This window comes from Medicago sativa, chromosome 1 (genome assembly GCF_051527215.1).
Source record: "Medicago sativa cultivar Bolivia chromosome 1, Bolivia_mono, whole genome shotgun sequence".
In the NCBI taxonomy this organism is placed as follows: domain Eukaryota; kingdom Viridiplantae; phylum Streptophyta; class Magnoliopsida; order Fabales; family Fabaceae; genus Medicago; species Medicago sativa.
Genome location: NC_140749.1, coordinates 33,270,820 through 33,414,998, shown reverse-complemented (window position 1 = coordinate 33,414,998; position 144,179 = coordinate 33,270,820). Strand labels below are relative to the sequence as shown.

Genomic DNA, 144,179 nt, shown 5'->3' with positions numbered 1-144,179 from the left:
GATGCATACATACAAAATGAAAAACCATACACGAGGATGACAAAAAAAAAAAAAAAACCATACACAACATTCAAAAAAAAGAAACACCAAAATGACACGAGGATGACAACCATACAAAGAGTTACGAGGCCAGCCGATATTCTTGACTGAAAATCTAAAGCCTCTGAAAATACGAGGCAATCATTGACGTTTGTATAACAGAACTCAAACATGAGATTTATTGAAGTCTCCTCTCAATCTCATGCATCAGATTATTCAAACTACAGCTAGCTGGAGATGTATCAAGTAAACTATCGTATATATCCACACATAATCAATTATTCTAAAATCACTTCCCAAATATCATTCTCATACACAATAATAATCACTTCCCAATTATCATTCCAATACACACTAATTTTCTTTCACAATTTCGTATAAAAACCATATATTTAACATCAATCCATAAAAACAATATTACTAACAAACATAGAACAAGCACACCCTAAGTATAGATGAAAAAAAAGGCATTGGAACCACACATTTAAACTCTATTAACCAAAAGAACCAACATGAATTGTTGGACAGAAAAGAATCAACACGAGAACACACTATAGGCAAGTGGTTATAAACTGTTAAATGCCTTCATACATAGAACAACACTTCCTGCCTAGAACGCCAAAACTCATACCATGTCAAGGGTCCAGTGACCCGAACTAAAACGTTCTAAAATTGTTCATTCAAGTCATCAAGTGAACCAGTGTTGTCTATTACTATATCAGCTTTACTTTTTTTAACATCAAGCCGCATCTGAGCATTAACCCTGTTGCGACCATCCTCCTTGCTAGAATTGTCTCTAGCCAAAAGCCTCTGAATCTGTGTTTCAGGATCAACCCAAACAACAATTATGGGCTTCGTGAACTTGTCAATCTTGACCTCAAATAATAAAGGGACGTCGAGAACAATGACCTTGTAACCTTTTGACCACAGCTTCACAACTTCCCAAAAGATCCCCGAGGATATATAAGGAGCCAACAATCTAAAACAACCAGCACAGCAGAAACTTCAAAAGTAAAAACAAAAATAAAATCAAATGTAATGTAATGTAATTCTCACAACATAAATTTATAGTACCGATTGAGAAATTGATGCTTATCAGGATCGGCAAAAACAATTTGGCCAAGTCGGGTTCTATTAACTTCATCATTGTCTAGTAGAATTTCCTCCCCAAATGCTTCAACAACCTTTTTCCATCCACCACTTCCTTTCTTCAACACCTCCTGGTAATTCAAATCATAATAATAACCACTAAACTTGAGAGGGTAGAATTTCCTCCCCAAATGCTTCAACAACCTTTTTCCATCCACCACTTCCTTTCTTCAACACCTCCTGGTAATTCAAATCATAATAATAACCACTAAACTTGAGAGGGTTTTGCCCAAATTAAAAGCAAAATAAAAAAAAAAAAGTAAAAACACGAGGAAAAAGAAACATACACGGGCAACTACATCAGCGTCAACAACGGGGATGTCATGCGACTTGAATAAATTGGAAATGGTGCTCTTGCCACTTGCTATTCCACCAGTCAATCCAACGATCCTCATTCTTTCTATCTATTACTGCACCCTTAGAGATAACATCAGAGCAAGAACAATATACAACTGTAAAAACGCAGATCAAATATGTGTGTCCATGAATAGAGGTACTATACCATACCATGCCGCGGTAGCAGATTAGCAGTAATTACTAAAATGGTCAGAATATTAACATGAATCATACCAAAAAGAAAATGTTTTATCTTTTATTCAGCAATATTGTATCTCAAGTGACTATAATAGACCTGAAAGTGGCATCCAAACCATTGAATCCATTACCTTCAAAACCAAATACATTAAATTATTACAGTCACATATTTGATCAAACATTTCCTGGGCCATAGGGAAATCATCATAAACAGCTCACAGAAATAATCATACATGTGTTTAGTGTGCCATTAAGCTTATAACACAAAAGTATGAAGTTTGAAAGCATAATCATATGAAAAATTTCCAAATCAATGTTTCAAAACCCCTAACAATGGAGATCAAAGCAGAAAGGGGAAAGATGATAATTTTTGTATTACCTGTTGGTGGGTTGGATCCGGCGGCAATGTACGGAAGAGCATGAAATGAGTGGAAACTGAATCTTCTTGTTATTGCGTGACCGTGCAAGTATTGAGCCGAAGAGGAATGCACAGAATAATCAAATATAAATCATTAAGATCATATAACATAAACAACTGTGTGTAATAAGTGCCCTCATGCAAGTGAAACCGACCAACTGACCACTTTGAATTGAATTGACAATTATTTCTCTTTGTAACAGGAAAAAAAGAATCATAAATCAGCATCACCAAACACATTCTTGGTTAGCAAATACAAAGAAATACTCAGGTAGACATAAAACATCATATCATCCTATATCAGAAAACAACCAACGTTCAAGGCCCATTAGCTCAGTTGGTTAGAGCGTCGTGCTAATAACGCGAAGGTCGCAGGTTCGAAACCTGCATGGGCCATTTTTAATATTTTTTCATAATTTTTATTTTAATTTTAATTTAAAAAAAAATAAAAGAGTAAAAATGAACGCCGTTGCCGGGGATCGAACCCGGGTCACCCGCGTGACAGGCGGGAATACTTACCACTATACTACAACGACTTGGTGATAACTTTTTCGTGTATTTTATCTTTAACCTATGACAAATGTGTTTAACACAGCACTCGCATGCTTTCAGGGCTGAATCATGTAATGAATTTATTTGTTATTTTAATTAATCCAAGTATAAATTAAATAAAAAATTGGCCTGCATCTTTGGATCAACATTAGTTTATATACAGTTCTTTCAAAAAAGAAATTTGTTTATAGAGTTGCTAGTTGTAAAAAATTAAATGTTTAATTACATGTTTGATCCCTTATGTTTGATTTAGGTTTCAAGTTGGTCTCTTATGTTTTAAAAGTTTTAAGTTGGTTTTTTATGTTTTAAAGGTTTTAAGTTGGTCCAAAACGTTACTCACGTTGAAATAAGTTGGTCCCTTCCGCAACATGATATTGAGTTTAATAAAACAAAAAAAAAGTTTTAAAACTGATTTTCTAAATAAGTTAAATTCCATAACCCATATTGTCAATCGAATCTTTAAATAGTTAAGTAACGGAAGGGACTAACCAATTCCAATGAGAATAACGTTTTGAACCAACTTGAAACTTTTAAAATATAAGGGATCAACTTGAAACTTTTAAAACATAAGAGATCAACCTGAAACCTAAAATAAACATAGAGTACTAAACATGCAATTAAGCAATATAAAAAATAAAAAAGATCACAACTAAGCGATTTGGTTTCTATGAGATCATTAGGATTAGATAAGTTTTAAGACATAGAGAATGTTGACGTATGTGTTCATAGATTATTCATTAATGAGATGTTTACGTCGACAACGAGGACCCAACTTCTTTTCAATTGGGTTTATCTCCTTTGTTTAAGTTGTGATCACTTTTATTTCCACTTTTGTAGAGAATTTGAGTTTTGATACTAGTTTAATACATGTTAATGCAAAGCTGCTAATTATGGCCAAATGCGTTTTGTTGGGACATTTGAAGAAAATGATGCAATCGTATATATAGCTTAATGATTATAATCAATTGAAAACCAAAACCACAAATGACACCAAAAAACTAATGACACCTGAATGCTACCCTACTTCTTAGGCACATGATTAAACTTTATGTGTGTGTATATATACTTTATGGTAAATTTGAATAATCAGCCAGCCACCGACTTCTTTGTATGTCTTGAATAAATTCTGTTTTTTATTAAGGGAATGGAAAAAATTACAATTAAAATTTTTACTTATTCAAATTACTATAATTAGCTTATAATTAAAAAAATTACCATAAATATTTATTTTATTTCTAAAAGATATCTGCAATAAAAATGTATATTTTTTAATAAAAAAAATTAAAAATTGAAAGGATGCACTAGTTGAGAATCTACAATTAAAAAATCTACCAAATTAAAATCAACTGATAAAAAACAAGCAATGAAATAAGTGATAAGAGAGAGCAAGAGGGAAGTACCAATGAAGAATAACAAATCCGATGATTTCCATACAAATTGACATTCCACTTTTACACAAAAATATGTTCCACAACTTGCTTTTTCTATATTTAAATTAAGATTTTATCCCATATTTAATTATTCGACACTTATTACAAACCAGTAATGAGACGTCAAGTTTAAATTCATTTTTACTAAAAAAAGATATGAATGACAGAAGCAAACACTTTATTCACTATTAGTACTATTTTCTTACATGTCTCTCTTAAACGTTGTTGGATGTCCACAACAAGGCTTAGAGAGACATGAGAACATAAACTATTCATAAAAAAGTAGAAAATAAATTAAATTAAAATAGCTTTCATGCTATTAAGCATCAATTTCTTCTTCTTTTCCTATTTGCATATTTCGCTCTTATTCCCACCACTGGTTCCTGAGCAAGAAGCATCATATATTCTGATATTTCAATATCACTATGACGCAATTTGACCCAATCTTGAAGCTCTTTGTATGAATCTCTTAATTCTCTAAGCTCAGAGAGTTTTGACACATCATTTTGCTTCATGAGTCTCGGCCTGCTTTTCACCTTCACGAATTTGTGTCAGTATCTCAACAAGTTCTAGATTTAATTTTTCCATCTTGGGAGCATTAGAAGATGGGTTTCCTTGGGAATCACTTGCATCAGTCTCTTGTTGGAGATACTTGGCTGCAACAATGTCAACACCTGGATGGCCAAAAGAGTAAGGTCTGTCACCTGGAGAGAACACAACAATAGCGACTTCTGCTCCGCACAAAATGGACAATTCATTTGCTTTCTTGAATAAGCCCGTTCGACGCTTTGAGAATGTAACTTACCTCGTGTTGGGATCTTTCACGATCTCAATCTCAATTTTACGACGAACCATGATTCCTTCACCTGCTTCACGCAATACCTCCTAAAAAAAGAAGGCAAGTTTAGAACACGAAGATTGATTATAAATGTTGTGTGTATATTTTACTCCCCTATTTATGTATACATTCTGGAAAAAAGTTCATTGTTTCTAATATTGATTTTAAAATATCTCATTTTTCAATTATGGACATTATTATCACTAACATAGAAATATTTTACTATCATTCTAATTTTACAAAATTGCCCCTAAATGTTTTGGGATTGTAATATTATATTTTATTTATTTTTAATTCAATTCAATTGTACTGATAACAAGAAAAGTAGATATATTGGGTTTATAGTAAAACATTTTTTTTTTTTGACAAAAGGTTTATAGGAAAAACATGTAATATAAATCTTATCTTTATTTAATATTATTATAGTAATATGATACATAATATTATTATAGTAATATGATACATATAGTCGGTCACTGCTACCGCCAACTTATATATCACGTCATTTTTTTAAGCAAAGTGCTAATACGATGGAATGGTTTTAGACTGACTTAGATAATTAATTATAGGTTAAAATGCAATTTCGATCCCTTTATTTTTGAAATTGTTAACTTTTAATATTTTTTTCTAAAACATATTTTTTGATCCCCTATTTAAAAAGTCAACAAAATTTTGTCTCCCTCCCCTTCTGGATGACATGACATGCTTATTAATGACATGGAATTTACGTGACATTGCTTACATGATTTATCATTTAACACTTCATTTTCATGTCATTTTAATTATAAATTATATTACAATTATCAAAAAATTAAACAACAAATTATTATTAAAATTAAAAGAGAATTGGGGGAATAAAAAAAAATATGAAATCCCCAAATTGATTGCCACTTGTTGAAGAACCCCTAACACCAAAAATCACCAAATTAATTTTATTTTCCTTCCCCCTTTAGCATCGTTTCTCTTCAACCTTCCCATCCTTCAACATTTTTATTCCAAAAAAAAAGCATGACAATATCTCTCTCAGAATTTTATTATATAATAATTTGGCAATGTGATCTTTTAATACTATGCTTTGAATATGCTTATGGGTTCTGGAATTACATGATTCAGATGCATAGTGTGTCATTAATGTGTTGGGGAAAAAAATAGCAATGTTATATGACATCCTATTTCCCAAGCCTTCTTTCTCTTCTTGTAACAGGGATTTGGTTATTAGGGATTAGGATCCGTTAATACCTTTCTACTTCCAGGAGCAACAATGAATGAATGAAGCTCGTTGGGTAAGTAGCTAAATGATAATAGTGACATTGAGAGTAAGGAGGGGAGAATTTATTTGATTTGGTTAATTGTCTGTTTATTCCATTGTCCACAGAGGGTTTAAATACATAATATGTGAGCATAGAATTCACTATTTGTTACCTAGTACAAGGAATCCAAAGCTAAAATGACAACTCAAACAACTAGAACCTTCTGGCTATAAGACAAAATGTAAAATACTGAAATTTAAATGGAATAAGAAATACTAATAACTAGCTGTCACAATACCCTCCCCTTCAACAACACTCTTGTCCTCGAGGGTGAAAGACGGGAAACTTCTTCAACAAATCATAATAGAATTCCCAAGTTGCTAATGTTGGTGGTTTATTTTTCCATTGCACGAGCACTTTAGTCGCTGCAACACGACCTCTCTTGACCATTTTACAATCTAAGATAGCCTTAAGGTATCGTTGTGCAACAGCAGTAGGCCAGGAAGCAGGGATTGGCTGAAACATAATGGAAGAAGGGTTGTGGCTTTTTTTTTTTCAATTGAGAGACATGAAATACATTATGAATAGCAGCCTGCTGAGGTAATTCCAATTGATAAGCAACTTTTCCTACTTTGTCCAATATTTTCAAGGGACCAAAATATTTGGGCAAAAGTTTGTGGTATGCAGCACGACAGACATAAGATTGCCGATAAGGTTGCAGTTTGAGAAATACAAAGTCTCCAATATCAAATATTATGTCACTTCTTCGATGATTTGCATGTTGTTTCATGCGGTTTTGAGCACGCATAAGGTGAAATTTCATGAGTTTGACGACATCTTCTCGGGCATTCAAAGTTTTGTCCACAGTAGAGAAAGTTGATTCACCTGGTAAATAAGGTAAATGCAAGGGAGGAGGTTGGACATAGAAAATCTCAAAAGGGGTGGTTTGAGTTGCTGAATGATAGCTAGTATTATACCACCATTCAGCCATGGATAACCATTTGAGTCAATCCTTAGGCTTCTCAGAACACATGCAAAGAAGGTACATCTCAAGCCCTTAGTTAACTATCTCAGTCTGACCATCACTGAGGATGGTAGGATGTAGATATGTTAAGTGTAGCACCTTGTAACTTAAAGAATTCAGTCCAAAACCGACTAAAAAAATCGGATCTCTATCACTCGTAATGGTTGAAGGCATACCATGTAATTTGAAAACATGATCAAGGAAAGCTTGAGCCACATCCAAAGTTATGTACGGGTGTCCCGACGGTATGAAATGAGCATATTTGGTTAGTTGATCGACCACAGCAAAGATAGTTATTTGTTTACCTACGGATGGAGGCAACCCTTCAATAAATCCATACTAATATCCACCCAAATTTGTGAAGGGATCGACAATGGTTGTGACAATCCTGGAGAAGTTGCATAATCAGATTTACATGTTTGACATGTGCTGCAATTTTGGATAAATATTTGAATATCCTTCCGCATTCCCTTCCAAACTCTTGCTATAGTGATGTCCCTGCCTGAATGACCCCCTATAACAGAATTGTGAAGCCATTGGAAAATCGTATCTTTGAGAGAAGAAACATTACAAATGACTAGCTTTCCTCGTTGTCGGAGTTCTCCATTTATCCATGAAAACTTAGGGTGAGTACCTGGCTTAGCTTGTAGGTCCAAAATTAATTGAGACATGACAGGATCAAATGACCAAGATTGCCTGTCTGAACATTATCAAGTAGGAGAGACAAAAGCTCAGCCCCAATTTTCCTTGATAACGCATCAGCAGCCGTATTAGTCGATCCTTCCTTATATTGTATCTCAAACTTATAGCCCAAAAGTTTAGATATCCAAGCTTGTTGGAAGGGAGTGTTCAACTTCTGGTCAAGAATGTGTTTGATACTCTGTTGATCGGTCTTAATGATAAATGGGGCATGAGACAAATATGCACCTCATTTTTTGACAGCATAAATGATAGCAAGAAGTTCCATTTCATACACAGACATTGCTTGGTGTTTAGGACCCAAGGATTTGCTAATATAAGCAATGGGATGCCATTCTTGCATGAGGACAACACCAATACTTGTGCCTAAGGCATCAGTTTCAACCACAAGTTTCTTAGTATAATAATCTGGAAGTGTGAGGACGGGCAGAAGCTAAGGCTTACTTCAAGGTTGAGAAGGCAATCTTAGATGATTCACTCCAATGAAAATTATCTCTTTTCAACATGTCTGTTAACGGTTGAGCAATTTTACCAAAGTTTTTGACAAATCTTCTATAGTAACCTGCCAAGCCAAGGAAACCACGTAACTGTTTGAGGTTTGTAGGCAAAGGCCACACACTGATTGCAGAAATATTTGACGGATCAGTAAAGACTCCCTTTTTGGTGATGAAATGCCCAAGGTACTCCACTTTGTTAGTTGCAAATTGGCATTTGGATTTGTTGCGGAATAAGTGTTGCTCTCTTATTTTTTAAAAGATTAACTGCAACTGATTGACATGGTCAGATAATGACTGACTGTAAACCAAGATGTCATCAAAGAAAACATTGACAAATTTCCTCGAAAATGGTTTAAAGATGTGATTCATTAAAGATTGAAAGGAGGCTGGGGTGTTAGTTAACCCAAAAGGCAACACAAGATATTCAAAGTGTTCACTGTGAGTTTTAAAAGTTGTTTTAGGTTCCTCACCTGGCGCCATTCTCAATTGGTGATAACCAGATTTCATGTCAAGCTTGGAGAATATGGAAGCACCACCTAGCTCATCCATTAAGTCCTCAATAAGGGGAATAGGGAATCTATCCTTGATAGTCAGATTATTTAATCTCCGAAAATCCACACATAATCTCCATGAACCATCTTTTTTTCTTCTTACTAACACAGTAGGTGAGGCATAAGAGCTAGTACTGTGCCTGATCACCCCTTGAATTAGAATCTCATCAATCAATTTATCAATGACTGTCTTCTGCACAGTAGCATACCTATAGTGCCTGAGATTGAAAGGTTCAGTCCCTTCCTTGAGAGGTATTTTGTTCAGCTGTCGAATGACACTGGCTATTATGTTCAGTTGTCGAATTTGTATGCAGAGGTAGGAAGGTGGAGCGATGTTGAGAGTATAAGAGGATTTATCTGAAAAGATTAATATAGGAAAGGATTTATCTGAAAAAGGCACAATACTAATGCAACCTACTTGAACACAATTATATTTGGAACACCTATATCTTTTGTTAGGATTATAGCATAAAGGGAAATTAAAATAGTTAAAGCAGTTAATAGTTGATATAGAAGTTAGTTAGTTAGCTAGTTAGTTGAGATTGTTATAGAAAGTATCTGGAGAGAATGCACATTAATGGAAATCGCAGGTGCTGTTGGCACACCTATCGATTTGGATGCTCCTACACCGAATAGAGCCATTGGTCATTATGCAAGGATTTTGGTAGATATGGATTTGTCGAAGAGAGTCTTTGATGAGATTTTAGTTGAACTGGAAGGGTTTACTTTCAAAGTTGAAGTTAATGAAGTTAAATATGAAAGACGACCTCCCTTTTGTCATCATTGTTACATGATTGGTCATATTCTCACTACATGTAATTGGCTGCACCCTCAGCAAGCAAAGGATAAGATCGACCCTGGGAAAAAATAGTTGGCATTGGAAGACGTGGTTCACTAATGGTCAGTAGCATAGAAGTGGCAACCCCGTGCGCAACGTAACAAAGCAGGTACATCTAAAGTCGTTGAGTTGGTTAGCTCACAAGAAATCATAGTTCAAGGTGTTTCTAATGCAGTTAATTCACAATTGGTGGTGGCTTCCAGTAATAAAGGTAACACTGCAGAGGGGCAGGTGACTAATGATTCTTCGACCTTGGTAATGTTTGGTAATACATCCAATGGAGTTGTGGTTCCATCATCTCTTTCTGCCAATTTGTTCAGTTTTGCACTAAATAAAGTGACAGATGAGGTTCCCAGTGGTATTTTACCTCGACCGTCAATTCCCGTTTTGGAATCGGTTACACAACAGGCTTTTGTAGAGCATGTTGTCATGCAGAATTGTCCTTTCTTAGGTTCTGCAGTTCGGTCAAGCAGGCATCAGAAACCAGTACAAAAATGTGTCGATCATAATGTGAATTCAGCAGTTTTGGGAGTAAACTCTATTTTGCAGCCAGGTTTTGTAGCACACGTTGACGCACATAATGTCCCTTGAATGCCTCAGCAATCCTTTATAATTCTCAGCAGGAGCAGGTGGCACACAATGACATGCAGAGTGTTATTTCCACAAGCAACATAGTTATCTCTAATTCTAGGAAGCACTTTGAACTGCACAATGACGTGCATCATAAGACAGTTTCAGCTGTTTATTCTGTGTCACATCATGAGACAGTAGCGCACGATGACGTGCAACTCGTTACCTCAATCACAGCAGCATCTAATTCTATTTCCAGGCATCATCTGGCAGCGCATGATGACGTGCACCATGTTAATACTTCAAGTGCTTCCCCAACATTTATTGTAGTGCACGATGACGTGCAACGTGGCCAACCTATTGATTCAGTTCCCAATCTCAGGGTTAGGAGTCCGTGCCGGAAACCCAAATGATTTCTGCTAATATTCCATTACGGAATAAGGAGCACGTGTAAATGTCGGTGTTTTCCCCGGACGCATGTCTTCCTCTTGATTCAGCAAAAAAATAAATAGAGAATAGAGAACACAAAGGGTAGAGAGCGGCTTTGAATATTGTCTTTGTGAATAGAGTATTATCTATTGTAAAGGGGAACTCTTGGTGGACAGATTATCTCTTATTCTATCATATTTTTAAATAAAGTGTTCTTTCTATTCCATTCAATTCTTGTGGTCGAATAATCTCAGAGCTAACTTCTCAATTGAATCGTGAAGATAAATTTGGGACAGTATTACATTAAATACATTATGATCTTAACACAAAAACTAAAGTTGGCCACACCCTTATGTTGGAACTTGTGTTGGGGGTCTGCTGCAATAACTTGACCAAGAAGATGATGAAGATGACTATGATGAAGTGTGCACATAAATTCCAAAGATTTGTTGTATATCTTGATTGTTGGGAAGATGCTGCTGTACTTGAAACCTGAAAAGATTAATGGTTATGCATGCAAACTCAAAGCGTATGGGGTTGCCATACTAACCTTTAGGTTCGATTCGCCCCCACCAATAACTGTATATTGGATGCAATAAGGAATGACCGACGAATCCCCTTCAGGATACTATGAGTTCCTTGACGTGTATTGCACAACCACACCAAGCGTATCTCCTAACAGTATTTTACAGATTTATGGTTCCAGCAATTCACTCATGCATTAGAGAATTGATGGATGATTTAGAGTAAGAGAATGATGGAGAATTATGTTGTTGTTCTTTTTTTGTGTGTCCAACTAATGCCTAAATGCCAAGCATTTATAGTGCATTATATGACCCTTCATATGAGAGAAAACACCCCTTTGATTTGAAACAATGTTATGGTTCATTAAACATCCCTTTGTCAAAGGTTATAATCATATACATTTGAATCAATGCAAATGTTCATTAAGCATCTCTTTGCGAAAAGTTCCAATGTATATGAATGATTCCCATGAAGAGTTACAACTTTTGATTTAAAGTGATTCCATTATTTTGGAAATCACCAACAATCCCCCACCATTTTCAAAATACTAAATCACATAAATCCGGAAATTCCATGCCTTCAGATAATGGTATCTCGCGATTTGAACCATTACTTAGTAAGTTAAGTTTTCGCTCATTCCCAAATAGTATGGTAGGCAAGCTTTGAACCAACTATTCATTAGAACAAGTGTGCATAACTTACACATAGAATCTCGGTACCATTGATAAAGAGACTTGTAAGATGACACATTAAGAAGGCCTTGTGTCATATATCCCTTTTCATGAGAATTTACGAGTCAACCCCTTGAACTCCGTGAAGCGGCCAAACTTCATTCTCACATAGGTAGACTATATCGGGAATGCCCCATAAGTATGCATTCCAGCAAATATATGCTATATGTCCATTAAGAGGAAAACCTCATCCTACCCTTTTTCTTCTTATGGTCCAAGTACTTTTGCCCCTTGGGATGTTATCTATTGTCAAGTACTTCAATTACTCTAATAGTGTACTTTCACCATTGAACCCAAGACTTGATGCTACTCAAGTGTGGGTTGAGTTTCCACCATTGGTAATCAATTAGATTTGGGTTTGTACCACATCCCTAATAATGTCTTCAATGTATTCAACATCATTTCCAAAGACATCATTCCTTGTCAATCATTTCGTCAAATAATTGCAAGATTTTCTTTTAACTTTTATAAACTTTGAATATTCAATTCTTCACATAGATTTTGTATTCTCATAGCTATGTCTATGGATCAACTTATATACTCTTGATAGTATTCACCAACTATCATCAAACCATGACACGCTTTTGTCAATTGAGTATATTGTAATAATGCACAAACTTTTATGTCATTACACCTTTGCTATAACAATATTTAACATGCATTTCAATTTGAACTTCAACTTTTCTTTTATATCTAGCCAAGATATATCATACATTGAATGCATTAAACATACATAGCAAAATAAAACTTGATCATAAAAGAATGTCATAACTAAACTTCATAAAATGGGATTAAACATGCAAGTTATACACTCCACATAAAATTAAATATAACACAAACATTTTGATTTTAGTTATCATATAACTAATACATATATCATAAATTCATTGTGTTAAATTCAAGTTTATGTTTTAATATGTTCAATACTAAATTTCAATAAATAATGACATAAAAGAATAAACAATGAACCAAAATCATTAATATTTTCTATGACTTTCTTCCATGAACATATATCAACTTACAATAATTCAAAACATACCCAAATTATATTAATATCATGATAAACAAGAAATTAACCATTACTTTTCATATTATCATGTACATATAATATCAACACAATATTAATGATAATAATTTCTTACACAAAGTAAATAATATCATTAATGCAACCATTTGATATTTTGACAATTTATCTACACTACTTTCATAAATAAAATAGTGTTTAAACATTATTAACATATTACTATACTCATCAAAATTCATATACTTGAACAATTTCTAAATCATGTATATATATGTCACCACATGTTAAATCTAACATATTCATATTTACTTAGATACTATACACATGCATTTAGAACACTAAATATTTCATAATAGATAATCACTTATATGCACATTATCTCATGTTCAAATTCACATCAAACAGATTTCAAACGATAAATTTCATACATATCAAAATTTATCATGCATATATTATCTACAACCACATGTAAATTTAACATAAACACATCACATATGAAATATTTATCCATAAATTTCCACGACATATATTCATAAATGGAATTTGTTTACCGTTCACCGTAGTCATGGATGAAAATGTAAGCTTTCATCTCTCCCAAAAATTGCAGCCTTTAATCACAAGTAAATCATAAATCGAACCTAAAGATTGTTGGAACTTGTGTTGGGGGTCTACTGCAATAACTTGACCGAGAAGATGATGAAGATGAATACGATGAAGTGTGTACCTAAATTCCAAAGATTGTTGTACATCTTGATTGTTGGGAAGAGGCTGCTGCACTTGAAACCTGAAAAGTTTAATAGTTATGCATGTAAACTCAAAGCGTATGGGGTTGCCATACTAACCTTTAGGTTCGATTCGCCCCCACCAATAACCGTATATTGGATGCAATAAGGAATGACCGGCGAATCCCCTTCAGGATACTATGAGTTCCTTGACGTGTATTGCACAACCACACCAAGCGTATCTCCTAACAGTATTTTACAGATTTATGGTTCCAGCAATTCACTCATGCATTAGAGAATTGATGGATGATTTAGAGTAAGAGAATGATGGAGAATTATGTTGTTGTTCTTTTTTTGTGTGTCCAACTAATGCCCAATTGCCAAGCATTTATAGTGCATTATATGACCCTTCATATGAGAGAAAACACCCCTTTGATTTGAAACAATGTTATGGTTCATTAAACATCCCTTTGTCAAAGGTTATAATCATATACACTTGAATCAATGCAAAGGTTCATTAAGCACCCTTTTGCCAAAGGTTATAATCATATACATTTGAATCAATGCAAATGTTCATTAAGCATCTCTTTGCGAAAAGTTCCAATGTATATGAATGATTCCCATGAAGAGTTACAACTTTTGATTTAAAGTGATTCCATCATTTTGGAAATCACCAACACCTTATTCAGCCAGTCTCTTTACAGCCGAGTTCAATTTAGAGCAACTTTTTCCATATTACATTTATCAATTTTTTACTGTTAATAGAACTGACAGTGTCTTATATATATTAATAGAATAGCTATCATCTAAAAGAGTAAAACTTAATACAAGATATATTTTTTGTCATTTCCTCGTATCATACCTTCCATCCATGCCAAGAATTATGACTGTATTCTTTTGTTGACCAAAAGCAACTGTGTACTAAGTGCCCTCATGCAAGTGTAACCGACCAACTGACCACTTTGAATTGAATTGACAATTATTTCTCTTTGTAACAGGAAAAAAATAATCATAAATCAGCATCACCAAACACATTCTTGGTTAGCAAATACAAAGAAATACTCAAGTTGACATAAAAAATCATATTCTATATCAGAAAACAGCTAATGTCATGGCCCATTAGCTCAGTTGGTTAGAGCGTCGTGCTAATAACGCGAAGGTCGCAGGTTCGAAACCTGCATGGGCCAATCTCAATATTTTTTCATATTTTCATCATTTTTAATTTAATTTGAAAAATAAAATAAAAATGTATGCATGGGCCAATCTCAATATTTTTTCATATTTTCATCATTTTTAATTTAATTTGAAAAATAAAATAAAAATGTAAAAAATACGCCGTTGCTGGGGATTGAACCCGGGTCACCCGCGTGACAGGCGGGAATACTTACCACTATACTACAACGACTTGGTGTTAATATTGCCGTGTATTCTATGTTTAACCTATGAATAAATTGTTTAACTCTAACACCAATACTCGCATGCTTTCAAGGGTGAATCATGTAATGAATTTATTTTTATCAATCCAAGTAAATTAAATAGTAAAATTGGCCTGCATCTTTGGATCAACATTAATTTATATAGTTGCAAGATGTAAAGAAAGATAAAAAAAAAATGATGGAAGTTAGGCGATTTGGTTTCTATCAGTTCATTAAGATTAGATAATTTTAAGACATAGAAAATGTTAACATATGTACTCATAGATTATTCGTTAATGAGATCTTTATGCCGACAACAAGAATTCAACTTCTTTTCAACCGGGTTTACCTCCTTTGTTCAAGTTGTGATCGCATTTATTTACAATTTTTGTAGAGAATTTGAGTTTTGTTACTAGTTGAATACATCTTAATGCATAGCTGCCAATTATGGCCAAATGAGTTTTGTTGGAATATTTGAAGAACATGATGCAGTCCTACATATTTTTGTAATTTAATCTATATATTTCAGTTTTGTGTATATATAGCTTGTTGATTATAATCAATCAAAACCCAAATTAAGCATCTGAATTGTAGCAACATTCTTGGTTCTTTCTATGCCTTTATCCTTCATGATATTATCTTCGTCGCGATTAGTAATTTGTTTGAAAGAATGAGAGCAAATCCAATTTTGGTCAAGTTCAAGGAAATAATTTAATATGCATTTAAGAAAAGAATACGTGGTTGTGCCGCAAACATTCAAATAAGCTTTTCATTCTAGTTAACTTTTGAAATATTCTAGTTAACTTTTATTAACATATGTGTCCCGTAAGTGTAGCTCAGTTGGTAGCTACCAGGGACAATGTTTGCAGGGGCCGGGGTTCGAACCCCAGACTCTCCAAAGTGTGTGATCTAGCCACTAGGCTATTGAACCAAAAAAAAAAAAAACTTTTATATTGAACCGTTTTATACTGAACAAAAAAAAAACTTATTAACATATCTAAGTTTTTTTTTTTTGTTCAATATAAAAGTTATTTTTTTTTTTGTAGAAGTAAATAATAAAAATTAGTACTATTCCAGAGATGGTCTAAAATAACTTTCTTATCACCAAGTTATTTCTAATGATGTAAAATACTAATATATTTTTCGTGTGCAAAATAAAAATAATTTGAAATCAAATCATTGAGTTTAAGTGATTAATGATGAGTTTCATTAAAAGATGAATCATTTGATAGAACCCGAGTTCGATCCAAGTGTAGAACAATTCTTGATCAAACTTTATCCCGACCGAATTTTGAATTATTAGAGTCCCTTTCAATCGGATGGTTAATTAAAAATTAAGGTCATATCCAAAATATTTATTAAAATCCAAATTAATATATACTATATAATTGATAGGGAAGAAATTTACATTAGATGTTTTTAAAGGATGGAATTGATATTTCATAAAATTAATTTGAGTGTTTGACGATGAAAACAAAAGTATAAGCAAACCCACTTGGGTTGGTCTGGTGGTATTGGCTTGGGATCTGGGAGTGTGCTCCTACTCGAGGTCTCAGGTTCGATTCTCTCCGGTGTCAATTTGGGTGGGCTAATTTAGCTTCTTAAAAAAAACAAAAGTATAAGAAAAATTGTTTAGTTATCTAAGTAAAATTGAATGTTCTCGGACCAGTTACGGGCTAATTTAGCTTCTTAAAAAAAACAAAAGTATAAGCTTCTTAAAAAAAACAAAAGTATAAGAAAAATTGTATAGTTATCTAAGTAAAATTGAATGTTCTCGGACCAGTTACCTTTTAGCTTCTTCAAAAAAAAAAACAAAAGTATAAGAAAAATTGTACAGTTATCTAAGTAAAATTGAATGTTCTCGGACCAGTTACCTTTTAATGGGAAGCTCCTATGATTGAATGTTCTCGGACCAGTTACCTTTTAGCTTCTTCAAAAAAAAAAAAAACAAAAGTATAAGAAAAATTGTACAGTTATCTAAGTAAAATTGAATGTTCTCGGACCAGTTACCTTTTAATGGGAAGCTCCTATGATATTTTTAGAATCATGGTTTTAGGACTGTGTTTTGAGAAATACGATTATAATTGCGACGATTTAGGTGCATATAGTATGTGATCACGATTTACGATTAAGGAGCGTTATTTGTTAGATGGAGTTGCTCCTATGAAAAGGTCACCATTAGGAGGAGGGAACTATCAATGAGATGTAAGCTCCCTCATTGTAAAATATTTTACGTTTTTGTTTTGAGTCGAGAGAAAAGAGCTATCTGTTAGATGAAGCTACCACTAAGGGAAATGATGCTCTTAGGAGAAAAGAGTTTTCAGCGGGATGGAGTTAACTCTTGGTTCACTCATTTTGATTATTTTCACTATATTGAGTTTCCTATAGTCTCTTTATAGACTTTTATTATAATTTTCATCATTATTTTCTTTACAGGCTGGTAATCTTATTTTCACCTGTTTACGATATTGAATTTTCTTATGAAATATTCTTATTTGATTGGAAATATTTACAAATGTGTGAATTTTCATGCGTACAAACGATTGCCGAAGAATTGAACTTTATACGGTTTCTTGTTTTTTAAATTGATATTAGATTTGGAAAAGTCAATTATTTGTGCATTTGTGTGTTTCCCTTCTAGTTGGTGGTGGTCGTTGTCTCCTCACTAAGTCCTGGTGACTTAGTCTTTTTTTTTTTTAATAATTAATTAGTAGGTAGTTAATTAGGGTTGAGTAATTTGGTAGTAAGTGGCCCATTACGATTAAATAATGAGAGGTCCATTAGGTTATATACTAGAAAGTTATCTTTATTTGTATATAAGGAGGAGTTCTTATGAGTTTTAGAGCATGACGGAATAAATGCTCGCTCAAACATTCTGTCGAAATTGGCAAGCACAAGGACGAAACATGTGAGCAAAATAGTCATACAAGAAGTCCTCAAAGAACCAATCATTTAGAGGCACAAAGGACAATTGATGAGCATAAATGAGATATAAGAGGTCCTAGATTTGAGGACTCTGATAATTCGCTAAATCATGAGTAGCGAACTCCATTCGGATCCTCTCGAAGCATCAAAGTTGAAAAGGAAAGCTTGCTCTTATTGTGCGTTACGTTGTGGAAGGGACCCTCCACAAACGAGGTTTCGCTACCCCATTAATCAAGTGTCTTTACCATATTGAAACCCAAGAGTTTCTCTAAGAGATTCACAAGGGTATTTGCGGCCAGCACCTAGGCCCTAACATGATACTTTAGGCCTACTATGTTGAACGACACTAAGGAGTACGTGTTGAGATGCAAAAAATGCCAGAAACATGGGGGCATGCACATAGCTCCCTCTACCGAGATAACAACGCTCGTTGCACCATGGCCTTTCGATTGTTGGGGAATCGACCTATTAGGGTCATTTCTCAAAGGAACATGACAAGTCAAATATTTGGTAGTTGTGGTGAATTATTCGACCAAGTGGGTAGAGGCAGAAGCTCTCGCAAAAATCACAGCGAAAAACGTACTCCATTTCTTCAAAAGAAACATCCTTGCTCGGTTCAGGGTTCCAACCCTTGTGATCTCGGACAATGACATTCGATTCAATAATCGAAAATCCCAAGATTACTTGAGAAATCTGAACATCAAACACAACTTCAACTCCGTCAAACATCCCAGACAAACAGGCAAGCAGAATATACTAACTGAGTTATCCTTTGCAGAATACAACGACAGTTAGAAGATGCTAAAGGAAACTACGCTGAGGAGCTTCATACAGTATTATGTGCATATCACACCACTCCTCATTCGGCCACCAACGAATCATCCTTTCGTCTCACATACGGAACAAAGTCCGTCATTCCTATAGAGATGAATGAGCTCAATTGGTGAACAGAGGCATCAACTAACTTCCGAGCAAATGGTGGTTAAAACCTTGTTTAAAATTATATTACATATAAGCTTATTTAAATCATTAATTGTATCTATGTTTAGAGACTAATAAACTTATAAACCAATATTATTAAACTAATTTTGAGATTTAATACAATATTTTAGAGAATTTTTTTTTTGAAGACACGAAAATGGATTATATATTAACCACGGCGATAGGCATTCCTCAGCACAAGGTGTACCAAGGAATCCACCCCAAGAAACAAAATGTCACTACAAAGTATATATACAACAAAGGTTAGTCGAGACCCAAACACAACAAAGGGTCCGACCACCATCTCTGAGAACCGTACACAAATGAAACATTATTAGCTTTCAGCCACCAATACGAATGGAACTTTACTTTGTCTAAAAGCTTAAAAATAGGAGTTTGTACGTTATTGAAGTGCATGTTGTTACGTTCGTTCCATATTAGCCAAACTCCAAGAAGCCAAATCATTTGGAGAAAATACATGTGCTTCTTGGAATAACCTGTATAATTAATAAATTGGATAAAATGCTCTCTAATAATGAGAGGATCAACACCAGACACCCCAATCCATGATATGATATGCTGCCATAAAGAACCAAATTCCTTGCAATGAATAAACAGATGGGACGCTAATTCATCGATACCACATCCAGACACGCAACTAATAGCTTCGACCTGTAGTAACCCGCGACGTTGCAAGTTGATTTTTGTAGGTAGCCTGTCCTTCATCAACCTCCAAGCCACCATGGAAACCTTCAGGGGAAAATGCTTATGCCAGACAAGCTCTCTCGTAGCATCAACATCAAAGTTAGAAACCAGAGTAGTCAGAATATGATATGCACCATTCACAGTATAACCATCCTGAATGTCCAGATCCCACTGCCACCTGTCAGAAACATAAGGCTGCACAAAGACATTATCCAATAAATCCTTACACTCCCGTAACAACATCTCCTCCCACGTCCACAACCTTCTCCTCCACCTCCACGCATCACCTCCCTCGTCCCACCCACGCACCCACATGTCTGACACCGAGCATAACTTATCAGACGCTAAATCAAACAGTCTGGCAAACCTCCTACACAACGGTGTATCTCCTATCCACCTATCATACCAAAACAGAGTATTTGTCCCATCCCCTATGACCTTCGACACTCTCTCCGCGAACCAGTCATTCTCACTATCACCTACCCCATCCCTAATCTTCGCTATCTCCCTCCACCAAGAAGAAACACTCCGGCCCCCAACCGCCAACCTCCCTGCCTCCTCACCATATCTCGCCACCAACACCCTATACCATAGCCCACCTCTATCCACTAACAACCTCCAGCACCATTTCCCTAATAAAGCTAAGTTAAACTCCTTCAACTGCCGCACCCCCAAACCTCCGTGCTCCTTTTGTAAACAAACAGAGCTCCAAGCAATCCAGGAAATTTTCCTGTTATCCTCACTCCCTCCCCAAATTTTTTTTTTTAAAAAATAGATTTAATGGAAGAGATTATACCTGACGGAGCTTTGAAAAAAGAAAGAGCATAGACAGGAATTGAGGCCAGGACAGAATTGAGAAGGACTACCCGTCCCCCGATAGATAAGAATCGACTTTGCCACCCCGATAATCTAGATTTAATAGCAGACACCACATGTTCCCAAAATGCTAGCCTCCGCGGATCCCCTCCAATTGATAAACAAAGATACAAGAACGGGATTTTACCAACTTTACAATGAAGGATGGAGGCCGCCTCCGTCAACCATGAGTCACTAATATTAATACCAACCAGAAGACTTTTATGAAAATTTACTTTCAGACCTGACATATCCGCAAACAAAGTCAACACCGCCCGTAACGTTCTCACATTGGCCCAACTCTTCTTCCCTATTAACAACGTATCATCAGCAAACTGCATGTGGGAAATTCTTACCGCATTTGAGTTACTGACCCCATACCTTGCATACAAGTTATTATCAACCACCGCCTTCATCATAACATTCAGGCCGTCTGCTGCTAACAAGAAGAGGAAAGGAGAAAGAGGGTCTCCTTAACGCAGCCCTCTTTTCAATGGAAATTCGCATGTAGGGCTTCCATTAACTAGAATTAAAGCAGTGGCAGTAGTCACACACTCTTTGATCCACTTTCTCCATAACACCGGGAAAGCCATCTTCCGCGTTACCTCATCTAAATACCCCCAATCCACCGAGTCATAGGCTTTTTCAAAATTAACTTTAAAAAGCATCAACTCCTTTTTCGACTTACGGGCCTCATCAACCACCTCATTTGCAATTAAAATACCATCAAAATTCTGTTTATTTTTCACGAAAGTTGTCTGCGACTCGGACACTACCCTTCCAATAACTGATCTCAACCGACTGGCCAACACTTTTGACAAAATTTTATACAGACAATTAACCAAAGATATAGGACGGAAATCATTTACTTTCTGGGGGCTATCCACCTTCGGAATAAGAACTATAAACATTGAGTTAATTCCTCTTGTCAATTTACCATTCCGATGGAAGTCTGATATAAAACGCATAACATCACTTTTTAACTCTCCCCAAAACTCCTTGATGAAACCAAAATGCACACCATCTGGCCCAGGACTTTTATAACTGTCGCAATCCCAGACTGCTGCTTTGACTTCACCCTCTGAAAATGGTTTCACAAGACCACTACCCTCCGCATAAGAAAGAGTATTAAAATTCAAGTTTCCGACCCCAGGCCTTTGAACATGCTGCGCCTCATAATGGTCCCTAAAATGAGAAAATACTGCGTCCCGAATAGGCTGCACACCTTCCATGAGATTACCATTCACCACCATAGAAACAATTGCATTTCTTCTTCGGCGACTAGATACAACAAAGTGAAAATATTTTGAGTTTGCGTCGCCATCTTTTAACCAAAGAAGTCTTGACTGTTGCCAACTGATACTTGTACTAACACGTGACAGAAAATGAATATCATGTGTAACACCATTTAATTCCTCAATTTCTGCCACTGACAACCCATCTTCCTCCCCTTTTTCATCCAACTGTTCTAGCCGATTTTTTAATACATCAATCTTTCCGGGAATATTCTTAATGTGAACTGAGTGCCACTCCTTCAAAGCTTGCTTAATCAATTTTAATTTTTCTCTAATAACAAAACCGCCCCACCCCTCAATCTGGTATGAGTGCCATTTTTCTTTCACAAACTGTTTGTAACCTGGTACCTCTTGCCAACATTTCAACATTCTAGACGGACGGGGTCCCCAATTTTTCTCATCAACAGATAACTGAAGAGGACAATGATCAGAGAGGCCCCGTAGTAGAGCCACCTGAAAACAATTTGGCCAATGCAGACACCACTCTTCTAAAAGGAAAAATCGATCTAACCTGCTCATAGATATGCCATCCCCTTTATACCATGTATATCGACGACCACACAACGACAAATCAATCAACCCATTGTCTTCAATAAACATGCTGAAATGAGGAGTTACCGGAACAACATTTCCCTTTCTAAGAGATCGACGTTCCTCCGGAGTCCGAACCGCATTAAAGTCCCCACACACAGACCTTCTCGCCCCTTAACATCTGAAGTTTTGTTAACACCGACGCCCATAACTCCTGGTTCACCCGAGATTCACAAGGTGCATAAATATTAAACAAATAAAACACCTCATTCGTCCGTAAAAATCTGCCATGAATTTGTAACCCATGTTCGAAACTGACTGATGACCACACCTCTACTTCCAAAGTATCCCACAATGTCAACAACCCCCCCGATGCTCCAGCTGACGGCCAGTAAGAATATGCATGATTCAAATCACCCTACAACGACATACTCAAAAAATCATCACACTCTGCTTGCTTAGTCTCTTGTAAACATAAAATGAAAGGTTTTTTCTCTTCCACCAAATTTCTCACCTCCTTCCTCTTCTCAACTCCCCCTAACCCCCTCACGTTCCATGTAATCAACTTCATTACACACACTATCCCCACCTAACTCCACCACCACACCCAACCTCCTAAACTTCCCCATCCACCACGTGAACTCCCTCCACCACCGGCATCAAAACAGGCCCATTTTTTACAACTTTAGGACGAGATAACACACTGAATTTATTCTGATTGTTTTCTTTGAAAGATACACCAATAACATCCCCTATACCCTTAATGTACTCCGCCTTCACCTCCTCATTACCCCCATAATACCACCCAATTTTGCCATTCCTTTTTCACTGAAGCCATAGAAGAAGATTCATTATTTGTACCTTGACTATCCTCCTCCAACAATCTTGTAACTCTCTCCCTTTGCCGTCGCCGATTTCGAATTTTCTATTTCAGCACCTTCATAACTTTAGAGTCACGTGAAACCTTCATAACTTCTGCTCTATCCTTACTCGGTAGCATGGCAACCTTTTTCAATGTGAGCACCGGATGTCGAAGCACACCCCCCGCCTTCTTTTTGTTTGCATTGTCTTTACCACCTGTCTCCTTCGCGACCTTCTTAATAAGCTTATTTTTAGATGAGATGAGTCCAATATCGCCTTTCTGAATATTTTGTAACCAATCAACGCTTCATGGTCCTGACTGTGATGATGTAACCTCAACATTAGAACAAGAAACAGGTTTAAGTCTTCGTTTTCTAGACCCCCCAGCGTTGACAATATGCCTCAACGTCATTTCATGATTTTTGACTCCTCCGTCGGCTGACTTAACTCCGCTACCCTCTCTGAAAAATGGCACGCTACTGCTCTTGTCATGCCCATAATCTACCTCGGCTTCCAAACTCACCCTTTGACCTTCGACAGGCTTAGGAGCATGCCCATGACAGTCAGGCCCTTCAGAAAAATGGTCGACACCCATATTCCCCTCAATAGGTTCCGGAACCTCCCTGTCTTCCTTATCCAACACGTCCGCCACATTGCTAAGAACCTCGTCTTCGTCAACTAACTCTTGCACAATTTTATCTGCCAGATTCTAAACATTTTTATTAAAATCACAATCATCATGCATATCTACATTTTCGTGGGACGGTGAAACTGAATTATCTTCCTCATCATACAGACATACATCATCATCAATGTTAAAGCCCCATTCTTCTACCATTTTAATGACCACCAATTCACCGTCGACAATAACAGTTACAGACTCATTCACCACATCTAGATACAAAGTTGAGATAAGCACTCTGGCATAATCAAACCGCTCTCGATTCGGAGAACAAGTGCCAGTTCGCAAAAACCTGCCACATTCTAGAACACATAGCTTGAAAAAATTCTCATTCCAAGCATGTAACGGGATCCCATACAACCGAATCCATGCCCCTCTCTGAAAAGGTATCACCTCTTTTTTCCATCGAACCATAATAGAGATTATTAAACTTATAAATCAAAATAGGTGTTTGTTTCTTCACGTTTTAGGTCTATAAATAAAATTTCAATCAAATAAATTATTGGCACAAGATTTCTAAAATCCTATCTTAGAGATTAGTCAATAGTTTGACGTCTATTCCTTAAACATCTTATTAACTCTGTTCCTAATTATAAGATCCTTTTGAATTTTTATTTTGTCCCTTTTTATAAGTTTTCTTTGCAATTTTCAACTACATTTATTATTTCTTTGTCTACATACCTTTATTTATTATACATTTATTTCTTCAATCAGCAATAAATAACATGTTGAAAATATAAACTAACTCTCTTGCTTTAGAATAAAATCGTAAAAACAACAGTGATTACAAACAACTTTAATACAAACTAGATTGAAGACCTGTGCGCCGCACAGGTCCTATTGACTAAAATAGTCATCGACGAGGTATACAGTAATAAAAAATTGCAGTGAAATTTATCAAATAATAAAAATTTATTAGATTAGTGATATCATGACGACATTTATATAGTTCAAAAATCGTACTTTTTACAAATTCTTTTTTTGTTTGTCTAATACCTTTGGGGATTATATATAGTATCTGTATGAAATGGTTGATTCAACTTCTATCATTGTTAATGTATCAATTTTGTCTAGACTTTTATTTGTATCCCATTCAACAATTGATTCATTCATTATGTTAGATTAACACATCATCACTTTCAACTCATGCAAGCTACATAAATTTCTTAAGAGATTCATTTTTCTGGTCCCTAGTTTTTTAGTGAGAGAAACTTCACATTCTCTCTAAGTTTTCTTCCTCTTTCACTCATCGAGGAGGGGTGATTTTAGGTCAATTTTTGACCTAGAATCACCCCATCTGCATCTTTTTTCCCTTTCTTTCAATCTAAATAAGTGATTTCCACATATTAGGTTTTTCTTTCGCGTTTTTTTGTGATTTTGTCGTGTTAGTGCGACGTTGTGTTGTTCGTCGTCTTGTGCGGCGTTGTTTGATTTCGCATCTTTTGTTGTGCGGTGTTCGTTTGGTTCATATTGAAATATCAGCTTCAGACAATCACAAATTCAATCAATGATTTGGGCATCAACATTGGAGATCCAGAAGCATGAGTATTCTGGTGATTTAGATTTTACCATATTATTTGTAGGCAACTTGCCGTTGTATGCTATTAACTTGGGTGCTGTGAGTTTGTTCACAGATTCACCCTTTATGATTTTAGCGATATTGATCATGTTATTGTCTCTGATGTATTCTATCAATTTGAATTAATGAATATCCTTTTGTTTTCGTCAAAAAAAAAAAAAAAGGTTAGATTAACATTAAACTAGAATAAAAATTTAAAGCACTATTAAAAGCAATTAGACTTTTTCATGTGATAATGCTAGGAAAGTTACTCTTTCGCAAAAAAAAAAAAAATATACAACATTTTTTTAAAGTAAAATATATAGAACATATCAATGAAACTTTTTAAAACAACTTTTATGGAAAAATCTCATCTAAAAATTGATTTTTAATTAAATATTATTTCTTCTGTAAGCTTTAAAAAAATAATCAATTGTTATTGAACTGCAATATATTCCTCAATTGTTATTAAATTAACCATAGATGATTCGGTACAATATAGAACATAGCGCATAAAAGCTCAAGCTCCGACTCTTATATAGTCTCATTACGACCAACAAAATAAAATGGCACCATTAGGCACCCTATTATACTAATACATGACCCAAAGAGCTACTTACATTGTTACATTACACATTAATTTATCAAAAGTAACATTATACCAAATTAACATTATACTTATTTTACAATTGGACAAATTTATAATAGTAACCAATTCAGATTTCCATTCCAGTACATACATGCTTATATCAATTCTATAAATTAAAACTGATTGGTTACCTTTAGTTTGGACAAATTTTAAACTATGGCAGGTTTATACCTTTGTTAATAGTTTGGTTGAGCAATCAAAACCGATTGCTTGCAAGTAAGTTAGAACAGTTAAATCAAACCTTATTACTTGATATCTTGAAAGCTTATTTACTTTGGTATAGTGTAACATTTGTTAATACCTTTAGCCATAAATCTTCAACATATGTAATATAAGATGGTTCACTCTTAAATATAATGAAAAGAGTTATGACCCAGTCTTTCAATGTTCCTATCGATAGCAGAGCTGAAAAATTGCAGCTTAAAGTTTTTTTTCTTAGAAACTGCAGATTAATGTTTTAAGTTGAAGATTGTTATCTTCGACTTTGTTATATATAAGTTGAAGATTATTAACCGGAATTCACATAGGAAAATGCTACTTCTCAAGAAAAATAGCTTCAAGAATTTTTCAAGAAATAGTTGGCAAATTTTAATTGGATGATTTATTTGTCCACTTCCTATTTTTCAGCCACACCTCCTTGAATTGTGGCAAATAGTGCATTGTGATTGGCTATTCTTTATTCTTGAAGAATTCTTGATGTTATTTTTCTAGAGATATAGCATTGCTCGTTGACATAACTAAATTAAAATCAGCATCACATAGCATATGAATTCAAACCAAAACAACAAAATGACATATATGCCATTGTTTTGAAACAAAAATAAGAAACAAAATGGGTTTTTTTCAGGCTACTTCTGGTTGAACAAAGCCATCCCTCTTCCAGGCTTCTGTTGCTAAAACATGCCCATCTTCATCTCAGAAAACCGCACCCAACCCCCCAGGTATTTTCCTGTTGCAAATTTGCATATGAGTTTGCTTTAATCCAGCCCCTAACTGGTTTTTTTCCATCGCAAATTCAGAGGATTTCGCTGATTAATTTGGTGACTGTGAACAGGGAATGCACGGTTAGGTCTCATATCAGAGGGGCAGAATGTTCAGGAACATCAATCGGAAACTAATAACACTTTTAAAAGGAGAGAGAGCCAAGGGAGAACAAAGAAATTGCAATAATAAGTAAAACCAAAAAAAAAAAAAAAACAAACACGTAATCAGTAAAAACAAATTGCAATAATCATTAAAAACAAACAAAAACAAATCACGATGAAATAGGGAGTGAGAAAGAACAAAGCCTCGTGGGAAATAATAAACAGGAATGCAATTAGCTTGTTAAGAACCTCAGAATCAGGGTTTTTGATCAAAGGACCAATTAGGGAATGGTAGGCAAGCAGGGTTTGAATGTTACGGCCAACCATATGCAAGTTGGAGATATATGAGAGAGTGGAAATTGAAGGGTGAAGCTGCAGAATGATTGGAAACGTATATATTTACCAAAGGGATGCATTTATTTTTGGTGATATCGTATACTCCCTCTGGTCACATTTATAAGCAAAAAAGAACTTTTAAGGTTCATTGAATACATAATGTATTTGGTCTATATATAGACCAAATACATTAAATATTGAATGAATCTAAAAAGTACTTTTTAGCTTATAAATGTGACCGGAGGGAGTACATTTTTTTGGTGAAATACCCAAGGGATGCATAAAGCCTTGCGTTGGAAACTGACACATTTAATCAGATGCACACTTATTTTTCTGCATGGGTTATACCAAAGGTTTAGTTATAGCAACCATATGGATTTTTTGAAATTGAAATAATCTTGCATTAACTCAGTAGTGTAATAGGCCATGTGAAGGAAATACAACCAATCAATTTTTGAAATTCAAATTGACAATAGAATAGGAGGGAAATACATTAGGGTTATGTGCATTAGCAATTAATGACAGATTAGTAGAGGGAAAAATTGGGTTTAGTGCTTGCAAGACCTAATAAGCATTTAGAGTAAGGGATATCTAACTTTCTTAATTCAATGATTTGGCATACTACCTCCGTCCATATATATATATATATATATATATATATATATATATATATATATATATATATATATATATATAGAGTTAGGATCCGTTGACACCAGGTGTCAACGAATTCGTTGACACCAAATCTCAACCGTTCAATCTAATTAATCTAATGGTTGAGAATATGGAAACTAAAGATTTAAATGTGTGTGTATCATGTGATAATAATTTGTTGTTTTAATTAATCACTGAAAACACTCCAACAAAAACATAACGCTTAATTCCCTGAACGTCTTCCCTGTCGGTCTATTGTTATTGAGCGCACAAGAATAAAGAATGAAGTAAGGACCACAACATTAAGTCTTTGAAACTTAATTTAGTCCCTAATTGAATTTCAATTGAAATTTTGTTTCTTGATACTACATAGGGGGATTTTTGTCACCATGTATTGGAGTTTCTCGCAAAGGGCAATAAAAGTGAATCTGAAGCAGCATGCTCACACATATGTATACTGAAATAAATCCCACAAGACATGGTGTAAGCAATTGGAATTAGAAATAAACCCCTATCAAGTGTATCCACCAACAACAACAATTCATATTATTTTGTATTGATTATTTTGTAGACGTAATCAATTGAACAATCAGTTGATGAAAAAATTATGATATGAGATGGGATTCCACTATTTTGATTCAATGAATTAATTTATTTAAGTTTTATTGGTGACGATGAGAACTGATCATGGATGAAAAATGGATCAAAATAATGTGTGAAATTGATTTGTAATTGCAAAAGGAAATTAGGTTAAGCATATTTCTACTTTAATCTTTGTTTGAATTCATCTACGCCACTAATTGAATAGTGGGCTTTTAATTTCTAGGAGCGTCACATTAGATTGATGAAGGAGATGACAGTGCAGGTATACACAATGGAGAAGGAGATGATACACTGATACTGATATTGCAGATAGAACCATAGAATGAAGAGGGTGAGGGTTCACGTGCACACTTTAAGTGAGTTAATGAGAGCCTTTAGATTAAATAAAATTGATGGTTGAGATTTGGTGTCAACGAATTCATTGACACCAGGTGTCAACGGATCCTGACTCATATATATATATATATATATATATATATATATATATATATATATATATATATATATATATATATATGTGATTGCTAACTTACTCCCACAAAAAAATATGAAGAAGTAAGTTAGCATACCTACTCCACTTGCTTTTTACTAAAACCCCAATTATATCTGTTTCCTTAATACTTGCTTTGTAAATTGTATTTTATTTTATTTTTTTATTTTTTTAAACAAGAGCATGTTTCCTTAACATTTGTTGTGTAAATGGACGGAGATAGATAGTGTGAATATCAGAACAAAAACAAAAAGTATGAGTATCATGTTTTTTTCCTCGCTAATTGCTATTACTTAGGGAGATGCTTAAACTTTTATCATATTTTATATGTTAAATTTGTATAATCAGCCATGACTTCTTTGTATGTCTTGAATAAATTCTATTTTTTGAAAAAGAAATGGAAAAAAATTACAATTAAAAATTTTACTTATTCAGATTACTATAACTAGCTTATAATTAAAAAATTTACTATAAATATTTTTGTTAAAAAATTGAATAAATTATTATCTTTAATGTCATAACAAATGACTCTGTCACAATTGGGATTATATAAGACTGACTTTTTTTTGTCCAAATTCAATACAAAGTTTATCTATCACAATTGTTTTTTTTAAAAGATATCTGCAATAAAATGTATATTTTTTAATAAAAAATTGAAAGGATACACTAGTCGAGTATTTACAATAAAAAAAATCTACCAAGTTAAAATCAGCCGATAAAAAACAAGCAATGAGATAAGTGATAAGAGTGAGCAAAAGGGAAGTGACAATGAAGAATAACAAATCTGATGATGTTCATACAAATTGACATCCCACTTTTACACAAAAAATATTTTAAATATGTTCCACAACTTGTTTTTTTCTAGATTTAAATTAAGATCTTATCCTATACTTAATGATTCGACACAACTTATTTACAAATCGATAATGAGACGTCAAGTTTAAAACTAGGATTCTTTAATTTAAAAGAAAAGTTTAAAACTATGATAAATACAAATATTTCTAATATTCTCAAGTACAAAGTTCATTTCTACTACTAAAAAAACGAATGACAAAGGAAAAAACTTTATTCACCATTCTTGCTATTTTCTTCCATGTCTCTTTTAAACGGTGTTGGATGTGCGCAACAAGGCTCAGAGAGTCATGAGAACATAAACTATTCATAAAAAAGCGAAACATAAATTAAATTAAAATTATCTTTCCTGGTATTAAGCATCAATTTTTTCTTCTTTTCCTTTTTGTAGATTTCGCTTTTATTCCCACCACTGGTTCCTCGGCAAGAAGCATCATATACTCTGATATTTCAATATCACTAAGACGTAATTTGACCCAATCTTGAAGCTCTTTGTATGAATCTCTCAATTCTTTAAGCTCAGAGAGCTTTGTCACATCATTTTCCTTCAGAATCTCATCATGATTCTCGGCTTGCTTTTCACCTTCTCGAATTTGTGTCAGTATTTCAGCAAGTTCTAGATTTAATTTTTCCATCTTGGGAGCATCAGAAGATGGGTTTCCTTGGGAATCGCTTGCATCAGCCTCTTGCTGGAGATACTTGGCTGCAACAACGTCAACACCTGGGTGGCCAAAAGAGTAAGGTCTATCACCGGGAGAGAACACAACAATAGCGACTTCTGCTCCGCACAAAATGGACAATTCATTTGCTTTCTTGAATAAGCCCGTTCGACGCTTTGAGAATGTAACTTGCCTCGTGTTGGGATCTTTCACGATCTCAATCTCAATTTTGCGACGACCCATGATTCCTTCACCTGCTTCACGCAAGACCTACTAAAAAAAAGAACCCAAGTTTACAGGCGAAGATTGATTATAAAATGTTGGGTGTATATGTTACCCTACTCCCCTATTTATGTATACATTCTAGAAAAAGGTTCATTGTTTCTAATATTGATTTTAAAATATCTCATTTTTCAATTATGGACATTATTATCACTAATATAGAAATATTTTATTATCATTCTAATTTTACAAAATTGCCCCTAAATGTTTTGGGATTGTAATATTTTATTTATTTTTAATTCAACTGATAACTAAAAAAGTAAACATCCCATCAAAAAAAAAAAACCTAAAAAAGTAAACATATTGGGTTCATTGGAAGTAATATAAATCTTATCTTTATTTGATATTATTATTATTATAGTAATATGATACATATAGAAGGACTTTATTGCGAATCGTATCACAGCTAGCGCCAACTTATATCTCAAGTCGTTTTCTAAGCAAAGTGCTCATACGATGGAATCGTTTTAGACTGACTTAATTAATTACTAGAACTTTTACCCGTGCTACCGCCCGGGTCATAAACAATGGAGAAGGTAATATAACATCAACAATATTTTAGGCAATAAAAAGAAATATTATTCTGAACAGTTTCCATGAATTAAGCAATAAAAAAATTAGAACACATTGAAAAACTACTATGCTATATAAATATAAGCAACAAACGGTCAACAAAGATAAATTTAATCCATGCCAATTGAAGATGTATTTTGACATCTTTTGTTGGATTTATGCATAGGAGAAGTGTGAACCATAATGATTAATAAGCAAGAGAGCTCACATGTAACTCTTAAAAGGATTTCGGCCTAAACAAAGGAGGGATGTTGATGCCAATTGAACATGTTTGCTTGCCAATTTGCTGAGAAAAATAAATGTATTATTATATATTAGGTAATATTACAAATGTTACATTGGCATATTAGCCTCTTTCTGATTCACTTCGGCACACTAATATCATAAGATCAGATATCATCCCTTGATCATAAACATGCTGGGTGAAAAATGCTACATAAAGTCTTGTTAGATCTCTTGCCAAATTCATCAAGTATAGAGTAAAGAGTTGGCTTTCAGAGGGTTGAGTGCCTCAATTCTAAGCTTCATGGCATAGAAAATAGAAATACATTAGTAACATAGTTATCCAAGAAAATACATCAGTTTGGAAAACATGTTACTAACGTAAGCACAAACCCAACCTGCAGTCTATTACAACAAAAATGAAAATGTGAACACCCACAATAACTCAATTTCCCTAAACCTTGAACTTGGATGAACTATTAACAAACTAAAATTTTTGAATTAAACTTTCTTTCAGTTTTGCATTGAACATTAATTAGCAGCTAATACTCCTGAGCAGTGGAGGAGCACCCAATATGAGCCATCATAGATCAAATAACAAATTCATCCTTTGTTTTTAAGTCTCTAAACTTGACATGAAGGCATTCAACCCAATGTTGATGTGTCTCACTTTGAACTTGAGTGCCTCAGCTGCAATATCAAAGGTTGAGGGATGTTTAGAATAAATACACCAGAGCAAAAATGTACCTAAAACAAACAATTCAATTCATAAATACTAAGCATAAAGATGGTTGTTAAATGTTCACCCAAAAATAGATGATTGTTGAATGAAAATGCACCACCATACATTGTTTACAAAAAAAATAATGTTTAAACTTGAACTACAAAACTTAAAACAATGTGGAACCAAACTTTTTTTTATATGAAGATCTTAGTTGCAATTGGAAGTATTCTAAAAATAAAGCTTCAAACTATTTGAGTTAGTTTAATATAAAGAGTAAGTTTGACAATCTAGATACTGATCTCAAACTTAATACTCCTCTAACTGTATGAAAGTTTCTCTTGCATACCATGTGGTTGTCCTTATTAGAGTCTCGTCATTTTCTGTTTTAATTAGAGACACATGTGGCTGCCCTTATTGCAGTTTCCACCCGAACTAAATGTAAGTTCCTCTTGCATAACATGTGGATCTAATTTTATCCTTGCAGCACCTTATGATCATGAGATTCGGCAGCAGCAAAATATGGCGACAGACTGAAAACAAAAAATGCAATCAGTTAAAACCGATCTAAGAGATAAATTAATAAGACTTACAGTGTATCACAGCAAATAGAGCACACAAATAATTTTAGTTAGAACCATATAAATTTTGATTTGATACTAATTAGAACCTTCTGGAAAACATTTGAGCGCATCTTGTTTCCCGTTGAGTATAAGAATTTTTATCAGTCTCAAAAAGAGTCTTATTTGTTCATAAAAAGCTACACACTATTGTTCTCTAAGCAAATTCACAATCCTGTAATACATGAGGTGCTTGTATTGTTTTAAAAATTCAAAACAAATATAAACCTTGACACAAAGCACTCATTTAGATGAAACTAAGAAAAATTAGGTAATTAACATGTAAAAGGTGGAGTATGAAGTAAAGACGAAAGGTTAGGCAATCATCCTTGCAACTGCCATAAAGAAAGATTAGGCAATTAGCATTTTGGACATAAAAAGAAATAGCCATTCAGTATCAATTGAATGAAAACAACTTTGTATTTGCAGCGCACGCCAACCTCAAAGGTTACAATACTACAATCTATCACTCAGAATCCTTGCCAATCCCAAAATATATTTACCACACAACAATTTATAATTACAAAAAACTTTTCAACAACAACATGTTTTACCTATAAAAAAATCTAAATTAACGTTAATGCAAATGAAACAGGACAAAATCAGATTTGTTAAAATCTAGAACAAAACTCAATTTTTTTGACAACATCATCTTCCACCAATAAAATTAAGTCTGCATACATTTATTTACAACATATCCATGTTAAATAAGAAACATTTTTGTCATAAAAGACTTGTGTAACTAACGATTATGAATAGCCATAAACATAAAAAAAAAAAAAAAAAAAAAAACCACACAATATAGTAAACCAAATGTTACTCACTACCCAAATACATAAAATGATGTAAGAACAACAATGTCTCAAAATTTAGTGGAAATGATAGTTCTAGAAGTTCAAATAAGTAGCATCAATTAATAATCTGTTGAAACTATTCTAAAAAGAATTGCAATTAAATTAGATGAATTGAAGCAAAACATATACAACTTTAGGAAGAAAAAAAAAATTGCAATTAATAATCTTTTTTAATTACAGTCAAAACAAATTGCTTCAAGGCCTTCAATGTTATCTTTTCTATTGTACACAGACTAAGTACTAAATTAAACTGAACATTAAACACGATGAGTATAAGTTTACCAATAGAGCAACTCAAGTAGGAGCCATCAATAATTCACCAAAAGCATCTCTTAAAACAGAATAGAATCACAGTATGTGAAAATAGCATGATAAGAAAAAGAGAAAAAAAAATCAGAAAACATAAATAAAACAAATAATTAAATGCAAATCTGAAAATATATACATCAACCAATCTTTTCACATATGAAAAAGTTAATGTGATTAAAGTAATCTATTATAGTTGAATAAAATGAACAAAAGAAACAGGAACATGTGGCCAAATTCATGAAGAAGTGAGACATATTTAACTTCTATTTTGTCTACAAATTCATACAAACAAAAAGATAAAATCTAACAATGTAAATATCAGTTCTTAATTCTCTTAGCCTTAAAAATAGAAGAACTAACAAACTGATAACAACTAAAGCTCTCCTAAAACAAACCTTGAAATACAAATGTAAAATATACAAACAATACAAACATAAGAAAAGAGGTTGAAGTTGAATAAAATGAAATCAACTTTGTGTCAGACAATTATGCAAACACCTTGTACTCACAAAATTGAAAATGTTAGAACAGAGAGCATTTGTCTGGAAAAAAACATGTACCTCAAACCACTGCAAATGGTGAGAAATCTATGTTATTGCCTTCCTGTCACAAAATTGAACAATGATATTAAAATTTGGTATGCAGACATTGTTATTGAAGTTTAAAATCAACTCAAAACTCACTACCAATAAGGAAAATTCCAAATAAAAAATAAAAAAAATTAATAGAACATCTAAAATCATAAATGAAAATTTAGAGAAGAATGCAGGAGTGTATATGGTACCTTATAGACCCAATTTTGTTTTTCGAACTGTAACAAAAACAAACCAGAGAGACAGATTAGTTCTATAATCTTAACATAACATTAGATCAGGAATTAAAAAAACGAAAAAATGCATTTGGAATTCTTACTTCCGCCGCTTGTCATATTGCTTCGTCATTCTTTCCCGTCGCAAGGTTTGTCTATTGAGTTGGTGAAATGCAGCAATCTAAAAATTTATGTGGAAAGGAATCAATGAAGAGAGAGTATGAGAGATTTAGAGAGGAAACAAAATTCAAGAAGATGAAAATGAATGAGAATCAATATTGAGAGAGGGATAGGCTCTGTCCCGGAGAGAGAAGGTATAGTTTGAATTTTTTTCTTGGAAAGTGAGAAGGATGAATACACGTTTCCAAGATGAGAAGGATGAATACACGTTGACCAAACCCATTATTGGAAAACTGATGGAAATAAAGGGTTTGTTATTTACCATGCAAACCATCAGAAAGATTCGATCAACGGTCAAGAATGTTTGGAGCCAAAACCATTTAGGTTTAGGGTTTGCAAAATCATTAGCAATGTTAACAAAGATTAGATATAAGTATGATATTTAACTTTTTTAAAATAAAATCAAACTTTTTTCATGAAGAAAAACCGGATAACCTCTAAACAACACAGTGAGTGCCCGTTTGGTTCAGCTTTGAATATAATTGATTCTGAGAGAATTGATTCTGATAGAATTGATTCTGACAGAATTGATTCTGAGAGAATTGATTTATGTTTGGATACAATTATGTAGAATTGATTAAACAAAATGATTTATGTTTGGATGCAATTATGTAGAATTGCTTTTGAATGTATAATTACTAAAATAGACATAGCTAAAGGAGAATTGATAAAGAATGAGAATTGATAAAGGGCAATAAAGTAAAATAACGTGTTGTAATAATAAAATATACAAACTCATACACGTTGTTCAAGGAGAATTGATTCTAGAAAAGCTAGAAGCTAGGATTTGTAGCTTCATGGAGAATTGCTTTTGGAGGACAAAAGCAATTCTGAAAAGCTGAACCAAACACGTTGTTTTTGGCTATAATTGCTTTTGGCACTGTAGAGAATTGATTTTGGGCTAGAATTGCTTCTCAGAAGCCAAACCAAACAGACCCTGAAACAAACTAGCAATTCACTTGGAAAACGAGTACGAGGTATATATATCACCTAAACAAACAACAATACAAAAATGGGTTCTAACTACAAGGTTCCAAGCCAACACCACTAGGCCAACCCTAAACTTTTTTTTTTAAAAAAATTAACATTTTAATTGATGTATTTTGATAGTTTTACTTTTTTAAAAAAATTATAATCAAATCAAATGTTAAATAATATTAAAATCATATCATTGTTTGAAATTGTTTAATCATGTTAAATTAATATTATAATCAGTATACTACCAAGGTAAAAAGAGGAGTAAGAGGTTAAAAATACTTGTAAGATGCTAGCTAGTCTACAAGTCTGATATTTTTGCCCCACTTGAAAAAAAGATTGATATTTTTGTCAAATAATTTAATGGTAAAACTTACACACACCTTCTAACCTTGAATCAATTTAAGTTGTACTTACCGGATATTTACAAGTTTAATATTAGTCATTACAATTGTTAGCCATTTTGTAAAAACGATTATTGTATAGTGATGGATTTGGAGGATAAGTGTACATATTGAGCATATAAATAAGACTTGTTTGTACCCTTTAGATTCATTTTGCATTGTTCAACCAATAAATTAATATATAGATTGTGTTCATGCCATGCAACTTTAGCTATCATTGATCAACCCTCAACTCTTAACATTATTTTAAGTACTTACACTGCAGTTGAGAAACAATTCACCTTTTTAGTATAATCGGTTGAATTAAAGAATTATCATTTGTATTTTAGACTATTCATGTCGCGAAAGCTAATATGTTAATTTCATAAAAATTGATTTGGTTACTTTAAAAAAATGATTTATACAAATGCACAGAATATAACTTTACATAGGGATGGCAAAAAGGGCCAAACCGTCCCGCTCCGTCAATAACCTGTCTAAAAAAGGGTGGAGTGGGACGCGCCAACTAGAGATGTAGGGTTGAAAATATCACCCGGTCCTATTTTATGGCGGGCCGACGGGTTAGCGGGTTGACTCCGTCAATGTTTTTCTTTTTTAAAGATATTAATTTAAAACTTCACATAAACAATGTACAAATATAAAAATTTAAAGCTAATTTAAGAAAATTTAAATATATAACTAATGAATCCACTAAAAATATGAAAATGGTCTTTCAAACATATAAATTACATATGAAAATGGTCTTTCAAACATATAAATTACATCATCTAAAAATTTATAATAAATCAATAAGACATTCAAAATAAAAACTCCAAATGAGGCTAAAATCATGAAAAAAAAAGTGATAAAATTAATTGATTTTTTATACCCAATATACGAAGGAGAAAATTGAAAAATGATTGTGACTTATAAATAAAAGAAGTGAAAAATAGAGTTTCGTTTTAACATATCAATCCAACGGACCAACCTGCACCGTCACCGCCCCACTTTTTAGCGGGTTAGGCAGAGCGGGCACCCTACTAGTGGCGGGTTCGAAATCTCAACCCACCCCACTAAAAAAGGCGGATTAAATTGGCCAACCCAACAGACTCAACCTATTTTGCCATCCCTAATTTTACACCACTTTTAGTGTAGTTTGGCATTGTCCCTTTAGGTATGTCTCTAACACTTTTGTTTGATTTTACTAGGAAGGACACCACTTTTGTTTGGCGGGCCGTCAATACTCCATTGTTCATTCTCGAATCATGTTAATGGAGCCTCTTCCCAATATTCAGAAAGTTTATTCTTTACTTGCAAAAGAAGAAAGACATGCAGTGATTCCTCTTGATGAATCAAAGATCCTTGCTACTGCTCAGTATTCTCCAGCATATGGTAGAGGTTCTATGTCTCGTGGAAGAGGAGATAGAGGTGGAAGGGCCTCTTATAGCAGAGGTAAAGGTCTTAGAGTATGTTCTTATTGCAATAGGAATGGTCACACCATATGATTTATGTTGGATGAAACATGGATATCATCCCAATATTAAACAAAATTCCTTGGTCAATAATTGTGCTAATCCTCATTCCAATGAAGGAAGATTCTCAATATGTTGCTTATGAAGAAGAGAATCATGATTCAGACAATGGGAAACTGGTTTTTACTCCAGTGCAGCACAAGGCTTTGATAGCTCTTCTCCAAGGTTCATCATCATTTTCTTCCCATACTGTATATCATTTCACCACTAAACCATGAGGTACAGGCATCATCTATACTTTACCAAATTTACCTAAAACTTTCATTCTTGATAGTGGTGCTACATATCATGTTTGTTTCTCGCAATTTTTATTCAACGCCTTAATAAAATTCACCCTGCTCACATCATATTACCAAATGGTTCATTAGTATCTACTTCCCTTGCAGGCACCATAGTCTTTAATCAACATTTTTACCTCAATGATGTTTTGTATTTGCCACAATTTTCTTTTAATCTAATTTTTGTTCCCAAGCTTACTCAAAGTATTAAGTGTCACTAATTTTTGAAAATGATAAATGCATCATACAAGATACTTACTCACAGAAGATGATTGATACAGCTGAAGTGAAATATGGATTGTATATGCTCACTGAACCATTAGTTAGTCTACTTTCATTTGTAATAATGTAGTTTCTGTTTTAGATATAAATAAGCATTGTAGTCTATGGTATATGAGGTTTGGCCACTCTTCATTGGACAAACTTATTGAAATCAATAAAATCTTTCCTTTTATTTATGTTAATAAATCTGATTCTCCATGTGATACTTGCTTTTTTACCAAACAAAATAGGCTCCCTTTTCTAAGTTCATATATTTCTACTCATAATTATGATTTAATCCATATGGATATATGGGGACCTCTTTCCATTCCCTCTATGTTTGGTTATAGATATTTTTTTACTATTGTTGATGATAAAAAAAGATTCACTTGAATTTATCTCATGAGATTAAAAATTAAGGCACCTACTTTTATCAAATCATTTGTTCTTTTAGTTCAAAACCAGTTTAATACTAAAATCAAAACTATTAGAACAGCCAGTGATGTTGAATTTTTACTCAAAGATTTTTATAGACAAAATTGTATTTTACATCAATCTTCTTGTGTTGGTACACCGCAGCAAAATGGCATCATTGAGCGCAAACACCAACACATTTTAGTTGTTGCTAGAGCTCTTTTATTTCAAGCAAACCTTCCTAAATATTTTTGGGTTCTTCTGTTAGCCATGCATTCGCCTTATTAAAAGATTACCTACCCAAAAAAAATAAATCTGTAGCAGTATATTTTTGGGTTTGTAGGAGTTCCGTTTCGGCGGCTTCATTTGTATATTCTGTACTTATTCCTCTCTTTATATATATATATATATATATATATATATATATATATTTGTCATTCAAAAAAAAACCCTACCCATTTCTTATCAAATAAGTCACCTTTTCAAGTTTTACATGATTGCTTACCTAACATAAAAAATTTAAGAGTTTTTGGCTCATTATGTTTTGCCACCACGCTTTTCAAGTTATTTATGTTGATATATGGAGTCTTGTAGAGTCTCGAGGATGGAGACAAGAGGGAGAGAGAATCTCCTAATGGTGTGGAAAGAGGATCCCCATCCCCTACTATCCATATAACATCCTTAAACCTTTATCATATTTCATACATAAATTAATTAATTTTTTTAAACAAAAAGGGTAGCTTAGCAAAGCGCTAAACTACCAAAATATAATAAACAATGAAAAACAAAGGAAATGCCGGGGACTATACAAAGACGTCCTTAGTGATTTACAAATATAAAATTAGGAATACTTCATTAGTTTATAACAAAAGTAACTCTAATAAAATAAGAGATATAATCCTAAATTAACAAGGACATCAGCACATTGGTTACCTTCCCTAAACACATGGATATAATGATTAGAAGAGAGTTGTTCAACGATTCCTTGGCTTCCAGTGAACCAAAGTTTGATTGCAAAAAGCATTTTTCACCAAAGCAGAATCTGTTTCTAACCATAGGCTCTGTCAATATATTGTTTGTCTAATTTAATAACTCTCATAGCACCTGATAATGAAGCAAATAAAGCAATTCTTGGTCCTATATTTTTAGCAATACAGAAAAGGAAGACATCATCTTTGTTTCTAAAAATGCATCCAAAGGAAGTTGTTAGGTTATTAGATGATCATTCTGTGTTGCATTTAATCCAATGAAGAATTGGAGGCTCCCAAATTACTTTTAAAATCTGAGGAGCTTTAGGAGGATGCAGCGCGACATTTAACTTCTTTATAATCATAAAATTAGAGATACTTGATGTCGACACATCATTTGAGTTGTTTCTTGAAAATGAAGTATTTGAAATATTGAAATGACAGAAACAGAGATAGAAAATGTTTCTATTTAATTAAATATATCCGTATATTTACAATGATTATATAGCCATACAAAAGAGAGGTCATGGCTCTAATTTAGGAAGTCATTTATATCTAATTGACTATACAATCAAACATAGTAAATAAAAATAAATCAGAATAACTCTAATTCATAGACCAACATTGACATAATCTGTCACAATGAATGGCAAATCTGACACAATAAAATACAGCTCATTACTCCCCCTCAAGTTGGAGATTGAGGGTGATGAGATCCCAACTTGATTGACAGTTCTCGAAATTGTTTTGTACCCAAAGATTTTGTGAAGATATCTGCTTGCTATGATTTTGTTGGTATGTGAACAGTAGAGATAACTCCCTTTACAAGAAATTCTCTAATGAAGTGACAATCTACTTCAATGTGTTTTGTTCTTTCGTGGAAAACCTGATTCGAAGCTAAATGTATAGCAGCAAGATTGTCGCAATGTAGAATTGTAGGAGAATCACATCTTACTTGTAAATGTGCAAGTAATCTTCGTAACCATATGACTTCACTTGTGGCATGAGCCATTGCTCTGTACTCTGCTTCACTTGAGGACCTTGATACAGTAGTTTGCTTCTTGGTTTTCCATGATATGGGAGCTGCTCCCAATTTCATTACATAGCCTAATATTGATCTTCGGGTTAGAGTTGGCCAGAGTCATGTGTAAATTTTAAGCAATACTTGAACAAGTGTTTTCACATGAAGGACTTGGGAGAGTTGAAATATTTTCTTGGTCTAGAGTTGGCCCGTGGCTCCTCTGGATTATTTTTATGTCAAAGAAAGTATGCTTTGGACATTCTAAATGAATGTGGAATGCTAGCTTGCAAACCTTCATCCATCCCTCTTGAACCAAATCATAAGTTAGCATTAAATTCAAGTCCTTTATATGAAAATCCTTCACAGTACCGTAGGTTGGTGGGACGGCTTATATACCTTACAATCACTAGACCAGAATTAACGTATACTATTCATATTCTAAGTCAGTTTATACAGGAACCTCACCAGGGGCATTGGGACGCGGCCATGCTTGTTTTGAGGTACTTGAAGTCTTCACCGGGGCAGGGAATTATCATTCCAAGAGATAATGACCTCAAACTAGTTGCGTATTGTGATACAGATTATGCATCATGTCCAGTCACAACTAGATCATCAACATAAATCAATACAGCTATGAAAATTGAACCATGAGAGTATGTAAACAAACTATGATCAGCCTCGCATTCTTGGAAGCCATACTTTACCAATGCTTGGGACAATTTTGAATACCAATTACTTGAGGCTTGCCTACGACCATATAATGACTTTCTTAGGCGACACACCATCTCTTTATTGGAAACTTTGTAACCTGGTGGGACCTCCATATACACTTCCTCATCTAATTCTCCGTGTAGGAACGCATTACTCACATCCATTTGGTGAAGTTCCCATCCTTGGCCACTGCAACAGTAAGTAAACACCTCACGGTGGTCATTTTTGCAACGGGTGCAAAGGTTTCATTGAAGTCGTCCCCTTCAACTTGTGTGTATCCTTTCGCCACGAGTCGTGCCTTGTATTTTTCAACTTCACCGGTCGATTTGTATTTAACCTTGTATACCCATCTGCAACCCACGGCTTTCTTTCCTTTAGGGAGCCTTGCCATTTCCCATGTTTTATTTTCTTCCAAGGCATTAAGTTCCTGCGACATGGCATCTCTCCATTCTGTTTTTTGAATGGCTTGCTTATATGATTGGGGCTCTTCAATGCTTTCAACAGCTGCAAGATAAGCTTGATTTTTTTGTGAAAAATCATCATAATTTACATAGTTTGATATAGGATAAATTATACCTGAAGAAGTCGACGGCTTCGGCGATGTACATGTGTGGGTTTTCTCGGCTGAGTAGCAATAATAATCACCAAGCCATTTGGGTAGATGTCTATTCCTTGTCCCCAAATCTATGTTCGTCGTGGATTCACTCTCCCCCTCATTATGAGATTTTTCTCCTTCATTGACCACATCAGAATTTATTTCAATGACTTGCTCTTCGATTTTTTTATTGGAGATGATGATTGGATCTTGCTGCCCATCATTGCTCGATGCATCTTCTTCTCTAACAAAACATGATTCAAGAGCAAATGTTGATGAATAATTTTCTCTACTGCTTTCCTTTTCTTGTGGCGCATAAGGAAAAATGTCTTCATAGAACACCACATCTCTTGATACATAGATCTCTTGTGTCTTAAGGTTGTAAACTGTCCAACCTTTTTGGCCTTTAGGATACCCCACAAACACACATTTTTCTGCTCTAGAATCAAATTTATCTTGTTGCTTGTTTGAAGTCTTAACATAGCATAAGCATCCAAAAGTCTTAATGTGTTCATATGATGAGGGTTTTCCTAGTAATTTCTCATACGGGGTCAATCCACCATTAATCATGGTAGGAGTTCTATTGATGAGGTAGGTTGCTGTCAAGACACATTCCCCCCAAAATGAGATGGGTAAGTTAGATTGGAATCTCAAGGCTCGTGCTACATTGAGTATATGTCTATGTTTTCTCTCTACCCTTGCATTTTGTTGAGGTGTTCCTACACATGAAGTCCCATGTAGAATTCCCTCTTGTTGAAGAATTCCTTGAAATGCATGGTTAGTAAATTCTGTCCCATTGTCACTTCGCAACCTTTTGATCTTTCCATTAAATTGAGTACTTATCATGTGGATAAAATTTGTTAAAACTCTCAGAACTTCGGTTTTCTCTTTTAACAAGTATACCCATGTTGCACGCGAGAAATCATCAACAATCGTAAGAAAATAATGACAACCACTATGAGAGCTAGTACGATATCTTCCCCACAAATCACAATGTATAAGATCAAAAGGATTTTCAGCTTTATTATAACTACTAGGAAAGGGAAGTCTACATTGTTTTGATCTATGACATATGTCACAACAACGAACTTTATTTGAACAAAAATTAAAATTTACTAGCTGAGATATGCGTTGCATAACTTGAGGTGAAGGGTGTCCCATGCGTGCATGCCAGAGAGCAGTTTTGTCTTCATGATGTGCTGTTAAAACGGATCCTTCAACTTGTTGCTTCAGCACATAAACCCAACCATGTACATCACCTGAGCCAATCTTCTTCTTCGTGGCAAGGTCATGTATCACACAATGATTAGAATGATAAGTCACAAAGCAATTTAAATCATGATTCAATTGCCATATTGAAATTAAATTGCAATCAAACTTAGGAACAAATAAAACATTTTGTAAAGTAATGTCTTTGCTAAGATCAATAGTCCCCATCCTTTCTACTAGTACTGTACTCCCTGTAGGAATAGTGATATAGAAAGGTTTCTCAATATTGGTTACCCCTCTCATCAAGGATAAGAAAGGAGTCATGTGGTGCGATGCACCACTGTCCAAGACCCATTCTAGATCTTTGTAAGGCATGTTTTTACCAGATTCAAATAAATGTTGATTCATCACACGAGAACCATGGAATGCACGCCCCTGTACTGTTTCTTCAGTCGCATGTGTATGATGTCCACTAGACTGTCCTCCATCATCTTTGGAGTAGCGTTGTGTCCTTCGTGTGTCCCAGTTCTCTGGGTACCCTATAATCTTATAACATTTAGCTTTAATGTGACCAGTCTTGCCACAATGATCGCACTTTGGCTTTGGCCCATCTCTTTTCCTTTGTCTATTTTGATTAGAGACATGAAACGCGGATCCTCCAGATTCTACTTTGGTTGCAGCCATCCGTTCCTTCTCACTAATGATTCGGGCTTCTTCTCTAAGAACATGGTTGATAACACGTCGGAGAGAAGGCAAAGGTTCTGTATTCAGCACAACCGCCTTAACATGTTCAAATCGCTCATTGTTAAGGCCTCTGAGGAAGAGATGCACTTGTTGATCTCCTTCTCTTTGCATAATTTCTTTAGATGCACCACATGTGCATTCTGGAAGTGGTTGCAATTCTCCTAGTTCATCGAGAAGACTCTTGAATTTGGTGTAATATTCATTCACTGTCATGTTAGGTTCATGCTCCATCAGACATAGCATACGCCACAACTGATGGATTCTAGGAGCATTTGTTTGAGCGAAACGCTCCTCCAGATCTTCCCAAATATCTCTCGCAGTGGATGCATGAGAGATGCTGCCATGTAAAACCGGATCTACAGTATTAGTGATCCACGCCATGACCATTGAATCAGCCTTTTCCCAACTGTAGAAATCTGGGTTAGTTCTTGCAGGTTTCTTGATTGATCCATCAATGAAACCTAACTTGGTTTTTGCTCGTAATGTTGTCTTCATGGAACGTGCCCAATTGCGGTAGTTCTCGCCTTTGAGTGTCACAGCCACAAGTGGTGTTCCTGGATTATCCGAGGAACCAAGGTAATATGGTGATGTGTTTGTAATAGCGGAAGCTGATTTTGTATTGTTGGAGGTATTATTCTTCTCCACATTTTTCATATTGACACTTTCACTATCTGAATCAGAAACGTGCTCTGATGCCATATTGAAATGACAGAAACAGAGATAGAAAATGTTTCCATTTAATTGAATATATCTGTATATTTACAATGATTAGATAGCCATACAAAAGAGAGGTCATGACTCTAATTTAGGAAGTCATTTATATCTAATTGACTATACAATCAAACACAATAAATAAAAATAAATCAGAATAACTCTAATTCATAGACCAGCATTGACATAATCTGTCACAATGAATGGCAAATCTGACACAATAAAATACAGCTCATTATGAAATGATGGTTGATATAGAGCTTCTGCAATGAATCTTCTTAATGTTGAATTAAACGTGGTTCCTATCATACGAAATTACATTGAAAACGCTAATGAAGGCAGCAATTATCACAATTTTATATCGAGGGCACCATGATCTGTTGTAGAGAGACCATGTAATGTATCTTTTTTGGATTAAAAATGTAAATTGAAGTTAAGAACATAAGCAAACCAACATCGTATATTAAAATTATATGCGCATTGATGGAAGGCAGCAACCTCTATATGCCAAGTTTTCACCAGTAGGGAGCTAATCAAGCATCAATCTCTAAACCATAAGGGACTTGAATGTAGGAATGTCTTTTGACGATATGCATTTGGCCCATAGCACTTTGGAAAAATGTTGCTTCTTAAAAGCATACGCATATTTTAGAGCTAATTAAGTCACCTTTGGCACTATGTTTCCAAATCATCTTATTAGCCTGGATTTGTAAGGGGATGGTTACTTGTGAAACAAAAAATATTAGATTGGGGAAGATGTGCTACGAGTCTACCATGATGTTCCATTAATGGTTTAGAATATAATTATTGAGTTTTGGAGGAAGTTGTTGAAGTAACTTGTTTGTTAAATTAAAAATTGAGTAAACATCCATTTTGGTCCTCGACAAAACGTGCAGGACCCAAATTAGTCCTCGACAAAAAAGAATACCTAATTTAATCCCTTACAAAATAAACCAAGACAAATTAATTCTTGAACCAATTTCCATCATTGAACTGGCGACGTGTACACTTAGTTTATCTATGTGGCACTGTGAATTAAATGTCAAGGTAGAATTAAAAAGAAATTTGGGCTTTGGCCCTCTTTTGTACCAAAAAAAAAAAGAATTAAAATGAAATAATGGGACAAATTAATCCATCAATAAAAAGAAAAGAAAAGGAAGGGAAAAAAAATCCAGAGAATAGAAACATTCTTGAAAAACGTAGAATGAGTTGAGACTTAAGAGTTGAAAATCCTTAGCGCACAACAGCCTTCACCTTCCATTTTCAATTTTCATGTTTCACTGGAGAAGACGTGACATTCAATAAGACAATTGGACTGCCACATATACCTAATAAGCCTAGTCACGATTCAAAAATTGGAGAAAAAACAGGCTGGGGAAAATATTGATAGAAGGACTCAATAATCTCGGTTTAATTTTGGAAGGGACTAAATTGGGTCTTCTTTTTTGTCGAGGACTAATTTGAACCATGCATGTTTTGCGAGGGACCAAAATGAGTCTTTACTCTTTTATTAAAATCTCCTTGTCGTCACAAGAAAGTGAACGAGAACTCCATGATTGGCATTTTTATTTTCAGATTTTATCCGTTAAGTAAGAGAAAATAGCCTTCTTACTATGGTCCACCATGGAGGGGACTTCTAAGTACTTACGCATTAGTACTTTAGAAAAGTGGAGTGAAAAGTTTTATAATTATTTTATTGTTATTCAATAAAAATTTGTTCCAATAACTTTAATTTAATTTGTAGTAACATTGCATACTACTATATATTAGGGTTACAGTTCAAACACCAAACAACTCACTTACTTCTGGTCTCTAGAATTGAATTCTTAAACGAAATTAATGGAGAGAACCATTAATTGATTTTTTATTTGAAAATATGGAGGAAGATAAAAGATGAATCACCTTTTTCAAGAGAGAAAACAAATTGTATCGCTTAGAATGGCCAATTAATTTTAGTAAAAAAAGAGTGCAAAGTTAATGCGCGGTTAATGAACAATTAATGAATAAATGATGAACAATTAATTTTAGTCAAAAGTCAAATTACACAATTTGTCCTTTAAAATTTGTCCTTTAAAATAATAGTACTCCCTCCGTCTCACAATATTAGTCGTTTAAGGTTTGTGCACAATTATTAAGGAAATGATTAATTGTGTTGATTTCAATGTCAAAATTAGTAGTATTTACTAAATCACCCTTATTAACTGTAGTTAGTGGAGTAGTTAAGTTGAATGAAATTCAATAAATAAGGGTATAATAGTGGAAAAAAATAATTAATGCTGCATTGGTATTGTAAAGTGACAATTATTTTGAGAGAGAAAAAATGCTTAAGAGACAATAATTGTGAGACGGAGGGAGTATTAGGTAAAACTTTTGTCCTTTATTTTTATTGTCATTTTATAACATAAAAGAATCAGGACAAAAAAAATAATATAAAATGATAAAAGTGTTACTTGAAATTAAGTTAAGGGACGAATTGTGTATTTTTGTCAAAAATTAATGCGCAATTGATGAATGAATTTAAATGCATTTACTCTATATAAACAGGGCATTATACAGGTCGAAAGTACCCAAAAGAAACAAAAAAAACTAACACAAGTGACTCAATGGCTTCTCTGAAATTTATCCTTGCAGCCATGCTCATTGCTATTTTCTTTCTTGGTATGTTACATATTAATAAGCAAAAATATTCTTTACTTCAAGATTTTCAATACTATTTTTATATCAGATATGTTGATTTATTATATTGTGAAATACCAATAAAATGCAGGTGTGAGGAGCAAACAATTCTGCCCAGGAACGTGCAAAAACTTTCCTAATTGTAATACCTACTGCAAGAAAATAGGCTATCAGATAGGAATGTGCATTCCACCTGAGAATCACTTCTGCTGTTGTGCCAAAGTCGATGGACTCAACTATCATAACTAAGTGATTTCTAGGGGAAGCTTAATTTGTTATGTTTTCGCTTTTTGGCTCAATATATTATTAACTATGAGCTTAATTTCTCAATAATTTCTTTATAAGTTTAGTTTTGGGACGTGTTTGTCTATTTTTTTTTTTGAAAGGCCAAACAAATATAATTCATTAAAATGGCACAAGAGATGCTAGAAGGAGATAATACATGAGAATTTATACAAATCCCACCAAAACTATTACACACCCAATACATGTGAAAACTGAAATCACTAGCAACAAATCCTCTATCCGGTGATTCCCAAGTGTTCTCAAACGCTGGGAGCCCTTTCCATTGGATAAGAATCTCAACCTTCCCTTGTTCATTCCTTCTAATGTCCATATAGGCATTGTTGTAAAAAATCCCGACTTAAATCCTAAAATCCAAGATTTTGTGACTTTTTTCACCTTCAACAACTCAAATCCATAGTAGAATTCTAAAATGGGCAAAATCCATTGATTTTGATTGCGATTTTACAATTTCTTACAATTTCCTATGTTGATTCTACAAAAGTCCTTGAGTAAAATCCTTCGATTTTGATTGCGATTCCACTAGTCCCAATTTTTCTATTTTCTTTCGTTCTGAAGTAAAGTTCCGATTTTGATAACCTTGCATATAGCTTCTTTATGCTCATCCTCCGGTTGCCAAGCTTTATTTAAAACTGCGAGAAATGGCTGAAAATGATTTCGTCTGCCATATACCAAATTACGCAACCCATAGATTGTGAGGGCTTTTATCCAACAACATTTCCAAGAAACTCTTGTCATAAAAACATTGAATTTCCTTAGATCTCATGGTATTACCCTAACTGATGAATTTAATACCACCGTTTTCACGTTGGTTAAATGAAAAGGACCCTCCAAGCAACAAACAAACATCAAGAATGCTGCTAAAATTGTCACTGATGTTGAATAAACCCAACTAGAATATGTGCACATCATTGGCTTGTTCTCAACTTCTCTCTGACAATTCATTTAATCCAAATAAATAAAAAATTATTGTAGTTCCAAAAACCATAATATCCTAGTTGACATAATCCTTTTCTATCTCAAGAAATTGTAGAAGTGGATCTACAATAGCATTGACCAAGTGAAAGTTTCCTTTCGTTGCGCACCAACATAATTTAGAACCTTTATTCATTTTCAATTCCAATGCACTAGAGCCCAAGTATTGCAGCTTAACAATCTTATCTTTCATCTTTCATAAGGAAGGGGTTATTTATAAATGATACCTCAATTGAAGACATAAATGGAAGTTTGATGGTGGGAGAAAAAATGATGACGAACATTGACACCTCATTGCTATATTCTGGGGTTGATGTGGTTGTCATGATTGACACTCTAATTGTAACCAAAGAAGTCATAATAATTGAATGGAGAATGCTAATGAATGCCCATGGGACATTGGTTAAAGTATTAAAATAAGTAACTTTACAACAAAAATTTGTGTAATTATGGACAAGACAAAAGTAAAAACTTGTATTTCCAAGACAAAATTCCTACTAATGGATTCCTTAACCATTACTCTTAGGACACTAGTTAGCAAAACCCTAATTAAAAAGGTTTCACCTTTATTGGCAACAAGGTATCTCCAAGATTTTAGTGAGCAACACACATAAACCCAGTATGAAAATCACGTTGAAACTTTTACCCAAAAATGTCCACAATTGGGATTGATATATTAATGGTTAATAGGCTTTTACCCCTTGTAATATAGACGACTTTTGGTTTTGTCCCCTGTAAAAAAAAAAAATTTAGATTCCGTCATCGTAAAATGAAGATTCTTCAGTTTGCCCCATGACCCCAATGAGTCAGCAGAATCTCTTATGTGGCACGCTGCGTCACCTTTTTCTGATGACGTGCGCGCCGACTGTATAATTATTTTTATTTTTTATTGGGGTACACGTGGCATTTTTGATTTTTTTTAAAAAAATTAAAAAAAATTCTGGAAAAATGAAAAATAATAAAAAAATTGAAAAAAAAATCTGAAAATATTTAAAAATTCTGGAATATTGAAAAATTAATAAAAAAGAAAAAAATTTAAAAATTTTGGGAAAATTAATAAAAATAAAAAAAATCTGAAAAAATACGGAAAAAATTAATAAAAATAAAAAATGATAAAAAAAAATAATCTAATAAAATGAAAAATAATAAAAAAAAATAAAAATGATTAAAAAATTCTGAAAAAATAAAATTTAGAAATTTTCTGAAAAAAATTAAAATTCTGGAAAAATGAAATTTTTGAAATTTTAATAAAAATTTTGGAAAAATTCTAATTAATATTTTAAGGAAAAAATTCTGGAAAATATTTAAAAAAATTTGAAATTTTCGAAAAAAATTAAAAAGATTAATCATTTTTAAAAAAATGAAATTTTTGAAATTTTCATTAGTATTTTTCGAAATTTCAAAATTTTCATTAGTATATATGTCGAGCTTAGGTTTTTTCAATGTATTTTTTACCTCATTCTCGGTTTATAAATACACAAAAGTTCCCGGTTTATAAATACGGAAAAATTCCCCGAAAAAATACTAATGAAAATTTTGAAATTTTGAAAAATAGACAAAAAAGCTCGGTTTATAAATACACATATTTTTTCCCTTATTCTCGGTTTATAAATACATAAAAATTCCCGGAAATTTTTTTGGAAATAAATACACTGAAAAAACCTAAGCTCGACATATATACTAACGAAAATTTTGAAATTTTGAGAAATACTAATGAAAATTTCAAAAATTTCATTTTTTTAAAAATGATTAATCTTTTTTATTTTTTTCAAAAATTTTGAAATTTTTTTAAATATTTTCCAGAATTTTTTGATTAGTATATATGTCGAGCTTAGGTTTTTTCATTAAAATTTTAATTGGAATTTTTCCAGAATTTTAATTTTTTTCAGAAAATTTCGAAATTTTATTTTTTCAGAATTTTTTAATCTTTTTTATTTTTTTCAGAACTTTTCATTATTTTTCATTTTATTAGATTATTTTATTTTTATTAATTTTTCCATAATTTTTAAATTTTTTCCGTATTTTTTCAGATTTTTTTTATTTTTTTTAATTTTTCCAGAATTATTAAATTTTTTCTGTATTTTTTCATTTTTATTAATTTTTCAATTTTCCAGAATTTTTTAATATTTTTTTTCAATTTTTTATTAATTTTCATATTTTCAGAATTTTTTTATTAATTTTCAGATTTTTTTTTCGATTTTTTTATTATTTTTCATTTTTCTAGAATTTTTTAATATATTTTTTAAAAAAAATAAAAATGCCACGTGTACCCCAATACAAAAATAAAAAATAAAAATAATTATACAGTCAGCGCGACACGTCATCAGAAAAAGGTGATGCAGCGAGCCACGTAGGAGATTCTGCTGACTCATTGGGGTCAGGGGGCAAACGTGAAGAATCTTCATTTTACGAGGATGAAATCTAAATTTTTTTTTTACAGGGGACAAAACCAAAAGTCGCATATATTACAAGGGGTTAAAGCCTATTAACCCATATATTAATTAATATTACTACATCCCATGTTGTAAATCACTTTCTCAAGGAACTAATATTTGCAGTATGGCCCATTAGGTTAAGAGATGTAACAAACTCGTAAGTTACCAATTTACCCTTACTTTCTCTAGATCTGGCGGTTTTGGTGGCAGTTCACGCAATGGCAGTCTAATCGCAGGTTGACCACAATCTGGTGGCTCTGGCTGCTGTGTCGAAACGTTTTAACTTGGTGTTCTTTGTACCTCTCCAACAGCAATGAACAAATTCCCTTCCAGTACTTTCGATTCCGATGATGGCAAGTGCTTTATCTGAATCTTTAAGGACCTAGACCCAATCTTTCTTCTCAAACTTTGTACTATGTGATTCGAGTAAATTGATGTCTTGCGGCTTCGTCAGAGGTGTTGCCTTAAAAATACCACCTGTTTTTGTCTTTAAAACCTTTGTGCTATTTCAGAATGAAACTCTAATTTGTTGAAATTAGCTCTGTCATACCCCAATTTTTGACGACACTCTACATTCATACGTTGTTTGACCCTGAATAGTCATTGACTTTTCAAAGGAAATTTCTGCTATAAAATACCTCATTTTTGTTCCGATATCGGACCCTCTTATCTCTTTTATTTTATTTTTATTGTTACTAGTTTTTATTTTTATTTTATTTTTATCTTTAGTTTTTTTATTATTTCCATCTTTTATTTTATTTTATGTCCACTTTTCTTTTTACGTTATTTTCTTTTTTATTTTAATTACTCAAGCATCCAATAGGTCTAAAAATAATTTGTCCGTGGTCCAAAAGAATTTTCTTTCTCAGCCGCGCCAACATTCACGGCCAAGATTTCTCATGTCAACTTTCACATTCCAAAACTATCAATCTCATTCAATTCCCCATCAAAAACCATTAAACCACTTTTCCATTCTCATCAACCTCCTCACCTATAAATAGAGTCCTCATTCCACACTTCAAAACACACAAAAAGTTCTCTTGAGTTGTCAAAGAACTTTCCTCTATTCTTTTCTTCTCCCTCTTTTTCTATCCCTTCGGAATTTTGTCCCTTCGGTAATTTTGTTCGGTTGTCCCTTTTTTTTATTTTCTTGCATTTTATTTCTTTTTAGCTTTTTTTGCATTTCATTTTATTTCTATTTATTATTATCATTTAGCATTTTAATTATCGTCATTTATTTTCCAGCAATTAGAATGTATCTAGGTTCAATGTAAACAATATAAATGAGAAAAATGTGTGTGTGTGTGTGTGTGTGTGTGTGTGTGTGTGTGTGTGTGTGTCCTTTTATTTCTTTTACTGCTTTATATATCGAAAAATGCAAAATAAATCAGATTAGGTTAGGAGATTTTGTGGTGATCCAACGTCACTACAAAATTCTCACGCTTTTATTTTATTGCTACGTTGGTTTATTTTTTTAGTTTTTAACTATTATTCCAAAACAACAAAAACATTTAAATAACAAAAATCACAAAAAATCATTTTCATAATAAACCTTGATTTTCAATCAAGGGATCGTTCTTTTTATTTTCTTTCTTAATCAAATTTCAAATCAATTTTAATTCTACTTTGAGTCCTTTTTCTTTCAATATAAAAAATACAAACCAATTCTTATTTGCCACTTGGCTTTTATTTTAAAACCTTTCCAAAAACTAATAAAAAACATACAAGAAATCAAACGTCAATTTCTACCCCGAACTACGAGGTTTTGATCCCTCACGGGTACGTAGGCAAAGGACATTCGTCCTTCCAAATCATAAAAAATGTAAATAAAAATGTTCTTTTTCTTTTAATCACCATTTAATTCCATTTTCAAAAGCAAGCAAGTTATAGCCAAAAATTAAATGAAATCAAGAGGTTATCGTAGAGTACTACGAATATTTAGGGTGCTAACACCTTCCCTAAATATAACTAACCCCCGAACCCTAATCTTTTAAAAATGGTATTTGAAATTTTTTCCTTTTCTTTAAAAAATAAAAAGTTCAGTCGTGAAATAAAAATAGTGAGTCTATGCTAATTAAATAGATTGACCTCCGAAAAATGACGCGACAAGCTCATTCTTTGAAGCTGATTGTTTCCTCTATCGCTTTACACTCCTTCTTCCTCCGTAAAATCTGAGATTGTGATCATCACTTTGATAACGTTGCCTTGGTCGCGATTACCTCGATACCCATTATTGCTTCCTTACTCATTATCATAATTCTGATCTCTCCGGCCACTTGGCCATCCGTGACTCCTGTAACGACGCGGTATTTTCTCTTGCATATGAATCTGCTCCACTCTGACTTGAGGTCGTGCTTGTTGGTCCAACACTAACTGACGGTTCTGTTCCTCCGTCGCTTCAATATCCCTCGTTTTGTGTTGCATATATATAACATCTATTCTTATTTCCATTGTCTTTGTGTAATTACCATCTACTATTGTGATCTTAACCGAGGCTCTGATACCAAATTGGTAGGATTCGATTTAGTAAATGAAATATTAAAATTATGAAGAAAATGGAAGATATTATTGCTGAATAATCTGATTAGAGTTCAAATGGGATCTAACTGTTAAAGTGGATGAACAATGGAAATTGTAAGACCATCTACAATGGGGAGTCCTTCCCTTATTAAGCACCATTGTAAATAAGCACCCCCTTTGTGACACCAATGAATATGGTGCTTATGAAGGTGGGTGCTTGTATAGGCACCCTCTCTCTCCTATTACTCATTGCCCCCACATGTATAATTAATTCTATTTTTTATATATTTAATTATTGTATTATTTTGATATTAAAAAATAATTATATAATAGTTGTAAATAATAGTTGAATTTGATTCCCTAAAAAAAAATAGTTGAATTTGAATTTGCTTGTAGCATAGCCGTTGGAAATTTTAGTTGACATTTCTTGTATTCAATTACTCCTTAAAAAAAAACCTGTACTTAATTACTTTATTTTTTTCGTTCTTTGAATTTGTTTGTTTTTTTAATAATTTATAATTAAATTATTTCAATATTTTAAAATTATATAATTATGAATGAGTATAAAAATTGTTGTTAAAATGTAATGATATAGAGTTATTGCTGGGACCCAATTAATAATTATTTTGAGGTGCTGGGTTGGAGAGATTGGGCGCTTATTACGTACTCCCTCCGTTTCAAAATGAGTGTCGCTTTATCCAAAAAAAATTGTTTCAAAATGAGTGTCGCTTTCAGTTTCCAATGCAAGAATAACTTTTTCTTTTCAATTGTACCCTCCAATTAATACTCTGCACATTACTTCCAAAGTATTACTTTTAAAACTAACCAATAGTTAATAAGGATAATTTGGTAAAATAACAATTCTCTTTCTTTTAATCATTGCATTTCTTAATATATGTGCAAACACCTAAAACGACATTCATTTTGAAACGGAGGGAGTATTAATTATAAAACGAATGACGTGCACAGTCGGGACCCATTTAAGCATCCAAATAGGGTGCTGCATTGTGAATGGTCTAAGTGCACAAAAATAAAGGTAGCCTAGGTAATTCAAGACACCTAGAATCTTCGAGTGTAGAGTCTAAGTTGGCATGGGAATGGTCGACTGAATCAGTGGCGGAGCTACACCAGGACTGGGGTAGGCCATGGCCTACCCATTTATTCTGTGAAAATACCATAATACCCCTGAGGTAATTTTAATATTACTACATATGCCACTAGTCAACTACCACTCTCTCCAAAGCCAAAACGTGAAACTCTCACTACCATATTCTGTGAAACTGCTTTCTCATAACACACAACATCAGTGATTCAGTGCATCACCCACCACCACCTTCATCAACCGCCACCGGTAATCCCACCACCGACAGCCACCGCCACTGACATCTACTCTCTCTGCATCAATCTCCAGAATCAAAGTTTCATTGGTCTCAATCTCTCTACAAACCCTAAAAATGTAAGTGTATCTCTGAATTTGATTCTTTATCTATTAGTAATGATAGTGCTTCAATTTCTTTTTGTTTGTTAATGAATTTGATTTTTGATTTGGTTTTCAATTTCAATTTTTACATGACCCTAATCAAAACAAAAGGGGATTTTTTATTTTTTATTTTTGTAAAGAGTTCGGATGAAAAAATTGTAACTGTTATGGACAGGTACATGTTCTCAATTCTGATTTCTATTTCAACCAATTTTAGAGCAAAGTATAACAAAGAAAAAAAAATAAAGGCAGACAAATTGTAAAAAGAACCAAGTCAGGGTTGATGGTTACACGGGTCAATTTTAATTCATGAGGAATCTATTGAAATATAACACCCTCAAGATTGAGTCATACATCCCAGTATTTTCAGAAAAATGAAACAGTTCACACACCCTCAAGATTTTTTAAATTACAATGCAATACCTAAGGATAATTGGTTTGAAAAACAGCAGAAGATGTTTCATTTGATTTACAATTAAAATTAGTAAGCACAGAGGACAGAGTTACAATTAAAATCAGTAAGCAGCTGCAGATTCAATTAACTCTGTCCTGCAGATTCCTTAGCTTCCTTATGCAACAGATTCTGCAGCTATTTCTTAGTTATATAAACACTGCAGCTGCAGAAATTTTGTTGTAGTAAACTATTTCACACCTGATTTGAAAGTAGCAAAGAGTAACTTATTTGTTACCTATATGAATTAATCATCTTATTTGTTATTAACCGTTTGTTGTGCAAATCTTTCTCACTGGCCAATGCTAATGAAAATATACTTATATGTTGTGCAGGAAGAAGAAGATGAAGAATCAACAAATCCATTCATTTTACAAAAGGAAGGCCGATGATATTGTAAGAGATGAAGAAGTTATAATTTCTTCATCTGAACCTGAACAAGTTTGTGAGAATCGAAGAATTGAAGAAGATGAGCCTCGTCCTTCAAAGGTTAATAGAGTTAACCCGGAAGACATTGAGAATTCTTTAGAACGTGATCCTGGAAAGCGTATTCCAATTTGGCAATATCCACCGAATCAAAAGGATGCAATACGAAGAGCGTATCTAAAATGGGGTCCTTATCAAATGAAATTAGAAAACTTTCCCTTGTCCGGTGAGCATAAACATCCAAGGCGGTTTCAAGACACTTGGTTCAGCTTGTTTCCTTCATGGCTAGAATATTCACCATCGGAAGATGCTGCATATTGCTTACAATGTTATCTCTTTAGCAAAAAACCAAGCGGACGTTACGGATCACAAGTATTCATTTCTACGGGTTTTAAAGCTTGGAAGAATGTTAGGAATGGAAAACAATGTTCCTTTCTTAAACACATAGGGAAGGATCCTTGCTCACCACATAACAATGCAATGAAAGATTGTCAAGACTTTTTGAATCAAGATATGCATCTTAGGAATGTTATTGAAGTGCAAAGTTCGAGCCAAATTCTGAATAATAGACTATGTTTGAAGGCTTCAATTGACACTGTTCGTTGGTTAACACTTCAAGCTTGTGCTTTTAGGGGTCACTATGAAGGAAGTGAATCAAGAAATCAAGGTAATTTTCTTGAACTATTAAAACTTTTAGCATCTTACAATGATGAAGTTGCAAAAGTTGTGTTGAAAAATGCTCCCGAAAATTGCAAGTATACTTCACATCAAATTCAAAAAGAGCTCTTGCAAATTCTTTCTAGTAGGGTGAGAAAACATATTCGTGAAGAAATTGGTGATTCTAAATTTTGCATTGTTGTTGATGAAGCTCGTGATGAGTCAAAAAAGGAACAAATGGCTCTTGTGTTAAGATTTGTTGATAAAGCTGGTTTGATACAAGAGAGATTTTTTGATGTGGCACGTGTTAATGACACTTCTTCGTTAACTCTTAAGGAAGCAGTGTGTGGTATACTTTCTCGACATAACCTTGATGTTTCTAATATTCGTGGCCAAGGGTATGACGGTGCTAGCAATATGAGAGGAGAATGGAATGGTTTACAAGCACTTTTTATGAAAGATTGTCCTTATGCCTACTATGTCCATTGTTTTGCTCATCGATTGCAACTTGCCTTAGTTACTGCATCAAGAGAAGTTACATCAATTCATCAATTCTTTGAGAAGCTGGCTTTTGTTGTCAATGTTGTTGGTTCTTCTACTAAACGCCATGATGAGCTACAAGCTGCCCAATCAAAAGAAATTGAAAATTTGTTAGAGAATGGGGAGATTGTAACTGGTAAAGGTAAAAATCAAGTTGGTACCGTGAAAAGAGCCGGAGATACTCGTTGGAGTTCACATTTCAACTCTATTTGTAGCTTGATAAGTATGTATGAAGCAACTTGTGTAGTTTTGAAAAAAATTGCAAAAGAAGCAAAAAAATTTGCACAACGTGCGGATGCTGATAGTTCTTACAATTACTTGAAGTCTTTTGATTTTATTTTTATCTTGCACTTGATGAAAGAAATTATGGGGATAACTGATGTGCTTTGTCAAGCCTTGCAAAAACAATCTCAGGATGTTGTTAATGCTATGCTTTTGGTTTGTTCAACAAAAGCTCTTATTCAAGAATTGAGAGAAAATGGTTGGGATAAGTTGTTTGCTAGTGTGGTATCTTTTTGTGAAAAACATGATATTGAGATTCCCGACCTCAATGATTGTCATTCAGCTTCAAGATTTGGGCGCTCTCGCCTTGAAGAGAATCAGGTCACAATAGAGCATTATTTTAGAGTTGAAATTTTTTTTACTACCATTGACAAACAATTACAAGAGTTGAATAGCAGGTTTAGTGAGCAAGCAATGGATTTGTTGACTCTAAGTTGTGCTTTGTCTCCTGAGGATAATTACAAATCTTTTAACATTGATACTATAAGTACTCTTGTTGAAAAGTATTATCCCATGGATTTCAGTGATCAAGAGAAGACTAATTTGCAATTTCAACTTCGACAATTCCTTTTTCATGCTCACCGATTGCCAAGTTTGACGAATTTATCAACTATTCAAGAATTATGCTCATGTTTGGTTGCAACTGGACAAGCCAAAAATTACTTATTGATTGATAGATTGTTGCGCCTTGTTATGACTCTTCCGGTTTCTACCGCCACAACTGAAAGATCTTTTTCAGCAATGAAAATTATCAAGTCTAAGTTGAGAAACAAGATGGGACATGGGTATCTAGCAGATAGCATGACAGTTTATATTGAAAGGGAGATTAGCGCATGTATTAGTTCTGAATCAATTATTGATGATTTCAAGGCACTCGGAAAGCGTAAAGTGCATCTTTAGGTATGTAATCAACGACTTTATTATATTATGTAGTTTAAATTTTGAATGATCGATTTTTGGTTTATTACGACTTAAATGTGTTGTGTTTAATATGATTTATATATTTTAGTTTATTTTGATGGCGAGATGGCGGCCACCCCAAACTTTTTTGTCTGGCTCCGCCACTGGACTGAATGTCTTCAACTTTGACTCTTTTGCTTCAAACGATTCACAACGAGGAGGGAATTTGTTCCTCAGATGTGGCTATCCTAACTTCTCTACAAAGGTGTGTTAGGTACAATTGTTTTTTAGTCTTTTCGGTTACACTAAAAAATGCATAAAAATAAGATAATTATATCCAAACGATGTGGACTATAGTGTTAATTGTTAAGCCTCTGCAAGCAAGGCAAATTTTGTAGGCATTATCAATGCGGCTTCCCTGTTGAGGGGATTGTGGAGCCCAACGTTTGGTTGTCTGCCTCCTCATTCACGACATGATATGTTGACACAGTCCATGGTTCACACTTCCACTACAATTGTGCTTTGTTTATCATTCCTATTTGCAGTTAGTGGCACTACAAACATATATTGTGGGTTTTGTGCGTCATTGTCCAATTTCACTTTGTTTTTGACTCAGTGTGAAGCCTTTACGACCTACATACTCAGATAGAAAGTTAAAATATATTGATCACATGTATATTAAAAATGAAAAACTAATCTTACTTCTTTAAATATAAAACAAGAACATGTCACACAACCTTTAAAAAAATAAAAATAAAAAGAATATTTGACACAAAAAATTGGTTGGTCCAATTGCTAAGGAATTTGGGCCCCTTAAACAAATTGTCAGAGGATGAATATTTTTACGTATGAATATTTCATATCTATAACATGTTAAATTCTTAAAAAAAAAAAACATGGTACCTCAAATTACGTATGAATAATTCTTATCTATGAATATTTCGTATCTATAACATGGTAACCTCAAATAAAACAAGAATATGTTAGAACCTACATTGTCTATCTTTTATTTCAGTCACGGAAAAAAATAGCATTTTATGTTGAGTAAATTACATTCACCTCCCTTCAAAGATGTTTGAATTAAACTTCCCTCCCCTCTGATGTTATAATATACACTCCCCTCCCCTCTTATTCAAAATATTTTAGAAAACATTTCACTCCTCTCCCCTAAGAGAAGCTTGAATTACATTCCCCTCTCTTATGTTAAAATCCACACTTAACTCCCTCAATAAATTTTTGGGAAAATTACACTGACCTCCCTTAAAGTCTTCTCAAATGACACAAACCTCCCCTCTAATTTTATAATAGATGCTTACCTCCCTTAAAATCTTTTAAATGGATAAGCACCTCCCTTCTCAACATAACACCGTTAACTATTCTGTTAAATGTAAACCTTTTTTTTTAAGAAGCTGATGAAGATAATCTTCATCCAGTAAACAAATGTTTCTGCCATTTTTTTTAATCTTTTCTTTTAGATTTGTTTTTCATATCCTTATTTCAAATCTCAACTATCATAGTTCACATCTTCCATTGAAGAATAATGTTCCCCTCGCAAGGTGTTTATTATTCTGTTTGACGCAATGAGTCAAAGCAAATCATTAGAGGCCATTCTACAAAAAAAATAAGAGAAATGAATCAAAGCAAATCATTAGAGGCCATTCTACAAAAAAAAAAAATAAGAGAAATGAAATCATCATAGGCCATGGATGACGGTTGTGTACTTTGGCTGCCGATTGAAGATACAATACAATATGAATTCATATGTTGTTGAATTTATCCAATCGAATTTATAAAAACACACATGGACATCATATCCCAAAAATTGGGGATTAAAATATCCACAAATAGATGATGTAGGAGAATCATGAAACGAGGACGGAATTTATCCAATCAACATGAACAAAAAGAAAGACCTATGATTTATCTCTTTTGTATTGCTTCCATGGATGAAGGAAATATTTGGGCATTGGTTGCACAAAAGTTCAATTCATAATGAGAAGCAACATTAGTTTTTTAGTTAAGATAACTTGACCGAATTTAAACGGTGTGAAGGAGGAGGGGAGGTTTGTGTTAAATAATAAAATAGAGGGGGTGTCATTGTCATTTAAAGAGACCTGAGGGGAGGTTAGTGTAATTTTTCCTAAATTTTTTTATTTCTAATAATCTAACAAAAAAATAATAATCTAACACACTTAAAAAAAAATAGTATTGCGGGTCAATTTTAATATAATCGAAACTTGAATACATATTTTTTTTCACTATTTTTTATTCATAATTTCATTAACATATAGTTTTAAGGGATCTTCTACGGTACACCTCATAAATTAGGGTGTACCGGCACTCTTGCTTCATAAATTGATAAATTAACAATCATTTTAGGAAGTAAAGAGCTATTTGTCAATGTTTATGTTTTAGAAAACATCATTTCGTAAGAAAAAAACATAATTTCATTGTTTATAAGAATCATATTAAATTTTTAACATTTTCTCATAAAAAATAATCAATATTCTTCATTATGAGTAATAAAAATTAAAAAAATTAAATTTTATTTCGTCGACGCTTTTAGTAAATAAGATTTCATTTTTATAATTATCAATGATAGAAAAAAATTCTTTTTCTTAAAAAAAAAAAAACAACTCATTTATTTATTAATTTAATGATTTGTATGCGTTAAATAACATAGCTTATGAGGAAACAAGGGAGTAGTGAATATGGCGAGGTTTATTTGGCTACGCACTTTATCAATATTTTTTTAACGTTCTTTGTATGCGTTAAATAACATATATGGACTTGTTGTTTCAGGTATTGATGTGCAAACTCAAGAGAAAGTAGCTGTTAAGGTGGTGAGTGAAGTTATGGATTCCATATTTTGCTATTGTTTTTTTATATTACCTCTAATTCGATCTCATATAGATGAGTGTTTCCCCGTATGTTTTTGTTAGTGGAAAATGTTACTGTTATTTTTGGTAGCGAAGAGATTGAATCCATTATTTACTTACCACTCCAATCACCGTTTATTGCGAAGAATAGGGTTTGGGGTAGGGTACTATAGTACAATCCCCATCGTGCAAATCCATGTGACAGTTGCCATTTTCTGAAAAATTAAACCAAATACTTGTTTTTTATAGTATCTTAAGCTTCGCAAGTTCTGGTTTTTCGTTTTATAATTGTTACTTGTTGTTTTCAGTAGACTCTTTTTTTTTTTCCTTCCATATCACTTAATAAATGTGCCAACCATTTTCTCTGCATTTTCATTGGCTTCTCATGAACCTGTGGTTGCAAAGTATCCTCGAATCCTCCATGAGTCCAGCATATTTATGCTTCTTGAAGGAGGACATAAGTTTTCCTTTTTCCAAGATTTGCATCTGTTTACTTTCATAGAATAAACTTAATAGTTTGAGTTCATCTACTTCATTGCTGTTAAATAGCGGCGCTATAGCGTCGTACTGTAGAAGAATTTGAACAAATCACTATTGGTATCTCTATTGGTCCACGTTAGCATTGTTGTGCGGGGAAATTCCAATAAACCGCTGTTTTTTATAAATTTAAATTGACAAAATTAATCTGATTAATTTATTAAATTTGAATTGGGATTGCAATCAATTTTATGTTGGATTTTGAAAAGCAAAAAAAATGGCTCTCTAATGTTTCTACTTTATTTTTAATCAATTTTTCTTTGAGATTATGTTATGAATATATGAATCGAAGTTGTTATGATCATGTGCTTGCTTAGGTTTCCGTTAGGTCTGATCTTTAAGATTTATTTGAAACTTCAAGAAATATCGTTGCTGTGGTAAAAATTACAATAAACGGAGACACTCTGAATTAACTTTGGTGACCACTTGTGGTGGTTCTAAATCATTGTTGATAGATAGGTACATTGTCATTGGGTGCAGCTTGTTTTTTGATGTTGTGTAGGCATGGTCTGATTGTGCTTTTAAGTGGTGTTGTGCCTTATCATTGTCTAGTGGTTCCTTTTTGGTCTTTGTTCTGTCTTGATACTGGTTTATCTCTATTTTTGTGTTTGTAGAGTGTATAGGAATGGTTTGCTTATGTCCATGACGAATGATTGTCTATTAACCAATATTTGGGAAACCCCAATACTCCAAATTTGCCAAAATATCAGCATCCAGAACGTATCCGACACCGATACATGTCATATACGTCCCAATACTTACCAGGGAATTATCCAACAATACGTGAAAGCTGGAACTTTTCATTTTGTTTTTCAGCTTTCTTTCATAATATACCTGTTTGTTTTCGTTAATTGGGAAGTATAACTCCTTCTCATTTTCGTCTTCGTTCTCTCATCTTTTACAAGCAAATGATTGATTTGATCCAATAGGTGAGAAATTAAGATGAAATGCAAACAATTACCAAATACAAATGTGCCTATATTATTGAGTTTGATGATCTGAATGATTTCGGTTAGTGCTTAAGTTGGATGTATCCGTATTGCTTGTTGTGTATTTGTATTGCTTTATCTATCATGTTTCTAATTTCTTTGCATGGTCTGTTGAATTTTTTGACAAGTTTCTGCTTAAAATAGTTGTGATTCATAGAGAGTTATCTTTCGTTTCATCTTTGTAGCACATGACCAATGGATGTGCTATGTTGTTAATGTGTTCTTGTTGTTAACAGAGATATTCTACTAGTTTATTTACTTTAGTTCACCTACTTCTGTTTTCATTAAAATTGTGTTGAGAATATGGTTTATATATATATTCTTTTTCTTAAGACGCCAAGTCTCGAAGCAAAGCCCACAAGGTTGAGCAGAGAATCTTGCACCAAGTTGATCCAAGGGAAATTGGCGAAATATGGTTTACATCAACTTATGTCATGTGTTTCTTTTCTTATATATTTTAGTGTTTGAAGGGTTGAAGGTTCACTCTGAAAGTTATTTTCACTGAAGGTTGTTTTTTTTCCTTCAAAATCCAACATAAAATTCTTCTATTCTACCATTGAACGTAGAGAGAGTGTGTTATGTGTGTCTTAAGTATAGTATCGTATCTACATGGATTGTCGTTTCGTCCAAACAACTCGCGTTACTTATTTTTGTAAGTTTGACGATATAAAAGATAAAAGGGTTAGAAAGGTTGCAATTTTTATTTGTTTGCAACAGAGCAAGTTTACCTTTTTTTGGTTGTAGAAAAGTAAGCAGCGGTTAGGATTCTTCGAATTCCCCCTGTTTATATTGTTGGATATTAAGTAACAGCAATGTCGCGTTTATTTATCTTAGGTGGACTATACATGTGATGAGGCCGTTGGGACGTTACTAACCTACTTTGGTCTGTCCCTCCAATGGCTAACTGTACCTGCTGATCGCACGGTGATCCTTACATGCAGGGTCTTGCTAATTCAAAGGTAATTGAAACATAAACTTAAATTGACTTTCTAGTGTTTCGCAAGGCAATGAAGGTCAAGTTTCCCTAGGTTTTCCCATCTATGAATCTTAGGAGACTCACAACACCCTCTCTGTCATACCTCAATTTTTGACCTAAGGTCTTACCGTCACATGTCCTTTGACCCGGAATATTCTCTGTCTTTTCAGCGAAAATTTTGGCAGAGATGTATTTTAAAATACCTCATTTTTGTTCCGATTCGGGCCCTCTTCTCACTCTTTTTCTTATTATTTTATTCTTTATTTTTACTTTTTAATTTTCCATCTTTTACTTTTATTTTCATTTTTATTTTTATTTAGTTTTATTTTCATTTTATCTTTTATTTTTTATTTTGTTCTTACTTTTATTTTTATTTTTTTATTTTTTCGTTTTTTAGGTTTTGTTTTCCCTTTATTTATTTCCTTTTTATAGTAAAAAATCCAAAAAAAATAATATTATATCCAATAGGTCCAAGATTTCGTCTAGGGGTCCAAAAATTTCTCTGTTTACACCACACGCCACAATTACAGGACTCAATCTCACAAGTCAGCAGCTTGTTTCCAAGTAAAGCACAGAAACGCGTTTCTGCCTTAAATCTCATTCAAGCTCTTTAAAGCTTTTTAATAAAATTGAATTTCTATCCGAAAATAGAATTGCAAGTTTTGTTTAAAAAGGCCAGAAGAATCAAGAGTCAGACACAATTTAGATGACTGGATTCTTGCTCAGGAATCTCGCAAACTCACTAGTGGTCAACAGATGGCCATTGTCTCAGGGTCGAGAGGCATGAACCCGGATTGTTTGGACGAAACCTGCACCAGTTAGGTTCAAGTGTAATGTAGATGTATCGTTCTCGACTGAACTTAACATAGTAGGCCTCAGTATGTGTATTCGGGATGCTGCAGAGGAGTATAACTTGGTTTACACCGTTGTGTTCAGTAGAGGTTGACGAAGCACTGGGCCTCAGTAAAGCGTTGCAATGGGTGATTGCATTAGGCCTTGATAACATGGTTTTCTCCTTGGATACGAAGCTTGCTGTTAATGCTGTCAATAGCAATGTTAGTTACTCGGATTTTGGATCTATTATTTCTCATTGTAGACAACTACTTAACATTAGTCTTAACAACTCTAAGGTAGAGTTTAGCCGGCGGAAAGGAAATGAGATGGCTCACAAGTTAGCACGGACAGCCCTATTAGACGCTAGCTCCCCCTTACATATTGAGATTCCTTCTTGTATTTATGAATTGTTATCTAACGAAATGAGATGAATTTATTCCCTTAAAGGAATATATATAACAACAATATTTAGTATAGTCAAATCAAGTAAATAGATATACCCTCATCACTTCATAGCAAACACGTATAAGGAAATTAGTCCCTTGTTCATAAAATAAATATGTAAAATACGGCAATGGCTAGAAGAAAATATAATTATATACATTTTATTTATTTTTGTCAAATAATTATATACATTATCACTACTCTAATATACACGAAAATGTTATAATAATTACTTGCACACACATACAATAATAGCTAGCTAGTGATTTATAAGACGAACATATATATACATAGATACATAAAAATATAATTTACGAAAATCAAGGATGTTACATTTCACATCAAACATTGCTTCTAATGAATCACAATCTTTTACTTCTAATTCTTCCAATCCAAATAGCACTTGAAGAACATTTGGTGGAAAAAGTACATGTGATAAAATATTACACCTTTCCACTACAAGATGTTTCAAATTGCAGAACACATTGTGATCAAGTTGACCATTCCACAAATCCTTTAGCTCAGGATAGTCAGCTAAGCACTTGAATTTTACAAAATGCAACCTGATCATTCAAATTAATAAATCAAAAGGCAAATCAAAAGGGTTTTTAACCAATCTCTAATGAACATGATCTACTCTACTACAATACAATTTTCCAACTTCAAAATGAACATGATCTACATAGATAGTCTTAAACTAACCCCAAGAAAATAAATTGATGGATGAGAGTAAAATATACCTTGTAATCAAACATTTTCTTTATGGTTACATTCAGGTCACCCTTTGTTGTGTTGGCCACTCCCAATGAAAAAATTTCCATTCGAGGACATTCTTCGACAACTACAACTTCCAGCAATGGAAACTCAATGGGGCATGGGCATGAGCAAAATCGACAAAGCCTTGGTAAAGAAATTAGTTCAAGAGTTTGTAAACTGCAAAATACAATCTCGTTCGTCTCATCTTCTATACCGTTCACAATATCCTCAAGCCAATTACACATTTTAATCTTCATTGTTGTGAGTTTGACAAGACTCTTTGCTGTTGAGTGTGTTATCAAATTTTTCAACCCATTGCAGTTTGTTACCTCCAAATAGGTCATATAACTAAAGGTAACAGATGATGGAACCAACATTATCAGACTGGAACACTGATAGACATAAATGCTTTCAAGAAAATGTAGAAAAGGATCAATTTGAAATCCTTCTTTACATATATATTTAAGCTTGGGCAGCTCCCATAAGTCCAACTCTCTCGGTCCCGGGCTAAACTGAGGTGTACTCTCCACACTTGTAACTACCTCCTGCAAAACCAAAATATACTTGAGAAATATATGTTTTCTCTATCATTTTTTGAAACAATTAAAAATATTCTACCTTGTGCTAAGTAGAATATTATCACATAAAATTATCAATCAATAACACTGAACCAACGTAATAGACATGTTGAATAAATTGTCTAATATAACCATTAAAAAAAGTTGTGCATGTAGAGGAAGAATATGATATTTGACACAATTCTTACCTCCTCAATCACAAAAAGAGGTTGAGATGTTGAGATATTGAGCTCATCTAATTTTGGACATTCGAACAACTTTATTTTATTCAATGATTTACATTGAAGAGAATGGACCCCAACAAAGAATGCCTTAAGTTTGGTCAAATCTTCAAGTGTAATGGATGTCAATTGAGGAAACACAAATTTAACCATCTCATTTGTTCCTTCTTCCTTGGCAACAATTTCTTCAATCCCACATTTACTTACTCGAAGACTTTGAAGTTGCATCATATTGCTAGCCACTGAGAGTGGAAAGAGGCTTATCAAGTTTTTGCATTCCACAACATATACATCATTTAAATTTTGAAACCGCATAGTGTAATTTGGATCCTCCTTCCATACATGCTTCAGTTTTGGAAGATTGGATAGTCTTAATTTCTTCAATTGACTAGAATTCTGCACAACAATTTCTTTGGCAAATTTATCATTCAAATCAAAAACTGCTTTTAATGATTTACAATCTCTCACATCTAATTCTTCCAGGTTCATCAGCACTTCTAGCAAATTAGGTTGAAAGAGAACATCGGATAAAAAATGACATTTATGAACCACTAGATACTTCAAACTCCTTAATGTGTTATGCTTAAGTTGACCATACCACAATTCTTTTAACTCAGGATATTCAGCTAGTCTTAAATGCTCAAAACTACCAAATCCCACCTGTTAAAACAATTGTAATGTCAGTGAGTTCAACAAACGTAGTAGAAAAATATAATGCATGTACAAAATAGTTTTTTACACACTAGTTAATGTAAAACTCAATTTAACAATTGTATTCATTTTAAAAATAAGGATAATAATAATTTTCTCTAATGCTAACTTTTAAAATTAGTCTAGTGAAAAGAAATATTAGTAGTTGGTAGTTAGTGGGTAGATTGTTGGTAGCTAGTGCTCTATTTATTTTTTAGGCTTAATTAATGATTTGGTCCCTTAAGTTATTTGTTGGTTACATTTTGGTCCCATAAGTTATTAACGTTACAATTTGGTCCCTTAAGTTACTTTTTGGTTTCGTTTTGGTCCCTTAACTATTAAAAGTTTCGTTTTGGTCCCTTAACTTATTTTTTGGTTTCGTTTTGGTCCCTTAACTTATTTTTTGGTTTCGTTTTGGTCCCTCCAAAAAATAAGTTAAGGGACCAAAACGAAACCAAAAAATAAGTTAAGGGACCAAAAGGAAACCAAAAAATAAGTTAAGGGACCAAAACGAAACCAAAAAATAAGTTAAGGGACCAAAACGAAACTTTTAATAGTTAAGGGACCAAAACGAAACCAAAAAGTAACTTAAGAGACCAAATTGTAACGTTAATAACTTATGGGACCAAAATGTAACCAACAAATAACTTAAGGGACCAAAAGAGTAATTAAGCCTATTTTTTATCATTCACAATTATAATAACTAAATTTTATTCATCAAAAATCTCAACGAAGAAAAATTAAACTTTTTTTAATTTTTATTGCTCATAATAGTGATATTGATTATTTTTTTACGTTAAAAGTAAAAACTTTAGTATGATTCTTTTAAACAATGAAATGATGTTTTTTCATATGAAATGATATTTTTTAAAATATAAAAGTTGACAAATAGCTCTATAGTATATGAAATTAATTGTTAATTTATTCATTTATGAAACAGGTGTACCGGTACTTACACCTTGATTTAAGGGTGTACCATATAAAAGTCGTATTTTTGATGGAAGCGGAGTTGAAACATCCCGCGGCAACCAAAGCTATGATGCATTTCTGAGTTTTGGTTAAAAAAGTCGTGTTTTTTAGGTGTGATTACACATGGAGAAAGGAAGAAATTGTGTTTCTGATCAGTGAAGCATCTTGTGACGGCGCCAGAAACGTTGCTCATGGCAAGTGGTGAAGGATATCATAGAGATGAGAAGGAAGAAAGTGAATGAGGGGACCTTTAGTTCTCGTAAAAAAAAAGACAATTACATTTGTGCTCTTCAGTTTTAATTTTTCCAAAAAACAAAAACATGGGTCTTTTGGTCCAAGTGAAAAGGTGCTAGTTGTAAAGTATACTTTCATAAAAACGAGTGAGTCTATTGTAACAATCTCTCTATATATATTCAAAAAAAATACACGCATTTTTTTTGTTGTAATTATAGTATAACTCGGTTATATCTTTCACGCCTAATTTCTTGAGCGATCCAAATGAGAGGTAAACTCTCCTTAAGAGTTTTAATGTTGATGCATGCGCAAGGCTGGATTCGAACTCATGACTTTAGTTAAGTTAAAAAAGACTTGCGTCATCTCTTCTAAACGTTTTAGAGCCGTTTTTTTAAATATTTTAAACTCCATATCTTTCATCTAAACGCTTTAGGGTGTTTTTTTCAATATTTCGAACACTGTTTCGGAAAAATCACAATCTCTTATAGTTTTTCATATCTATGTAGCACTTGCAGTACATTTGAGGGAATATGCACATTTGATTAAAAAAAAACACGTCTATGAACTACTAGAAGTTTCAAATCGCCAAATAACGCATTGTGATAAAGTTGGTTATACCACAAATACTTTTGCCCAGGGTAATCAGAAAAGGTGGAATATTTTAATTACGAAATGCAACTTGATCAATCAAATTCATTAGTATATCGACTACATATGAAGAGATATATCAAAATTACTCCCCTAAAATTATCAAAATTACTATTTTTTTTTCCATATAATATAATTATATTATTTACAATTGTTTATGAATGTTTTGCTATCCAAAAAGACTCCAAACTCTTGAAGTCTTTGTTTGGGTATATGGGCTCCATTGTAAGTTTGTAACCTCTAGCTCCACTTCTATGATATTTTTTATCAAATATGATTTTCTTTAAACTTTTTTTTTGACAAAATGATTTTCTTTAAACTATGCATCTCTTTTGTTTTTTTTTTTAAGAGTGTATTGCGATATACTTTTAAAATCTCCAAATAGTTGTTTTTTCACAAAGTTCCTAACATTGTAAATTAAAAATCAACTATATATTATGCATCCAAAGAAAATAGAAACGCAAATCATGATATTGTTACACAAGAAATAAAGTGGTGAATCAAGCATACCTTATCTTCAAACATGTTGTATATTGTACTGTTTAGGTTCCCCTTCCAAAGCCATTCTGAATCATTTTCTGCAATTTTAACTTTTCAAAGAAGTGGAGTACTTGTGTTTCCTGCTGCAAAAATCTTCATGCGAGGACATTCCATCACAGTTACTTCCTCCAATAATGGAAACTTCAAGAAATACTTATCAGAGCAAAATTTGATGAGGCTTGGCAAACAGTCCAACATTAAAATTTGTAAACTAATAAAACCAATGGCAACATTCTCTACTCCAGTAATTATTTCTTCAAGTGAATTGCAATCTTCTATCTTCAGCAGTGTGAGCTTGTCCAAACTTCGCGCCGTAGGAGTTGTGAATAAATATTTTAGCCCATTGCATTTTATTATCTCCAACTGCGTCAGATGATTAAGGGTGACAGAGGAAGGCATCAAATTTGTCAAACTAGGACAACTAATAACCTTTAAGCATTCAAGGAACTCAAGAACTGGGTCAATTTGAGATCCTTTCTCACATATATGTTGAAGTTTAGGCAATAGATTCAATGTCAAAATTTTGATTTGTGTATGAGTCTTCTCACTTATTTCTCCTTTATCTTGAAATATCTTCTTGAAGCAACTATCCTCAACAAATAGTGACTCAAGAGTATGCACATTTTCTAGAAACCAATAAGGAAATGTAGCATCTTCAGTGTTATAGCTACTCAAGCCAACAAAGGTCATTTTGCGAAAGAGGGCACCTAAGTTTTGGGTTTGCAATATCATGTCAGCATCCGCCTGTACCATCCTCAACAGCTCCAAGTTTGGAATCACCTAAAACATATATAAACAACAATGTAAAAGAATTAAAAAAATTATTATTGAGTGAAACATCAATTACATTGAGTAAAATTTGAATTTTTTATTTTGGCCAATACCTCTGTATTTTTTTCAATTTCTTTTCAACTCACATACATCCTTTATAGAATTTATCAAATACTTTTTTGAAATGGCCAATGTTAGTAGTTGTTATTTTTGTAATAGAAACTATCAAGCACATTTATGAAGTAAAATATTTTATGTAAACATTATATGATATGAATACCTCTTCGGCAATGAAAAGTGGTTGTTTCGTTGAAACAGAATGTTCGTCATCTTGAAAATTTGAGTTTTTTGTAGTTAGAGATCTGAACAAATTCAACCTCGTACATTTGAAAACATCAACTTTTCTCAAAGATCGACATAGCAGAGTATGATTTCCAGCATAGAAACCATTGAGGTTGTGTAAGTTCCAAAGCAATAAAGAAATTAGTTGATTAAACTCAAATATGGGAGCTTCATTCACGCTGGATTCTTTCTCCTCTGCAACAATTTCCTTCAAGTTTCCACAAAAACTTATATGAAGCAGTTGGAGATGTGAGCAACGAGTGGCTACGGAGAGTGGTAATAGATACTCCAAACTTGCACAACTAGATAGTTGTACATTTATTAGATTTTGAAAACTAAGAATTCCTTGAGGATCACCACTCCATATCTTTTTCATCTTCAACAGTCCATCAAGAGTAACCTCTTTCAATTGTGTCGTAACCTCTTCACTGTTATTTTCACTCATTTCAAATATCTCTTCAACTAAAGCACAATCTGTAACCTCCAACTTCTCTAGATTATTGTATGTGTTTTGCATTGAAGAAGGAAAAACCACAACAATTTTTTCACAATTGTTCACTTCCAACATCTTCAGTGGTTCAAATTGGCGGTGCCATATTGTCTTCAAGTTGTCCATATCCTTCAATATGATTTTCTCTAATTTCAAAAAATGAACCTATGAAATCATGAATAACCACCATCAGTATAAATAATTATTTAAATTGCAAGTTTAAAAAAATTACTTGATTGTTCCCAATAATAGAATTACCATATACCTCTTTCACTGCATTATTTCTCTCCTTTTTAGCTATTATCTCCTCCATCATAAGACAATTACTTATTTCAAGGTGTTTTAGGTTCATAAAACTTTCAACCAAAGTAGAGGGAAATAAATACTTCAATCCAACACAATTATCCACAATCAAGCTAGTCAAGTTGCACATAGATTGATAATTGTCATCCCAAACTTTATTCAAATTGAGAAGTGAGCTCAATTTAAGGGTATCCAAATTAGGAAACTCAACCTACATAAAAACAAATTAACAGAAATCACATTACTCAATTGAAACAACGTATAACTAAAAAGTAAAAACTATGAAACAGTATGAAGTCTTCAAATACAAGAATCTAGTTAAATATTTTTTAAGAATAAAAACTAACTTATTACTAATAGTATACTCATAATTTTTTAAATAACTTTTATCATCACATCTTTGTTTTATATAGAAAAAAATAAGCATTATAGTTTTTTGAACAACAAATATTAATCTTGTTCATTTACTCAATTGTTTTTATTTTTCGCTAAAGGTACCAATTTATTCATAAATCAATCTGTTTGTACATATCACAAAATTAAAAATTATATCATTTGTACAAAATTAAAGAAGTTAAAAACAAAAATAACATACCTGAGCATTGAAAAATGGTGTAGTAGAAGCATAAGGCTCTAAACCTTGATACTTTTCCTTACTTCTAAGATGCGTCAAATAATCAGAGGCGAAATTATCAAGTGTTTCCAAATGTTCTAAAGTCAAAGAACGTAATAGAATAAACTCAATTTTTTCATCAGTGATATCATTATTTGCACTTGAATTGTTGTTTCCAAACACTATATCCTTCATAGAATTGCACTGACAAACTTCAATCTTAGAAATGTGGGAAAATTCTTTAACCATTGCATAGGAGAATATATATTTTAATTGGGCACATTTTTTGACTTTGATAACACTGAGATTTCCAAAAGAAGTAATTGAAGGTTGACCATGACAAATATGCTCCAAATTTCTAAGATTAAGAAGTACTAGTGTTTCCAAGATGGGAAAGGACACGTGGATTTGATTCCTCTCTTTAGAGTCTACAATGTGCTTCATGTTTGCATTATTTTGGATGTGAAGATGTTTCAGCATTGGAAATCCTTCCCCATTTAGTTGATAAAGCACATTTTGAATTCCATCTACATCATCCAAGTACAAATTCTCAACACCTTTAATCAATGCTTTAATTCCATGCTCCAAATGTATGTTTGTACCAAGTTTGAGCATCAATGTTTTCAAGGTTCCATCCTTAATGTCAGCCCAGTCCCATACATCTCCAATAGCTATTTTGTATCTTTCCAGCTTCTCAAACACCAATTGCAAGTCCCTTGGCAACATCCAAGACTCACGAATTTGTAATTCTAGAGCTGTCAAGTTGGGTAGCTTTCGAAGCTCAGCAATGCTTGCATTTTCATTTTGAACCTTTGAATTCACATCTTTCCAATTAATAGAGGTATTTCCCATGTACAACTCCTCCAATTTAGTCAAACTTGATATGATGTTGGGTGAGACCACTTCTATTCCTGAATGGCTCAAATCAAGCATTCTCAATTGAAGCAATCTCCCTATTTGTCTTGGCAACTTGATCATTGAAGATTTCCAAAGGCAAAGAATTTCTAAATTTTGCAAAGCTTCTAATGCATCCATATTTTCCAAAATGCATTGATACAAACACAATGTTCGAAGGTCTGTTAATAACCGAAACGATGTGGGTAATGATAACAAGTTCAAGCGCGTTAAATCTAGCACTCTAAGGCTTTTCATACCCTCAAAAAAAGTATCAGGGATTTTTAAAGAAGAATTACCATTTGACAAAACAAAAAACTTAATATTTGGACAATCAATAGTTTGAGGAAGCTTGTGTATATCGCACCTCTGTAGAACAATTTGCGTGCACCTTTCAAAAAAATCCATGGGTGGCCATTCCTTATCAGATTGTTCTCTTAGAAGTACATGTTTGTCCTTACGTGCTACAGAGATTGCAAAATCACGAACAAAGTCATGCATCTGGATATATCCGTCTGTTTTAACTTCAAGCAATAAACAAGTTGCCTCCAAAGATTTGATTCTTGTGTAAAGTTCGTTTCTTGCATCATCCATGGTATCATTATGCTTCAATATGTCCAAACCCATTGCAACTTTGAGAATGTACTCTATATCATCACCTAATAGTAATGCAAAAAGCAAGAAGAGGGCCCTCATTTCATCACTCTCCAAAAAGTCATAACTCAATTCAAAAGCAGAATAAGTTAAATCGTCTAATGAGTTATGACTTTGCAATTTCCTTAATGCATATTTCCATGATTGAACATCCTTCTTAGTTTTCATTGCACGCGCTACTGTCACTACCCTAAGAGGCAAACCTGCACATTTTTGGGCCACTTGAAATGGTATATCTTTCAAATTGCTATCTTTAGCCGCATCCCCTGCCATAGATTGAAACAAGTTCCATGTCTCGTTTTCATTCATAAGTTCAACTTTGAAACTGAAATCCTTTGGAACATCCATTTGCAGCAACACTTCTTGATTTCTGCATGTCATCAACAATTTGCAACCATTATGTTCATTTCCAAATGGAATCCCCACTGTTTTTAAATCAAGTATGGTCCAGAAATTATCTAGAATGATAAGGATACTTTTTTCCATCTTGATTCTTTGTCTTAGGCGTTGTGCTCTGCCAAGAATAGTCTCCTCTTCGAATCGCAGACCCAAGAAATATGCAATCTCCCCCTGAATTCTTTTAATGTCTGGATTTTTTGATACTTCCGCCTTAACCACTTTATCGAACAATTTATGTTCCTTGGCTGTTTGAGCAACTTTCTCCACCAGAGTGGTTTTTCCCACCCCACCCAAACCATAGACCCCAATCTTGCGTGAAGTAGGATCTGCTAAAGCATTCACAATGTCCTCCTTAAGCGACTCCCTTGTAGCATACTTTTCACCATCTCTTGTTGGGGATGAGAATGCTACATCTAGAGGGAGAAGGTAACCAACTTGATCAAAATTCACCTTTCCTTGAACTTGAACAACATCTTTTGTAATTTTTGTAGCTTTCCTACTTAGTTTATGACGTAAAATCAAGTTGGGGAACGACAATGCTAAGCACCTGACATTGGCAGGAGGAGGGTTTTGAAGCCCATTCGCCTTTTCAATGACCTCGTTCACTTTGTCCAACCAATTCCGAACATCTTTTTCAATTTCTTTTCCATTTCCCCTCTCTCTTTCAACCGAATGGCTCACTCTTTGTCTTGCAGCCTCAAGGTCATCAACATGATCGTTTAACGTCTTGAAGTTCCGTTTGTAGAATATCAAGTAACTTGCTTGACGTCCAATAGGCACAACGGTATATTCTGCTATTTTTGCAACAACAGAAATTAAAATTTCCATTGATTTTCGTTTCTTCTCCTGTTCCTTGTGACTGGAGTCAAAGTCTGAAAATGAAAGTAAAAGATACTATTTATGGAATGAGGGCAAAAGAAACAAGGGCAACATATGCTTTGATTAGAAAAATGTAGACAATTAAATCCAATAATAAAGGTAGACTAAGCAAATTGAATTTCATCGCAATCATGTGTAACCAATCAAAATTTTAAGACTTGTATTTTTTATTTTTTTTTATAAAAAGATTAAATTAATTTTTATCTCTATAGAAAGAGATATTTTAGTTTTAGTCTCCATAAAATAGATGATTTTCATCCTTTCAAGTTTTAAAAGTATAGTTTCTATCCCATGTAAAGTCCATGTATTATTATTTCTCTTTGTTTTACTCCGAACTTAATACTTTTTGTCCTTGGCATTTTTTTTTCTTTTTGATCTGGAGATAAATCTCCTATCTCCTATCTCTTATCTCCTCTCCTTTACATACATTTTAATATAGTCTAAACAGCCAATACACTTGGCAATCTAAAATTTTCTATCAAAGTCAATGTCACATGTCATCATTTTTTTCCAAACCATTGAAACAAAAAATTTATGTTGGAGGAAACCAGGCAAATAAATTTGTTTATGATGGTAAGTCATTCAAATATCATTGACTTATACGTAATAATTTCACATTATACTTGCTAGGTTTTTTTTTTTTTGTTAGATGAAACAATTCAAATGGTTTTTTTTCTTATAGTACGTCATTCAAATAGCGTTGGCTTATACTTAATAAATTCACATTAAATTCACAAATAACCTTAAGATGAGTTACTCCCCTGAATAATCAATAATAAAAAACGAGTTTCACTAATGCATGAGACAAATATTTGTTGCCGAGAAATATTAAAAAAATACGACACAACTTTTTGTCACCTTTTTTTTTGACAAAACTTTTTGTCACCTATAACGTAAATAAAATATGAAACAAATATTTATCACTGATATTACAAACTGATACATAAAAAGCACAAGACAAATATTTATCACTAATATATATGAAAACATGATATAAATATTTGTCACTAATAAATATAAAAAAATTAGACAAATATTTGTTGTTGATGCCTAAATATAACCAAAACAAATACAAGAAAAATATTTGTTACAACTATTTTAAAAAATACACGACCAATACTCATCACTGATAAATATTAAAAAAACAAAATAAATATTTTCTCTAATGTATAAAAAAAGAAGAGACGTATTTTTGTCATCGATAAATAAAAAAAAAACACATGTGTAATATTTTCCCCTAAAACAGTAAAAAATGTGAAACAATATATATCTTTAAAAAAACTTGAGATTATTCTTTATAAATCAGGAAATATTAATAAGTGTGCATGAGTTTCTTTCTTTATAAATTAGGAAATATTAATAACTCATACATAAAAAAGTATGGGACAAGTATTTATCACAATTATTTTATGAAGTTATTATTACTAATAAATATATAAAAAAAAATTGGACATATATTAGTCAATAATAAACACCTAACTTTTTTTTTTGTCAGAATAAACACATAACATATAATTGTCATTACAAATAAAAAAAATCAAACAAATATTTATTATTGATATACGAAAAATTATGAATCAAATATTTTTCACTGATAAAAAAAAAACACTATTAAAATATAAGTCATTAATACATAAAAAAAATATGGTAGAAATATTTATCATCGGTAAATCTACAAAAAAGAAGGACAAATTTGTGATTCATACATAAAAAAAGGCAACAAAAAAAAAATCGTTGATAAATATACAAAAATAATTGAATTATATTTTTCATTTTTTTAATGAAAGTAAAAATTAAATTAAAAAAAGAAGGAAGTACAATACTAGGGGAGGGGGACGTTGGGGCAAGGACTTGACCTAGTAAACCCCAAAAGCAAAACCCAACAATTCAGTACAAAAATGGCAATAAAAAAAAAAAAAAAAGAACAGCCCTAAACAACCACTATCACAGACAATCCAGCGAACCCACGTAGGGGCGCGAAACCGAATTGCAAAAAATTCAAAATGAATATTCTGAGCATTTAAATAGGCGTATGGATCGTCTGCAAACACAGAAACTACCAAAGTTCCAACATCTCCCTTCAAAAGTATCAGCATGCCATAAACGCTCTTTCGAGCCAAAGGAATCAATTAAGAACTGAATCCACAGAGTCGTGGTGGTCTTGAAACTTCAGTCACAGTCCAGATCGAGGGATGAACAAACAACAATAATCTATCATTGTCCACCAACGACGCAAGAAGCGACCACGACTGATAAAATCCTTTAGGTACGATGAATGACTACTACCGTCAACACGGAGCATCTACACACCTAGCCCTTTCGAGCAAGATTAGGATAAAACCAGCCATGTTGAATGGAGATATGCATCCAACATAACGCCAGAACTAAAGAACCCATATCTTCAATCTAGAAAACCAGATTCAAGATTTTCAGACCAAATCACACAGCTGATATAAAGTCACCACCCATCTTAATCTACGCGGAACAAAACGAAAACAAACGCCAATAAACTGAAACGAAAAAAACATATCAAAAACCAGATCGAGACTAACTCATAACAGCGTCAGCTCCAGAGCTCTATAAGACAGCGAGGATGTTGAACGAAACAAGTGACCACAACAGAATCCACACACACCAAGACTGCGAAAGGACAGCCGTAGTGGCGCTTCATCGACGACGATCTGAAACCCATAAATATATTTTATATTTATACATAAAAACACGGGACATATATTTATCACTAATAAACATAAAAAAAAAATAAAAAAAAACATGTGATACATATTTGTCATCATTGCGGCAAAAAAAAAAACTGACATTTAAAAATTCACGGGATAAATAATTTTCATAAATAAATAAAAAAAAATGAAACTTGTATAGATTAAAAAATAATAGTCTATCACCTGCGCATTGCACAATCTAGCAACTGGTATAAGACATATCCATCAAAAGTATTGGGTCTTAAGGACCACAATCTACGTGATTTTCCATAGACACATATGAAGTTAACGAATGTTGCATAACGATCGATACAAAAATGTAGTTACAAATTTTATAGGAATGAAAACAAATAAAATTGATTCAGAGGTCAATTAGTTTTGATCAAAGGTTTAAGATGGATTTTTCTGAAATCATTAAAAGTCGAACCGTTTTTGCAAAGAATGAAATTTGCCGTAACCAGATAAGTTTTAAAATTATAACGTCTCATCTCTTTCTATGTCCAAGACCGACAGAGGAAGTGATTGTTTTGTTGGATGCTAGAATAAAAAAATTGGCTTAAGGCCCCTGTTAAGATTCATACTCGTCATATGGTTTTAGTGTAGTTGATTTAGTTGGTTTATCTTTTTAATTTCATGTCCTTCCCAAGAATGGGAAATGCCCTTACACTTATAAAATAAATTTGCTGAAATGGTTCTTTCAAATATAAGATATATTTCAAGGACATTTTATATCTAGGAATAAAATATAATAAACTTGTAACAAACATTAGAATGCTTATTAATCCAAATGCATATTAATCCTAAAACAAATTATAATTAATAACTTGAGTTGAGTATATTACATTTAACTAGTAAAAAAATTAAAGATAAAAATGAACAACATGTAAAATAAAAAACAACGTCATAGTGGGAGAGTTTGCGGCATGATTATCTCAAGGAAAAGAACAGTGTTCGATTCATTGTCGAAACAAAATTGGATTTGTACAATGCCTTTAAAGTTTTTATTATAACAAAATTTTAAAGATAAAATTGATATGCTAATATATGTTCAAGTGTGCATAATCATAGATTAAATTTAACAAGATCTGAACATATATAAGAGCATCAAAAGCACAATAGAAATTAAAAGACTTGGTAGAAGATCTTAAGAAAGGTCAATTAGAAGTCAACATTTTGGATCAGAAGAGAAGAAGTCACCCAGAAGCTAGTGAAGACCACACTCAGGATAATCGGGCTCTAAGTCACTCAGACTTTGTGACATCAAGACTTTGAGGGACCCAAAAGCCTAATCATCTTTGTCTTCTTCTGAGAAGGGTCACTTCAGTACAATTAGTCTTCTTCTGAATCACGTGCTTAGTCAAATTAAAGGACAAAAGGAATGAAACGAATAATTCTATTAGCAACAATGGATTTCGAATGTCTCTTCAAAAGACATTAACCATATCAGGCAACATTCCAATGTCTTTGATTTGATGCTTCTCAATGACTCTTAATGTGTTGGCACTTATCCAACGTCTCTCAAATCCTTGCATATATAAGGAGCTGAAGACTTGGAGAACAATAACAAGAGTCTGCAATTTTAAATGCGCCCTTACTCTGTCAAATTCAAAAGCGCATAGAACCCTTAAGATTTTCTTACAAAGTTCATATCTTAAAAATTATGAGTCTAAAGAGTCTGTTTAGTATTGTAATTTCTTACACCTTTGATTGTATATCAAGTGTAAAAACACTCTTTTATTTGTAAACACTTAGAAATCTCATTCAGTTGTGATTGAACATTTGAAAGTCTCTTGGTTGTGTGCTTGAGCATTGGAAGTCTCTTGGTTGTGTCCTTGAGTATTTGTAATCAAGTGTGATTTTGAGTATTTGTAATCAAGTGTGATTATAGTGAAAATCTTTTGGAAGTGCAAGGGGAGTTGACTACTCTTGGATTCTTGGAGAAACTAGTATAATTGCTTTGTCTCTCTCTCTCTCTCTCTCTCTCTCTCTCTCTCTCTCTCTCTCTCTCTCTCTCTCTCTCTCTCTGTGTGTGTATATATATATATATATAGTACATATCAAGTGAGAGGAGTAGTTATAATGAGAGATGAGAGGATCTTTTATCAACCATTAGATCGAAATCAATGGTCCTGATTAAAAAATTTATAATAGTGATGTATGTGCCTGATTATTCTCAATTCTTCCATTGTCTCTTCTTTTCCTGGTTTCTTCTTCTCACTTCTTCATAATTCCCTCTCCACTTGGTTCATCTCCAGAATTCGATTTTTATTATATTTTTAGTATCTCTTTCAATGTTATAATTTCTAACCACAAATTATCATGAAAAATCCAATTTAAAAAGTAATAAGAAAATAAGAACATCTAAACTCAGATCCAAAAAAGCACAACCATGAAAACACTTCTTTCCCAGATGACGAACAACGGCAATGAAGTTCGGGGAACATGAACACCGACGAAAAGGAACGTCGCCAACTAACTTCGATTATATCTCATGAAAACCGACCATTTGATACTCCGGTGAAATAATAATAATATGCCCCTTTTTTTTTGTTTACGTAAGGAAATTTTGTTTTTTAGGTAAATTGGTTTTGCAAAATTGAATTGAACATAAAAAGTCGATGCCTGCTATTGATCTAGATTCGAAAGGTAGAGAAATGTAAAATGAAAAATGGCATATGAACAAAGAGATGGAGAGATGTGGAATTTTATAGATACAGGAAAGAGATGAAGAGATAGGAAGGTGTGGATCTTGCTTGATGAATCAACTATGAACCAGAAGAAGAAAAATAACGACAATAACACAAAGGAGATGATTCTAAGAATTTGAATTTTTCTTCTTAAAAAGCAATTAAAGAGTGAAGCAGAAGGAGATGAGGGTAGGCGAGAGTGAAGAAGATAAAAGGTAGAGGTTGTAGTGCATGACCCTTTTTAAAGAGCAATTAAATCTGAAGAGTTGATTTTGATCCAATGGTCCAGATTAATTCCTCTCATCCTCTCATTATAACTACTCCTCTCATTTGATATGCCCTATATATATATATAACTTTGTGTTTGTTTTATATCACTGCATTTAGACTCTGAACATCTTCAGACTATGACCAGTACTTAGAAAAGTTTGAAAAAGTCAACACAATTCAACCTCTCATTTTTGTAATTTTCTCACTTTTATTCATTAAGTCACCAATTTGAGAGGCAGTCTAGCCCTTGTAAAAAATAAAATTTCAGATGAATTCTTGCTGACTAGAGGATTATTTTCATTGCGGACCCAAAGTTCTGAAACCATAGGCATACATTGGGGAATTTATTGTGGTCAAAGATGCTAATTACGAGAATGAGAAGAAAAAAAAGTCTTAAGCTCCAACTTAGGTTTGAGTGCTCGACAATGTTAAAACTCTTATGGTGAGTTTGTCGCCAATCAATAGCATTAAAACTCTTATAAAGAGTTTACTTACAATTTGGATCTCACTAAACTCGAAAGATTAATGATACGATAAAATAAAGTGCACTCTTCGAGTCAGTGCCAAACTCCAAATCTCTTTCACTAAAATAATTCTCAAAACCTTCCAAAGTCTCTAAGGAGTTATTTCTACATAAAATATGAAACTAATTCCCTATTACTACTCTTAGCATAACAAACGAAAATAAACTACTTTTCCTAATATTAATGGATAGTAACTACTGTGATAATCTTTTTGTTATTGAGTTGTAACGTAATCCCTTCACTTTAGCATCATCATGATTGCAGGTCCGGTCTCTAACAACACCTCCTCTTGCCCAAAGCTATCACTACTCCGCTCCTCAAAATCGACCTTGTCATCAAGGTCAGATAAATCTTCAAATGGTACAGGTAACATCCTATTGAGGCAAATAACATCTCTTCCATTAATAGTAGATTTAGAATGTATAAATGTCGCCTGTTTAGTGGTGTCCATATCAGCATTTACTGCAAGCTTAACATCCCTTCCCTCCCATTGGAATTCCATTGTTAAAGCATCATGATCATGAATACAGGGACCCAAATTTCTCAGCCACTGCATGCCCCAATACTATGTCAAATCCCATATTGGAAGGAGATACAAATCTACAATAAACACATGACCTTGGAGCTCCAACCTCACATCAGTACTCTTCTTGTTACATAATAGATATTTTCCATTGCCCATATACACTTTGAAGCGCTTAGCATCCACCCAAGACAGACCCAACTTATCAACCAATGCCTCTCGAATAAAATTGTTATTACTTCCAGTATCAATAAGAACTCCTAACATTTTCTTTTCCATCATAGCTGAGATGCGAAAAATGTGCAAAATTAGAGAAAGTATTCAAGTTTACCTCCAATTCGTCCTCTTCGATATTATCTGAAAAATTTTGCGTTTCGTTGCTTTCTTGTTCCTCTCCATGACTGGACACCCCCATCATTCCATTTTTGCAGCGGTGATTAGAATAAAAAATTTCATCACAGCTGAAGCACATACCTTTGTCACACTTTTCACACCATTCTGTTGGTGACAACCACTTGATTAGTAGTTGTGATTTCCCTGTTGGAACCGATTGCAGCGGTACTTGGTTGTTAGTTGCCGGAATTAACACCTTACTTTCCAGGGATTTATAAGGTGGTTGTTGGGACGTTTCAAGAAGACGGGGACTCTCACGACCGAATATCCCACATAGGTCTTTGTTTATATCCTCATACAGTTATGCACGGTCCATGGCATCAACTAAATTTGTCGGCAGGGAGAGGAGCAGCTCATGGCGGATCTCAAGTTTCAATCCCCAATTAAAGAAATTCAGGAACATGTCGTCAATAATGCCGCTGGTAAATTATGATTGGAATCAAGCTATTGTGTCTCGTTGGATCAACTTAGAAACACACCCTAATGGATCCTCATATATGGAAGGGACAAAACATTTCTGCACTTTGTGGCGGAAATCATCCCAAATTCCCAAATGTTGATTGCACCGCTTTTCTCCATCTACTGGAACCATGAGGAAGCTTCGTAGTCAAGATTGAATGATGTAACAGCCCGATTTTCGTTAGATTTATTTTTTTTATTTTAATTGCTTTTATATGTGCTCTTATGTAATTATTTGCCTTTGTGTGTATTTTGGTTGAAATTCGTAGGATTCGGTGTTAGAAGGGTATTTTAGTCATTTTGGACTTAGGGGTTTTTTGGTCATTTTGAGAGTAGGATTAATTTTTGTAATTTAGTTGAAGATTATTTTTAGTACTTACTGAGAGTTATTATTTCACCAAGTTACTAGAGAGAGTGTAGTAATTATTTATTTACCGGTAAGTGACCGTTAGTGATATATTTTACCGTTAAGTGAGTAATAACATTTTTGGGGTTAGAATAGAAATGGGTTAGGCCCATTAAGATTGTGAATTAAGCCCAATTAAAGGAGCCTATATAAACTAATGTTAGTAGAGAAATAGGGTTTTACCACATTTTTCATTTGAGAAGAGAAGAGATAGATGCTAGAGAGAAGAACAAGAACAAGGGTTAGAGCTAGAAGAGGGATTCATCATCTAGGAGCTAAATTGAAGCTTGGGTTAGAGATTCTTGGAGCTAGAGGTAAGAGGGTTAGATTTCAACCATAATTCCTAACTTTTCATTTTCTACCCATTTTGTGAAATTGATGAATTGGACCTAATTAATTGTAAATTCGTGCTTATGTTTTGATGCAATGTTTGGGTATGTAAATTGAATGTTAATTGAGTTGTTGATGATGAAATTACATGCTCAAGTTGTGGTTATATGTGTGCTTTGCATTTTTGTCCAAAAATGAAGATATGAGATGTTGTTGTGCTGAATTATTGATGAATTCATGATGGTTAGTTGTTGTTGTTGTTGAGAGATGTTGTTGTTGATGATTAAAACCTTGGGTAATTATAATTGTGGAGTTTGTTATGACTTTGTGTTGTTTTTGAAGTTTTAATGAAAAATGGGTCAAATGGTGATTTTTGTTAGGAGAATGTTTTGGGGCAAATTTTATATGAAATTGAGTGTCTTTTCATGTTTAGAAATGTTTAAACAAACCTTGGGATCAAATTTGAGCTTTGGGAAGTCAAAATTGGGGTTTTGGAGTGAAAATGAGGTTTTTCCCGAGACTGGACTGTCATAACTCGCAATGGCGAGCAAGCTTACTCGCAATGGCGAGTGACTGATCACTCGCAATGGCGAGTGGACCTACTCGCAATGGCGAGCTGCACAGGTCAGTACTCCCTGTTTTGTGTTTTCGTGCCTTTATCCCTCGTTTTTGTTTTGAACTGGTTTTTGGTATGAACTTGAAAATTGTAGATAATATTTTTAGCTTTCTAAAGGCGTTGGTTTGACTTGAATATGATTTTTGGTTTTCAAGTTATGGGGAAAATATTCTTGAAAAGTTTTATCGAAAAACCCGCATAACTAATTCTAAGTCGACCCAAACCTTGTGGAATGTTTTTAATCTTTGAAACTTGATTTTTATGAGTTCAATTAAGGTATTCAAACTATGATGCGGTGAATTTAACTTGTCTTTCTTTGAAAATGGAAATTTTTGTGAAAACTGATCAAGTGAGACGAACTTCGGAATTTTTGTGAATCCTCCCTATGTGGCCGATGAAATGCTTATGTAACCTCTACTGCACGTATAAGTGACTTGTGAGAATACATGGCATAAGCAATTGAGCTTGTAGAATTGGTTTTGGTTCATAACCCCTAGTATTTCTAAGTTGTGACTTTTGGAGACGAACTTGGTAGAAAATGACTTTAAGAGTTGATTGTCTTGTGAATCCTTTATGGATAGTTGATATATTATAAGTGGAGATGATTAATGGTGTATATATGTGACAACTACATGTTAATTGGAATATGGATGTCGTTGGTGATTGTATATATATATGTATATATATATATATATATATATATATATATATATATTTTGTGGTGGTGAATTGTTGTTGATTGCATATATACTAAATGTTGGTGATGTTGAGGTGATTTCTATGTGTGAACATATGCATTTGGAGTTGAGTCATATGTTCATGCATTCATGACTGATGGTGGTGGATTATATATCCAATTGAGGTAATTACGATGTTTTTGTTGCATCGGAGGTGACGACCTTGGAGGTGACTCGGTACCGCATGCATCTAGATGAGTCTAGAATCATTGCATATATTGTTGGTGTATTGAAATGCATTTGAGTTGTGTATGATGATTGGATTGTTAATTGTTAATTGACATGGTTGTATGGTAATATGTGTATGACACACTTGTTGACGTGGACTTGTGATGATGAGGTTGAATGATATGAATATTGTGAATGCTTGTGAGTACATATATGATTTGTAGTCATTGTTTCTTCAAAGTACCTTTCATTTCCAATATTCTTGTTAATTCCTTTTTTGGATTATGATGATGTAATGCTAACCCTCAGTGGTTTACCACCTACCTTTACGTATGGACGGGTAGATGGAGTGCCGGATGCTTAGACCTTATGCTTGATGTTGCCGAGGAGTGGAGTTCCTCTTTTTATGTGCAAGTGTCTAGATTAGGGCTCTGATCTAGGGTAGTACTTGCATGTTGGATTTTGTTTTGACTATGTAGTTTGGAGTTGAGATATTATTGTATTTGAGATTTGGAGGATATGTTCTTATTATATTGAGCATTGAGGTTGTTTATGGACTATATGTATGTTCCGCTGCTATGTGATGTAACATGATCTTTATGCATGTATGTTTTAATTTGAAGACGTAGCATCTATTTCTAGAATATATTCGTATGTTCGCGCGTTTTACCGCTTATTAGAAGTAGGGTGTTACAAATGACACCATGGTAAGGCGAGTGTCGGGTGCCAACTGGTAGAGCGTGAAAAGCTTGTTGATTTTGTAAATCGAATCTTCGACTCCTTTCCAATTGAAACGTCGAACATTGAGGCGGAGTGTCTTCGTGACAGTGGTGAAGTCAGCCGGTGGTGGTGGTGGTTGTCTGTTATTGTTTTCAGATAACTCGATGAGGCGTGCGTCAGTGGATGCCATGTATTGTTCGAGGGAGGCAACGAAGCGAGCCAGTTGGTTGTTAGAGTGTTGTTTCAAGCTTACTTCCATGGCACGAAGTGCTTCAGCAATATCTTCGTTACACATGATGAATTCGATGAAAGCACCGGTTGATACGATAAAATAAAGTGCACTCTTCGAGTCAGTGCCAAGCTCCAAATCTCTTTCACTAAAATAATTCTCAATACCTTCCAAAGTCTCTAAGGAGTTATACACAAAAATTAAACTAAATTCCCTATTATTACTCTTAGCATAACAAACGAAAAATAAACTACTTTTCCTAATATTAATGGATAGTAACTACTGTGCTAAACTTTTTCTTATTGACTTGTAACGTAATCCCTTCACTTTAGCTTGGACATGATCGCAGGTCCGGTCTCTAACAACACCTTTTGTTGCCCAAAGCTATCCATTAATCTCCATAGTTGAATGTCGAGGTTACTAGGTTGTTATTTGGTTAAAATTTCAAACAAATAGATTTTATTAATGGTTAGCCACTGAATGGTGTTTATGGTTGATGAGAAACGACATATTGTTTAAATGTTTTGTGGGCGACATTTTGGTTGTAACAGATAGCATCAAATTGCTTAATTCTAGATCTAGCTACAAACCAAAATCAAGATTGAGTTTTTTTTTACTGTATCTTGATTTTGGTTTGTAGCTAGATCTAGAATTAAGCAAAGTGTTAATTTTTCTCTGTGGTGTTTTAATCTTTCGCCTTGTCTTCAAAGTGGTTATCATTATTTTGTAATGGGATCGAGTACCCTTTATACTTTCATTATATATTTTAACCAAAAATAATTAGAATATTATGACAATCTTTAAAAAAAATTAGAATTTTTTAACAAAACATTAATTAAATATGAATTTTTATATTTTTTGTGTTAAAAATTTTATATATTTTTGGAAAATATTGTTATCATTTTCAACACATTTCTGAAAAATTTCATTAGAAAATATGAAGGTTAGACATGAGTTGACTAAAAGGGGCAAAAGTTATGGTGCATAAGTCATTTCCTTATGCACCGTGCATAAACACTTCACAACCATCATATTTCTTTCATTTTGTGTTTGTCCTTTCTCTCTCTACTCTTTTGAAAAACAAATTTTCTCTCACTTTCTCTCTAAGAAACCGATCTGGGATGAAGCTTCATCTTCTACACACCTCCGGCGCGGTGGCCGGCCGCCCTAGGGCAATGGCGCCGCCGCCGGAGTAGTAGGAAATGACTCCGATTTAATATTTTTTTTCACTTTTAAAAATCCTTTTCCTTCTATAATCCAAATCCGGACTCGGTTTTTAGAGATAAACAACCAAACAGTGTAGATCTAGGTTTTAACTTTGTTCCCATTCCTTTCGTTTTCGTTCGGTTTCCTTCTTCTTCTGCTCCTTCACCGCCGTTTTCTTCTCTGCTTTCTTTGCTTCCCATCTTTGTTGTTTCGCTAGCTTCTTCTTCGTGTTCTTGGGGAGTTCTGAAGTGGGTTGTAATGGTTCTGGGTTTGGAGATGGAACTGTGGATTCGGGTTCGTGATTTTCACCATAACTACACGAATTTCCGGACCCATGGGCTGGGATTTATGGCTAGGCAATTGCTGGAAAACATTAAGTACATCTAATGGTTTTGGAGTACAACTGCTGGAAACCATTAAATACATCTAATGGTTTTCCACAGCAAAATGGTTTTGGCATTCCGGTACGGTGATGATGATGACCGACGATGTTGATGATGAGTTTGAAGATTCTGGAAACCATTTCCACAGCAAAATGGGTTTGGAGTACAACTCACAGAAACCATTTCTTTCCTCCTCCTCCAATTGTGTCAGTCCAAAACTGAATGATGGCAATGACTCTAGGTCCTTAGTTTTTTTCACCTGCTGGAAACCATTAAGTAAATCTAATGGTTTGGAGTATAACTCACAGAAACCATTTCCACAGCAATAAGGTTTTGTCATTCCGGTACGGTGATGATGACGGTGATGATGATGAACGACGGTGTTGATGATGAGATTGAAGATTCCAGTGGTGATGATGATGAACGACGGTGATGATTCAGTTTATTTTCGTGTTTGGGGGTGTAGGAAGTAATTATGTTGGGATTTATGCACGGTGCATAAGGATTTCCTTATGCACCATAACCGTTCCCACTAAAAGGTAGGACTAATTTCATAAATGAAAAATTTTAAAAGACCAAAAACCTTAGAAATATTTTAGGGGGACTAAAATCAAACGTTGATATATTTAGGAATCTATTTACTTATTTAACCCTTAATTCATTTGCTTATAAAAAACAAATTAAATTACTGAAAACAAAGATCATTAGGCCTTTTGATAATTTTTTATTGAAGAGCATGTACCTCTTACCTGCTAGATTATAAATCAATGGAACAACCGGTGCTATTGATGATGTGATCTACAAGACTGATACAAAATAGCTTCGAAATGAAGAAAGTAAATGATCTGCAAACAACAAAATATTAAAAAAACTTCAATCTCATATTGCAAAAATTTACTATCTGCTAGATTATAAATCAATGGAACAACCGGTGCTATTGATGATGTGATCTACAAGACTGATACAAAATGGCTTCGAAATGAAGAAACTAAATGATCTGCAAACAACAAAATATTAAAAAAACTTCAATCTCATATTGCAAAAATTTACTATCTATTAGTTAATGTGTACCTACCTCTAACTACTTGTTCAAGAAACTCCAATCCTCGAAATGAACAGAGTGAGTACAACAAATTAAAAATGCAAACAATATATGAGATAACTTTCCATCACTATTTTTTTTGTGTTTTGTTTTGTTTTGTTTTTTTTTTTTTTTTTTTGTGTTTTTGAGATAGGAATGCGAAAATAACAAAAATCTGAAAGACAATCAACAAAGCTCTTTTTTGTTTGATTTCAAAAGCAAGAAACTCTGAGAAACTATGTTTCGGAATAGAACCTTAAATAAACTCTGCAGGTCATGCAAATATAATAAATAATTCAAATCCACGCAAAACTAAATTAATGAAAATATATAATAATTCAAATCAACAAATCTCTTTTTTGTTTCCTTAAAAAAAGAATCTCTTTTTTGTTTGACTTCAAAAGCAATAAACTCTGAAATATACGGAACAGTATAGGCAGTGGAACTACTATATTGCATCTGTCGTCTTCATATTACATGATGCACATTTTTAAATAAATATAATATTAATATTAATTGATACATTCCAATGAAAATTAATAAATTAATTTAGACTGTGGGAATATTTATTTCCCCAATGACGTCTAAGGAAAAATAATACTTCAATCAATTTGTTGCCGGGATCTTCAACTTTTAATTTCAATTAATCTTTTTAAAAAATAACCACAAGTCCACAACAACCCCCTTTCTCAATTCACATTATCTCTAGTTTTTTATTTAATTATTCTTTCACCTGCAACTTCTGACCGAAAAAGTGTTGAAACTTTTATAGTATTAACTCTCTTGTTCTTAATAATTTGAAGCTTATTAATCACTATAAAAATACATACCTTTTTAATTATTTTTTTAAAAAAAGTTTATTATTTTAATTTCTTTACTCCCTCCGTTTTTAAATATAAACAAAAGTCACTTTTTAGGTTCATTCATTTAATGATGTATGTGGTCCATATTATGAACCACATACATCATTAAATGAATGAACATAAAAAGTGATTTTTGCTTATATTTAAAAACGGAGGGAGTACTTTCTAACATGTGAGTGTAATGATTATTACAATGGTGTAAGCGAAGTCTCTATAAAAGTTTGGATCCTCTTCAGAGTTAGATGAGAGTCCGGTTAAATCCTATTCATCAAAAATATTGTATGTGGGAATTTTAAATGTTGAAAATGAGCGAGAGAGAGAGAGAGAGAGAGTATTTTATGGAATATACTATGTTACTGGAGGGTTTTCCACATGAGAAATCCATGTCCATCTATATAATACGGGAATGGATCATCTCAAGTTTATTTGCCCATGTCTCCCATGAGTTATCAATCTTGCAGTTATAAATTTTGTTAACAATACAGGGTTTCAATAGAGAATAACAAACAAACTAACAAAGACGGCTAGGGTTTCTTAGAATATCAATAATTTAACATTACAAAAGGTTATAAAAGAATATGTAATAAAATTTATTGTGCTCTAACTTACTAATATAAAGACCCAACAGCTTAAACTCAATACTTTATTATCCAACACTTACCCTCAAGCTCATGATGCATCAGTAAGAAACATTGTAAATTTGTCCGCAAAATACGAAAAACATACTAAATAATATAAAGTTCTAAACTAGCCCTCAAGTTGAAGCTTACTAAGCTTTAAACTCGTTACAAATTAACCCAAAAAATAAACTAAATCAGCTGATAACGAACCATTGAAGAGCAATAACCGAAATGAGTATCATCGTAGAGAGTTAAGCAAGAACCATCATCATCAACCATTCAAAGAGAGAACCCTTCAAACAGAAGAACCAAGTCAAACCAAACCAAACAAAAGAACCGAAAGAGAGAAGCATCCATACAGAAGAACCAATAGAGAAAAGAGCAACCAAACAGAAGAGTCAATGGGGAGAAGTGCAATAGGAATGCGAAAATAACAAAAATCTGAAAAGACAAAACATAAATAAGAAGAGATTAATTAGACTCAAATCTGAAAGACAATCAACAAAGCTTTTTTTTGTTTGACTTCAAAAGCAATAAACTCTAAGAAACTGTTTCCGAACGTAAACTTATAATAAATTGACTTAAATATGTTTTTGTCCCTATAAATATATCAAATTTTTGGTTTAGTTTCTGTATAATTATCCTTTGACTTGTAGTCGCTATAAAGTTTTCAATCACCACTTTTGATATCTATTTTTAAGTCAACTCATGTATTTTTTAATGAAATTATGAAGAAATGTGTAAAATATTGTTAAAATCTATGCTAAAAAAATTAGGATTTCTCGACAAAATATGAATTTTTAACCGACAAAAATATAAAAATTCATATTTAATTCATGTTTTGTTTGAAAATTCTAATTTTTTCTTAAAAGATTCTTATAATATTATAAACTTTTCTACAAAATTTTATTTAAATATAAGAATTCAACATATGAGTTTACTTAAAAGAAGAGACCAAAAATAAAATGGCAAAATTTTAGAGGACTAAAAATCGAAGAAATTTTTTGAAGAGACAAAAATAAAAAGCTTATATATATATATATATATATATATATATATATATATATATATAACTTACACCCACCTAAAAACATTAAGGTGCAAGTTAGCAAGCTGCACCCACTTGTTTTTTACTCAACCAACACTTTCTTTCAAACAACTACTTAACTATAGGGCTATTAGGGTAATTTGATATATTAATTTTATTTAAATATAGCAACAAAATGGAAATGTTGATGCTCTTCCTCGTACAGTGTCGGAAGTCTTCATTAAGGTATAATTAATTGAAAAATAGTGATGGCATCAAAATATCACCATGATTCAATTTGTTCAGTTTCTTTTAATCTTTTTTCTTTGACCGACTTTATTTCTGCCACGATTATTTTTCACATGGATTATGTTTATGTCATTATTTAGATGCAAATTTAGTGAAGTTAAATAAAACTACAGGATGGTTGATTTCAATTAAACAAGTTTCTTGGAAATTTAAACTTTTCGTCTCTATGGCGAAACGAGGACCCAACTAGGGGTGGCAAAAAAATCCGTGCCCGCGGGTATCCGCGGATAAAATCCGTCATGGATACGGGGCGGGTAGCTAAATGGGTACCCGCGGGTATAATAAACGGATATTTGACTACCCGTTACTTTATGGACACGGACACGGATATGATGATACCCGTGCCCGCGAGTATCCGTACCCGTTAATAAATTACGTAAATTGCTAAAATATCCATATATATATATATATATATATATATATATATATATATATATATATATATATATATATATATATATATATAGGGTATACATATATATATAGGGAGCCCCTAATATGGTCCTCTATTTTAAAAGGTCCATCCATGGTCCTCTTTAATTGACCTTCTAATGCAGGTTTCACTTTTTTTTTGTCCATGGCCCCATACAATGTAGTTACATTTATGCCTGCCTAAAATCCCTAGGCTGAGAAATATCATTTTGCTCCTCTCTCTTCATTTCTTTCTATTAATGGCTACAGGCCCTTCCTTCTTCCTCTATCTCATCTTCACCTTCACCCCTCCATTTAAACCATAATATGTGGGACAAAAGTTGATCAATTCACAACCGAGATCCCAACCCTTCTTGGTGTGATAGACAGAAATGTGCTGAAATGTTATTTTTTATGAAAAATATGTGGGACAAAAGTCAGATTTAGATTTTTGTCAAAAAAAAAAAAGTGAGATTTAGAGAAATTGTGGGTATATGTAACCAGCAGTTGAGAGTACATTTTCATGAGGGAAATCAATTCCCTTAAAGACAAATCACCCAAGACCTACTTTTAAATGTCAAATTTCAAGATCATTTTTACGGTGAATTATAAATTGTTGTCACTGCACAAGAAACACAAGTGATAAACCAAAACAAGAACTAAGATCCAATATTTTTATTTTTATTTTTATTTTTTGACTGGATGCTCATTACTAGCTGGAGGAATCTGACTGTATATTTATTTCAGAAGAAGAAGAAGTAGTAGTATGGCTATGAAATGAGAGAAATGATTTTGCACCTACATACTTTGGTGTTATATGGAAGGGCACAAAAGTAATCTTTGCTGCTACACTTTAAAAAAGAATTTTTTTTGCTATGTGGGGCATGGAACAAATTTTTGTTTTAAAACCTGCTATAGAAAGTCATTTAGAGAGGACCATTGATGAACCCTTAAAATTGGGGACCATATTAGAGGCTCCCATATATATATATATATATATATATAAGAGTGTGGTGTCCAAAAAAAACCCTAGTTTTAGGGCTTTCTAATTATTTTATGGATTTTAATTGTTTTAATCTTTTTTGTTGTTTATTTCTTTGTTCACCATGAATTGTTCACAAAACTTTTTTTGTAATGTTGTCTATGTTTTTGGCTGAATGACATATTTTCGTTACAGAATTTTTTTCTGATATAGAAGTAGATAAACTGAATGACCTGAAGCTGCTATACTAAAATGAATATAATTTTAATAGGCAATCAGTAGAAGAAGCTAAATCACAATATGTTCCACTTTCCCTCAATAGTATGGTCACAGAATGAAGAAACTAAAACTAAAACTAGGTTTTTGAATGATAGAACAAAATGAAAGGATACACAAACTCCGTCAATATTAATTCTAAAAAGAATAAGAAAAACTTCATATATATTCATACTGAAATAGTTTTAAATCCAAAATATGATATAGTTATCGATCTCTTTAATGTGGCTAGCATCTTGTTTATCTCTTTAGTATCATTGTTATTTTCAGACAATTAAAAGTTGAATTTTTCTTTGTACAAAAAAAAAAATCATGGGTACCCGCGCATATCCGTAGGTATCTAAATACCCGTGGATTACCCGTATAGAGATACCCGCATGGGTATGGGGACGGGTACGGGTATCATATTTATCCAACGGGGTGGGGACGGATATCATACTACCCGTACCCGCGGATACCCAATGACATCCCTAGACCCAACACAGTAGAGAATAAAGACAACGTTTGCAAAAATTAAGAAAACAATTATCTGGGACAAAAGCAAAAGAAAATAGATATTTATGTTTAAAGATAAACTTACACAAGTAACCTTTAGTTTATACTAGTTCAAAATAGTGGATAATGGGTTTTTAGTAAAAAACAAGTGGGTGTAGCTTGCTAACTTGCACCTTAATATTTTTAGGTGGGTGTAAGTTAGCAGCCTATATATATATATATATATATATATATATATATATATATATATATATATATATATATATATATATATATATATATATATATGGGAAGAGATATATTGACTCCAAGAGTAAGTCTAAATACTTACTCCACATCTCCACCATTCATATCATCTTGATCTAATGGACTAGATTCTAGTCTTATCAATTATCATGTGACCTCATCTTTCTTGACCATTTTCACCATATCTATTGTTTCCTTTTCTTCACTCAATTAATATTTATGTTCTTAAACACAATTAATTATTAGTAAAAAAATCACAATTATTCTTCATTGTTTTTTTTTTTGGTTCTTCATGGTACTACAATGTGGAAGTGCTTTGATTTTTCTTTTTGCAAAAAATTAAAAGAAAAGCTAAACGTTTGGACTGAGTTTATTTTTTTATTTTTTGAGATCTTGAATGATATTTGTATATTTTTCATGGGACATCATAGGACATCATCATCTTTTGATTCACCAATCCCTTCGGAAAAATAATTATATCAATTCGTACCATATATTCTTTAATAATATTCTATGGTCACCAAATTTGCAACCAAATAAAATCAGCAAATAGAATATTCAAACCATGAATATTGAGTAATAAAAGGAAACCGTAAATTAATGCAAAAAAAGAAAGAAAGAAAGAAACCATAAATATTGTGAGAATAGTTAATAAAAATGAGGTCACATGATTACTAAAATCTAGTCCATTAGATTAAGTTGAAATGAAGGGTGGAGATGTGGAGTAACTATTTAAACTTACTCTTGGAGTCAATATATCCCTCCTCTATATATATATATATATATATATATATATATATATATATATATATATATATATATATATATATATATATATATATATATATGAGTTTTGCTAGAAGACACATTTTATGAAGGTGTCTTTTAGCAAAGTGGAAATCACACCTTGAGGTGTGGCTTGCTAAAAGACACCTTCATAGGTGGCTTCTAGCAAAACCCTATATATATGTATATGTATATATATGTATGTATGTATGTGTGTGTGTGTGTATATATATATATATATATATATATATATATATATATATATATATAGAGAGAGAGAGAGAGAGAGAGAGAGAGAGAGAGAGAGAGAGTTAGGATTCGTTGACACCAAATCTCAACTGTATATTCCATTTAATCCAATGATTTATAATTAATTCATGATTCTATTTCGTGAGTATCCTTTTTCTAATCACGTACTCTTATTTCGTGAGTATCATTTGTCAAAAAAAAAAAACTATTATTTTTTTTTTCAATCATTAAAAAACATGGTCATTTACTTCTGGAATTTTCTTTTGCGATGATCCCCCACCCACCCATCTTAATATTATTCTTGCAAGGATCTCTACCCCTTAGTTAATTCCTCGTACGGATTCCAGGCCACAAAACATATAATACCAAATTTATGAAAACAATAGCAACATGAGAGGAAGTTAGCGAATCTATGATTCTAGGGGTATTTTTGATGAGTTTTATTGTATTTGTGGGATTTTAGGTTTGGCAATTGAGTCTCTAAAAATAATCCACTATATTGATCAATCATAATTTTGAAATAGAATTTTATTGAGTAAATCGTAATTCTCCCTCATTGATAGAATTCTCATATTTTAGATTAAAATGGAGAAGAAGATGTAATTTTTATTTGAAATAAGAAACCGATGGTGTCAAACTTAGATTCAAGGTTTATGTCAAAAAAATTACATGCTAACTAATGCTTGATTCATGTGAAGGATAAACATAAAACAATTTAACAACCATGAATTGATTCTTTTGTAAGATAATATGGTGCTGGTACAGGATGTATCATTGTGAAGAAGACAAGTCTCGTTTAGGAAACAAGAGGATATTTAGGAAAGAAGATATGAAATACTAAATGTCCACATTAAGATTTTGATGAATAATTATGGACCTTTAGATTAAAAGAAATGAACGCTTAAGATTTTGTGTCAACGAATCCGTTGACACCTGGTATCAATGGATCCATTGGCACCAGGTGTCAAACTTTATATTGACACCAAATCCTAGCCTTGTTTCATTTTAATCAAAGGCTCATAATTACTCACATTAAGTAACCATGGACTCTTTTGGTGTGCTTTAATTTTGCTCTTTACTTTTATTTTATTTTTGGCAAACAAATCTCGTTCTTTATGATATTAAGTGCAATTTATTTTTATGGATTATTGTATTGACAAAGGTTAATGGAGGTAAGCAGGATAATTTTCTTTGTTGATTTCAAGTAGACAAATTATCATGAGATGAGGTTTTTTTTAATCGATTTCAAATGGATGTTTATTAAAGATGATTGTAAAATTCATATTCAAGGGGATCACAGTGATGGAGGGTTATTATTATATGAATAATTGACATAAACTTGTTGAAAAAGGGGATCACAGTGATGTTGGATTGCTTTTGAATCTTGATAGATAAAATCAACACTTAGTAGACATACATCATTCGACACTTTTTAATTCTTTTTTTAATTAAATTTCTGGAAATTTCACCATTGACAATTAACTCAAAAAATGCTTTCTAGGTTTTTAAACCCTTTGATCAACGAATAAAATCTGGCTGGTTTCTATATCGTGGGACGCTCAGAGACAGGGATAATTTATCCAATGAAAAAATTAGAGAGAGACAAGGAAAACAATGGTGATTATGTTGGATCAATAGAGATGATTATGTTTCTGTAATTGAGATGATTTTTGTTGCGTATTGCGTTAAAGTAGATGAAGTGGAAACAATAATAACGTGTGATTGAGAAAAAGAATGCACAGGTAATAGAATATGAATACAATTATTATCCTTTGATTAAATAAAATCAACGGTTGATATTTGGTGTCAACGAATTCGTTGATACAATATGTCAACGGATCCTGACTCTCTCTCTCTCTCTCTCTCTCTCTCTCTCTCTCTCTCTCTCTCTCTCTCTATATATATATATATATATATATATATATAGATTTGATCAAGTAGACTAGTGGCTAGAATTCACCTTTTTCGACGAAGTGAATAAGTGGGGTGTCTGGGGTTTGAACCCCAACCCCTGCATATAACAATGTATGTCCCTGCCAACTGATCTGCATATATAACAATACATGTCCGTGCCAACTGAACTATGCTCACGGGTAGGGCTGGACAAGGACCCGTGACCCGGCCCAGCCCGAAAAAAAACCGAAAAAAAACCGAGCTGAGTGGGTTAAAGCGGGTCCGCGGGTCAAACGGGTCATAAAAGCGGGTTCACAAGGGTATACATGGGCTGAGGCAGGTGATGGACCTTCACCCGCGGGTACCCGAACCCGCCCGTATTTAATTACTAAAAACGACGTCGTTTTGCTTGTACTATATAGAAGAGTGGGGAGACTCACTAACCCTAGATCTCATTTCATTTCCTCTACAAAATTTTCTCACTCGCCTCACACTCTTTCACCTTCCTCTTCAAACCCTAGTGCCGCTGCCGCCGCTTCTAACCACCACCACCTCACCATCAAATCCTCCTACCAACATGAATCACCACTTTCAAACTTGATTCCCGTTGTTTTACGCCTTTCTCTGTCAAGACACGCAGAAATAGTGGAGGCAGATCCTGAAACTCTCTCACTCTCAGTCACTAACACCACCGTAGAACCCTAAATCCCCGTCGTTTACTACGCTCAAATCAAAGGTTAGATTTTCTCTTTTTAATGTTTGCCATTTTTTTTTATTTTTGTTCGATTTAGGAGTGTGACTGTTTTTATTTTTTGTTTCATGAATCACTCTCTGCTCTGCATATGCTTCAGATCTAAGGTTAGATATTTTGTTTTTAATCTTTGTAATTTTTTATTTTTATTTAAGATTTATGAGTTTCTTCTGACCACGTGTTTTTGTTGTTGTTTCATGATTCACATCCATATATCTGCTATTGTCCTGATCCAAGAGGTAAATCTTCAATCTTTATATATTTAGTGTTTTTCGATTTATTTATATGACTAATGTTCTTAGGTTTTTGATTTCATGTTCTTGGGTTTGTTGTGAAATTTATGAAATCTTTCCCTTCATTTCTAGATTTAGTTTATTTCGTTTTGTATTAGTACCATTTGAATCTGTTTGTTAGAATCTGTTTGTTAGGCTTTTCCAGATCCGAAGTTTATTCAATGTGTGGTTTGTATCTGAATTTGTTACTAACATGACAATTTTTGTTATTTATTTTTTCTGTTCTTATCAGCTTTGGAAACTTCTATCTTTGTGCATATTTTCCAGATTCAAGAGGTAATATTGGATTTCAATATATTAAGTTTACTATGGTTGTTTCTTTCTGCTTCAATTCAATACAAAGCAACAGTTACTAGTACAAATTAATTGGTGTTTTTGATGCTATTGGGGTTGTGTTCAGATATGGCTCTTGCTGAAATGGTTGTAAATTAATGGATTAGTTAGTTGAACATTTAATTTAAGTCATGTGCAATTGTGATATAATTTGAATCTTCCCTGTTATGTCATTTTTATAAGTGTTTGTAATGTTTATTTATTTGAATCTGTTTGATGCTTATGTTTGAAATCCATATTGTGACATGAACTTTGCCCCTCCTCTACTGCAAACTCCATTCAATTATGATTACCCCACTTTTTCTTTCTCTTGATAACTTAAACTTGTAAAATTGTTTGTTTGTTTTACCTTTGAAACTTGGTAGCAGTTTTGAATTCATACTGGGTTTAGTTGATGCTTATACTTCTTCCTTTGAATTCATTGTTTATTTGTTTATTTCTTATCCTAATGGTCTGTTATTTATTTTGTTTTTATAGACACATGGAAAGTGGTACCACTAGTGTGAATCATTTTCCTCAAATTCCAATTCAAGTTGCTAGAACACAAGAAGTTGAGGCTGCTGAGTTAGTACATAGCCAAGGACCTGAACATGCTGAGTTAGTGCAAAATCTAAAGAAGAAAAAAGATGTTAGACATCCTTCAATGGCTTGGAGACATTTTACGAAGAAAAAAGATGATGCCTTTTGTAACTTCTGTTTCACTTCTTTTATGTCAAATAGTTCTGGCCATCCACCTAACAACATGCTTAAACATATGATGATATGTCCAAAAAGATAAATGTAGTTTTTTTAAACTCTTTTAGAGTAATATTGATTTAGTATTTTTGTTATAACTTTGTATTTGATTTATTCTATGTTTACTCTCTGTTTTGATAGTTGTTTTGATTTTAGTTTGCTATATTGTCATATTTTATGGCTTTGATTTGTTAGTTACTAATGTATGTTTTCTTTATTTTTTTAACAGGTTATAAATATTCTTGTTGTGATGCTATGAATCAAGTTATATAAAAGAGGACTTATTCCTTTAAAAAAAGGACTTATTATCATCTATCCAGTTCACTATTATTATTATTATTATTATTATTATTATTATTATTATTATTATTATTATTATTATTATTATTATTATTATTATTATTATTATTATTATTATTATTATTATTATTATTTTCAAGAGGACTGTATTTAGTTTTTAACTAGGAATATGTAAGTTGTTAAAGGACATCATCAGCATTTAACATCCGCATTTAACAAGCTTTTTAAAGGAAAAACTTTAATAAGTTTATGACAACATAAGTAAAATAAACATAAAAATGGCTCAATGAGAAAAATTAAACCTGCAAAAATGATTGGGCCATAAATTTCTAAATGGCTCAGTATAAAGATGATAAAAAAATGGCTCATTTTGAAGAAATAAAAAAAAAATTGCAGCAAAATTCGTTTGCCCATAACATTTTGAATGACCCAGGAATTGACCCAACCCGTATTAACCCAAATGTCGAACCCGCAACCCGATTCACCCGAACCCGTCCAACCCGTGTCCAATTTTTGGGTAGAAAAGGGTATGTACTCTACACCCGCGGGTTCATCTGGGTGAGGGGTTTGCACCCGAACCCGCCCAAACCCGCCCGATGCCCACCCCTACTCACGGGGACAAAACTGATATAATTATGGGAATCCTGCTCTTTACCCAAACAGTTTCGCTCATTCCCAAAGTAAAAGTCGAAAATGCCCCTACGCAACTTAACTTGCGCTAGTGCATTTGTTACGTATGTTAAGTCACGTTACGTGACTCAACATGCGTAAGTGTTATATGAACGTGACTTAAGTCACGCCAAACTACAGCACTAGCGCAAGTTAACTTGCGCTAGTTGGCCGGTGAAGAACAAACGTTTTTCCAACTTTGGTCAGCTTTTCAACATTCAATGTACACGTTTTTTACCACTTCACACGTTTTTTTTGACCACATTTATGTTAGATATAACCTAGGTTCACATTTCTACCTATAAATACCCCTCCATACTTACCTAATTCCTCACACCATATCACTTTCTCCCCCTCCTCACTCTCTCCCTCTATTTCTCTTCTTTCTTTTCTTTTTTTCAATATTCTCTTTTGGGGTAAAAGGTGATCAAACTTCGTCGGGGTAAAATAGTGAGTAGCCGACTTGGGGAAGTGATCGACGATCGACCCTTGGGATAATTTTAAACCTGTTTTTTTAACCGCAGAAACTTTTTACCGTGGGTAAAAAGAACTTCTTGTGGTAAAAAAAAACAGATTTAAATTTAGCCCAAGGGTTGATGATTTATTTTCCCCAAGAAGGCTGCTCACTATTTTACCCCACTAAGATTGTTCACTTTTTACCCCAAAAAGGAGAAAATAAGTAGATTTAGTGAATAACTTCAACATTATTGTATGACAATTGTTGTAATGTGAGAATTATTAATAAAATAAGATATTGTTATATTTACTTTTATTTATATTTAGTCCATTTACTTTTATTTATACTAGCGGAAAGACGGGCACTATCGTGCCCGTCTGTCCGCTCTTTCTACTGCGCTAACGCATGTGATTATTTTATTATGTTTGTTTGTATAATTTTGATTTAAATTTTTAAATTTTTAAATATTAATGGAAATTATTGATATATTGATTTATAAACAAAATATTGTCAAGGCATATAACAAAATTATTTTTGACTCATAATCACTTATAAATCAGCAAAGTCAAATATAGAGCTCGTTTGTTATAGCTTTTGTTACGGATTAAAATAAAAGTGATTTTGACATAAAATAATTTAGAGATTATTTTTTAGAGATTTTATGAAAAATCAGAATCTATTTTGCGTTTGTTTACCGTAATAAAAATAACTTTTTTTAAAAAATTATTTTGTTTGTTTGGATACAGCTATATAAAAGCGATTTTTTTCTTACAAAATTAGTTCAATCTTTAAATCCATATTTTCTCTCTCCTCTAAAAAAATCTATTTTTTGAGAAGCAACTCTCAACAGCTTCTCATTTGAAGCTGTTTTTAGATTTTCTTTTAAATTCTGATTATTTTAAAAATCTGTAACAAACGGATTTAATATTCTTAAAAGTGATTATTTTCTTAAAAAAAAGTGATTTTTTCCTAAAAAAAAGCTACAACAAACGGGCTCATAAACTTACAGGTTAATTTTGAATTCTGATGCAGAGGGCTGAGAGAGGTTGAGAAAAACTAAATAATACGGGAACGAACTATGAACTGTGAGAACCCTACATATTAATATTTATTATAGTGCTAACAAATCTTTTTCTAAAATATTTTGAGTCATAATCTTTTTTTAGAGGATTTAAAGTCCAATCTTTAGCAATATTGTTTGCTTACGTTTGTTACTAATCTTTTTTTTTTTTTTTTCCAGAAGATTTAAAGTCCAATCTTTAACATTATTTTTTGCTCACGTTTGTTACTAATCTTTTTTTTAGAGTATAACATTATTATTTTTTGCTCACGTTCGTTACTAATATTTTTTTAGAGGATTTAAAGTCCAATATTTAACATTATTTTTTGCTTACGTTTGTTACTAATATTTTTTTAGAGGATTTAAAGTCTAATCTTTAACAATATTTTTTGCCCACGTTTGTTACTAATCTTTTTTTTAGAGGATTTAAAGTCCAATCTTTAACATTATTTTTTGCTCAAGTTTCTTACTAATCTTTTTTTAGAGGATTTAAAGTCCAATCTTTGCCATCATTTTTTGCTCACGTTTTTTACAATTGATCAAAGGCTAGGGAAGAGTAACTTATACTAATAAAATAATAAAATTTAAATGGAAATACTGTTTTCTGTGGAAGTAATAAAATAATATGGAAATACTGTTTCTTGTGGAAAAGATATGAAAATACTTGGCAATCTTTGTCGATTGCATTGAGGGGAACAACACATATGTACAACATAAAATCGGCTGATAAAAAAGTAACATGAGTTTTTGTTTTGTGCTAGTTTTTTGTGAGTTTGATATGTGATTAACGGAGGTAAAAGAGGGTTAACGGGGACGATTAGTGACATGGATTAGTAATCCACGTGCTATTTTATAACTGGCTAACAGTAAGAACAATTCATAAGGAATTGTGTGTGAGTTTTCTCTTTAAATTAAATTTATTCTTATTTATTTGTTACATGTGTTATTTGTATTTAAAATAAAATTAAAATTAAAAATTAAGGGTATTTTTGGAAAGAAAAGTCCAACCCATAAGTGTGCTGAAAGGGGTAGTTTTCTTTATATATAGTATAGATTTAGTCCATTTGCTTTTATCAATAATTTAGAATAATGTTAACAAAATAATTTCGGAATAATGTTAATAAAATAATTTAGAATAAAGTTAAGAAAATAATTTAGAGTAATGTAAACAAAATAATTTAGAATAAAGTTAATAAATTAATTTAGATTAATGTGCACAAACTAATTTACAATAATGTTAAGAAAATATTTCAGAATAATGTTAATAAAATAATTTAGTATAAAGTTAAGAAAATAATTTAGATTAATGTAAACAAAACAATTTAGAATAATAAATTAATTTAGAATATAGGCCTTAAATGTAACAAAAAAAACCAAGGCATAATTGAAAATTATTTAGTGCATAGGTTTTATATGCACTAAATTCAGTCAAAAACAGTAAAAAAAAACGTGTAAAACACAATAAAATCATGGTTGAATAACCGACCAAAGTCCAAAAAACGTGTTCTTGAGTTGTGACCACCGGCCTAACTAGCGTGAGTTAACTCACGCTAGTGTAAATCTTGGGCGTGAGTTAACTTGCGTAAGTTATAACATCCAACTTATAAAATTACGGCCAAATTATAAGTAGCGTGACTTAAGTCACGTAGCGTGACTAAAGTCACGTTCATCTTATAACTGGTGTAAGTTAACTCACGCTACGTGAGTTAACATGCGTAGGGGCAGTATGGACTTTTACTTTGGGAGTGAGCAAAATCATTTGGGTAAAGAGCAGGACTCTAATTATGGGTGCTGATAACCGGTGCCCCCGAGGCACTGGTTAAGGAGCAATAAATTGATCAGCTTCATTTATTTTATCTCAATTAATATGAGAAATAATATAAAATAGTTGGCCAATTTTGAGAGTTGGCCAATTTATATCCCTGTGAATTAGAAACATAATATTATGTGATTTCTTCTTGTGAATTTTCCTCACAGCAGTATTTTTTTTCCGTGAATTTTTTCTGCACCATTCTTTTTTTTTTTTTCTTATCCCGTGAATTTTCCTCAAAGCATCTTGTTTTCTTTCATTTTTTTAATTAAAAGTTGTAGGCAGTTGAACTATACCTTTTTTTTTTTTTTTAGAGAAGAACTATACTCTATCTGTCGTCTTCACATTACATAATGCACATTTTTAAATAAATACAATATTCATTTTAATTGATACAGTCCAATGGAAATTAATAAATTAATTTCCCAATGTAGTCTACGGAAAAATAATACTTTAATCAATTTTCTTGGCGGAATCCTGAACTTAATTTCAATTAATTTTTTTTCAAATTATCCACAAGTTTACAACAACCCCTTTCTCAATTCAAATCATCTCAGGTTTTTATTTAATTATTCTTTCAGTTACAACATCTAATCGCGTAAGTCTAGAATTTTTTAATGTTTACCTGTGGTTCTTAAAGAAAAAGGACACCGATTGAGTTCAAAATAGACACTACTAAAAAAACAAAAATTAGTGAGGAAAGTTTAGTGAGGGAAAACGTGAAATCCCTCTCAAATTCCGTCACAAAATTTTGCGACCAAAGAATTTGTGAGAGATTTCATTTTTTCCGTCACTAATTTTCCTCCCTAATTTTGCTTTTTCTAGTAGTGAGAGGCGAGTAAAAATTAAAGTAGCTCTTGAGAAGATTGTCTCCAAAATTGACCCCGTAAAAAAACTCAAACACGATTTTGTTCCTAAAAGAAATGTGGTCAAGTGCAACACAGGGAAAAAAAAAACCTATGACTTTTGAAGATCCCCTTATTATTGATATAATAAGGTCGAAAGATGCAACATTTAGTGTGTTTATGGGAGATCCTATAATGTTTGAGAAGGAGCTTCTTCCTAGCTCTTTTATGGAAACAGATCTTGTGCATTAGATAGCAGATGTTCTCACTGTGCAACCAGTTCAGATAGCAGATGGTCTCACCTCTGATTTGGCTGAGCAACAAAGAGAGGAACAACAATGACAAATATCTTGATTTACGCATTGTTGGTCCTTGGCGTGATTCTCTCATTAATCTAGACTACACTCAAGGTTACTCGTCATTGTGTGGCTCACTTCCCTCAAGAAATGAGGTTTTAAACCCAAACGTCGCTCATGACTTGGAGATTTTGCGGCCACATTGTTGGAAGGGAAATGATGTTAGGAACTTTGTGCCTCAACTTTACACTGATGAGGAAGAGAGAGAGACAACTATGAACTATCTGAGGAACAGCTCTACTGCTTCGGAAGATCCCTTTATTGAGGTGGAGTCTCGGTTCACAAAGAAGAAGAATAAGCAGAAGGGTTTTCGTGTTCATAATACTCGCTCCGCGGGTAGGTTACCATATTGATTCATGGGCTTTCTTTGAGTTACTTTTCTTTTTCTTGTTCTTGTTCTTGTTCTTTTTCCTTTTCTTTTCCCCTTCGTTTGTTTGCTTTTGTTTCCTTGTTTTTTTCGGTTTGCGTTTGGCCCCTTCTTTTTGTCGCCTTTATCGTTTAAGAAGGTTTTGGTTAGGTCCCCCTTCTCCTTTTGTCCTTGTTTCCTTTTATGTTTATATATCAAGGGTGCTACAGTTGATTCTTCATCTGCACCCCTTTTGTTTTTTTTAAAGAGTAAAAATTGACAAAAAATTAAATTTTGGGATCACAAACTTTTTTCTCAGACCTTGCATATATAACTCTAGCGTAAATTAACTTCCACTCGGTACCCAGTGTGAGTTAACTTGCGCTGAAACCCAACGTGAGTTAACTTGTGTTGCGATCCTCTCCTGTAGTTAGGCCAACACCAGCAGCTCACACTTCAAACACACAAAAAGTGTAAAAATTTGGTGGAATGGTCTCAAATCATTGAAAAATGATAGGAAGCAAGTGTCTACACTCATTAAACGTCAAAATAATGGTAATGCATCATGTAACCTAGTTACATTCTGCTGGTTTTTCTTCTAGCTACGTAAGTTTGGGGCCCTAGACGTAGCATAAGTTAACTTCCTCTAAGGTGCCAACGTGAGTTAACGCTGGTGGGTAGCGTGAGTTAACTTGCATGGTGGTTTCCAGTTTGAATTTTGGCGTCTTTTTTCTTTTCTTTCTTAGGCTTATGTAACATAAGTTATTTATAATCTTTTTCTTTGTCATTTTTTATTCGTTCTTCATAGTGATGGTTGAAAATACGGTAGATGATGGTGTTGAACCCAAACCGTCCAGCATTGAAGCTTTTGTTGATGTCAAACCTTCCATTGAAGCTTCCGTTGATGGCAAACCTTCCATTGAAGCTTCCTTTGAAATGAAACTTTCCGGTGTTTCCAAGCTTCATGACAAATGACGTAAACACCGCATCATTTTTTTCACCAATGATAGATGGCAAGTGCGAGATGAATTTCTTGATTTGGTTCATCGACAAAGGGCAAAAGCGTATTTTGCATATCTATAGATAAATCCAATCTTAAAAATCCAATGTTGACGTTGCATTTTGAAAGAAGTTGTGAATAAAAACCACCAAAGACGAAGAAGAAATTTAAGCTTGAAGGCACAGATTCAAGGAAATGTGGATGTCCGTTTAGGATGCGTGGTTACTTTGAGAAGAAGACAAATGAATGGTGGTTGGTCATTCTTAATGGAGTTCAGAACCATGAGTTGGAGCCAAAGTTAGGCGGTAACCTTCTTGCCGGTACACTAAGAGAGGAGGAGAAGAAAAAGGTTGTTGACATGAAAAAAAATCTTGGAGTTGTTTAGGAATATTCATGGATTTGAAAGAAAAAATAAAGAAAGTTTGATGAATATAAAACATGTTTACAATGCAAGTTTTAGATGGCGAAAGTCTATAAGAGGCGACAAGACAAAGATGCAATACTTGGTTACAGAGTTGGAGAAGAACAAGTATTTTTATTTCACCAGGGAAAACTGTGATGATACTACTCTTGAAGACATATTTTTTGCTCATCCTGAATCTATTAATTTGCTTAACACTTTTCCGACCGTTGTGGTTATGGACTCCACTTATAAAACCAACTTGTACGGAATACCATTATTTGAGATAGTTGGTGTTACCTCTACCAACAAGACATATTCTTTTGCTTTTGCTTTTCTTGCGCGCGTCTGATAAAATTGGTAACTTTACTTGGGTTCTAGAGATGTTAGTTGGTCTTTTGTCCTCAAAACTCGATATGCCTAAGGTGATTGTCACTGACAGGGACACTGCTCCGATGAATGTTGTTGCAAAAGTTCTCCCTGAAAGTGTCACTTTACTTTGTAATTTTCATATAGAGAAAATTGTAAGAGCTAAATGCTTTATGGATTATAGAGTTAAACTAAAGCTGAAGAATGTAAAAATTGATGGGAAAGATAAATAAGTGAAGAAAGTGAAGGAGGTGAAGGCAAGTGATATACTTAACAGGGCCGGACCTTGGGGAGTGCAAGAAGCGCTACTGCATCGAGCCTCTAAAAATTATGGGCCTAAAAAAAAAATTATAATACCCACCCCGATTGAAAGAATCACAACAATTATTTCTTTTTCGCACTAACCATTCGTTTTCCCCCTTCCTACGACGTAGGAGTGACATTCCAAACGACACTGTTAGGTAAATTTCACATCTCTTTCACTTAATTTTATTTTGTTTTGTTTCGTGTTTAAAAGTTGTTCCGATTCTGATTTTTTAATGAAGCTTAGTGTAGACCATGATTTTCGGGTGTTAATCCATTGATTGGTTTTGAACCCTCAATCGTTTGGACTTTCTCGATTTTTCGTGGAAGGGAAAATGAGTTAAACCCTTATTTGGATTCGGAGGTCGGTTACGATTAGGGAAGGTGTTAGGCACCCGCATCGTCCACGGTACTCCGTGGGAACCTCTTTCTAACTTTATTTTTATTTGAAAATTTATTGCTTAAAGTATAAGTGAAAGAATGGAGGGAGAAGAAGTATGAACAAAACCGAAAACATAATGTAAAGAAAAAAATGATTAAACATGATATGCAATCAGGATATTGATTAAAGGATATGTGAAACCAAAAAATGAGATTAACATGCAAAAAAAACAAAATAAAATATGCAATCACGGATGTAAAATACAAAGAATTTTTTTTTTTTTTTAAAATGAAACAGGGGTGCAATAATCATGTATGGGGGGTGTATACAGTGATTCAAAAAAACAGACAGGAACACATGAATGGGCCGAGAGAGAGTCCGGTGGGCTTAATGATTAAACCGGTTCGGTTCAAGCCTGGACCGGTTCACAGGTGAACCGAACCGGTCTAACAACTTCTATAAAATCCAGTACCGGTTTATTTCTTCATTTTCGACATATGTTTCTCTTTCTAAAACTCAAAAATACTCCTTCTTCTCTCTAAAAACACAGCTCGCCGGAGAAGAAGACCGGAGGAACTCCGGCGCGGTGGCCGACCACCCTAGGGTGGCGGCGCCGCCGCCGTATTTACATTTTTTTTCATTTTTCAAAAATTTTTTACAAGATCTGGTTCCTCCTCTTCTTCTCAGTCCGAAACTGGTACTGGTTTTTCAAAACAATCAAAGCATAGGCCTAGATCTAAAGATGAAGTTTCGAAAAAAATTTCAAATATAAACAAAAGAGAACAAGAATGGAAACGAAATCGGAAAAGGGAAGGAGTGGTTACCTCTTATAGATCGATGTTGTCTTGTAAAAATAAAGAAATCAAGCTGCTGCTCATTCCTTTCTCCTTGCTTGAAATCCGTTTCCTTCTTCTTGTTCGCGGTACCGTTTGTTATTGAGATAATAATGGTGAAATGCTACTGGATCTACGTTTCTGTTCAGTGTTGTGAATCTGGACCGATTTGTGAATAGTAGTGGTGATGGAATTCGAATCTGAACGAGATTGTCACTGTTTTTGTGTTGAAACAGTGTTGATTTGGAAAGTAGTGATGATATTATGAGTAGTGTGAGCTTTGTATTGCTGGAAAATGATTATGAGTTCATGATGTTCATGTGGTGTTCATCATGTTCATATTTTTTTTGTGATTTTTGGTTGTTTCGATCTGTAGAGGGAAGAAAGAGAAATGGAATAGTGTTTGTAATAAAAAATTGCTGCTATCTCTGACTGATTCGACAGGTGCAGTAAATGCAGGCTTTAAATACTGCTATAAATTAGGGTTTCTGACTCTGAGAACAAAGACTAAAATGCCCTTATGTCTCTGATGCAAAAAAAGGACAGCACAACACCAATGGATTGGTGACCAAGTTTGTAAGAGGACCAATACTAGACTGACACATGGACAATAAAGGACTCAATGACTAAACAAAAGACTAAAAAGAAAAAATAAAAAAAGAAAATAAATAAAAGAGTGTGAGTTTAAAAACTCACGTGAATTGGAAAAGAAAAAAAATAATACTAAATTATAATAATAATAATAATAATAATAATAATAAAATCAAAAATAATAATAAAAAGATAATAAGACTAAAGACTTACCATAAATGAGGTATTTTAAAATACCTCTCTGCCGAAATTTTGACTGAAACGTCTAAAATAACGCGGTGTTTTAAAGTGCGTGCAAAACTCTTTTAAAGCGGTTTAAAAAAAACGGACAAAGCGGAGATTTTACATTAAAAGTTTTTGAAGGAAGTTAAAATAAAAGCAGGACACTAAATACTTAAAAAGAGCGCGTAAAATATTTTAAAAATGCTGACGAACAAAAGAAATGATTTAAATTACACAAAGCCTGGACAAAAATGAATTTCACTTCAAACTGTAAAATAAAAAGTCTCCAAAATTTAAAAGACGACTAAATGCCTTTAAATAGTTAAAGCGAAAAAGAGTTTGAAATGTTTTAAAAATACGACCAGAAACAGAAACAGAAACCACTATCCTCATAGACAATCTCGTTGGGCTGTCTGATAGCTTTACCCTTGCTCGGATCCTGCTTTTTTGTCGATTCTTCAGTTGGAACACTAACTTCTTTCTGAACAACGACAGGGAGCACCCGCCCACTTCTCAAAATCTTGCAACTTTCCGCAATATTGTCCACATGGACTGACGAATCAAGAGGTACCTTTTTCCCATCTTCCAGAATTGTATATTCATAATTATATGGCACGGCTCGCTGAGAAAAATAAGGCAATTGTTCTGGCGGACAGATCACCATAGGAGTGCCGGCTGGTCTTGCATGGTTGACTGTTATCACAAGTGGTTCTCGAGTTCTGAATACCGGAGTAACAACACAAACATTCCTATCTTTCTCCTTTCTGGTGACAACAAGCTCTTTCCTGTCTAGCAACCCTTGCACATCATTCTGGACTTGCTCACAACCACGAGGATCCACTGAACATATACCACAAGCCTCATGATTGTGGCTGAAGAGGGTGGCTTCACACATCTTTGCTTGTATCGGAACCAAAGGAGTTTTGATATCACATGCATAGAGAACAAAGCTGTCTTCTTGAATCATGTTAACGGCCGGCCCATGAGGTGGCAGAGGGTTATTTGGAACAACAGGGTCAGGATTTGTGAAGGTTAATTCTTTGCTTTGGATTAACTTCTGGACCTCTTCTTTAAGGGCGAGACAATGTTCAACGTCATGCCCCGGTGCCCCTTGATGGAACTCACAGGTGCGGTCAGCACGATACCATGCAGGTAAAGGGTTTTGCATGCGGGGGGAGGCCTGGTCTGTACCAGATTCCTTGCAAGGAGATAAGGCAACAAATCCTTATATGGCATGGGTATAGCAGGGAACTGATTTCTAGGAGGGTGTGGCTGTTGTTGAGCTTGTGGACGATGCTGTTGTGGTTGAGGCGGTGGAGGATAATATGGGTGTTGGGGGAATTGTTGAGGATTGTATGGTTGATAAGGTTGCTGGTATAATGGTGGATAGTATGGTCACTACAACATTTTGGCTCTACGGCAACGCCTAATTTTTAGATGGTAAAAAAAATGTTCTGGTGCAATATGATAGTCAACGGTTTTCATATTCCATTGTGATAGTGCATTAAAATTTTACAAGTTTTATGCAAGCGTTCTCGTATGGGAAACCAGAACAGTTATTATTGGTTCTTTGCGGCAACGATCGAAATTGTTCTGGTATAACTTGAAATTATTTTTAGAAAAAAAAATATAAAACCATCCAAACAAATAAATAAACCTTCCTTGAAAATAATAAAAAATAAATCGAACCTCACCTCTCCAAACAAAATATTACGAACCATCTTCACCTCTCAAAACACAGAATCAAACCTCACCTCTCATCTGTCAACCGAATCTCTCACCAAATCGACCTCACCTCACCAATCTCACAACCTCACATTCAATCGAACTTCACCCTCACCTCAAATCACAATCTAATAAAAACCCTGATTTCACAATTCAGTTTTCTAAACCCTTTGTCGCCCTTAACATCATGTCTTTGCAATCTATTGAAAGTGGCACCTCCTTGAGGTATCACAAAACTCTATGAATCCTCTGTTTCAATTTAAATTGTTCTTAATTTTTGTTTAATTTTGTCCAAAAGAGTACCTGTTGTTTATTTTATCAGATTTCATATGGGTTTGTTTAATTATTAGTTAATTGAATATAAATTTCGCATTTTGAACTCATTGATGATATATTTTTTAAATATTGGGTCGGTGTTGGACTTGTCTTATTGGGTCATGTTATAATTCGTTGATTGGTTGATGAGTTGTGGTTTTCTTATTATGGCTGGTTGTATGTTGAAATCATATAAGTGATACCGCCGTTGTATTGTTATTTTGTATATGTGATGGTTGTGTTTTGTTTATGTGTTGGTATCTTGTATATGAATTAGGTATCTGTCTCGTGGTCTGTTATATTGTTTTCTTCTTCATTCTCAAATTCATTAGCTTAATTTTATTCCATTCATGTAATTGCTATTATATTATATATTATATGATTTCAAAGTTCTCTATGTATATCTCAGATGGTATTTCCTTATTTAACAGGATCGTTGTGGCAATGAAAAATGGAGATCTAGATAGCAAACATATTGGGTGATCCAATTTCGGTGGCTAACTTGGATTTTGGAATCCCTTGGCTAAACGATGCTTCTAAAAAAGTGTTATAGAACTTCCAGGTATCTTTTCACTTTTGATAGATTTTTCTTGTTACATATGGATAGTGCAGCTCCGTGATCTTCCTGAAATTGATTACTTACTCATTACTAAAATCCTTGATGATCAATGCCATTTAAAGACGTCAAACCCTTTGTCAATTTTGTTGTAACCTTCTCTTTTGGATTATTTGAATTTTTAGTTTTAACTTGTCTTCCATGCCACAACTTTAGTCCATAGTATTGTTATTATGATGTTGTGACTTTGTCAATTTAGCTTATAACTGCTTATTGTATAACTTCATAGCCAATTCAAAGACATCTATTAGGAAGAGCCTTGCATTAACTTGAAGGCAATCAACAGTATTGTAAGTTAGGGGAATGTTTCTTTGTTTTTTGTGTAAAAAATAATAAAATAAAAAAAGGAATAAGGGAGTGAATAGGAGAGAGTGGTCCGAGTGATAGGAGAAAGTAGTTAGCATTAATTTTCTTTCCTAATGTGAGAAAACTAAGGGAATTCATGGGTTATAGATAATAGATAATTCATCATAATTGGATAGGTGGTTATTAATTTGTCAAACTCATGTGTAACATAAATCTCTACCTCACTCAAAGTCTGATCACTATTTTTTTTTTCTTTTTCTAATTTTTAAATTGCTGACACAAGGAATAACTAGAGTAAGAAAAATAAAATAATCTTTGTATACAATGCCAACTTTCAAAAATCAGTGTCAGAATAAATCAAGCGGTAATTAAAAATCAAACCTATTGATTCCTTGAAATCAGATGAGTCATGGATGATAAAGCACCTTAATGATATCATTAACTATATGACTTGGTCATACTCTAGTCTCTGTTGTCAAAGCAGCCAGCCTGGCCGCTATAGCGGAGTGTAGCGGAAAAACCAGGTCCAACGAACCAGACTGTGTCGACGCGTGTCAGGCCACGTCGGCGCATGTCAGAAGTTGAAAGCGGACAAAGCGGACCTATAAATTTTCGATTTTGCTATCCCTTTTATTTCATATTTTGAATACTTCATGAAATTTTGAGTAATGTTTAAGGTATCTTAGTATTTCCTTTTGAATAGTATGGTATCTAGTATTAAATTTATTGGTGGCCACACCACCGAAATAGCGCCCGCTACGCGCCCCGCTCCCGCACCGCTCCAATTATTGGGTTGGCCGCGCCGCATTTCGCATTGACAACAGAGACTCTAGTTTAGATACCTCCTAAAGTTTACTCCTACTACTAACTTACTAAATACTTGTATGGATTAAAAAGGAAAAAAATAATGTAGTATGCAGTTGTTGGTGATTACCCTCCAGTGATGTTAATCTGATCTTGTTTTGTAACTAGCTCTGGAAGAGTATCTTGGCCACGCCTAGAGTTGGCTACTTTTAATTAGAAGATACAAACTGCTCTTGCTCTTCTCTTTTGAGTCTGCTATGCACTTCTGGTACCAGTTGGCTTTATTTTAATAAATTTATTTCTTTATAAAAAGCAATGTTTTATTGTTATTATCTTTCTTGATCTGATGCCCTGTTATACTTTTCCCAATTGTGGACTTTATCTAGAGACTCTATTGCTAATTTACTTTTCCCAATTCTACATATAAATTGATAGTGGTGCCAGCTTGTATCCTATAACTTTTTTGCTGGCTTATTTGTGATCTTTATATGCTCTAAGTAGGACATTCCATCTAGTTTATGAGAGCCTCTGAAGCATGGGTACTCCTAACATGGTTAAGTATCTGTACCGGGTTCGTATCCGGGTACTCGTATTGTACGTACCGAAAAAAGTTTAATAACATATTTATCCATTTTGATCAGAGCCCCTCATGTACGTCTTCTTTTTGTTGATAAACATGTGTATGTTCTTTTACAAAATAGTGTCAAGTTGCCTTGTTATTATTTATTCATTTGAAAAAGAATTTGGAGCCATTCGGTTCTTAATTTTTGTCTACTAACTTAAATAACCTTGTAGTTCATATATTCTTATTATTTTGATGCGTTAGATAAGGTTTTATGCTCTCTTGAGCCGGTTGTGTACAAATAAATTATCATGTTTTCGTGTATAGTTTTTTGGTACAGTTTTGATAGTTTTTTGTCGGTTTTTCTTGGTGATTTCGGATCCTGGTTTTGTTGCCCCTTTGCTGTGATCTTTGTTGGCCTTGTTTTTTGGTTTCTAGCAGATTTTCAGGTGTTTTCAGGTTGTTTATAGTTTCAAAAAACACATTGGAATTGGAGTCTGTGTCGTATTAGACCCTTTCATTTTTTGCTGGCTCAAGTTTGGTTTGGGATTTCATTTCCCAATTGTTAGTCTTGGATTTTGGTTATTTTATGCATTTTTTTTTGTGTCCGTCAATTTTGCCTAAGTTTTGTAGCTGTTTGGTCTTGTTTTAGCGGATAACATGCTTCTTTTCTCCATATAGTTTATCCCATATTAGTTTTTTATTAGTCATGATGTTATAGCCTCTTTGTGGAGCTTTTGTTCTTGTGTTTTGTCAGCAATTTTTACATGTGGGGTGGGGTGGATGAGATTTTGGCTTGCTTTTAACTTAAGTTGTTACCTTATGTATCTATCACCATGCCTCTATTGTTGATTAGTGCGTGTTTCACATGATATATTTGTCTTGACAGCGTAATTTTTGTGTCATTCATAGTTTCTATTCCATACTTCAACTCGACCTCTCTTCCGACCACAATATTTGTTGTAGTTTCAGAGAAAGTACTCTTCAAGAAGGTATGTTTTATTTTTTATGGGAAATGCTAACCGGGGGCACCGGTTAAGGATGGTAAAAAAGGAAATTATATAGTAGTTATTGCATTGAAAACTGTGTAATTAATACTAAAAAAGTCAAAAATGTTTCCTTTTATGGTTAATAATTACCTTTTTTGGCATCCTTAACTAGCACCCGGGGCACCGTTTAGCATGACCCATATTTTATTAGTCACAAAAATGCATTAATGCAATTGAATTTATAAATATTGCATTGCAAAATAGTGGATTTATTGAAGTATATGATTATGATATGTTAGCCTAACCACCCGATATTAATATACACCGTAAAGGAAGAAGTTTTTGTGACGCAATTATTTGACATCCCTTCATTATGTATTGGTAATTGCAGGAAAATGAAGAAAAATAATGGATGTGTTTGATATCCAAGCCAAGTCTAACAATGAATTACTTCGGAAGATGCATAAAGGTAGACCATCAGAAGCAACCATTGGCAATTGGAAATGTGATTCAAACACCTCAAAAAGCAAGACCAATTGAAGTGGTCATTGAATAATATAGCTGCAACCCAACAAATTAAACCTGTTGAGACGGATAAAGGGTTTGTTCTGAACAATTGTATTAAGAGAAAATTGGAAGTAGAAGCATTTAAGAATATTGTTGAGCCGGGGAAAGGGTTTCGTGAGAACAATAATATTAAGAAGAAATTGAAGTATTCAGTGGATCATCAAGTTGAATGTTCAATTGAATCACATGTCTCAAAGAATTAAAGCATCTAAGAAACATTTTATTTTGAACAGTAATTTTGATTTCTATTTGACAAATATTTGATTTTGTTATATAATAGTTCAATTTGAGATATTACATGTAAAATATTGTCCGAAGATTATTGTTCTATCAAGTCAAATTATAATGATTAAAGAAAAAAAAATTCACAACACATTTTTAATATTAACCATTGGTCAAACAAAATATATTAAATAAAAAAAACTTTCTTATTTGCAACAATGAGAAACGTTGTGGTAGCTTATGATGTAGCATATGAACATGTCTATGAGAACGGTTTGAAAGCTCATGAATATACGTCTATGAGAACGGTTTGAAAGCTCATGAATATACGTCTATGAGAACGGTTTTTTTGACCTCTACGGTGCACAAGCGTTGAAGTAGCCATTAACACTGTTTTGCAAATTAGTGAAATCGCTACGGTTTTTAAAAGGATACGTCATGAAACCGTTGTCTTATACAACTTTGAAAACCGTCCTACAAAGGTTCTTAAGCCAACGGTTTTATGTAAGCCGTTGCCGTTTGTAAAGAAAAGCGTAGCGAAAGGCAAGCACAACGCCTTGGTTTGCCACGCCAATAAAACCGTTCTGGTATCCAACCACAACACTTTTTTTGGATTTTGCTACGGTTTTTTGGCGTAGCTATAGGGACAATATGTTGTTGTGGGTGGAGGTGCTTGAGGCCTGGGTGGTTGGTAGTTCAGATTTTGTGGACTTAGCATTTTTGGTGCGACATTGGCAACATAATGGTAATTTGGGTACACAGGCTGAGATCCGCCATGGGCCACCATGCCGACCTCCTGAGTATTCTTTCTTGGATATCCATTTCCAGACCTTCTATTGCCATTAGACGACCCACTTGATGAGCCACCCGAAGAACCGCTCGACGAACCACTATCCTTAGACACATGTCCCTTCCGGGCCCATTCTTCAATTCGTACTCCCAAATCCACCATATCAGTGAACTTTTGTGAAGCACAAGCAAGCATCTTCTCTGAGTAAAAAGGGCTCAAAGTTTCAAAGAATAATTCAGATATTTCCCTTTCGTCCAACAATGGGCGGATCTGAGCTGACTTCTGGATAAAACGCTGAGCATATTCCTTGAAAGATTCCTTATCCCCATGCGTCATAGACGACAGCTCTTTCCGATTAGGTGCTAGATAGGAGTTGTACTTATACTGTTGGAGAAAAGCATTGGCCAATTCCTCAAAAGTAGTAATACCCTTCAAATTCATGTACCATGTGTGTGAGGGTCCAGCCAAACTATCTTGGAAACAGTAAATAAGCAGAGGTTCATCTCTCCTATGAGCTGTCATTTTCCAGACATACATGGTTAAGTGCATTTGAGGGCAGGTTTCTCCTGTGTACTTCTCAAACACTACCATCTCAAACACTTCTCAAACAGAGATCATGCACACTCTGACTGAACACCTCTTTACCCCGGATATTCCTCAATTCTTTCTGTACCACATTAACCTTCTCTTCCAAGTTACCCACTCGATCATCTCCCATTACACTACCAGAGTGATAAATCTGTTCTTCCTCTTGCTGGGTCGCATGGACAGTAGGCCCTGCCTGAGCCATAGTAGCCTGTGGAATTGGTTGACCAATTTGAAAGAATGTGTTGACTGTCCTTGAGGAAATGGCATCTCATTAGCTCCGGGACGAACCTCGTCATTGATCATGAGTGGCATGCCCCATGGATAGCCGGGAGACATGTAGTACTGAGAAGTAACACCAGAAGGACCAGGTGGACGGAAGCTCTGATTGTACACATCACCAGAAGAGAAACCTACCACGAGAGGCTATGTAGGCCCAGCAGAAGTAACAGCGGTAGGTATGGGTTGCTGAGTACCATCAGATGCAGCAGAGACACCCGTTGTAGGAATAGGCTCAGAAAGCACTGCTTGTTCTCTCTAACCCATCAGAGTCTCCATCCTAAGTGTCATCTTTTCTAACTCTGCCTTCAGATTACTAACATCCGCTCTGAGCTGAACGTTTTCCTGTTCTGCAGTTGCCATCTTCTTTTTGATGTAAGCTCTGGTGTGGTGAATACGAGTAGGTTTGGACTGAATTCGTCGGGCCACTTTCAATTACTGCGGCAGAAAGGAATGAAGTGTGAGACTTGATTTTGACACTTTATGGATGCAAATGATGCATGATATGCTAAATGCAAAAGTATGCACTTTTTCATTTTTTATCGAAGGACTTATAGAAGTAATTTTGTAAACATAACAACTTAAACCTTACATTAATAATAAAAGTGCTACAAGATAATTCCCTTTCTAACAACCAAGCCAAGGGATAAACTTACAAATATAAAACACTACAAGATAAATCCCTTTCTAACAGCCTGAGCCAAGGGGTAGACTCCAAATATAAAATACTACAAGGTAATTCCCTTTCTAACAACCAAGCCAAGGGATAGACTTACAAATACAAAACACTTGCAAATATAAAACAATACAAATATAAAGCATAAAGCAGTAAACAGCTCTTGGAAGAAACTTCAGACACTCTAGGGAGACGGATAAGAACATGTGCTGGCAAAGAAGGCGCTCCGTTTCTTGTTTTGTCCCGGGACCTTGTCAAGTGCAGCATCCTTTTCTTTAATGATGGCTTCTAACCGGGCAATCTCAAGTCTTATCTCTTCACTTTCCCAAGTCCTTGTCTCTAACATACCCATTACTATTTCATAATCCTGTTCTTTCTTGCGGAGCATTCTCTTCAAAACGGCTTTCTCGCAGTTGGACGCATGCAAACGCTCTTGGTACTCTTTCTTGGTCTCTGGGGGTAAAGGCCTTGGTATTTCTGGATCAGTTGCAGACACGTGCCTTGGTATGGTGTAGGGCATACCGAAAGCCACAGCCCTTTCGATCACCCACTGAGTGTAAGACTCATGTGCGATGTCTTGTTTTTTCCCTAGCTGGATTCCATCAAACTTACGAACGGTATACCAAGCTTGCACAAACCGCATCCTCAAATCTGTATGACCCACGTCGCTATTAAGGTAGAACTCGCTGGATAAAGAAATACTATCAGGCTTCCTTCTCATAGGATATCCATACTGGCGCATAGCAAGAGTCGGATTATAAGTGATTCCTCCACATGTACCAATGAGGGGCACATTCTCAAATTCCCCACAAGCACCGATGATCCCTTCAATGTCAGCAGCAGGGTGAGCCCAAACAATGTCGGCCGGGGTGAGGGGCATAAGCCTTTCAGACCAAGAAGCTGTCCCGATGTCGGTCTTGGAGAAGACGACTTTGGGCAAGTGTGAAGCATACCATTTGTATAACAGAGGCGCGCAACTAACAATGGTTCCGCCCTCTTGGCGTTGTCTATGGTGGATGGAGTGGTAAGTATCTGCAAGGAGGGTAGGGACCGGGTTATTAGAGAGGAAGATTTTGATTGCATTGATATCAACAAAGTTGTCCATGTTGGGAAACAAGAAGAGGCCGTATATAAGTAAGGCGAGAACGGATTCAAATGCATCGGTTTTTTTGGCTTTGAGAAAGTCAGAGGCTTTTCGGTAAAGGAATTTAGCGGTTAGGCCGAGGAAATTGTTTTTAATGGTAAAGTGGGGTTGAACTAGGTCGAAAGGCTTTAGATGGAGTGCTTTTGCAATAGTTGTCTCTTTAGGTGCGGGCTCAAGACCATTGAAGGGTACTTCTTTTGACACCGGTAAGCCAACCCAATAGGAATACTCCTCGAGTGTGGGGACCAACTGATAATCTGGGAAAGTAAAGCAATGGTAAACCGGATCATAGAATTGCACCAAAGTTTCCAAAATACCGTCGTCCACCCTCACCTTGATGAGTTCGAGTAACCTCCCATACCATTCCCGGAACTTCTTAGGATTAGCAACTTGATTCCCTAGCTCCCTTAGTCTTGTCAGATCCGGTCTCTTGAAACTATACTTCTTAATGCTCCTTGTTTCGGGATTCATCTACAATGTTTACAAAAAAACTTGTCTAAATCCTTCGATAGTTTTATGAATGGAAAAAATATTTATGGATGAATGCATGAATGCATGATGCTAAGAACATTGAATACATGAGGGGTTAGATTCAAAATGTTGGAGGTGAAGGTAACGCCATTTGGTAAGGACTATGGTTTTTAACTTGCACTTGTAACAAAGGTTCTACCAAGTTCCCAAATTACAACTACCCTCATGGACTTATCGGTGCGTAGGACTGCTCCTAGACCAACAGTATTCATAAGGAAGTCTAGTTTGAGTGTAGTATCGCGTGACAGCTAAAGTCAAGACCGCTCTTGGTTTAGCCACCGCACTACGTCCTAGAAAGGGCAAGATGGGTTAAAGGTGATCTAAAGGTCCTCAACGCTTGATGGGTTTCAAAAATAATATCGCCAATCACGACTGCTCATGGTGACGTATATTTACTCTTGAACCCACGTTGAGTGGAGTTATATCACATGCACACATAGGCAGGACCGCTCTTGGTATGGCACTATGATTGTACTTCGTCCTATCTTATGTTTCACTCAAGTCCGGGAGTAGGAATTATTTTCTCACCCCTCACGCAACAAGGTAAATATATACAAAGTATAAACAAATAAAGCACAATAATAAAGGAAGAAAGGTGGGTTTGACCCGCGTAGGATCCCCAGTGAAGTCGCCATTTTGTAGACCATGATTTTCGGGTGTCAATCCATTGATTGCTTTTGAACCCTCAATCGTTTGGACTTACATCAGACATGTTCTAGAAATAGATGCTACGTCTCCGAATAAACCACAATACAATACATGCATAAAGATCATGTTACACAACATAGCAGCGGACATACTTAAAAATCATAAAACATCTCCAGATCTCAACAAAATACAATTGTATTCTCCAAATCCAAATAATAGAATATATCAACAACTCCAAGATACATAGTCAAAATGAAACAACATGCAAGGACTATCCTAGATCAGAGCCCTAATCTAGACACTTGCATGAAAAAGAGGAACTCCACTCCTCGGCATCAACAAGCAACAACTAAGCATCCTGCACGCCGTCTACCCATCCATACAGAGAGGTAGGCGGTCCACCACAGACCACTGAGGGTTAGCATTACATCATCATAATCCATATGAAAACATAGCATTCAAGGAATCATACATATCACATATACAAACCATCCCTCCTAGAATACTAGCATCACATGATTATCATCCCCCATTACTAGCATCTCAAGCTACCACATTATCATCATAGTATAGCATGCATAATCATTCTCTATTCAAGATATCGACAAGAGCTCATCATTTAACAACACTAATCGAATGCAAATATTACTCACCTCATTACTCATCTAGCATGCTTAACTCAACAAGTACAATTCATCATTTCAAAGCAATCATCATTATCAAAGAAATCACCACATCATATGTATATACATATACAATTCTCACTTCATCATTATTATCAAATTAATCATCATCAAGTGGGTTCACCAAGTGTATAAGCACAAACAATTAAGATATGCAATTAGAACATAGTTCAATTATTCACAACCGTCAACAAAATCCACCAATGTACATATACATCAATCCACATAATCACAACGTTCACCAAATTTCACCCATGCACAATTCACCAAGTCACATATTCAAATATGTCACAACTCATCAACTAATCAAATGCATGCAATGTTCTAGACTCTTCTAGATGCATGTGGTACCAAACTCCTCCAAGGTCGTCACCTTATGATGCAACAAAAACATCATTATCAACGGCTATAATCAACGGCAATATGGATACAAGTATCCGGTCAACGGCAATATGGATATAACATCCGAAACGACATATGATGCATGAACATATGACTCAATCCACAATGCATATGTTCACAACAATTCAACGGCTATAATCAACGGCTATAATCAACGGCTATGATCAACGGCTATATGTATATACACGCATTCATCACCAATCACATCAAAACTAGCATGTATAAACTCACCACCAACAATCAACATTTAACATGTTCAACAAACAACATAACATAAACATGTTCATCACCATTCAATTAGTATATATGCATCGACAACAATTCACCACCACTTGACAAATATACAATCACCAACAACATCCACAATTCAATCAACATATAGTTGTCACACATACACATCATCAATCATCTCCACATAAATCAACATATAGTTGCCACATTTCCACATAATTCCTTACAATCCAAATAAAGGAACAATTATAACATATGATCACAAACATCATATTAATCTATTCATAAAGGGTTCACAAGCAATTGGCTCTCAAAAATCATTTTCTACCAAGTTCGTCTCCAAAAATCACAACATTGAAAATAATTGAGTCATCTAACCAAAACCAAGTAAACAAGTTCAATTGCCTATGCCATGTATTCTCACAAGTCACATATGTGTGTAGTAGAGGTTACAAAAGCATTTCATCGGCCACACATGAAGAATTCCCAAAAATCACGAAGTTCGTCTCTTGGCATCATTTTGCAAAACCAATTCATTTCCAAAACAAAACCAAGTTAGACCCAAGCTATGATACTCTTAGAAGCTTAATTATAAACTGATTGAATAAGGTTAGGTGTTTGGAATCCATTGGTATGCTTAAAAGTACACAAAAATACGAAAAAACAAGGTTTTGGGATTCTGCAGAACTGACACGGTCGCGTCGTCAGGACACACGGTCGTGTGATCCCTTACAGGGGACTCTGACACGGTCGTGTCATCCAGACACACGGTCGTGTCATTCCACCAGTACAGCAAAAATGAAATTTTACGTTTTCGTGCATAAAATCTTGTTTTCGAATCCGATTTCAGTTCCGTTTTCACCAATGCATTCCTAACACTTAGACCATACAAACCACACTTGAAAACTTGACATTTCAACATTAAAACAACTTAATCAAACTCATCCCAAAATGACTTATTTTGTAAAAGCTCTTAAAAACAACTTTTACTCAAAAACCCATTTTCTTCCCAAAATAATTTCTCTCCAAAACCAAGTGATTAAAACAGAAAATCATACCATTCTAATCATTCTAACAATCTTCTTAATTCATTCAACATCATCAAAATCAAACTTCTTCATTATCAACCCATTTTCACCAAAAATTGCAAAATCACCACAATTCAATCACAACAATACTTTCATCAACACCCAAAGCATAAATCCAACAACCACATGTACCAAATCAATAACAACAACTAATGAACATGAATTCATGCACAATTTGACACCACAACTTCATTTTTCAACAAATTTGCTCAAGAACACAATATACCCATATTTTTACATTTCAACATGTTAATTCACATACTAACACACAATTATCCCACAAATCATGTTATCAAACATAACAACAACAATTATGCACGAATTTACAACAATTAGATTCAATTCATCAATTTCATAAAATGGGTAAAAAGGAAAAATTATGAATTATGGTTGAATTCTAACCCTCTTACCTCTAGCACCAAGATTCTCTAACCCAAGCTTCAATTTAGCTCCTAGATGATGAATCCCTCTTCTAGCTCTAACCTTCCTCTTCAATCTCTTCAAACCCTTTCTTCTCTCTATCCTCTATCTCTTATCTTCTCAAATGAAAAATGAAATGAAAATGCTGTAACCCTATCTCTCCTCACTAACATTAGTTTATAAAGGCTCACTTAATGGGCTTATCTCACAAACCTTAATGGGCCTAACCCATTTCTAATTCAACCTCAAAAATGTTACTACTCACTTACCGGTAAAATATAACACTAACGGTCACTTAACGGTAATTAAAATAATTACTACACCCTCTCTACTAACTTGGTAAAATAATAACTTCCACTAAACACTAAAAAAATAACTTTCTGCAAAATTACAAAATTGCCACTGCCCTCAAAATGACCAAAATGCCCCTAAGTCCAAAATGACTAAAATACCCTTCTAACACCGAATTCTACGATTCCCAACCAAAAATACACACAGAGGCAAATAATCACATAAGAGCACATATAACACACATAAATAAATAATAAAATAAAACTAACGAAAATCGGGCTGTTACAACTCTCCCCCACTAAAAAGAATTTTCGCCCTCGAAAATTACCTGAAGGAAACAACTCTGGATACGCAACCCTCATCCTACTCTCTGATTCCCAAGTGGCACTCTCACCGGTCGGTCCAACCCAAATCACTTTAACCAAAACGACCTCCTTGCCACGCAAACGCTTCACTTCACGATCCTCAATCCTCACTGGCCAAGTCTCAACGGTCAAATTATCCCTTACTTCCAAATCATCCACTTGAATCACATGAGACGCATCATACACATATTTCCGCAACTGAGATACATGAAACACATCATGAAGATTCGATAAAGATGGCGGTAACGCAATCCGATACGCTACAACCCCAACCTTCTCAATAATCTCAAACGGTCCAACAAAACGAGGCGTCAACTTCCGACACTTCAAAGCACATCCAACACCATTTACAGGATTCACTCTTAGAAACACATGATCCCCAACCTGAAACTCAATATCCTTTCTCCTCTTGTCATGATAGCTCTTTTGCCTACTCTGAGACGCTTTCATCTTCTCTTGGATCATCTTCACCTTCTCCGTAGTCTCTTGCACCACTTCCAGTCCTAACAAAACACTTTCTCCTGACTCATACCAACACAACGGCGTCCTACACCTCCGTCCATACAAAGCCTCAAACGGTGCCATCCCGATACTAGAGTGAAAACTGTTGTTGTAAGTAAACTCAATCAACGGTAAACATTCGACCCAACTGACACCTTGCTCTAAAACACAAGCTCTCAACAAATCTTCCAAACTCTGAATAGTCCTCTCCGTCTGACCATCAGTCTGGGGATGATACGCAGAACTTAACCTCAACTTAGTTTCCAAAGCATCTTGCAAACTCTCCCAAAACTTAGAAGTAAACCTCGGATCCCGATCCGACACAATACTAGAAGGAACACCATGCAATCTAACAATCTGCTCAATGTAGATCTCAGCCAACTTCGCCACAGACATACCAGTCTTAATAGGAACAAAATGTGCCGACTTCGTCAACCGATCAACAATCACCCAAATAGAATCAAAACCCTTAGCAGTCTTCGGCAAAGCTCCAACAAAGTCCATTGATATAATATCCCACTTCCACTCTGGCACGAACAACGGCTGCATCAAACCTGACGGCTTCTGATGTTCAATCTTAGACTTCTGACACACCAAACAAGCATACACAAACTACTTCTGTGACCTTCTTCCAAAATCTGCTTCTTAAGCTCAAGAACACTTGGCACACAAACACGATCACGAAACATCAAAACACCGTTCTCATCCAATCTAAAGTCTCCACCTTTGCCTTGATTAACCAACACCACTCGATCTACAAGTTCCAAATCTTCCTTCTGACCATTCTTGATCTCCTCCAGAATATTACTTGTCAGCTTCAACATTCCCAACCTCACACCATCTGGTGTTAACTCACTAACCAAACTCAAGTCTCGAAATTGCTCAATCAACTCCAACTCTTTCACCATCAAAGCAGACACATGCAACGACTTCCTACTCAAAGCATCAGCAACAACATTGGCCTTTCCAGGATGATAGCTCAACTGGAAGTCAAAATCCTTAAGATACTCCAACCATCTCCTCTGCCTCATATTCAACTCTTTCTGGTCAAACAAGTACTTCAAACTCTTATGGTCACTAAACACTTCAAACTTAGAACCATACAGATAATGCCTCCAAATCTTCAACACATACACAACGGCCGCTAATTCCAAGTCATGAGTCGGATAATTCTTCTCATGCACTTTCAACTGCCTCGAAGCATAAGCCACAACCTGACGATTCTGCATAAGCACACCACCAAGACCCATCTTAGAAGCATCACAATACACAACAAACGATTCCTTCGGATTCGGCAAAATCAACACTGGAGCTGACGTCAACCTCTTCTTCAACTCTTGGAAACTCTCTTCACACTTAGCATCCCAAACATAAGCTTGTCCTTTCCGAGTCAACTGCGTCAATGGCAACGCCAACTTAGAGAATCCCTCAATGAACCTCCGATAATAACCTGCCAATCCAAGGAAGCTTCTAACCTCAAAAACAGACTTAGGTGATTCCCATTGCAACACTGCATCAACCTTCGACGGATCTACGGCAATACCACCTTTAGAAATCACATGACCAAGGAAACTCACTTCCCGCAACCAAAACTCACACTTCGACAACTTAGCAAACAACTTCTTCTCCTTCAACACTCCCAACACAATCCTCAAATGCTCGGCATGCTCTTCCTCCGACTTGGAATACACCAAAATATCATCTATAAACACCACCACAAAACGGTCCAGAAAAGGATGAAATATTCTATTCATACACTCCATGAAGACACCTGGCTCATTAGACACTCCAAATGGCATCACAGAATACTCATAGTGTCCATACCTCGTTCTGAACGCAGTTTTGGATATATCTTCCGCCTTCACTCTAATCTGATGATATCCTGATCTCAAATCAATCTTGCTGAACACTTCTGCACCAACCAACTGATCCATCAAATCATCAATCCTCGGAAGCGGATACCGATTCTTGATTGTCACCTTGTTCAACTGCCGATAATCCACACACAACCTCATGCTACCATCCTTCTTCTTAACCAACAACACAGGAGCTCCCCACGGCGAAACACTTGGCCTGATAAACTGTTTCTCCAACAACTCTTCCAACTGCTTCTTCAACTCTCCCAACTCTGATGCAGACATCCGATACGGCGCAATCAAAATAGGACTCGTTCCAGGCACCAAATCAATTGCAAACTCAACTTCCCTCTCCGGCGGTAACTCGGTAATGTCGTCCGGAAAAAATTCTGGAAACTCTTGCACTACCGGCAAATCACCAACTCCTTTCTCACTACTCTCCTTCAATGAAGCGAACATCATGAACACACTAGCTTCGCCATCCAAAGACTTCTTCACTTGCTCCGCGGTTAAGAACCTTCCACCTTCTTCAGCTACCAGTTTTGAAAACGTTATACTCTTGGTTAAACAATTAATGTTAACACCAAAAGTCAACATCCAATCCATACCAAAAATAACGTCCATACGCTTCAACGGAAGACACACAAGATCCAACTCAAAATCAACAAGAACCTTAACACAAACCACAACCAACTGAGCCTCTGCAGCCAAAGATACCTTCCCTTGCCAGACCCAACGAACCTGAAACAAACTGCTACTTCCCCACTACGCTCAACCCACTTGAAAGAACAGAACAACACAACAAGTACCGACAGTACTCCCGTACATGTCGCATACAACAGGGAATTCAACGGGTTTTGGTCTGGACAAGACCGACCACGGCTCTGATACCAACTTGTAACACCCTATTTCTAATAAGCGGTAAAACGCGCGAATACATCAGACATGTTCTAGAAATAGATGCTACGTCTCCGAATAAACCACAATACAATACATGCATAAAGATCATGTTACACAACATAGCAGCGGACATACTTAAAAATCATAAAACATCTCCAGATCTCAACAAAATACAATTGTATTCTCCAAATCCAAATAATAGAATATATCAACAACTCCAAGATACATAGTCAAAATGAAACAACATGCAAGGACTATCCTAGATCAGAGCCCTAATCTAGACACTTGCATGAAAAAGAGGAACTCCACTCCTCGGCATCAACAAGCAACAACTAAGCATCCTGCACGCCGTCTACCCATCCATACAGAGAGGTAGGCGGTCCACCACAGACCACTGAGGGTTAGCATTACATCATCATAATCCATATGAAAACATAGCATTCAAGGAATCATACATATCACATATACAAACCATCCCTCCTAGAATACTAGCATCACATGATTATCATCCCCCATTACTAGCATCTCAAGCTACCACATTATCATCATAGTATAGCATGCATAATCATTCTCTATTCAAGATATCGACAAGAGCTCATCATTTAACAACACTAATCGAATGCAAATATTACTCACCTCATTACTCATCTAGCATGCTTAACTCAACAAGTACAATTCATCATTTCAAAGCAATCATCATTATCAAAGAAATCACCACATCATATGTATATACATATACAATTCTCACTTCATCATTATTATCAAATTAATCATCATCAAGTGGGTTCACCAAGTGTATAAGCACAAACAATTAAGATATGCAATTAGAACATAGTTCAATTATTCACAACCGTCAACAAAATCCACCAATGTACATATACATCAATCCACATAATCACAACGTTCACCAAATTTCACCCATGCACAATTCACCAAGTCACATATTCAAATATGTCACAACTCATCAACTAATCAAATGCATGCAATGTTCTAGACTCTTCTAGATGCATGTGGTACCAAACTCCTCCAAGGTCGTCACCTTATGATGCAACAAAAACATCATTATCAACGGCTATAATCAACGGCAATATGGATACAAGTATCCGGTCAACGGCAATATGGATATAACATCCGAAACGACATATGATGCATGAACATATGACTCAATCCACAATGCATATGTTCACAACAATTCAACGGCTATAATCAACGGCTATAATCAACGGCTATGATCAACGGCTATATGTATATACACGCATTCATCACCAATCACATCAAAACTAGCATGTATAAACTCACCACCAACAATCAACATTTAACATGTTCAACAAACAACATAACATAAACATGTTCATCACCATTCAATTAGTATATATGCATCGACAACAATTCACCACCACTTGACAAATATACAATCACCAACAACATCCACAATTCAATCAACATATAGTTGTCACACATACACATCATCAATCATCTCCACATAAATCAACATATAGTTGCCACATTTCCACATAATTCCTTACAATCCAAATAAAGGAACAATTATAACATATGATCACAAACATCATATTAATCTATTCATAAAGGGTTCACAAGCAATTGGCTCTCAAAAATCATTTTCTACCAAGTTCGTCTCCAAAAATCACAACATTGAAAATAATTGAGTCATCTAACCAAAACCAAGTAAACAAGTTCAATTGCCTATGCCATGTATTCTCACAAGTCTCATATGTGTGTAGTAGAGGTTACAAAAGCATTTCATCGGCCACACATGAAGAATTCCCAAAAATCACGAAGTTCGTCTCTTGGCATCATTTTGCAAAACCAATTCATTTCCAAAACAAAACCAAGTTAGACCCAAGCTATGATACTCTTAGAAGCTTAATTATAAACTGATTGAATAAGGTTAGGTGTTTGGAATCCATTGGTATGCTTAAAAGTACACAAAAATACGAAAAAACAAGGTTTTGGGATTCTGCAGAACTGACACGGTCGCGTCGTCAGGACACACGGTCGTGTGATCCCTTACAGGGGACTCTGACACGGTCGTGTCATCCAGACACACGGTCGTGTCATTCCACCAGTACAGCAAAAATGAAATTTTACGTTTTCGTGCATAAAATCTTGTTTTCGAATCCGATTTCAGTTCCGTTTTCACCAATGCATTCCTAACACTTAGACCATACAAACCACACTTGAAAACTTGACATTTCAACATTAAAACAACTTAATCAAACTCATCCCAAAATGACTTATTTTGTAAAAGCTCTTAAAAACAACTTTTACTCAAAAACCCATTTTCTTCCCAAAATAATTTCTCTCCAAAACCAAGTGATTAAAACAGAAAATCATACCATTCTAATCATTCTAACAATCTTCTTAATTCATTCAACATCATCAAAATCAAACTTCTTCATTATCAACCCATTTTCACCAAAAATTGCAAAATCACCACAATTCAATCACAACAATACTTTCATCAACACCCAAAGCATAAATCCAACAACCACATGTACCAAATCAATAACAACAACTAATGAACATGAATTCATGCACAATTTGACACCACAACTTCATTTTTCAACAAATTTGCTCAAGAACACAATATACCCATATTTTTACATTTCAACATGTTAATTCACATACTAACACACAATTATCCCACAAATCATGTTATCAAACATAACAACAACAATTATGCACGAATTTACAACAATTAGATTCAATTCATCAATTTCATAAAATGGGTAAAAAGGAAAAATTATGAATTATGGTTGAATTCTAACCCTCTTACCTCTAGCACCAAGATTCTCTAACCCAAGCTTCAATTTAGCTCCTAGATGATGAATCCCTCTTCTAGCTCTAACCTTCCTCTTCAATCTCTTCAAACCCTTTCTTCTCTCTATCCTCTATCTCTTATCTTCTCAAATGAAAAATGAAATGAAAATGCTGTAACCCTATCTCTCCTCACTAACATTAGTTTATAAAGGCTCACTTAATGGGCTTATCTCACAAACCTTAATGGGCCTAACCCATTTCTAATTCAACCTCAAAAATGTTACTACTCACTTACCGGTAAAATATAACACTAACGGTCACTTAACGGTAATTAAAATAATTACTACACCCTCTCTACTAACTTGGTAAAATAATAACTTCCACTAAACACTAAAAAAATAACTTTCTGCAAAATTACAAAATTGCCACTGCCCTCAAAATGACCAAAATGCCCCTAAGTCCAAAATGACTAAAATACCCTTCTAACACCGAATTCTACGATTCCCAACCAAAAATACACACAGAGGCAAATAATCACATAAGAGCACATATAACACACATAAATAAATAATAAAATAAAACTAACGAAAATCGGGCTGTTACATCTAACACTCAAAAATACTCCTTCTTCTCTCTAAAAACACAGCTGGCCGGAGAAGAAGACCAGAGGAACTCCGGCGCGGTGGCCGACCACCCTAGGGTGGCGGCGCCGCCGCCAGATTTACATTTTTTTTTTATTTTTCAATTTTTTTTTACAAGATCTGGTTCCTCCTCTTCTTCTCAGCCGAAACTGGTACTGATTTTTCAAAACAATCAAAGCATAGGCCTAGATCTAAAGATGAGGTTTCGAAATTTTTTTCAAATATAAACAAAAGAGAACAAGAATGAAAACGAAATCGAAAAAGGGAAGGAGTGGTTACCTCTTATAGATCGATTTTGTCTTGCAAAATAAAGAAATCAAGCTGCTGCTCATTCCTTTCTCGTTGCTTGAAATCCGTTTCCTTCTTCTTGTTCGCGGTACCGTTTGTTATTGAGATAATAATGGTGAAATGCTACTGGATCTACGTTTCTGTTCAGTGTTGTGAATCTGGACCGATTTGTGAATAGTAGTGGTGATGGAATTCGAATCTGAACGAGATTGTCACTATTTTTGTGTTGAAACAGTGTTGATTTGGAAAGTAGTGATGATATTATGAGTAGTGTGAGCTTTGTATTGCTGGAAAATGATTATGAGTTCATGATGTTCATGTGGTGTTCATCATGTTCATATTTTTTTTGTGATTTTTGGTTGTTTCGATCTGTAGAGGGAAGAAAGAGAAATGGAATAGTGTTTGTAATAAAAAATTGCTGCTATCTCTGACTGATTCGACAGGTGAAGTAAATGCAGGCTTTAAATACTGCTACAAATTAGGGTTTCTGACTCTGAGAACAAAGGCTAAAATGCCCTTATGTCTCTGATGCAAAAAAGGGACAGCACAACACCAATGGATTGGTGACCAAGTTTGTAAGAGGACCAATACTAGACTGACACATGGACAATAAAGGACTCAATGACTAAAGAAAAGACTAAAAAGAAGAAATAAATAAATAAATAAAAGAGTGTGAGTTTAAAAACTCACGTGAATTGGAAAAGAAAAAAAAATAATACTAAATAATAATAATAATAATAATAAAATCAAAAATAATAATAAAAAGATAATAAGACTAAAGACTTACCGTAAATGAGGTATTTTAAAATACCTTTCTGCCGAAATTTTGACTGAAACGTCTAAAATAACGCGGTGTTTTAAAGTGCGTGCAAAACTCTTTTAAAGCGGTTTAAAAAAAACGGACAAAGCGGAGATTTTACATTAAAAGCTTTTGAAGGAAGTTAAAATAAAAGCAGGACACTAAATACTTAAAAAGAGCGCGTAAAATATTTTAAAAATGCTGACGCACAAAAGAAATGATTTAAATTACACAAAGCCTGGACAAAAATGAATTTCACTTCAAACTGTAAAATAAAAAGTCTCAAAAATTTAAAAGACGACTAAATGCATTTAAATAGTTAAAGCGAAAAAGAGTTTGAAACGTTTTAAAAATACGACCAGAAACAGAAATAACTGGTCCAAAATTGGGGTATGACACTTAGCTACACAAAAAGAATTGCGTTTTGATTTTACTGGGGCCTATTTTAAAAATAGAACCGAGCCTCCTATTTCATAGGAACGGCCCTGATAGTTAACAACATCATGAGAGTTCGGGTTGTGGTTGAATCTCCTACGAAGGATTCATATGCATGTGCGGTAATGCAATTCCGAGATGCATGCAAAAAAAATCCAAAGTTCATTGACTATGTTGAAACTATAATATTGAACACTGTTAAGGAAAAATTTGTGAGGGCATGGACAGACGATGTCTTACATCTGGGCTACAGAACCACCAAAGGGTTGAATCAGCTCATAGAAAGTTAAAAAATATTTGAGTAATAGTGTGAGAGATTTTGGAACATGTTGGGATGTAATAGACAAAATTTTGACGATCCAATTGAGTGAGATACAAGTAACCTTTGGGAGGAGTCGTACCATCTTAGAACACATATACAAAGGCAACTTTTTGTACTCTAATTTGGAGGGTTGTGTTTCTAGAGCCGCGCTGAGTTTTATATATTTTTTGGGTGTATGGATATTCAAGCGTATTGACAAAGTGGAAATCCTCCCAAATCATCTCTACAATTTCGGAGCTCACATTATTATCATAAACCGTGGTAATTGATGTCCTCGTGAGCTTAACTCAGTTGGTTGGGACAATGCATAAAATATGCCAGGTCCGGGGGTTCAAACCCCGGCTACTACCAAAAAAAACCTTGGTAATTGATATTTCAATATGTGCGAATTAATATTTCCACTGATGAAGGAAGTAGCAATGATTGATGGAGCTCATGAAAAGGAAATTCATAAAGTGGATTGCTGGAGCTCATGAAAAGGAAATTCATAAAGTGGAAATTTGATAATCGAATATACTTCCACAGTTAATTTCGGAGGTCACATAATTAATTCCTTCACCTCCACGCACACATCCAAAATTTCCTTTCGGAGGTCACATAATTAATTCCTTCACCTCCACGCGCACATCCAAAATTTCCTTTTAGATTTTTTATTTTTATTTTTATATAAACACCTTTTTGTAGAGTAACAAGAAGAAAGTAAAAGGAGTTTGTTACGATGGATCTTGTTGTTGAGGGAAAATTAAAGCTTACGAGGAAACAAGGGAGTGGTGAATATGGCGAGGTTTATTTGGGTGCGTACTTTATCAATATTTTTTTTTTTAACGTTTGTATTCTCTAATTTGAATAACATTTAATTGTTTCAGGTTTTGATGTGCAAACTCAAGAGAAAGTGGCTGTTAAGGTGGTGAGTGAAGTTATGGATTCCATAATTTGCTATTCATATAGATTAGTGTTTCCCCCGTAAATTTTTGTTAGTGGGAAGTTGTTATTTTTGGTAGTGAAGAGATTGAATCCATTATCTACTTACCACTCCAATCACTGTATATTGCGAAGAATAGGGTTTGGGTAGGGTACTATAGTACTATCCCGTCGTGAAGAATGGACAAATCCACGTGTAGTTGCCATTTTCTGAAAAATTAGACCAAATACTTGTTTTTTATAGTATCTTAAGCTGCGCAAGTTCTGGTTTTTCGTTTTATAATTGTTACTTGTTGGTTTCAGTAGACTCTTTTTTTTTCCTTCCTCCATATCACTTAATAAATGTGCCAACCATTTTCTCTGCATTTTCATTGGCTTCTCATGAACCTGTGATTGCAAAGTATCCTCAAATCCTCCATGAGTCTAGCATATATATGCTTCTTGAAGGAGGACGTAAGTTTTCATTTTTCCAAGATTTGCATCTGTTTTCTTTCATAAAATAAACTTAATAGTTTGAGTTCATCTAATTCATTGTTGTTAAATAGCAGCGCTATACCGTCGTCCTGTAGAAGAATTTGAACAAAGAGCGCTGCTATAACACACGACAAATACAACACACGAAAGCCACACGACATGATCAACAACACCCAATTGGCTTTATTAATGGATTTATTTTTGGTTATTGATGCTTTTGTATATAGTAGTATATTAAAAAACAATGTTAAGCAATGATTGACATACATAACCCAATTCCAATATTATATATTAAAAAACAATGTCACCAAAGCAATGGTGAGGTAAAACACGTATCTAGGCCACCGAATGAGTTGTTTTTATGATTTCTCATAGGAAATATACAGCAGAGGCAAAAGTTGTCATTTTCTTTTGAATCCAAATGAAAAAAATAGCAAATGGTAGTTATATAAACTTGTTCGTGCAAATTACACGACAAACAATGTCGTGTACTTCAACATTTTCCTTTGAACAAATCGCAATTGGTATCTCTATTGGTCCACATTAGCGTTGTTGTGCAGAGAAATTTCAATAAACCACTGTTTTATATAATTTATAATTGACAACATTGATCTAATTAATTTATTACTCCATCCGTTTCAAAATGAGTGTCGCTTTAGCCAAAAAAATTGTTTCAAAATGAGTGTCGCTTTCAGTTTCCAATGCAATAATAACTTTTTCATTTCAATTGTACCCTCCAATTAATACTCTGCACACTACTTCCAAAGTATTACTTTTAAAACTAACCAATAGTTAATAAGGATAATTTGGTAAAATAACCATTCTCTTTCTCTTAATCATTGTATTTCTTAATATGTGTGTAAACACCTAAAACGACACTCATTTTGAAACGGAGGGAGTAATTTTTATTTGAAGGCGGCATACCTTGTATGAGATGGTTTGAAGTTGTCCTCGTAAGCTTAACTTAGTTGGTACGGACAATGCATAAAAATATGGGTTCAAACTCCGGCCACCACCAAAAAAGATGGTTTGGTGACTATTTGACTTTCTTGGACCAAGTTTTGAAGACTTATTTAACTTTTTCAACACAACATTTTTCGTTAAAAATAATGTTGATGCTTGCTAACATAGTAAGTATAGTTTTAATATATCTTGGATAATATCATAATTGCAATAAATGAGATAATTAAGGGATCAAAAAGTTTGATTATTTTAAAATGTTTGGATTAAGGGACCATTGTAATTAAATCTTTAGTTTTTCATAGTATAAGATCAAAAAGTTTGATTATTTTAAAACGTCATGAAAATTCGAGATCAATTATTTAAAATATGCCATCTACGCCTATAAATAGGCAACCATGGCTAATTTGTAATCACCTAATTTGAGAGCAATGCAATGTATTCCTTGCTCCAAAAACTCACACTAATTACTACTATTTTCTTTCAATTGTCAACTAATTTCTAAACTAACATTACAATCTCAAATACTAAAATTATTTTACTGTTACTTATATTATATTCTACTAAAATTACTTTTAACTTAGCAATTAATATATACTCTTTGCTTTTATTTGGTAAAAGTGATGATTTTAGTTATTGGATGCATAGAGAGTGAAAGGAAGACTTTATTATGTTTAGAGGGAAAGATGGAAAGTGTAAGTAGTGGTCAAAACAATGCGACAACGACTAGTTTTAATTTAGAAAGCTTTCAACGGTGACAGAAATTTTTAAGGAATTGTTAGGGGAAGATAGTTTTGGAAGAGTTTACAAGAGTTCTCTTCTATCCAGCGAGGTAACTTTTATGACATTGTTCATTCTAATATTATGATTATGAATGAATTATTTTTATCTGAATTATACCTTCAATTCTCTTAAGGTTTTTTTTCATTTCATTTTGGTCTTTTTAAGTTGTAAATGTTTGTTATATTTTTCATTTACAACTTGTTGCTGTAAAACAATTAAATCATGACGATGGTCAAAGTTGTCTTGAATTTCTGACTGAGGTTCATATGATACGTGTGTTGCGTCATTCTAATCATCTAAAATTAATTGACATATAACAAGATTAGAATGATGCTACATGTTTATCAATGGAACCTCAATCAAAAATTCGTGACAATCTTGACCATCATTGTAACACCCATACTAGACGTATCTAGAAAGTCTAGCATGTGCATTAGTTTAGTACTGGATACATTAAAAATTTACAACATAAAAACTTCGAATGAATTTAATATACAACAAAAGCGTTCGTACAATAATATTACAACTCAGCTTTTCTAAAGAATAATAAATGCATCCCTTGAAATCCACATCATCCAGCAGCGGGTACGAACGAACTCTTGTCGCAACATCCATTCGGCTACTAGCTTGCTAAACCATCCTGATATCTGAAACAAATAAGGATTGGGATGAGACATAATGTCTCAGTGAGTTCCACCTAACCCTAGGCTATAGGCAACCTCGGGGGAAACCTACGGTCACCAAGTGTCTACAATACAACCTGACGGTTGATTATACGTGTGTGGGGACTTGCTTTCTTAGACGGGGGTGCTTGCTAGGGCCGTCTTAATATTCTTAACTTGTTATAGGCTTCTCTGCTATACGTGTCAAGGAGGTGAAGGGGGAACTAAAACCGCATTGCCAAGAGTACACTCTAAGCATCAAGGCTCTCTTATATCTCTATCATGACACGATTCTAAACCGGACGATTAGGGGTAACCTAAGATCGTCGTCGGCATATCTTTATTTACTTGCTTCTACTTGCTTAATATGTTGTATTTACAACATATCATCTCTTATCACCTAAGTGATTCTTGCTATTTTACTACTTCTTGACGAACTACGCCAAGTCTCTACTTGTTCTTGACGATCTACGTCAAGGCTCTATGACATAACATAAACATGTATAATAGATATGCATAGTTAGCTTCATTGATTATGTTAGCGTGTAACAAACAACATATCTGAGTTCATTTTACGGATTAGTCCCGAGTGGAGTAACCCCGGAAGATAATCCCTTACTACCGGTGATATGCTTAGCAAGAGCGCACCGGACTCCCTTAGTGAACGTGCGGGTCCCTTACGGCTTACCCCATTCCCCTTGGAGAACCTTTTGTACCCAACCTTGGAAGGAATACAAAAGACACGACACCTTAACTTAGTGAAATGCGGCTCCCTTGCGGCTTAACCATTCCCCTTGGGGAACCCCTTGAATCCAATTTGGATAACAAGAGACATGACACTCTTTCTTTCTTAAAAGTCTTAGTCTTATGCATGAAAATTAACTTAAACATGCTAACTCTTTACCTTGGATCCCTAGACGATCCCACTAGAGGTAACTATATGCTTGCTCAACTTACTTCGTGAATGGATATAAAATCGATTCACGTCTTGCCATACTCGTATGGCACTTAACTTCTATGCGAAGATAATAATCTATATCACCTCACATCTTAACAAGTATAATACTAATGCAAAGCATTCTATTCTTTCTAACTACTCTAGTTCTCGATAACTATATCGAGGCTCTAGTTCTTTCCCTTCCTTAAGGATTAACTTGCTACCCGGTTCATGACCTAATTCTCTCAATTTCCATGCCTTGCTAACTATGCCAAATACTTGCTTCTTATCAAGAAAAACCTTATTTAAAATTAGCTAATAGGATCTTGGTTTGAGGGGTTCATTTCATAAAAGACTGCTCGAAGAAAACTTAAGCCGGAACCTGCCAACATTACGCGAAACAAGCAAACAGTGCAAGTGCACTGTCTACTCGCCTCGCGAGTGAGCTTGCTCGCCATGGCGAGTAACTGCTCGCAGCTGCGAGTTGAAGGCGAGCAGACACCCATGTTCGGACTTCTAGCTCGCCTTGCGAGCAATCTGCTCGCAGTGGCGAGTAATGACAGTCCAGCACCTGCAAAATTGGTATGTTTGACCCAAAAATCTCAAAACCAAGTATCTCTATGCATGTTAAGACTCTAGAGGTCATAGAAAACTTGTAAAACATTTGAATGGCAAGTATTTACATATATGGCAAGCATGACATGAAAAGGGGTACTTATACTCTAAGTATAAACCCTATAAATCATTTCTCTACTTACAAGTCATAAACACATGAATCCAAGGTAGGAACACTATCTAAGGAACTCACCTAAACAAGATTTGCACATGTAGCCCAAGCTTCAAGCATCACTTTCACTTCATGCCTCAAAACCCTAGCTTTTGATCCTTTTGTTTTCTTTGTTCAAGCCACCTCATTTTTTGTTGTTTTCTTGCAATCCCAAGCATCATCATCCTTGCTAGCTCATCTTTATTCCAACTCAAAGCTTCCTCTTTACCAAATAAAAAACCCTAGCTTCTTGGTTCAACCAACCACTAAAATTTCTAGTCAATCCATAGTTGATTATTGCTTACTAAGTTGTTAACAATCCATGCTTGGTTCACTCTTAAATTCTTGGAAGAATTGTTCTTTCAAAGGAGAGAGATGGAATAAGCTTCATGAGAAAGAAGAAGAAATTCAACCCAAAACCAAGCTTACACAACCTTGTGGTAATATGGGAGGTAAAGGAGGAAATCTTGTCATGGAAGAAGAAGAAATTTGGAAAGATTGTTGGAGAGGAGAGGAGAGAATGACGTGAGGGAAGAGAAGAGAGAGAAGGAGGAGAATTCTTCCAACTTAGAGAGAGAAAAGGATAAGGGAAATGAGATATTTTCCACCAAAAACATATAAATAATCTTTTCCGTAAAATTACAATTATGCCCTTGCCTCAAGCGTGTTTAAAACGACTCCGATACTTTTCCCGCGTTATGCTGACATGTCATAAAATATTTCCATCACACTTATCTTCCATGAATTTAATTCCTCTGACACGATCTACTGGTAATATTCTGATACTGACAGGTGGGATATTACATTCTACCCCCTTTAAATAAATTTCGTCCTCGAAATTTAGAAATCCTCTACCAATCATCGTAACTGAGACTTGTCTTCCTAGTTCTCCGTCAAATAATGTCCGATCATTATCATTTAAAAAGGTTGAAGCATACTTTACTTATCAAGACATGTAACTCATCTTCTTCCTTAATCCGCATAAAAACGACTATGATCTCTTCTAACTTATTATCTTTCTCAATCACAGAACTATCTCAGAACATAGTGATTGTTCTTACCTCCGCCACTTGAGAATTGGTTGTCTTGAATTGATAACTTATCTACTGAGCATAACAATGCATCCAGGTAACCTTTCATCATCTAAAACACTCAGGATTTGTCTTTAAACTGGGGTCCTACCGGAATCCAGGTTTGCCCTGCAGTGCTTACTTGTATCTCAACCATCTTATCATGCATACATTCTATCATGCATACATAATCTTTCTTACTATACTTTTAGGATACATGCCTCGTACTTTTGTTACTTATCTTGATGAGTTACGAATATCTTACCTCTTCACAATCTCCTTGCACCCGAATCCATGGGTAACTCGTCTAACTTGGCATGGAGAAGTGAAATCAATTACCCTTATTCACTCGATATTCCCTTAACCAGTTTTGTGAATCGCATTCTCTTAAACTTTCTTCTAAGGCCACTTGCACCTACATTGAACACTATTAGTACATGACTGTGCTTCCCGTATGATATTGATATCACACGAACGTTATCATTTCCTCTTAAAACTTTATCTCCATAGTACTTACATACTTCCAAATACTGCTTCTTGTTAGTTAATAACGATACCCCATCTAATACTTTACTTCAAGAAATTTCTAAACTTTAGTACATAGGTTCTTGGAACGAACATTTACTTGAATAAAGAAAATTTCATTTTGAAACCAAGTTTGTAATGGTACCCCTGAACCACAGGACGAGTCTCTAAATTTTATTAAAAAGGTTTTACGACTCGCCCCAAACTTGTATATAACAAGTTGGTTCTGAAGTCTGTACGTCTTAAGTGAGCTTGCTCACTTACGGCGCACCTCATCGGTTCCATCAATGATTAATATCATACTTTTAAAACAATTTTGTTCCCAAGTTCCTTAATACCAATCTTTACTTTAAGAAAATAATACTTAAAACTTAAAATTATTCCATCTAGTATCGTTATCATTTAACAAGTTTGGTATAGGAAGGTATGTACTTCATCAACTTAGCATATACTCTTCTACACTTTCGACATCATCGATTAGGCAATCCGTTTACTTCATCAGTGGTAATTCTAGTCTTCTTTGTCTTGCTTAAGTGAAGATACATTTCTTATACTTTTAGCTTAATCACCACTGACCGTATAAGCATCAATACTTACTTGTTACATCGAGAATTCCTCGTTCATTCATAGTACTCCTCACTAAAACTGTATTACCGACTCGAATATTCTTCACGAAAATTCTTACTAAAACATTCCATGTTCCATGGTCACCTTCCACAACTTTACTGATAAATTCCGCGGCGCTACTCTGATTCCCACCGGTTGGCTTCAACCAATACTCTAGTCCGTTGGAATGGGTGAACTTCACACTCTGTATTTCATTTCTTTACTATCTTCTAGAACTCTTCCCAAAACTTCCTTTGTTGCAATAAATTCTGCAACCTTGCTCTACCCTTAGCTTGTATAATTAAGTTTCGAGGTAGACTTTTCTCTCGACATATTAATGCCCCACTTACACTTGTTCTCGAGTAATCTCAACTCATAGTATACTTCTCTGCTACTACTACTTACTATTTCCATGATAAACTCATCTTGCATTCGGGAATGACTTCTCATACATCTAATCTTGTACCTTTGTATTCTCGCATGCTATGTTTTGCTCGATAATACTATTACTTGCTCGTTAATTTTCCTCTTAAAGAAAACTTTATAAATTAGCACATGGGTCATTGACGTTGACGATTCTTTACTATTAAAACATATACTAAACCAAGGCCCCATTTGTTACTCTAAAATCACAAAATAAGTTGATAACACTCATGTGTCATCAAATCTTGATTCTAGTGAGTTTAGCCCACTCTACGTGAGTCGCAACAAATCGGCACCTACAAAAATTTAAATTTCGAAAATGTCGACTTCAATCACCCATATGCATATATCTTTCTAAAATCTTATAAACTTTACGTTTTAACATCGTAACGAGCCTTAGCAAGTCAATTAAACAAAACATAGATTCGAGGAATACTCTTAGTTCCACACAACGTGAACCTTGTGATTTCACACCATTTAACATCTTGCTTCAAGCCTTCTCATCTGTGATGTCCATTCCATATACCGGAACCTTTAAACTCTTAGGCTAAGCGCATTCTTGACTCTTGATACATTAACTTCCCAAGTTACCTTAAACTGAACCGACTTCGTTAATGGTTGCCCATGCCTTTTCCTATGGGAACCTTAGAATGTGATATGCATTTGTTACTTGATGTCATAAAAAGGTTTTCGTTGCATGAAAAATATTATGAAAACAACCCTCCAATAGTCAACGAAACCCTGGAGATGAATTATTGGTTTTCATGAAATAGGAAATCTCATTCCAGGTTTGCTATTGGCAAGTTTCTTCAGTTCAATTATCTAGAAAAATACTTTACATACAATTATCATTTCTAGAGTAATCCAATGCACATCAGTCACTCTTACCTTCATAAAATACTTTATCATCTATGCATGGCAAGCATCAACCTAATTCGATACAATTTTTCAGTACGTTGGAAATTAATGCATTAGTCCTGATGACATAAAATTCTTAGCTTCTTCCACTACAAGTAGCTTGCCTCGCTACATTGCGACTTAACGCACTTTCAAAACACTAGAACCTTGTCCACTCTGAGCTTACAAGTCCATAACCTCATCACATAACGCTATCCCTGAGAGTTTCCTAATTCCACCAGCTTACATCATCTTCTTTATAACTTGTAGCCCTGCGCTGACGTTCTGGAACACAAATCCTTCTTATACAATAAATCTGTTCCAACAACAAATCTTACTGAAGCTTCAGATCATACTTAGACATTTCCAAACTCTTTACTCATGGGTATACGATGTATCTACAACATCTTACCCAACGCTGCCGGAACGTCCCTTCTTAACATTACCTTACATTCAAGAAGAATTCACATTTCTACTACTTAGTTCACCGGCCACTTATTGGCACAATCAAACTTCTTACTAATACTCCTTCCGAGTTCTTACTTTCCAATGCATCTTCATCACATACATCGTTCCTCCAGGGTCCTATTTAGCTCTCAGGCATCCGTTATAATCGTCGAATGTTAAATTGAGTTGATCAGGCTCAACTAACAACAACAACTAGAACATTTACCAGGAACCCAATGGTCCCACTACTTTTGTTGTAACTTAATGACCCAAGGCACGGTCTGAATCGACCTGCTCTGATACCAAACGTAACACCCATACTAGACGTATCTAGAAAGTCTAGCATGTGCATTAGTTTAGTACTGGATACATTAAAAATTTACAACATAAAAACTTCGAATGAATTTAATATACAACAAAAGCGTTCGTACAATAATATTACAACTCAGCTTTTCTAAAGAATAATAAATGCATCCCTTGAAATCCACATCATCCAGCAGCGGGTACGAACGAACTCTTGTCGCAACATCCATTCGGCTACTAGCTTGCTAAACCATCCTGATATCTGAAACAAATAAGGATTGGGATGAGACATAATGTCTCAGTGAGTTCCACCTAACCCTAGGCTATAGGCAACCTCGGGGGAAACCTACGGTCACCAAGTGTCTACAATACAACCTGACGGTTGATTATACGTGTGTGGGGACTTGCTTTCTTAGACGGGGGTGCTTGCTAGGGCCGTCTTAATATTCTTAACTTGTTATAGGCTTCTCTGCTATACGTGTCAAGGAGGTGAAGGGGGAACTAAAACCGCATTGCCAAGAGTACACTCTAAGCATCAAGGCTCTCTTATATCTCTATCATGACACGATTCTAAACCGGACGATTAGGGGTAACCTAAGATCGTCGTCGGCATATCTTTATTTACTTGCTTCTACTTGCTTAATATGTTGTATTTACAACATATCATCTCTTATCACCTAAGTGATTCTTGCTATTTTACTACTTCTTGACGAACTACGCCAAGTCTCTACTTGTTCTTGACGATCTACGTCAAGGCTCTATGACATAACATAAACATGTATAATAGATATGCATAGTTAGCTTCATTGATTATGTTAGCGTGTAACAAACAACATATCTGAGTTCATTTTACGGATTAGTCCCGAGTGGAGTAACCCCGGAAGATAATCCCTTACTACCGGTGATATGCTTAGCAAGAGCGCACCGGACTCCCTTAGTGAACGTGCGGGTCCCTTACGGCTTACCCCATTCCCCTTGGAGAACCTTTTGTACCCAACCTTGGAAGGAATACAAAAGACACGACACCTTAACTTAGTGAAATGCGGCTCCCTTGCGGCTTAACCATTCCCCTTGGGGAACCCCTTGAATCCAATTTGGATAACAAGAGACATGACACTCTTTCTTTCTTAAAAGTCTTAGTCTTATGCATGAAAATTAACTTAAACATGCTAACTCTTTACCTTGGATCCCTAGACGATCCCACTAGAGGTAACTATATGCTTGCTCAACTTACTTCGTGAATGGATATAAAATCGATTCACGTCTTGCCATACTCGTATGGCACTTAACTTCTATGCGAAGATAATAATCTATATCACCTCACATCTTAACAAGTATAATACTAATGCAAAGCATTCTATTCTTTCTAACTACTCTAGTTCTCGATAACTATATCGAGGCTCTAGTTCTTTCCCTTCCTTAAGGATTAACTTGCTACCCGGTTCATGACCTAATTCTCTCAATTTCCATGCCTTGCTAACTATGCCAAATACTTGCTTCTTATCAAGAAAAACCTTATTTAAAATTAGCTAATAGGATCTTGGTTTGAGGGGTTCATTTCATAAAAGACTGCTCGAAGAAAACTTAAGCCGGAACCTGCCAACATTACGCGAAACAAGCAAACAGTGCAAGTGCACTGTCTACTCGCCTCGCGAGTGAGCTTGCTCGCCATGGCGAGTAACTGCTCGCAGCTGCGAGTTGAAGGAGAGCAGACACCCATGTTCGGACTTCTAGCTCGCCTTGCGAGCAATCTGCTCGCAGTGGCGAGTAATGACAGTCCAGCACCTGCAAAATTGGTATGTTTGACCCAAAAATCTCAAAACCAAGTATCTCTATGCATGTTAAGACTCTAGAGGTCATAGAAAACTTGTAAAACATTTGAATGGCAAGTATTTACATATATGGCAAGCATGACATGAAAAGGGGTACTTATACTCTAAGTATAAACCCTATAAATCATTTCTCTACTTACAAGTCATAAACACATGAATCCAAGGTAGGAACACTATCTAAGGAACTCACCTAAACAAGATTTGCACATGTAGCCCAAGCTTCAAGCATCACTTTCACTTCATGCCTCAAAACCCTAGCTTTTGATCCTTTTGTTTTCTTTGTTCAAGCCACCTCATTTTTTGTTGTTTTCTTGCAATCCCAAGCATCATCATCCTTGCTAGCTCATCTTTATTCCAACTCAAAGCTTCCTCTTTACCAAATAAAAAACCCTAGCTTCTTGGTTCAACCAACCACTAAAATTTCTAGTCAATCCATAGTTGATTATTGCTTACTAAGTTGTTAACAATCCATGCTTGGTTCACTCTTAAATTCTTGGAAGAATTGTTCTTTCAAAGGAGAGAGATGGAATAAGCT

The 144,179-nt window shown here is 34.2% G+C and overlaps 4 protein-coding genes, 6 long non-coding RNA genes, 3 other non-coding genes and 3 pseudogenes across 17 annotated transcripts; 6 read left to right on the top strand and 10 right to left on the bottom strand.

Moving 5' to 3' along the window:
* Positions 1-674: 674 nt before the first annotated feature.
* On the bottom strand, positions 675-2,250 carry LOC146954458 (dephospho-CoA kinase-like; annotated as a pseudogene). Its single transcript, XR_015033058.1, has 3 exons — positions 1,476-2,250; positions 1,114-1,259; positions 675-1,018 (listed from the first exon to the last, which is right to left on the bottom strand). The product of XR_015033058.1 is annotated as a dephospho-CoA kinase-like (transcript).
* A 212-nt stretch (positions 2,251-2,462) lies between these two features.
* Positions 2,463-2,536, top strand: TRNAI-AAU (transfer RNA isoleucine (anticodon AAU)). The gene has a single exon. It is a non-coding gene; the product is annotated as a tRNA-Ile (tRNA).
* Positions 2,537-2,604: 68 nt separating this feature from the next.
* On the bottom strand, positions 2,605-2,676 carry TRNAD-GUC (transfer RNA aspartic acid (anticodon GUC)). The gene has a single exon. It is a non-coding gene; the product is annotated as a tRNA-Asp (tRNA).
* A 1,717-nt stretch (positions 2,677-4,393) lies between these two features.
* LOC146954455 (agamous-like MADS-box protein AGL29 pseudogene) lies at positions 4,394-5,094 on the bottom strand (annotated as a pseudogene).
* Positions 5,095-14,933: 9,839 nt separating this feature from the next.
* TRNAI-AAU (transfer RNA isoleucine (anticodon AAU)) lies at positions 14,934-15,007 on the top strand. Its single transcript has one exon. It is a non-coding gene; the product is annotated as a tRNA-Ile (tRNA).
* A 13,540-nt stretch (positions 15,008-28,547) lies between these two features.
* Positions 28,548-29,024, top strand: LOC146954453 (uncharacterized). The gene is made up of 2 exons (XR_015032997.1): positions 28,548-28,639; positions 28,726-29,024. It is a non-coding gene; the product is annotated as an uncharacterized LOC146954453 (long non-coding RNA).
* Positions 29,025-30,372: 1,348 nt separating this feature from the next.
* Positions 30,373-31,269, bottom strand: LOC146954452 (agamous-like MADS-box protein AGL29 pseudogene; annotated as a pseudogene).
* Positions 31,270-32,093: 824 nt separating this feature from the next.
* On the bottom strand, positions 32,094-35,727 carry LOC146954451 (uncharacterized). Of its 2 annotated transcripts, XR_015013308.1 has the most exons (4): positions 35,450-35,727; positions 35,322-35,348; positions 35,098-35,140; positions 32,094-33,287 (listed from the first exon to the last, which is right to left on the bottom strand). It is a non-coding gene; the product is annotated as an uncharacterized LOC146954451 (long non-coding RNA). The 2 variants fall into 2 exon arrangements; XR_015013310.1 differs by lacking the exon at positions 35,322-35,348.
* Positions 35,728-55,343: 19,616 nt separating this feature from the next.
* Positions 55,344-59,115, top strand: LOC146954450 (uncharacterized). The gene is made up of 3 exons (XM_085716388.1): positions 55,344-55,692; positions 56,503-58,972; positions 59,082-59,115. Coding segments are annotated over exons 1-2 (2,472 nt in total). The 5' UTR covers positions 55,344-55,690; the 3' UTR covers positions 59,082-59,115.
* A 6,651-nt stretch (positions 59,116-65,766) lies between these two features.
* LOC146954449 (putative disease resistance protein At4g27220) lies at positions 65,767-89,294 on the bottom strand. Of its 3 annotated transcripts, XM_085716370.1 has the most exons (9): positions 89,059-89,294; positions 88,913-88,980; positions 88,733-88,828; positions 72,769-75,605; positions 72,136-72,384; positions 71,319-72,035; positions 67,154-67,846; positions 66,372-66,932; positions 65,767-66,194 (listed from the first exon to the last, which is right to left on the bottom strand). In XM_085716370.1, exons 4-9 carry the CDS (start codon positions 75,559-75,561, stop codon positions 66,162-66,164), a joined length of 5,046 nt encoding a protein of 1,681 aa, XP_085572496.1. In that variant the 5' UTR covers positions 75,562-75,605; positions 88,733-88,828; positions 88,913-88,980; positions 89,059-89,294; the 3' UTR covers positions 65,767-66,161. The 3 variants fall into 3 exon arrangements, 1 of the variants encoding a protein (XP_085572496.1); XR_015013301.1 differs by lacking the exons at positions 65,767-66,194; positions 66,372-66,932 and adding an exon at positions 70,238-71,047 and having other exon boundaries at positions 67,628-67,846; XR_015013303.1 differs by lacking the exons at positions 65,767-66,194; positions 66,372-66,932; positions 88,913-88,980 and adding an exon at positions 70,238-71,047 and having other exon boundaries at positions 67,628-67,846.
* An 8,401-nt stretch (positions 89,295-97,695) lies between these two features.
* Positions 97,696-99,869, top strand: LOC146954448 (uncharacterized). The gene is made up of 4 exons (XR_015013300.1): positions 97,696-97,957; positions 98,073-98,541; positions 99,076-99,378; positions 99,563-99,869. It is a non-coding gene; the product is annotated as an uncharacterized LOC146954448 (long non-coding RNA).
* Positions 99,870-110,956: 11,087 nt separating this feature from the next.
* On the top strand, positions 110,957-115,466 carry LOC146954447 (uncharacterized). The gene is made up of 2 exons (XR_015013296.1): positions 110,957-111,226; positions 111,748-115,466. It is a non-coding gene; the product is annotated as an uncharacterized LOC146954447 (long non-coding RNA).
* Positions 115,467-116,001: 535 nt separating this feature from the next.
* On the bottom strand, positions 116,002-117,399 carry LOC146954446 (uncharacterized). The gene is made up of 4 exons (XM_085744707.1): positions 117,300-117,399; positions 117,049-117,170; positions 116,782-116,968; positions 116,002-116,687 (listed from the first exon to the last, which is right to left on the bottom strand). The coding sequence occupies exons 1-4, from the start codon at positions 117,397-117,399 to the stop codon at positions 116,002-116,004; spliced, it is 1,095 nt and encodes a 364-aa protein (XP_085600833.1).
* Positions 117,400-117,896: 497 nt separating this feature from the next.
* On the bottom strand, positions 117,897-119,855 carry LOC146954445 (uncharacterized). Its single transcript, XM_085744706.1, has one exon. The coding sequence runs from the start codon at positions 119,325-119,327 to the stop codon at positions 117,897-117,899; it is 1,431 nt and encodes a 476-aa protein (XP_085600832.1). The 5' UTR covers positions 119,328-119,855.
* A 267-nt stretch (positions 119,856-120,122) lies between these two features.
* On the bottom strand, positions 120,123-124,200 carry LOC146954444 (uncharacterized). The gene is made up of 2 exons (XR_015032979.1): positions 122,850-124,200; positions 120,123-120,404 (listed from the first exon to the last, which is right to left on the bottom strand). It is a non-coding gene; the product is annotated as an uncharacterized LOC146954444 (long non-coding RNA).
* A 2,642-nt stretch (positions 124,201-126,842) lies between these two features.
* On the bottom strand, positions 126,843-130,136 carry LOC146954443 (uncharacterized). The gene is made up of 2 exons (XR_015032959.1): positions 129,570-130,136; positions 126,843-127,124 (listed from the first exon to the last, which is right to left on the bottom strand). It is a non-coding gene; the product is annotated as an uncharacterized LOC146954443 (long non-coding RNA).
* Between the last annotated feature and the right edge of the window lie 14,043 nt (positions 130,137-144,179).

Bases quoted from the DNA above. Each gene is read 5' to 3' on its own strand.
- LOC146954449 (XM_085716370.1), bottom strand. From the start codon at position 75,561: ATGGAAATTTTAATTTCTGTTGTTGCAAAAATAGCAGAATATACCGTT. The intron at 72,036-72,135 runs GTATATGGTAAT...ATGATTTCATAG, and splicing joins GAAATAATGCAGTGAAAGAG to GTTCATTTTTTGAAATTAGA. The intron at 66,933-67,153 runs GTAAGAATTGTG...TTGGTTTTGCAG, and splicing joins CTCTTTTTGTGATTGAGGAG to GAGGTAGTTACAAGTGTGGA.
- LOC146954445 (XM_085744706.1), bottom strand. From the start codon at position 119,327: ATGAATCCCGAAACAAGGAGCATTAAGAAGTATAGTTTCAAGAGACCG.
- LOC146954446 (XM_085744707.1), bottom strand. From the start codon at position 117,399: ATGGCAACTGCAGAACAGGAAAACGTTCAGCTCAGAGCGGATGTTAGT. The intron at 117,171-117,299 runs GTTAGAGAGAAC...CTCTCGTGGTAG, and splicing joins TAGGATGGAGACTCTGATGG to GTTTCTCTTCTGGTGATGTG. The intron at 116,688-116,781 runs GTTTGAGAAGTG...GGAAAATGACAG, and splicing joins TCAGAGTGTGCATGATCTCT to CTCATAGGAGAGATGAACCT.